At 40.4% G+C, this 112,864-nt stretch overlaps 6 protein-coding genes, 1 long non-coding RNA gene and 1 pseudogene across 19 annotated transcripts; all 8 read left to right on the top strand.

Moving 5' to 3' along the window:
• Window positions 1–1,136: 1,136 nt before the first annotated feature.
• LOC139029058 (uncharacterized) lies at window positions 1,137–7,384 on the top strand. Its single transcript, XR_011481323.1, has 2 exons — window positions 1,137–1,219; window positions 6,555–7,384. It is a non-coding gene; the product is annotated as an uncharacterized lncRNA (long non-coding RNA).
• A 1,626-nt stretch (window positions 7,385–9,010) lies between these two features.
• Window positions 9,011–94,020, top strand: LOC111976429 (homeobox protein Hox-C10a). Of its 12 annotated transcripts, XM_070448063.1 has the most exons (7): window positions 9,011–10,150; window positions 12,286–13,568; window positions 44,321–44,452; window positions 61,031–61,079; window positions 82,617–82,685; window positions 89,770–89,915; window positions 90,136–90,224. In XM_070448063.1, exons 1-2 carry the CDS (start codon window positions 9,403–9,405, stop codon window positions 12,561–12,563), a joined length of 1,026 nt encoding a protein of 341 aa, XP_070304164.1. In that variant the 5' UTR covers window positions 9,011–9,402; the 3' UTR covers window positions 12,564–13,568; window positions 44,321–44,452; window positions 61,031–61,079; window positions 82,617–82,685; window positions 89,770–89,915; window positions 90,136–90,224. The 12 variants fall into 12 exon arrangements, with proteins under 12 accessions (XP_070304164.1, XP_070304155.1, XP_070304158.1 ...); XM_070448054.1 differs by lacking the exon at window positions 9,011–10,150 and adding an exon at window positions 91,979–94,020 and having other exon boundaries at window positions 12,575–13,568; window positions 89,770–90,457; XM_070448058.1 differs by lacking the exons at window positions 9,011–10,150; window positions 12,286–13,568 and adding exons at window positions 69,839–69,967; window positions 91,979–94,020 and having other exon boundaries at window positions 43,959–44,452; window positions 89,770–90,457.
• On the top strand, window positions 21,874–23,985 carry hoxc9a (homeobox C9a). The gene is made up of 2 exons (XM_024005254.2): window positions 21,874–22,548; window positions 23,602–23,985. Exons 1-2 carry the CDS (start codon window positions 21,933–21,935, stop codon window positions 23,847–23,849), a joined length of 864 nt encoding a protein of 287 aa, XP_023861022.1. The 5' UTR covers window positions 21,874–21,932; the 3' UTR covers window positions 23,850–23,985.
• On the top strand, window positions 28,498–32,085 carry hoxc8a (homeobox C8a). 2 transcript variants are annotated; one of them, XM_024005257.2, is made up of 2 exons: window positions 28,498–29,273; window positions 30,386–32,085. In XM_024005257.2, the coding sequence occupies exons 1-2, from the start codon at window positions 28,838–28,840 to the stop codon at window positions 30,721–30,723; spliced, it is 774 nt and encodes a 257-aa protein (XP_023861025.1). In that variant the 5' UTR covers window positions 28,498–28,837; the 3' UTR covers window positions 30,724–32,085. The 2 variants fall into 2 exon arrangements, with proteins under 2 accessions (XP_023861025.1, XP_023861024.1); XM_024005256.2 differs by having other exon boundaries at window positions 28,499–29,273; window positions 30,380–32,085.
• LOC111976427 (homeobox protein Hox-C6a-like) lies at window positions 50,111–52,726 on the top strand. Its single transcript, XM_024005258.2, has 2 exons — window positions 50,111–51,091; window positions 51,573–52,726. The coding sequence occupies exons 1-2, from the start codon at window positions 50,683–50,685 to the stop codon at window positions 51,878–51,880; spliced, it is 717 nt and encodes a 238-aa protein (XP_023861026.1). The 5' UTR covers window positions 50,111–50,682; the 3' UTR covers window positions 51,881–52,726.
• On the top strand, window positions 53,670–56,658 carry hoxc5a (homeobox C5a). Its single transcript, XM_024005259.2, has 2 exons — window positions 53,670–54,363; window positions 55,345–56,658. Exons 1-2 carry the CDS (start codon window positions 53,871–53,873, stop codon window positions 55,560–55,562), a joined length of 711 nt encoding a protein of 236 aa, XP_023861027.1. The 5' UTR covers window positions 53,670–53,870; the 3' UTR covers window positions 55,563–56,658.
• On the top strand, window positions 65,729–67,881 carry LOC111976424 (homeobox protein Hox-C4). The gene is made up of 2 exons (XM_024005253.2): window positions 65,729–66,361; window positions 66,906–67,881. Exons 1-2 carry the CDS (start codon window positions 65,920–65,922, stop codon window positions 67,271–67,273), a joined length of 810 nt encoding a protein of 269 aa, XP_023861021.1. The 5' UTR covers window positions 65,729–65,919; the 3' UTR covers window positions 67,274–67,881.
• Window positions 94,021–100,728: 6,708 nt separating the features above from the next.
• Window positions 100,729–107,095, top strand: LOC111976310 (homeobox protein Hox-C1a-like; annotated as a pseudogene).
• Window positions 107,096–112,864: the final 5,769 nt, after the last annotated feature.

The raw sequence follows: 112,864 nt of genomic DNA, 5'->3' as shown, positions 1-112,864 counted from the left end.
CAGAGGCACTAAATGGCTATTTTTTCTCTCTTAATTGCACCGTCTGTTCGGAGGGAATGGCGTTCACTTCCGAAGTAAATAGTAAACAAGTAAGACTGGCTGTCCAAACAAAAAACTCAGCAACTAGACTGTTCAACGTGAACTCGGGTCGGTGCTGTGCACAACGTCAATCCCCCTCCAACTGCACAACACACAAGCACACGCACGCACGCACGCACACGCGCGCGCACACACACACACACACACACACACACACACACCACACATCCTTTAGCCTTTCAGCCTTCACCACTACTTCGTACCTCAGACATTTCTGAGAAAAACGGACCCCAAAAATTAGATCGTGGAAGTCTAGGTCAGTCAAGTTATCCATTGACATTACCCAAACTATGTCTTTACTAATGGTTGACTACATTGGCCAGGTGGTAGGTGTGTGTGCACATCTATAAATATACAGGACATTACTGGGGTGTGTCTGTTGGACAGATTTTACCGAGTGTGTATGAGTGTGTGGGTAGCCTACGTGCGTGCGCCCGCGTGCACACAGAGCATATGTGCATGGAATATTGCACGTGTGTGTATTAACTACAATTTATAATTAAAAGTAGTCTTTGAACTTCAATAATGTCAAGGCCTTCACCTTTAACCCGCTGCAATAAAGTGGAATCAAGGAGCCCCTTTTGCCCGGAAATGTGTGCAGGAGAGGAATCGACCAATGGGAGTGAGTGGGAACAGAAAAAGGAATGTGTAGAGAGTCCAACTTTGACCCCTCCCATTAAACTACAGCAGGTAACTTTGCCAGCTTTAGTACGCCCAGTAAATACACTTTATTATCCCAGTAAAATGTATACGTTTTCACGCATGATACGTTTTATAACATGTTGGCATGAGCTTTAACATGTACTTATATTTTCACAGTTTCTTGTGGAAATGAATGTAGATAATGCCTTTGGGTTAAATTCTTCTTTAAGAAGGATGCAGAATTATATTATATTCTGTTATGTTCTATTCGATTCTCTCTCTATTTGTGTGTGTGTGTGTGTGTGTTTATTCCCTGCTACTCACTACAATCCCTTCAGACTAAAGCTGAATGCGGAAGAGGGGGGTGGTAGTTGTGACAGGGGGGAGGAGGAGGAGGGAGATGCTCGCAGGCAGAGATCAAGGCTGGAATACTTTTCTTGTCACACCCACCAACCTTGGCCCTGGGACGATGACGTAGGTAATTTGTTGGATATCTCTGCCATACATCTTGACCATTCTCTGTGGCTCGAGTCTCCTCAAACTCCTGCCTATCAACCACAGGGGGCCAGGATTCACCCCGGGTTGTGTTGATCGCACAATAGGAGGGCAATGTTTTGTTTCCTTTCCTTCAATAGGCTTTATAAAATGATAGGACAATGCATGGAATCATCATGTTCGTCTTTTGCTGGATGATTTTATTCATATGTCACTACAGTGTAGATATGGTGTTCGAGATTGAATTATATTTTATTTAGTTTTGGTTGTGTTATAGTTGTAATATGGTAGTCTTGATTTATCCCGAGAGATGAGAGAGGATACAATGCAGCCGGCGGTTGGTTCAGTCGAGCTGATCCCATTGCGCACTTGGCTGTTGGGAAGGAAAATGGCGGGTGTCACAGGCGAATGCAATCGGACGGCCTGAAGAATAACATTTCGTGATAGCCGATGCATGGCGATTCATTAAGGTTGAAAAGGAACTAACACAAAGCATAACGAGATCGTTGTTTAACCGTTTCAATGTGTTAAGAAATGTAGCTGACGCTTATTTGAATTGATAGTACGGCAGCGCTCAAATAATTATTATGTAGGCCTATGCATTTTTGACTCCATGTATATGTTCTAACTTGATGTTATTGTTATGGTTTGTGTGTTTGGTGAGTACTGAGGCCTAATTTCATTTCGTCCATGTTTTGAGCATTCCTGTATTTTGTCCTAGCATGTTTTTAGTTGGGATGTTGTGAAGGACACATTGAAAAAGTGTCTAAATTACGCGTCATTGTAATTCAAGATGTATTGCTTGAAATMACGTTTGTGCTTAACCCCTTGATCACACCGACCTACATCTACATTACCCAGGAGCCTTGTCTTGATGGTTACTTTATGTATGATGCTGTTGTTTTCCACGGTACATTATTATATACACGTCGTGTTTGGTAAAAGGATCAGAATTTGAACGCTCAAGACCGCGCTACCAAGTTCATTTTAAATAGAGATTAGCCTGTTACTATAGGCCTCGTTCTTGAGAATAATTCTGCAGTGAGTTTTTAAGTGAAGGGGGATAACGAGTACTTCTCCTCCGGCATAAACAAATGAAAGGGTGGTTGCAATCAGAAATACATCATATCAAAAATGAAATAAGGCCAGCACTAATTTGGATAGAAATGGCAACTTAAGCTTTGTTTTGCAATGAGTTCTTTCCARAATGATTTCCAATGTATGCGCATTGTACAAGTGGCTTACCCTAGATGTAATGAAAGCTGTCGATATACTTCGAAGAAACTAACCTGCGGTCCTTTGTGTGGTCGTCACCAATTTAATACCTATGTGTGCTTTCAGATTACCACTTCTCTGATTTATATTTGTCTTTAAGACGCTACATGCCTCAGCCATAAATTCCCACTTGCACAGGGGGTGGACATCTGCTTGCAAGGAGCTCAACCTCGTTACATCAAATTGGGAAGCTATTTCATGGTGGCCTGCAATAGACAAACTAGTTTAGGCTTCCCTCCGTCTCCGTAAACGCAACATGACAAGGGGATGGGCGGCATTCGCGTAATGTGTATCTAGTCTATGTTTTCGCTACTCCGCATGATTGTAAATATATTCGATTTGAAGCAAAAAACGGTATAGTAGACTGAATACAGTTTAAAGAGGTAAAGCATACATGTGTCTGTGCTTATTTCACACTAAACACAAATCAACAGCTATTTAGGCAATAAAACGAATGGAAAGGACTTGAGGAATATTTTATTTTACCCATGAGCAAATAGAACCTTTCCTATGCGCGCGCGTAAAACATCAATATGTGCACAAAAGAGCATCCAAAAGAACAAAATACACTAAAGAACATTCACACCTAGGCATTAATCGTTGTTGAACAAATGTTCCCGTTTATTTCACTGACAAATACACATAATAGGCATACCAATCGACACACATCAGCCCCCCCAAACACACATAGCCCTCCCATTACAAACAAGGGCAAATACACAGGTATGGTGATTCACATGTAGTAAACAATATTTAGATCTTGATAATTATTCAGATCACGTGTTATTATTGGGCTTATCGCCTTTTAAATGGAGGTAAACTGAACAAAGACATTGTTTATTGACCAATTACTATTTTGTGAGAAATTGTACTTGAAGTCGGCCTACTGTTCCCATTATTATGATATGCAATGACCCATGTTGAACACGAGTTAGGTTATAACGGGTTATAACTTATCTATTGAAACCACGAATGACCCGTTAAAGGTATCTGTGTCTCCGGGAATGGTGTAATGGGTTGTGTCTTCAATATAGGTCAATTCCACAATTACTCCTTATTTAAATTTAGATACTACCAACCATTCGTAAGCGGGCGAACACAAACACACACACACACACACACACACACACACACACACACACACACACACCACACACACACACACACACGACACACACACACACACACACACACACACACACACACACACACACACACACACAACACACACACACACACACACACACACCACACACACACACACACACACACACACACACACACACACACACACACACACACACACACACACACACACACACACACACACCACACACACACACACACACACACACAGAGAGAGAGAGAGAGAGAGAGATAGATAGAGAAAGATAATGTGCGCACACACGCAGTCTGCATTTTGACTCAAGGTTATGACATGGTTATTAGCATACACATTATTTGAAGATCTCGATTTCAGGATGCTGGTTTCATTGTCCAACTTAATAGCCTTCTAAAGGTATCGTTACAGCAGCATTTAACTGTATCTCTCTATCACAAAACACATTGGAGAAGACTTTTTCATTTTATAAAATATAATTGAATGCCATACCCCAGGTTCCATAATATAATAAATGACATTTACCAAACGCGAAAGCAATTTTTGTAAGTATAGGTAGTTGCAAACGCCATGCTCTACCAACTGAGCAACATAAAACTACAATGGAGGATTACAACTTCCATGTTTGTCAGTCTGAAAACAGGAATACATTTCATAATAGAAATGGTCAAATACTAAACATTATATCCCTTTTATTGCATCCATGTTTGGTACAATTAACCTATCAAGTCTCCGCACTGAAATTACTCTACACATTTAATATTGCTCTGTAGTAGGTTGCATATGTGTGGGTGATGTTCAGAACGAAATCAACCCACAAAAAACTAACTTGAGCAAGCGTTTGTCAGATAATGTTAACATATTCTGAGACATAATGAATGGGTAGGTATAGGTTTACGAAATGTGTCCTCAAATTGATTGATTAGCTTTAGAATGAAAGACTGGATTATATTTCTAACAAGAGAATGAAATGATGGACAGGCGAGGAAACCAATCAAAACAGTCATTACATTACCCTTGCTTTTAGTGGTTGGAAGAGAAATCACTGCATTCTCCACAGCCAATGTAGCCTAATGTACCTACTTGAAATAAGCTACAGCATTTAGCAAAAATTCAATATTTTAAGTGAAAATGGCCTTGACCTCACACCATTCAATACGCATCAACATTAATCATTTCAATGAATTGCTCTTAGGCTATTAGCTAGACTATTAGTTATTTGCTCAGAAATGAATCAAAGGGTCTCTCATAGTTTCATCTGTATTCACCTGGTCAGTCTATGTCATGGAAAGAGCAGGTGTTCTTAATGTTTTGTACACTCAGTGTAGAACCAAAATTGGTTCCATATAGAACCCGATTTTGGTTCAGTGAAGAAGAACCCCGGGGGTTCTGGTCAAAGAACCCTATAAAATGGTTATATATAGAACCTTTAGAGGTGCCATATACGAAGCAAGGAATATAACCAATTTTGGTTCTATCCAGAACCTTTTTTTCTAAGAGTGTACGCAACTCAAATTGCTCTGATATTGTTTGAATTCGACTCAAGGAACAGAATGTGAAAYTACCTGTGATTGTTTTCAATTCAAATTGTCAAAAATGAACAAAAATAGCTTCTATCAAAGAGCAATTTCTCAAGTGAGAATTTTGTTACAACTGTCTGGGAGTGGTATGAGTTGGGAGGGGAAAACTGAAAACTATCTATTGGCAAGGAGGTTTGCAACTCTCTTTCTTATTGGTTTATTGACTAATTACCGCCTGGTGATGTCACCAGGCAGGCCYAAACTCCATCCCACCAAAACAGGCAGAAATTTCCAGCTGTATTTTCAAACAGCTCTTACACTTATAAGGCATGTCACACTCTAAAAATGCTGGATTGTTTGGATGACCCATTTGCTGGGTTGAAGGCATTTGGTCACTTAGCTGGGTTCTTTTCTTTAATAAGAGCAACGTTGGGTTGTTGATACTGGGTTATTGAGGTTGGGTTTTTGAGATGACCCAGTGAGTGGGTTAAATTCTTCCACCAAAACCAGAAGATAAAGTGATCCGGCAAGCTTGTGAATGAGGACTGTTGCATCTGTAACAAGTCTACTGTTCCAGCTGGCACTTAGGGGAATTACTTTTCTATGGACAAAAGGGGCAAGCCGTTGTGGCTGACCGAAAAATGTTAGTAAAAAGCTAACGTTTGTAGTTATCCATTCAGGATAAATAGACCTAGCTATCATAATTACATTCTGTATTATCTCAGTCATTGACATTTTTAGATAATGTTAGCTAGCAAACAACCTCCTTGCATGCTAGCCCGAGCCTGCTAACAAGCTATTTTCCTGTACTCTGTGTGGTAGCAAATGTAAGGTTTTTTGTTTAAGTTCGGCTAGCTATGTCAGTGCCTGTAGAACGTTTGTCTTCTGTAGGCCTACTGTGTGGTGCATTGTTCCACGCCAGGTAGTTAGCCATCTTAAACTAGGTTTCTCACTCTGTTTGGCTAGCTAGAACAGCTAGCTATATATTTTACTTAGCTAGGCCTATTCCCTGTTTCTGAGTTAATTTTACATGGTTGGTAGCTAGTTGGCAAGCTTACAAGTCTTGCTTTTATGGTGGTTCAGTTAGGCTTTCTACGAGTTAGCTTGCTGGTGTCAGTGTGGATGCACACAGTTATTTTAGCTAGCTATACCTAGCTAGCTACATATTGAAATGAAAAGTGTCTTAATTGTTCATCGAAGTTTAGTCTATCCATTTTGACTCTCCACTTAAACGTTGGTAGGTCTTTGTCCAACCGATAGGCTACTAAAGACCCTGAGAGTGCTTCTCCCACCATCAGTGTACCCAGTGCAGGTAGCTAGCTACACATTGAAATGAAATGTTCCTCTACCTTTATAACCATTTTGACTGTCCCCTAAAACCTTGTTATGTCTTTGTTCCCCAGATACTACAGAAGACATGGCCAATCTCCCGGTTGGAACCAATATGACTGAATATCTTCACCAGGCGACCAAATGAACAAGTGACCTGAACCCTTTGTTCTGAGTCTCGGGGACAATCGCCTCTACTCCCTGGCATTCACCATCATGAATGGGCAGGTTCTGGATCAGAAGACATTATGTTTCGTTGTTGTTGTTTTACAAAGAATAAACTTGAAAATGTATACCTGGTAGGGGTTGGGGGAGTAGAGGGTAAAGTTGTTACTTTTCTTCAGCCCTATTCCTCACCTTAAATTGGTAGGGCTGCTGTGATTTTCAAATGATGGATTGTGCTTCTAAAATGTTTGCTTATTTGTGTGTTCCTTATTTGTTGTTTATCTTTTGCATGACTTCATTTTGTAGCTGAAATTAATAGCTGAGAATAAAGATGTTGTATTCTATCTACAATTTGTCATGACTAGCCCTATGTCATTTTAAGAATTATTGTTAGAAGTATTCATACTTTTAGAAAATGAGCTGATTCTGTAATAGAGATAAGGTAGAAAAAGAACCTAGAAATAAAGTAAGAAATAACCCACTGCTGGGTCAAAATATTTTTGGGGGCTAAATCAAGTAACCCCAACGTGTTGGGTCATTCACATAACCCAACAGTGCTGGGTCAAAATAACCCAGTGCTATAGTGACCCAGTGCTGGGTTACAGCATTTTTTTTTTTAGAGCGCATGATTTTCACAACTTCACAGTATTATTTCAACCTCATAGTGTGAAAATATATGTGAAACACAGAATCACGTTTTTGACTCCACTGGGCCTTTAATAAACAACCTCAAAGTTCATGGAAATGTGTCCTTTTCTGTCCAAATTCAAGTGAGCTAGTAACCACTCGTACATMTTTGCCTCCGTTTGAAATAGACCTACAAGTCGTGCAAGTCTGAGAATAATGATTTGTCATGTCTCGTGGTGAAATTGTATAAATAAAGAGGCTGGATTGCCCCTTTGATTCTAAAGCAGCACAGCCAACACACAGAAATAACAACACGCGCCATGAGGGGCCCTGCTTCGTTTTGGCACTAGGCCCTAGTTGCTAAACCTGGTAGACTACTGTTTGTAGATGTACTTGTATTACCTTAGTAATTGTAATATCAAACGTGTTGGCCACATAAATATTCGAGTAGAAAAATACTACACCTTATTGATAGGCATTTTCATAGGACTTCGGCAGGAAAAACTATGCGCATCTTTTGATATTGTGGTGTTGACTCAAAATATGGAAACACAATAATGTAGCAACATGTTAAACCCTTTTTTTGACTCGTGGCTCTTATATTTTAACCTCAAAACAAGATGCGAATAGGCATGCAAAAAATATGAATTGAAAAAATAAATGTTCTGGTTTTTTGGACTATCAATCTCAGAAAATGTGAACTACTGTCCTTGCTGGAAAACAAGATTATCATTATGTAACGACTTACACGCTAGAACGTTATTGTCATGGGGAAACTATAACAAAATATATTTTTGCAAGGGTTTAAAAAAATTCTTAGTCAATGCTTCAATTAGTAAGAAATGTAAAAACGCACACAGAAATGTCTGCTTAATTTGTTAATGACATGGAATTATCTACATTGAATTACACTCGATATTTGTCAGAAAATTGGGAATAATTGTATCTTCAATAACAACTTACACGAGGCGTAGGCCCGTGTATATTTTTCTCCCTCAAGTTGAAGTCACGCCTGCATTGATATGAATGAAATAGCCTAATACCCACCAGTTGGAATGGGGAAAAAGGACCCGAACTATAATAGCCTAGTCCTTCTTATAATTTTGAACGTAAAGAGAAAGGTATGTTTTCCACCAACCATTCTGTATAGGCCCATGATCAATTGTAGACGCATCTTAGAAACCCTATTCAATTTAATCTTCTAACTTTTGGTGATTGTTTTTTGTAACTAGGTCTAATATATATATATATCCTGAAACGATCTGCTCACATCAACACTGGTTGAACTTAAAAACAAAACACTGAGTAGTAGCCTACAGGCCTTTATACAGTAAAACARATCAAATAAACTATATGCTGTGTTACTAGAATATACATAGAATGCGTAAAACGCTCTTGAAAAACAAATAATTGAAGTAAAACACACTTTGGCATACTCAAACTGGTTAACCTTTTAAATAGATTTTAGTCAAGCCAATGTTCTTATGCAACTGCGGGTGCCACAACAGCTACAGTGATTTGACAGAGGCCTGTCGGTTGGTCTAATAGTCTAAGGTTTATCTCTTATGAAAAACAGTTTGCCAAACAAACGTAGGCCTAACCGAGAGTGGTGCTGATATACTCTATGCGACCATTGGTTTATTCCTGAATCTATTGACGAATACCTAGAAGTGGCATCTAGCGAGTTCCAATAAATAATCATATTCAGCGAACTATTTTCTCTGTCTTGTTTTAATGTTAGCCTGTCTTAACAATTTTTTTTTTTTTAACTAGATTTCATTTCGGTTTTACCCAAGTAAGTGATTGTAAAATATTTATCTACCCCTTTGTTCACTCCTCCCATGGCTGTCTTTACACAAAGCTCTCCGCTAGAGAGCGCCCTTGCACCGTCTAAAAGCCCCCTTGCTTACCAACTTGACCACGGTGACGTCACCCCAGCCTGGCGCCTCAAGGCCACTTCCACACCGCTATTGGTCTGAAAATCACATGACATGGAGCTCCAAGAATCCATAATTATGTTGCTGATATTTTTGGCCCCCAAAATATGTCAGCTTCCAACTGTCCTTATTCTCATCCAGAAAACCTTTACTACAGGAACAGAAACGGGGGGGAAAAACAACAATACAAATAATGTCATGCCAGGATAATATGGCTGCCGGTCATTTCCTCATGGATTCTTTGATGGGAGGATCATCTTCCTATAGATGCGAAGGCTACTCCAACAGCAACCCTGGAATGTACATCCACCCGGCTGCATCCGAGTATGGATGCTCAATGATGAGACATTTTGGAGTAGTTGGATCGAAAAAAGACGAGGTTCCTCTGAGCAGCCACCCTCTCGGCTCCTACCAAGATGCGCCTTACCTGTCATCCCAACTGGGCACATGGACCTCGGCTTCCAAAACTAACAGGGACGAGCAACCTGTTGCCCAGTCCAGTTTACAACCGTGTTCGTTTCCAACCGATAACGTCAAAGAGGAGGCGTTCTGTTGTCTGTATCAGGGTGACAGTAGCAGCAGGGCTAATAAGGACACTACAGAGTCGGCTACTTACATCCGGCTTGGGAACAATAGTAGCAGCCAGACCGACCAAATCGCTGTCTCGGCGGCGTCCGAATGTTATGGAGGAGAGAAACAGGTATACCCCAGAGGGAGCAGGGGACAGCGAAAAGAGCAGGTCGGGGCAGGCTTTGCTTCTTTGGACCAGGTGACGACATCTGTTGAATCACCCAGAGAATCAACGGTTAAAATGAGCAAATCTACCCAGGAGACAGTCAGCGAGGAAATGCGCAACGAAGAGGACAAACAGGGAAAGAGCATGAAAGAGGAAAGTGCAAAGACTGACAGTTGTTCTGATAACTCCGACAGCGAATTGAAAGGTAACCCAAAAAGCCCCCCTCTTCTCTCCTGTCTCTCTCTCTCTCTCTCTCTCACACACACACATACTTAAAAACGTACCATAAAACAGTTGTGAGATACAATGTGGCAATTTAAAAAATGGTGTACTAAAAATGGTGTACTAAAAATGGTCTCCTCTGCATGCATGAGCTAAGCTTCAGTGGGCGTTTTGACATTCTGCAATTGTGTATGCTATATCTACTGTACACTCTTAGAAAAAAAGGTTCTGGATAAAAAATGGTTTTATGCTTGTTTCATATATGGCACCCCTTAAGGTTCTATATAGAACCGTAATTGGTTCCATATAGAACCCTATATCGAACCCAAGGATTCTATATGGAACCAATTTTGATTCAGCGAAGAAGAACCCCTGGGGCTCTGATCAAAGCACCCTACAAGAGGGTTCTGTACAGAACATTAAGGGGTGTCATATATGAAGCAAGCAATATAATCCTTTTTGGTTCCATCCAGAACATTTGGAGACATTCTGAACAAGCATTTAATGGTCTAGCCTAGCTGGGGTTACTGTGGCGACGGCATTTATCACCTTTCTATTAAAGTGAGAATGTGAGATGGGCCGTTATCATTGAAGTAAACACGTTCACACACGCTCATAACGCATAACGCGCGTGCAGATCAAACAGATTGACCAGACGAATACACACACACAGACACTACATGGGACATTTAAAATGTAGAAAGAAGGCCTAACCATTTGCAACAACTTAATTTGACTCACCATAATGGTGTAAATATATACGTTAGGCTGTATCCTACGTTATATAAAGCAGAATACAGCTTAGGCTATACATCACGTCTTCATTTCGATAATGACTGCTTATTTGGTCAAATAGTGTACGATAGACGCAGTCTGAAATAGCGTCCACGAAATTGTCTTTCCTTGAATTTTAAACTATTATATCTTGTTTTATTTATATGATAATCATCTTGCATATAAAATACATTTTCTTATAATAACAATGGGGTTTAGCTAGCTTAAACGTCATGCTAGTTAATATATTCCCTTTTTATTTTTCTTGTAATAGAGGATAACGCGTGGATAACCCACAGTTTTTCCCCCGGACAATGTTGTGTGTATCCAAAATGATTAAAAGGAAAGGTAAAGGTATTATTAACGAATCATCAACGTGATATTGTTATGAATATTATTCTTGTTATTATTATTAATACTACTAATAATACATTGATTGGTTACGTTGTGTATTTGTATTAGCTAACGCTATGGAATTCAGTTTCGTAGAGTTCAAGTTTGCCAAAAATGAATTTCTAGTTGGGCCAACGTGCATGAAAGAAATGTTTTATTTATGCTGCTGCAAAATGTTAAACTATCCCTCGTTTGTCTTATAAAACCGTTAGTCAGTCCAGTCTCTGCTACATATTTTGGGGTAGAGCTATATTTGTATGCGCCACACAAAATACTATTTTCAACCGCCACAATGTAGCCACCTAACATTTCACATTTGGCCAGCCTTTGGGAAGAAAATAAAACCACCAATAATCGAGAGATGACACTATTATATTCTGCTCAACACACACATCAATCGTTTCAAAATGTTGGAAATATTTACGCCTAAGAAAATCGAAGCTGGGAAGTAACCATGCATGTTATCCGTGTACCCTTGAATATACGTAATCAAGTACGGGCTATGCAGCTATTTCAAATCTCTCTCCAGTTTCCATGTAGGTTAGCCTCAAACCACAACAAGACTATAATGGCTGTGTTTAGGGCTATAGGACAGTAATACAAGTGGGTCGGATGTAGAATTGCTGCCAAACGAATAGGCCTATACATTATGCTCCATCATTCATCAAGTCTTTTTTTTGTTGCATCTTCGTTCAAAGCGATCGAAGAAAGTCGACAAAAATAGATGATTTTTGAACCCATGTATTTATAGAGCGCGTGGACATTTGATTCAAGATCAAGAACTTGAATGTGCATTCGAAATAAAGATTGTCAAAGACAGTCCAGACATTGCGGTGCGGCAGTGCAGACCTGACGCAGACCAATTGGAATGCAGTATTTCTGATATAGTCTGTCTTGAACATGGAAGTAGTCCTTCAGTATGCTCACCTTTTCCATGTTTTATGTCTACAGATGATTTTACARTGGAAAATGCTCCAGGAAACTGGTTAAAAGCCAAAAGTGGACGYAAGAAGAGATGCCCGTACACAAAGCATCAGACGCTCGAGCTGGAAAAGGAATTCTTATATAACATGTACCTGTCTCGCGAGCGCCGCCTGGAGATCAGTAAGAGTATCGATCTGACCGATAGACAGGTCAAGATCTGGTTCCAGAACCGAAGGATGAAACTCAAGAAACTCAATAAGGAATGTCGTGGACGGGATCATATGGCAGTCCACAACTTCACTTAAAATTATATTATCTATAAAACCATTCCATATACACCCAAACACACACACACACACACACACATACACACACACACACACAAAGTGTGCCTTCATACAAGGACAATATTTCAACGATGCCCAAGAGTACATTACTTTATCAAGGAGGGACTTGGTTTCGGGTCAGCAGTTGAATTTGCCTTTCAACACATGAACATTGAATAGAGGTGCCGGTTGCCCTGCCATATGAAGCAACATAGAACTGCTGGAACTGCTGGAATGAAAGCAGACTTTGTTTGTTTTGGAATGTTCCCTCATTCCGTTGCTTCATCTTGTTGTCTTTAGTTTAGTTGCTTTTGCTATGTAGGCTATGATAGGCTATTCTCACTGTTTGCATGCACATTGTTGCTTGCGTCATATAAGACCCGTTGACGATTCCTAAAGGAAAACCGGTCCAATAGAATAAAGGAGGGGATTTGAAATGAAATATATAACATATAGCTTGTCCTTCCCCTTATTATCATGTTAGCACTCTGATAAAGGAAAAGACAGAGGGAGAGAGAGAGGCTGCATATGAGAGTGGGAAGATCATGGCCGTTTTAATAGAAGAGATTGGTTTAAATGTTATCCAGGTGACCACAGTAAGTCAAGGTCATAAAATTATTATGTCAGGACCGTCTCGTGGTAGAAGCATGAGCTCGGGGTGGATTTTATGATCTGCAAATATAATGTGCTAGCTGGCTGCTGCAGTAAAGATGCATCGTTTAAACGTGTGTGGAGGAGAGGGCTAGGCTAGTCTACACAGTGGAGAGTGTCTGCTATGTACTGGATTCACCAACGCGCTCGACGGGCTCGCTCTGCTATGTAGCCTGCCGCCTACTTATTTGACGATACAGGACTGTTATCTCGTCAAGAAACGAAAGGGATGGATGATAAACAACAATAACAGAAACCTCAAAGACAGCTTGAATAAATAAGGACCACCACGACAGAGTGTCTCCGGGGAAATTCAAGGTAGGACACAAATAGGTACGTATTATTAACTCAGCTGTGATTTTTGAGATGTCACGCCTGTCTGCCGGTTGGTCTGCCAGTGGAGCTTGTTTGACAGCGCTCTCGAGCATGCGAGATGGGATGGGTTGTCTGATTAAACCAATTGATTTTACGTTCTTCTTTTGGGAACATTTTGAGCATTTTGAACCAGACATTGGTTTTGTTATTGCTGTGTTGATATCGATTATGTATAGTATGTCTAAATAGTTTCCCCTTTATTAGTTGGGCATTTTCAGACACGATTTGTTATTATTCTGCGGTTTAACAGTAAGCTATTTCAATGTCCTAATTTGCTGTCGATTCTCAATGTTGTACACAATTAGCCTATTTAGGATGACAGTGACAATGATATAATACATTCGGATGAACGATTCCTATTTGTTTCATTATGCTGGTAATAGCTATGTTATGGTTGACAGACAATAAAATCCTTACCTGGCTTTGAGTGTTTTGCTGTTTGTTTGTCTCCCTTCCCGATGGAACACCCCATCTTGCGCAGCTGAAGCGTGGTTTAGGTAGTTTCATGTTGTTGGGATTCGCTTCCTGGCTCCGCAACAAGAAACTGCCTTGATTACGTCAGTTCGTCTTCATCAAGGGCGACACTTTCCATTCAATTACACCCTAGACTCTGACTGAAGTCCTCGCAAATGGCATTGTAAATGAACTGGAGCTGTAATAGCCGGGACGGATACTTTTTCTCTCCGGCTCTCGTGTTTGTGACGGGCTGTAAAACGTACTTTAGATTCTCATAGAGAGAATGGGTTGTAAACAACATGGGGTAGACGTTAGACCTCTTTCGTTGCCTTTTCATTTTGTTACTGGTTTCTTCTTAGGTTTCCCTGATGATGCTTTTGTTTGGTTTTAATTTTGTTCATCATAATATGACGAGTATATCCTTCACATATGAAGAGTGAATCGAGCTGTAGGCCGGTTAGCAACATTMCCAAATATTAATTGAATGTGTTTTTTTATTTCCCCTCAAATGTGTACAATGTTATTGGCCTTAAAGACGATATAAAATGTGGAAATAAGGTATGTTGTCGTCATGTAGGCTATTCAACCCTCTTCTGTATTGAAGTTGAACACAGACCAGTATTTCTCTGATTGTGGCACGTGTGCGATTGGGCTCACTGAACGGACCTTTGAATATCCCTCTAGTTTTGTTGACCTATAATGCATTTGCAACCTCTTCGGATCAAGCGGAAATGGCTCCATCGTCAAATTATATTTCAGATGACACTTTTGATTGTTTCCGTTTCCTTAACTTTCTCAAATGATAACGATCTGAACCATGAAACTAGGTTAACCAAGGTCCACATGGCCCAAATGACAAGACGTGGCCGAGGAAAATCAACTATTTGTTGTATTTATAGTACACAACACAATTCTTTCACGTTTGGTCAAGAACGTTTTTTAATGTGGCACAGTCAAAGTCCCCTCTCTTCCATTGGAGAGCATGTGTTGATATTTACTCGCCATTTTGCCTTGTTGTTATATCAACCCCCTTCTCACAACAGTCAGTGCATGTAACAGAGACAGTCTGGAATCCAAAGTCATTTTCATTCAGTTCAGTGAAAAGATGTCTCGCTCTGGAATGCACCACTGACAAATAATTTACAGCACTCGAATTGACACCCAGAGGAAACACTCATTGCTTGCACACTGAGACTGTGCGAATTCGTACTAGTGCACAATTACGCACAGCAATTACGCACGAACACGTAACCAGGTATTTTTAATAAAGGTTCACATTACTTGGCTAATTTTGCCTCTTTTGTAGACAGGTTATAATTTATCGTATTATCTAATAGGAATTGCCATTGCAAATAGTATGTTGTCATAAAGTGAAGAATTGCATTTGAACAACGCATTTGACCATCTTAAAAGAAGAAGAAAAGAAGGGAATGGCTAAGCTATTGGATGAATTTGTCACTTTAACGCAAGGRTTCACAGTCCAGTATCTGTATGTCTGCAGTGTAAACTGAGCTGCTTTATTATCTTCATAAAGGCGAAGTCATTGTCACCACCATCCGGGTGTTTAAGTATATGTATAATGCAGGCAAATATAAATAAGGCTGGTTCATCAAGAAACTGTGTCGCGAGACCGCGCATAGACTACACCCATGTTCCATCCCTGGCTAGCGCTGATAGCTGTGTCATGATGAAACAAAATGTGTGCATGATTACTGCTATATCTAAATAGGCGTGCCCGGAGGTATCTGATACCGGATGCGAGCATTTGCAGAGGGCCTATATTATGACACAACAATCAAATCAAATGTTATTGGTCGAGTACACATATTTTGCAGATATTATCCCAGGTGCAGCAAAAGGATAGTTTCTAGCTCCAACAGCGCAGTAATACATAACAATAGAAAGCAACACACACAAATCCCCCCAAAATGTAAAGAAAGAAATGAAGAAATATCAGAACGAGCAATGTCAGAGTCCGGGATATATATAGATACACTATATGAATAGAAAAGGTGTATACAGCAGTAGCTATATAGGATGAGTCTTGACTAGAATACAGGATATACATAAGAAATGGGTAAAACAGTATGTAAACATAAATGGTGCAGCACAGTGGCAAGTATACTAGTCTTTGCGTGTGTGTGTCCGTGCATAACCTATAAGTTGTACCGTTGGCAGTTGTTCATTTTCTGAATTGTCGCATAGCATCAGCGTTATGAGGAGTTAATACACTATAATACACAATTAGGCCTACACTGTAACAAAAACTGTCATTTGTATTATCAACAGTAACAAAACAAACAAAAAAACATTTTACTGCGGCATACTCTAAATGAAAGTGCATTGTGGGAAAATTGCTGTATTTCATCTGGTACTGTAATTCTAGCCCACAGAATACAGGACCATATCATATCGTTGCAGCGCAAAAAACGTGTTGACCACTAGTGGGTGCATGGTATTGTTGTTTCTGGATCATTAACATATTTTGAGGCGGGCCTTGTAAGATGCTAGCTGTATTTGTTAAACCCCTGATTGAGAATGCGGTAGCAATTTAACTTCAATGTGGATGTAGTGCCCCATTATTTTAAATGTATAAAGGACAGATTGGAGAGGCAGCTAGTGTTAAACCTTAAATGGTCAGCCAACCTGCTTACACCAATCGCTTGTAATTACAGTAAAATACTGTGAATTTCAATWAATTTCATCCATTCATTGATTTATTCATTCAGATTATGGAAGCATTTACTTTTTTAAGGTATAATACAGTACATTATAGGGTATTGTACTGTGTGTCATTACACAGTACTTGATTTGATACCGTATTTATATTACAGTAGGTGTACTGTAATATTAAATATATAATTTACAGCCACCAAGCTGCCTGTATATTACGTTCAAATTCATGATAACCCCTCTACGGGCATGGCAGTGTCAAAAGAGGTGTTTCATTTGAATATGCATGAATAGAAACCCCTTCCATAAACTACAAGCAGGCACATTTGATTACTTCAGAAAAAATTATATTCATAATATATCGAACATCACAAAAATCTATAATAATGAACTCCACAATGCTTGTCTTTAAAATGCATTTAAAAATAAGCTATCTAGACCCATAAGCAACCAGTAGCCTATACATACCTCTCTTCAGAATGTATTCGTTTGTTATTTATTTATTTTTGTTGTATTTTGTCTATTTTTATGTGACACAGAGAGGGAAATTTGCCCAACGAAGCACTTGGCTGTTCTACAAGTGGTCTGGGTTTCTCGTTAATTAATGATTGAAGTGCTGCGCTGTAACGCTTTATAAACCTTTAGTCATATAAACGGTTTCAGTAAAAGCTCTTAAACTAACGACGGATCATATGATGGACTTAACGATTATAGTGCTATGAAGCTTTTGGGGAGCTCATAGGCCTACCTCATCCGTAATTTGCCTAAATTAGCTGTTGCCTGAACCATATAGATAGCTACCTACCAGCGTTTTTTTGTTGTTGAAAGATTTGCGTTTCTGTTATTTAGCAGAATAACAATATATTGTTTGCTGACTAGTTTCCAAATTTGCACCTTGGTTTTGATGGTAAGATTTTAACCTGGACTGTATAGGCTAATTAATTTGACGATTCAAATTAGGTTTGGACTGTACAACAGAAAAAATATCCCTTGTTCGTATATGCATCATATATCAAAACAAGTATTCACTTGATGTTCCTTCATGTAGTAGGAGTGCACCGACCTGCTGTAGTAGGAACTCACTGATCACTAGTTTGTAATGCGATATTTGCATAATTCGCTCGGGAATAATGGTTAATTGTTATGCGAGGAGAATGCAATTTTAAGGTAAAACGTCCATCTATCTAGAATTGACATGCTGAATGTAAATATTATTATTTAATATTACAATTCTAGCTTGCACGTTTACTATTCTCCGGATTTGTATATTATTTTAGCTCCACACATTTGCACCATAGTTTCCAATAATGACCTTGATCCATATAATCTTACATAAGACGTTTAAAACCTGACGAATTATTTAGGAGTATATCGAATTAGATTTCAAATAAACATGCTTCTGCTACGTATGGCTTCTGATTATTTGGATAAACATTCATACATCAGTACTCAATCTTAGGCCTACAGCGAGTCTTCCACTAACATTTCTGAAATCTACTTTTTTGCTATTTCCCTTGGTATTTATTTGAAACTATATCATGAACTTACGATCTTTATTATGTAGTATAGCTAGTATGTTTTGGGCATACATGTTAAACATTATCTTCGGACAAGATATTGATTGGCTGAAACATGCATGTGCAAAAAAATCTGCATTTCTAATACTCAGCTCTTGTAGCCTTTCTGAATGAAGAATTTAATCTGACTGCTAACAATATATTGCAGTCTGACCCCTCCACTGAGAGGAGAGAATCTTTGGACGCCATTGTTGTCTACAGTGACAGTCTGCGTGCGCCCTTTCATCTCCTGCAGTCCTCTCCTTATAACCATGTTTGGTCAGTGAATTCCTCTGCCATTGCTCTAGCGAGACAAATATCAAACCAGCAGTTTTATCAGTGTGTAAATGCACCATTTTAGAGCATTTCCTTATATTGCATCCCAATACCGAGAGACATTATAAAAATGACTGGAATGTGATAGAATAACGTTGTTAGAGACACGAATAACCCCACCCTAAAGTAGGATAGACATTTTCAGAAAATGTGTCAAATCCGTTAGACTCTCTTATGATTGTCGTCCGTGCACAGGTTGAATTAAACAATTTACCAATCCTAAGAAGCAGATCAAATGATAATCAAATGAATGACTGACAATGATCAAGGTTCATGGTGAAGTGCGGAAGAGTGTATCTGGGTTGCACAACATACTCACAATAAAAGCATTGTGGCAAAATGCACAGTAAAAACGTAATCATTTGAATGAATCAACATTAGAGGGTCTTTAATCAGGAGTTAGGTTAGACTATATCAGTAGGCCGACCTAATACATAGGCTACACTGGTATCATAACAATAGCTTTCGTGATTTGGCTTACACGCCAATATACTATTGAAATGTTCAGAGGTTTGGAATCACGGTCAGGAGCAAAAACGTAAATAACCAACCACAACTTAATATGAGAAACCAGGATACATAAATGTGARATTTTCTTTTTTATTATCAATAATCAACAGCACAATAAATACATCCAAATAATACAGCAGAATAATAACCAAATAGGATTTTGAACATGCACACATTAGTCAACAATGACATAATAGTGATATTTGTCCCCTGATGTAATCATATTTGTTGATAAATAATGCATTTCCGTTCAATCAGCAATACCAATAGTAATATTTGTAGATGAATTTCATATCTGTGGGGCAAACAATACTAAACAAGACTCAAGCTACTCTGTCTTAGACATAAGTGCATATATTAAGTACATTAATGTAATTTCTAACAATGAAATGGTGAAGGACTAAACAATAGCCTATACCTTTTTCCTATATTTTGACCATAATAAAGGCTATACATGAGGAAGACGTTTGGTCAAAACGCGTTGCAGTGCCGACCTGCTGTAATAAAACATGCTGATCTGCTCCTACCTGTGTATATGTTTGTTCATATTATTGTGAATAGTTCCCTATAGTTTCTCTGCATCCTACTGGCCTGCCTTTTTGACTTTTCTGGTCACTTATAAAGTCGCCATATTGCCGCATGGGTAAGGTTATAAAGCGTGTATTACGCATTGGTTTGAAATACAGTATTACGGATAGATATATGTGTGTCTAACTTTTAATGACAGATCACGTTGTCTATAATATTTATATTTAGGATTTAATGGGTTTAATATCAAGGGAAACCCCTAGGGGTAACATAGGCTGGTGCCCTCATTGGGTCTGAATGGTAACTGCGTATCTATTGGGAAAAAGCCAACGTTAGCGAGCACAAGGTTTATCCTATTTTATTTGATCAAAATAGATTCTATTTGACTGTCTTGATATTCAGTTGCATCGTATTGATAATAATATATGGATAACAGTTTTGATTAATCTTAGTTTTGATTAAACATTAGTTATAACACAACCTTAAAATGCCTTTGCCCAACTTTGCAAGTCAAACAACGCCCTTCGTCCCCACCATCCATAGTTATCTTTTACTACACAATCACTATAATTTAAACCTGCTACAAGTTCCAGACTTATTAGGTGTTTACATTTCATTGTTCAAACGCTAAGGATGCTATACAGACTACCGTACAAGGCCATGTTTTCATTGCAGGAAGTTCAAATAATGCAATGAAATTCGATAAAGAAATGAAATAAATAATCACAATTTTATATGTCTAAGTTTCCATTCCATGATTCAATTTAACGCGAAAACGAATGACCTCCCTTGATATTTTAGGTCACCAACGCAATGACTTCGAGACATCACACTACCAGCTCTTAAATTACAAAACAAGACACGGTCGAAGATGCCACCTTTAACTATTCAATAATACGATTTGAGATAATAGGCTATGTCTATTTTTATTTCTGACAACAACATTGTGGATTAGCGTTCTGTCTTAAATTCGTATTGGACAATAAAAGCTCAAATGTAATATTTTGAATATGAACGTATGTGATCTTACCATAGCATGCATTCGACAAACCATCGTCGTTAAATGTGCTTGTGGGGTCAATAATTGCAAAAAATCTGAATCAGCCTTATATAGCGAGTTATACAGATAGGCCTGGCTGAGATGTACACATTCTGAAATGCACATTTTGTAGGCTATTGTTAGCCGCAGAATATACACAGACTTCTGCTCTATAGGCATAAATGACAACAAAAGGCTTATGCTGGGATCAGAGATCAGCTAATATCATATTAGTCGTACAAAGAAGAARGTTTATTCGTCTTGCTTCAAGCCTTCATCTCTAGCCTGATTATTCCTTGAACCAATACCTCCTCTCCTCTGCAGCATATAGTCCCCCAGTCCCTGTCGTTGCTGTCCGTCCTCAGCGTTCCAGTTTGATGGGACTTGTCCCACATGGACAGTGTTGTTTTTATGTTAAGATAGGAACTCGACTGCAGTTTTATTAACGACAAGTTTATGAACAATCAAATGGTCCTCGTAAAAATTTATTGAAGGACATAAAAACATGCACGGCCGGTCACTTGCCGAATATACCGCTGTAGTGTGCAAAGTCTCAAGCATCGTAGTAGTTTCAAGCATCCTCCTTACATCTAAAGCATACGAACTCAATTTTGGGAAAACATATCCCCATAATGCCAATTTGTAGTCCGTGCAAACTTTTTTCTTGTTCATATATTACATGGRCTAAATCACAATATCGTAGACTATCCAATATTATCCATGCGGTTCATTGTAATATAAAAAAGTAGAGTAACTATCTTTTCCCGATAAAAAAAGGAATACCGTTATACAATGGAAAACGCAAAAGAATAAAACGCCTTATGTGTTAGAGAGTGAGTTTAATGATCTATTTTACTACTTAACTATGTCTATACGCGCATAAAACTGGACTGCAAAGATTACGCACACTAGACAGAGATTGATTACATCAACAAATAGTGCCTGCGATTTCAAACCTAGCCAACCTTAGTCTGTTTTACGATATATTTGACTATTTTTACTGATATTTTATCAACGTCAGGATAGAATACTGTTGAATTTACCTCTAATGCATCCAGGGGAAAACATCTGAATTCTATAAGACATATATTGTGTAATGCTATGATAACTCGCGCATTGATCCACTGTGCAATTTTTGTGGGGCAAAATATAATCACGTGTTGCTGAGGCAGCCAATTGCAGCTGGGGAAGCTTTGAGAAATAATTACCTGCGTTGATTGTTCTATGGGTAGATCAAAAAAAAGTACACACACTCCATATAATAATCGGATGCATGTAAAAGAGAACGGAACCATCGACATGTCGACCACGGGTCCCATAAGTAATTATTATGTGGATTCCTTGATACACCATGAAAGCGAGGATGTTCTTGCGGCTCGATTCTCGGCTCCTGGTTCGCACTCCACCGGCCCTCGTCCAACGTCCCTTATACCGGAGTGTGGTGACTATCCGTCCTGCAGCTTTTCCCCGAAACCACCCGTGTTTACTACCTCTTGGGCCCCTGTTCACTCCCAGTCCTCAGTGGTTTACCACCCATACAGCCACCAACCTCATTTAGGAACGGACTCAAGGTATGTGCGGTCATGGCTAGAGCCGATCTCGGGGACCATGTCCTTCCCTGGCTACCCAGCCAACGGCAGACATTATGGGCTGAAGCCCGACGCCTTCCAGGAGCATCGAGCCGGTGACTGCCTCGCCTCCAACGGACGCAACTACACGGATTATCTCTACTGCACCTCCGCTGACATTCGAGAAAAGAACCAAACGAACATCCCTTCTCCAGAGACCGAGCTTTTGGCTTCCGGAAAGCATAAAGACGAGAAGCCAGAATTAGACCCAAGTAAGTTCAAGCCCCTTGTTTTACAACCGGGAATGGGTGGGTTGTTTGGATGAGATTCTGTCTGTGTTAATTGCATTTGGTTTAGAGCTGGTCTATAGTGTCTCTTTCCCATAATATGCTCTTTCATTCATCTTTTCTCTCCTCGACTGAATCTACTCTGCTCGGGGGCTACGTTGAGGAATTATAAAGAGACAAACGCTAGTAGGATTGGGCTATAAAACGACGAGCAGGTTATAAAATGCGTCTCAAAAAACAAGTCTGATACTGTGGACGTTGTGAATGTATAGGGACACTGAATGTAAAATGCTCGCGTCTAAAGCAAATAGCTAGCCTATTTTATGTGCCAAATACTTCAACATTGATCATAATTTTAATCTATTTTGGTGGTCACCATGGTTTATGCTACTATTTTATGGTATGCTAGTATGCCACTATCTCCAAAAATAAAACAAACACTACCTTGAATTAACTTTTAAAGATAATCTCAATGGGATATTATGTTGCTATATCAAGCATCAAGTATATCCAGTAAAAGTGGATATATATCAGAAAAAACACCACGATAAATAACTATCATGGCAACACGGGAACACGTGGTGTAGCCTGTGTGTTGGCTATATGTTGTCTGTTGTCATAGGCTAAACGTTTTCCATTTCAAGCCAAATTCAGGTATAACGCCAAAACGACTTGAGGAATGTTAGCAACATATTCGAGGGACTTTCACTACTGACTTGTAAAGGCTTGAACCACAGGCCGTTTTATGGGCCTATAAAGTGAATAAGCCCATTGAGTATTTTACGACGGCATTTCTCAGAAGTCCAAGAAAGGGAAAAGCTGGAAGAGCATCACTAAATGTTGTAGATAGGCCTAAATGTAACGTTTGTTGCCTACAGCATTACATTTGCTGATACATACAACTACTTTATCTGGAGATACACTCGTTTTGTACTGGAGACCCACAGGACAAGGCTATAGTCTTGGGCCATTGTATGATTGTTGTTTCATTTGTCATTGCTTCAAGTTTATTGCTGACTGATAATGTGTTATTTGCAGATAACCCAGTGGCAAATTGGATTCACGCGCGTTCTACAAGGAAGAAGAGGTGCCCCTATTCAAAATACCAGACTCTCGAACTTGAAAAGGAGTTTTTGTTCAATATGTACCTTACCAGAGACCGTCGATACGAGGTGGCAAGAGTCCTCAACCTCACTGAGAGGCAGGTCAAAATATGGTTCCAGAACCGGCGGATGAAGATGAAGAAAATGAACAAGGAAAGAACCGACGCCAACAAAGAGCAATAATAAAGGAATGGTTACAAAAACGGCAATGTACAAAAACAAGCATCAGACAACAGTAAAATAACCACTATTGCCATGGACAACAACAAAGATAAACCAAAATACATTATGCTCACTTCTTAATGTTGGATTTTGGGTTGGATTTAGTTTTTGCATTAACCCCACCTTCCATGTTTGTTGCTAAATATTTTTTGTTTTATACGTTCTCCTTTATTTGTCCAGTTTTAAACGAACCCCATTCTATGAAAATAAAACGTTCTGCACTTACTTTGAAGATACATGTATGTGTTTCTTTGTATAAGGGACATTTTAATTCATGATATTTTGGACAAATTAAAAACTGCCCAGAAGTAGGCCTATAAGAAAGAGAATACTTGAATTATTTTAATTTCTTCACTCCATAATTTATGATGTCCCTGTGAATGTTTCTTCCATGTTTGTTCATTTTCTATGCTATGGGTGTAGTAGCACATTTTATACCGAAAGAGAACATCTGCCGTCTTAACAAAATGTCTGTCTTGCGTCTATGTGGTAACGTAACCGTTTGGTGTACCTATTTGTGCATTTCATATTCAGTTGATTGTATAGGCACGTTTCATTCATTATATACGTGTAGATATAGGCCTACTCAAATATAAACATTATCACGAGGCTCTTGTGTTTTCTGTGTTTCTTTTCAGACACGTCTCCAAGTCAAACAAACGTAAATATGCATGCAATCTTACTACCAATTTAGATCCATATGTAGAACTACATATTGGAACTTAAAGCGCACATTTGTGGCGCGTAAAATAGTCAATGCATCGATAATGATGTCAACACAAAGGCAACACGAACCGCGTTTGTGTTAATCAGGAGAGAAATACCTGTAAGAAATGAAATATCCCAATTTCCCTGCACGTTGTGTGGAATATTGGAAGCAGATGGAACGTTTCCTAATCCTCTTTCTAGTATTTGCAAGCAAATCAGAATCTTTAGACTACCACTCTTCAGAGTGTGCCCGTAAGTGGGTTCTTTTTTCTCTCTCGAACAGATTGACGTCAGTTCACCGACACATCAAGGTTGTTACTAAATATGATTTCACAAAACGTTTGTTTTATATTGCGTTGTTTTGATACGAATTATATTTGAATGCATCAATTTAAGGTTACCACTTGGTATGCAGAGGCCACCACATCTGTCCACAAACTACCACAGCTAGTTCGCATTGCACTGCGTAAACATCAAAGACATAGCCTGTAAATCAAAATGTAGCAGTAAAATGTGTAATAGAACAAATAGGAAACAGTCATTACTCATATTTTGGACAAGAAATATAAATTTATTTCGTGACAAAAACCGCAGAAGACAACTTCATATAAAAATTTGGCCAATGTGCCTGTGTCGTCACAGGCCTAGCCATATGTGTCACGTGTAATAATTTATTTTCCTAAGCAAAAATACTAGCAGCTGCTTATGAAGATATTATTATGTTTTTAACCTTTAACCATGTTTTGAGGCTCCTTTGCGTGTGCGTGAAGCTAAGGAAAAAGTAGTTAGGCTAGCAGGAATTCTGAACAAATCTTGTAGCAAACGCTATAGGCATAGTTTAAACCAACTTCTTCATAAGCGAGAGAGTAATTATAATTAATGAATTGTAAGAAACATATTTCGATCCATTCGTCTTGTTTGAAAGGTAACGAAATTAAAGTTTCCTAATGTGAAAATAACTTCACGTCTGGCATTTGTTTCCTGGGTTATTGGCCTAAATTGCCTTTTTGTGATGTTGAACAATATGGACAGGATGTTGTAATTTCAAAGCCCAATCCAGTGTATTTCCGCACAGGACAAAAACGCTGCGTTTACAGCCCTGTTGGAGCTCGGTTGTTTGTCTCAAATGCAGACGAACAAAGCAAACCCGACTAACTGGCTAGACGTCTGGGCTAAATTACTTTATGGTTTTAATGGTGGGACGGTGGGTGATGGTGGACTCGTTCAAAGGGGACTTGCTACAGCTAGTTTGTCTGTTGGGCCCACCGCAAACAAGCCTGCTGCCTTCCCCCTGGGCAGGTCTCTCTGAGCACGGGAGAGTGGGCTATATGACCGCAAGAAGAGAGAAAAGCCTGTTCGTTATCTTAAGACAATCCATATGAAGAGAATGTCAAAAACTATTCTGAGTGGGTCTACTTAAATAAAAGCAAATGCAAAATATTGGAGGCCCTATAAGGATATAGTTTATTTGACAGGTCGTAAAATACATTTTCAACACATATTTGTGGTCCTATATTGATTATGTATACGACTGCATATATTTCTCCCTCATGTAAGATACGTCGATTTGATGATAGCATGCGTGGTGCAGATGAATGTTGGTGATCGAACTCAACACTAGATGACACTGTTGACCGACTGTACTGCTATGTGCTGCTGTGCTGTGGCCTTGCGTGGTGCACAAATAGGGAGTAGGCTAGGCCAACGTCTATAGGTCTACTGATGAAATAAATGCAGCTTTCGTCATTCATCACATCTTTAAGAAAAAGGGTTGAAAGATGTTGTGATATAATTGACTGTCTCACTTGTGTAGGGATGGGTACAGAAGACATAGATTAGGACTTCGTTGAACCTTTTTATGCGCTTGTGGGGAGCCTATTGTACGCTATTTGTAGGATGGGTCAAACCAAAATGAACCTACATTTCCGATTCACATATGTTATGACCTTTCACATTAGTAGAACGTATAAGCCTAATATTTGTAGTTGACTAGAGCTGGTTTGTATACATGTCAATCAAATATCATTCATTATGCGTGGTTATAAACTATTAGCAACGCACCAAGCTTTATGAATAGGWGCTAACATTAGCCGAATCGATTAGGTTGGTTCTGCATATTTGCATCAACATTGAAGGCCATTTAACATTTGGACTAACATTTGAAAACCTACCATTTTTTCACCTTAAGCGCAATTGAAATCACTTACTAGCCACGGTTTTTATGGCAGTTGTGTGGTCTAGTTTTTCTCTGGAGAGGCGTGGACCTTGTACCATAAACCTTGTATCAGCCACCACATACTTAAGAGAGTACCGGACATTTCATTATAAAACAATATAGGCCTATCAGAAATGATCTTCAAACAAGTAAAAATGAACAAACAGAGAACGGATTTACTTCTACAATTGATTGACAAATAACAATAAAGGTTTGAATAAGCATTACCCCTAATACCGATCTAACACTAATACCAGATCCTAATAATAACTCATGATAATAATAATATGCTAATAGCTATTGTAATAATAATGTTGTTAACAGCATTTATAGGCCTACATCAGAAGCATAGTATTATAGTCGAATTGTTTCTTTGTCCTTTTCAGTGCTTTTGTTGTTGAAACAGCAATCAGCATATTTATAGACTGTTACAAGTCTGTAAATGTTCTCTGTGGGCCTTTCATATTTTACGATGACGTGTAAAAATCGTCAGTAACACCACAAAACCAACACGAGCGTGCATTCAGGGAGAGGCCATGCTACAACTAAGCTATACACAACTGAAATAAACACCGAGCTATCGATATCTCCGCTGAAATAATGAGACATCTAATGTAGTCTAATGTAACATTTTATTAACTGAACGTGGCAGATTTACTACTTTTGCTCATAGGTTTAACAGGGTCAGTAGAGTGAGTCGGGTATACAGGCCTCATTTATGTTTGCTCATGCCGGGGTTTCATGGCCTTCTATAGTTTAAGTGCACAAGGGACTGGTAAAGCGCTTATAGTTAGTAGGCGTATAGCTCAAGTATGAAAACTAAGCGCTAATGTTGAGCTACAAGGGTTAGACATTTGAATGGGTTTGTGATTTTGTTAAAGATMCCATTATCATTATTATTTCCATTATCATTATTAAAGCCTTACACATTTGTAGTTAGTTATATGTGCTAGGCCTGGCCTACTCGTTTATAGTTATATAGGCCTTTATTTTTTGTTACCCTGTCATAAATAGCAGGCAGTATAGTGGGCCCTCAAGCAGTGCTATTGTGTATTTATGGTAGGCTAAGCTAACAGCTAACAGCATCCCTTTTAAACCATTATTTGATATAAGGAATGGCTCTCAAACTATATACACGAGGTTACATATGAGGACTTTAAGAACAAAGACTTTTTTAATGTATTTGTTATATATGTGTAGCTTTACAGGGGTGGTCTGGACCAAAAATCGGCCCTAGCATTTCTAACAACCCGGCCCATTCTTTTCCCTTGAGCCCCCCACATGTCCCATTTTTCTACCAGGCCCCCACACTGGACATATTATCTTCCTTGAGGCCCCCATTATTAGCCAGATAATGATTATTCTGCTAAAAAAATCCAAGTTAGACAGGCCCACTGGGCAAAAAAATGGTCCAGCCCATCTGGCATTTGCCTGAAATGCCAGATGGCCAGTCCGCTCCAGTAGCTCTATGTGTCATAGTAATTTGGCCACAAAGATAACTCGAGAGTTTAGCATTTTCACATGGTGATCATAGGCATCATATTGAGCTCCTTTTTCTTGTTGTAGTGGAATGGTTAGTGCAGGTTGTCTATCATGGTGTATGTACACGCTGACCGCTTGGGTAAAAGATGAGTTGGGGGGTTGTTGGGAGGGAGGATTGTGGTGGGGGTGGTTGGGTGGGAAGCTAAAAAAAAAAGAAGGAAAAAAAAGAGACGCGCTTGTGTCTGTGTCGGCGGAGCAAGCCAGATATAACCTTAACACATATCCAAAGCACACGCCATGAGCCGGATTTGAGGCTGAAAAAAGGAAAACTACTGGAGATAGTGAGAAAAACTCGATGAGAAGAGTGTTGGAGCGCGAGAGAGCTGCCTGAGACTGTCTGTCCAAACGGGCAGCGTTTCTCCATCTAGTTCCGGTTTGTCTGTGTTCTGTGTGCGACTGGGAACCTAAACAAAAGGCTGCCACAATCCAGAACGGGGATATTCTACAACGAAGAAACCTTCCCTTGTTTAATGCAAACTAAACAATGAGCTCATATTTTGTTAACCCTCTTTTCTCCAAATACAAAGGAGGCGAATCACTGGAGCCAACTTACTACGACTGCAGATTCCCACAAAGCGTTGCCCGTAGCCACACGCTGGTCTACGGACCCGGGGCAGCTGCATCGGGCTTTCAGCACCCTTCCCATCATGTCCAAGACTTTTTTCACCATGGGACCACGGGGATATCCAATCCTGGATACCAACAGAACCCCTGCGCGCTGGCTTGCCATGGAGACGCAACGAAATTTTATGGATATGAAGCTCTTCCGAGGCAACCGCTTTATGGTACCCAGCAAGAGGCAAGCCTCGCGCAATACCCAGACTCTAAATCCTCTAACGGCTCTAACCCCGGAGAAGGACAAGGCCACTTAAATCAGAACTCGTCTCCCACTATTATGTTTCCTTGGATGAGACCTCACGGTTAGAATTATTTTGTGTACTTTATTTCCCCTATGTGCGAGTAACTATGTGTGTTTGTGCGCGGTGTGTGTTTGTGTGCGTGTTTGTGCGTGTGCCTGCGTGCGTAAAAGCAAAATAAATAATAAGGAATTGAGAATGTAGCCCTTTATATATTGCGTTTTAGTGCAGCAGAATATACAGGTCAATTGATTACATAGCTATAGCGAGTATACACTATAAACATTAGTTATGTAATCTCATATCTTATATAAGGTAGCCTGTAATATTAACGTATAAGCTTCTAACAAACAACTTAGGTTATCATGTAATAATAACCCCCCCCCCAAAAAAAAAAGTTGTCTCACTTGACAGAGGTATTGGTGATAAAGATAATGTTTTTCTGGAGTATATCTGTAATGACAAAAATACAGAAATCCAGCTGAATAAAACAGTTATTTGAATGACTTGAAGTACAACTTGTCCCCATCCCCTGCCATCCTATATTAAATAGAAACCTACTATATGGAGTGCCCAAACATTGTATGACCAAATTGTTACTGTAACAATAAACGATTTGTAATGCAAATATCCTACTTCGCTTCTAAACGTCACTATTCCGCATGCTATTCATCTCTTCACATGTCCTTGCCCTAAACCAAGCTAATAAGATCATGTAGGGTGTGATAGAATTGATCATTTAACACATCATGGACTATCGTTTCAAGTGTTTTTAGTGTTATCTTAGAAAAATATTTTAGGCCTAAGGTACTTCCTCCGCAATCTGCAGAAGAACGTGTATCTATCGTGTGTGTGGCGTGCGCGCGCACGTGTGTGGTTGTGAGTGTGTGAATGTGTGTAGTGCAGTTACCAGTTACATAATTGAAAAAGTAAACGTTACTAAACAGAGCATATTTAAATTATACTACAAAATAATAGACATATGGGAATATATTAGATTTAGTTGTTTTTCTTTGATTTTAAAATATTAATGCCACCATCAAATTAACTCAGGAAAGTCCAGTCTGTGTTTTTCCTTAAGATGCTCAAATTACTGTAGTCCTAGTAATAATATGTTAAAGACAATATCTAAGACATATAAGCTAACCATATTTACTATTTCATTTAAGCACCAGGGAGGCGGAATGGAAGGCAAACCTACAGTCGTTACCAAACACTTGAACTGGAGAAGGAGTTTCTCTTCAATCCGTACCTTACACGCAAGCGGCGGATCGAGGTGTCCCATGCCCTGAGTCTCACCGAGAGGCAGGTCAAGATATGGTTTCAAAATCGGCGAATGAAGTGGAAAAAAGAAAACAACAAAGACAAGTTTCCGGGCCAGAGAGGAGAGGCGGATGCCGAGGTTGAGGCTGAGGAGGAGGGCAACGAGGACGGTGAAGGGGAAGAGGGGGAAGAGAAAGAAGCGGAAGAGAAAGAAGCGGAAGAGAAAGAGAAAGAGGAGACCAAGGAGTGATTTTATGGTCTTTTTATGGTTATATGGCAGAAAAAGAGAAAAAAAGAGGAACCATATAGACGATGAAAGGAGAGAAGGAGGCAGAGAGCGTCAACTTTATGGCCACTGTTTTATTAGTCAACAAGGGAAAGGGAGAAAAGATCCCACAGATATTGCTGGAATACTTATGTATCTATTTCTCCCTCTTCACGATGAGTTATATGGATGCAAATTAGTTATTTTGTAGTTTTTTTTTACTTTTCCTTACAACATTTACATTCGGCAATATTGCATTTAGAAAATGTATCTTATACGTGATCTCTGTATGGGTTAAGTTTAAACGCATGTTTAATGGAGTAGGCTATAGGCCACTTTAGATAATTTATTTGATAAAAATCGGATTTTATGTAATCTCCTAACAAAAGCATAGCCAAACAAATACACATAGGCAGACAGGGCAAGGTCCAACAAAACTTAACCAATGCCAACTAATCCTGTAAATAGAATTCAAATTCACAATGGACAAATAGTTGCCATTTAAAATCGTAAGCAAAATGTAACTAAACAATATGTTTAATGTTCAATGTCATGACAGCAGTGTGACTTCCGAGGAAATAACATTGACTAGCAGGCCCATATGTAAAACACATTTTATTGTTCTTTTCAGTTTTTTTGTATTATACTTCATTGTCATTTGTGGTGAATAGCCAAGACAAGGATATTTAGTTCTTACTTCAGATATGATTTTGGTAGGATTACCAGGGACATGCAATCGTTTTAAATCCTTAATGAAGATGCTACCTAAACCTGGGGAAATTGCAATAGAGATTTATAAATAGAGATTTCATATGATATTGTTTTTATAGTGTTATATTAACGTTATATTATTAAGTTATGTATTATTTACCCAATATATACCTATGCTTGTTTAAGACAATTTGTGAGTCTTAGGAAGACAAAGTTAGCTCAAAGCCAAGTAACCGATTTGGCAAGATTGTACCAGGGCACTACCTACTAAAACAGAACTTTGCCTTTTACTGAATTTGTATTCCATAATAACGGCACTGCTATGTTTAGACTAAAACCTATATTTCCCCCAACAACTAAAACTGCCTATAGAAAACGGACATGACTGTGTATGATAATAATACCTGCTACAATTAGCCTACAAGGATTTTAAAAAGTAAGGCGTGTTATTTTAATGTGCTGGTGATAATAGCGTAGTTTTTTTTGCACTGAATATAATCTTTATGTACGTCTTGTTATATTATTGATGTGAACAGTATGCTCGTTTGCTGGTGTTTCTCACGTGAAAGACGGAATTGTGTATCTCCGCCATTGTTGTTAACGTAAAAATACGAATAAACAAGATGGCTCACCATCGTACCTCTTTTTTTATGGCCGTAAGAACTTGTTAACTGAATGACTGAATGACTGAGCATGTCTAGGATACTGTTTCTATGCTGTCTGTCTACGCTACAGGGAGCAACCCACCATGTACATACGGTATCTATGCCCTACAAAAGCATTTTAGATAAATGACACACGATCGATTGTTAGAGTGCCGATATCCATTAGACATTAGATCTGATGCAACTATTGACACTCATGGTAACATTTGACTTGAAGTTGCACTTGCAGCCTAGCATGTTATTCTATAGTGTGCGTCGTCGACGACCAGAAGCTTCTCGGTGTCACAGGGCGACTGCAGAAGTTAGGCTATAGGGAATGCAATAGGATACCACAGTTGACTTCTTTCACAGTGTAATGGTGGAAACAGACAAATCTGCACCCCATTAGTCACTGATATAATTACGACGTTGTTACATATAGTTACAATGTCATCACCACAGCCATTGAAATGATCAGTTACTATGCAGTTTGTGGCTACTCAATGTGACCCAAGTAATACAAAGATTTGATAGATTCTCAAATTGATTTAGAAATTTGTCATCATATTTCAAATTGTTTTTAGAGATAGTTCTTCAGTACCATGTACAATCAGATTTGTTGTTTTATAGGTCTGTTGGAGACAGTCAACAATCTCAAAACAATTGTCTAATGTTATTGATATCAGTTGAAGCTGTATCAATGAGTAACGATGTCCTGTTCAAAAGCAATCATACTATATAATGACAAGTTGACATTTAATCTTTGACGTGACCTTATATAAAGTACATCCCTGAAATTAATTATGAGGCACAATACTAGCTTTTTTAGGATAAGGAGAGCCTCTCGTATGATTTATATAAATTCTTGTAATGAGTAAATGGTGAAGTTGGCTTCAGGGGGGATTATAATGGACAAAGGTATGGGCCTGTTTCCCTGCACACCCTTTCTTCCCAGCCATGTTGCAGCTGCAGCAGAACATGTCATATAGTGGTTGACCATTAGGCGGTGCAAGCCAGTAGTTTGGCCAATGATGCCTATTTGTGTACATTAGTACATAACTTAAAAGAAAAGAAGAACACTTATGCTCACTGCACTTACTGAGGTTAAATATCGTCTACGGCCTCAAAGCCTTCGTCAGAGCTTTCAAATAGATAAACATTAGATACATTTACACATTGCTACATACACTATCTATACACAAGTATGTGGACACCCCTTCAAATTAGTGGATTCGACTATTTCAGCCTCACATGTTGCTGACAGATGCCTAAAATCGAGTGCACAGCCATGCAATCTCCATAGACAAACATTGGTAGTAGAATGGCCATACTGAAGAGCTCAGTGACTTTCAACGTGGCCCTGTCATAGGATGCCACCYTAGGATGCCACCTTTCCAACAAGTCAGTTGGAAATTCCTGCCCTGCTAGAGCTGTCCGGGTCAACTCTAAGTGTAGTTATTGTGAAGTGGAAATGTCTAGCAGCAACAACGGCTCAGCRGCGAAGTGGTAGGCCACACAAGCTCACAGAACGGGACCAGCGAGTACTGAAGCGCGTAGCTCGTAAAAATTGTCTGTTCTTGTTTGCAACACTCACTACCGAGTTCTAAACTGCCTCTGGAAGCAACGTCAGTACAAGAACTGTTAGTCAGGAGCTTCACAAAATGGGTTTCCATGGCCGAGCAGCCGCACACAATCCTAAGATCACCATGTGCAATGCCAAGCATCGGCAGTAGTGGTGTAAAGCTCGCCACCATTAGACTCTAGAGCAGTGGAAACGTGTTTTCTGGAGTGATGAATCCAGTGGCGGTCGGTGCCATTTAAGATGAGGGAGGACAATTTTTTTTTCTTGAGCATGTTTTACAGTACATTACAGTTTTTAATGTCCCGTTGGTAGGATATACAGTACATGCTTGTAGTTAGTCTGTATTACTATCCAATGATTATACGTTGGCTAATAGGACCGAAGGTAAAGGCAAATTACCCACTCCCTGTCGGTTATCTGGAGTAAATCCCTCACGTCCAACTCGTTAAAGAAAAAAAAGTCTTTCAATACGAGGTGAGTAATCGCTGTCCTGATTTCTAGAAGCTCTTTTCGGGTCATTAGTGACGGTGGCAGAAACATTATGTACGAAATAAGTTACAAATAACACGAAAAGACACACACAAAAGCACAGTTGGTGAGGAGACCGTAAAACGGCAGCCTTACTCTCCGGCGCCATCATTATTATTTTGTAGATAATGTTTCTGCCACCATCTCTTATGACCGAAAAMAGTTCTAGAAATCATGACAGCGATTACTCCAAGCACGCAGGGCCAGACGGATTACCAGGACGTGTACTCCAAGCATGCGCTGACCAACTGGCAAGTGTCTTTACTGACATTTTCAACCTCTCCCTGTCTGAGTCTGTAATACCAACATGTTTCAAGCAGACCACCATAGGTTACTAAGGTAACCTGCCTAAATGACCACCGACCCATAGCACTCACGTCTGTAACCATGAAGTGCTTTGAAAGGCTGGTCATGGCCCACATCAGCACCATTATCCCAGAAACCATAGACCCATATCAATTTGCATACCYCCCCAACAGATCCACAGATGATGCCATCTCTATTGCACTCCACACTGCCCTTTCACACCTGGGCAAAAGGAACACCTATGTGAGAATGCTATTCATTGACTACAGCTCAGTGTTCAATGCCATAGTGCCCTCAAAGCTCATCACTAAGCTAAGGACCCTGGGACTAAACACCTCCCTCTGCAACTGGATCCTGGACTTCCTTACGGGCCGCCCCCAGGTGGTAAGGGTAGGTAACAACACATCCACCACGCAGATCCTCAAAACGGGGCCCCTCAGGGGTGCGTGCTCAGTCCCCTCCTGTACTCCCTGTTCACTCATGATTGCACGGCCAGGCATGAATCCAACACCATCATTAAGTTTTCTGATGACACAACAGTGGTAGGCCTGATCACCGACAACGATGAGACAGCATATAGGGAGGAGGTCAGAGACCTGGCCGTGTGGTGCCAGGACAACAACCTCTCCCTCAATGTGATCAAGACAAAGGAGATGATTGTGGACAACAGGAAAAGGAGAACCGAGCATGCCCCCATTTCCATCGACGGGGCTGTAGTGGAGCAGGTTGAGAGCTTCAAGTTCCTTGGTGTCCACACCAACAACAAACTATCATGGTCCAAGCACACCAAGACAATTGTGAAGAGGGCACAACAAAACCTATTCCCCCTCAGGAGACTGAAAAGATTTGGCATGGGTCTTCAGATCTTCAAAAAGTTCTACAGCTGCACCATTGAGAGCATCCTGACTGAATGCATCACTGTCTCTCAAACATCTCAAGGATGATCAATGGAAACAAGATGCACCTGAACTCAATTTCGAGTGTCATAACAAAGGGCCTGAATACTTATGTAAATGTGATATTTCATTTTTTCATGTTTAATACATTTGCAAAAATGTCTAAAAAACAGTTTTTGCTTTTTCATTATGGGTATTGTGTGCAGATTGCTGAGGAGTTGTTTTTATTTAATCAGCTTTAGAATATGGCCGTAATGTAACAAAATGTGGAAAAAGGAATGTGGTCTGAAAACTTTCCGAAGGCACTGTCCATAAAAAAAACAATCGAGTTGCAGGAGATGTATCGCAACTCTCTACCCTCAGAAAAGGTCAGGTTTACAGACTGCTTCTCACCTTATGGTTATACAGACTGGTTTCTCAGAGACAGCAGTGACTTACTTCAGATTTATGTGTGACCACGTGTGGAACATTGGAATTTAGATACTAACTCTGTGTTTGGACCATTGGGTTATGGACAGGGGTGAACTGGCCTTCTGGCATTTCAGGCAAATGCCATATGGGCTGGTCCGTTTTTAGCCCAGTGGGCCTGTCAAACTTTATTTGCTGTTGTGCAAAATGATCATTAACTGGATAATAAGGAGGACCTCAAGGAAATAATTTGGCAAGTTTTGGGGCCTTTGAGGAAAAATGGGCCGGTGTGTTAGATTTTTGGTCCCAGTTCGCCCCTGGTTATGGATGACGGTCTACATGGTTCTATGAATACAGGGACCGAAGGTCCAACAGTAGGAAAGTAGTCATCTTTGTTCATCAGTGGTTCAGTACATAGAATCATAGCAAATAATAGTACTGGTTCATCAGAAACGGAAATTCTTATTTTGCTCTGTTCCCACCCCCCCACAGACACAAACACAGACACACGCACACTACAAATTGAGAAGAGCACAGGGTCAGCCGCAGTGTAGCATGCCAGGAGCTAGGTAGGCCCAGGACTCAAACCTTTGGGCTACCAGCATTGTGTATGCATGAGGTGAATGGGTCATACAAACTCAGAAAATAAAAAAAATCCTCTCACTGTCAACTGCGTTTATTTTCAGCAAACTTAACATGTGTAAATATTTCTATGAACATAACAAGACTCAACAACTGAGACATGAACTGATCAAGTTCCACAGACATGTGACTAACAGAAATGGAATAATGTGTCCCTGAACAAAGGGGGTCAAAATCAAAAGTAACAGTAAGTATCTGGTGTGGCCACCAGCTGCATTAAGTACTGCAGTGCATCTCCTCCTCATGGGTTTGCCAGTTCTTGCTGTGAGATGTTACCCCACTCTTTCACCAAGGCACCTGCAAGCTCCCGGACATTTCTGGGGGGAATGGCCCTAGCCCTCACCCTCTGATCCAACAGGTCCCAGACATACTCAATGGGATTGAGATCCGGGCTCTTCGCTGGCCATGGCAGAACACTGACATTCCTGTCTTGCAGAGGAAATCACGCACAGAACGAGCAGTATGCCTGGTGGCATTGTCATGCTGCAGTCATGTCAGGATGAGCCTGCAGGAAGGGTACCACATGAGGGAGGAGGATGTCTTCCCTGTAACGCACAACGTTGAGATTGCCTGCAATGACAACAAGCTCAGTCCGATGATGCTGTGACACACCATGACGGACCCTCCACCTCCAAATCGATCCCGCTCCAGAGTACAGGCCTTGGTGTAACGCTCATTCCTTCGACAATAAACGCGAATCCGCATTCCTTTTTCCACAAGCCTACAAGCCCTCAGTCCAGCCTCTCTCAGCCTCTCTCAGTCTGAGCACTGATGGAGGGATTGTGCGTTCCTGGTGTAACTCGGGCAGTTGTTGTTGCCATCCTGTACCTGTCCCGCAGGTGTGATGTTCGGATGTACCGATCCTGTGCAGGTGTTGTTACATGTGGTCTGTCACTGCAAGGACGATCAGCTTTCCGTCCTGTCTCCCTGTAGCGCTGTCTTAGGTGTCTCACAGTACGGACATTGCAATTTATTTCCCTGGCCACATCTGCAGTCCTCATGCCTCCTTGCAGCATGCATAAGGCACGTTCACACAGATGAGCAGGGACCCTGGGCATCTTTCTTTTTGTGTTTTTCAGAGTCAGTAGAAAGGCCTCTTTATTGTCCTAAGTTTTCATAGCTGTGACCTTAATTGCCTACTGTCTGTAAGCTGTTAGTGTCTTAACGACCATTCCACAGGTGCATGTTCATTAATTGTTCATGGTTCATTGAACAAGCATGGGAAACAGTGTTTAAACCCTTTACAATGAAGATCTGATAAYTTATTTGGATTTTAACGAATGATCTTTGAAAGACAGGGTCCTGAAAAAGGGATGTTTATTTTTTTGCTGAGTTTAATACTGCAGTGTTGGAGACAACAACAACAACAACAGGAGAAGTCTGTTTCTCCCATATCTTGAAGAGAGATTTAATTTTTGTTTACTATGAGCAAATCTGTTAAGGTGTCTAATATCTTTGCTACCATACACTGTTGTTCACCTGCCTTAATCTAATTTTCTAAAAGAAAGATAAAAGCACTTTAGCAGAGCTAGGTTTTCAATTTTCTTAGCAATCTCCCCAGGCAAACTATCGTAGGGCGGTGTGACTAGAACACACACACACATACACAGACACATACACTACCGTTCAAAAGTTTGGTGTCAGTTAGAAATGTTCTTGTTTTTGAAAGAAAACCAKATTTTTTGTCCATTAAAATAACATCTAATTGATCAGAAATACAGTGTAGACATTGTTAATGTTGTAAATGACTATTGTAGCTGTAAACGGCTGATTTTTAATGCAATATCTACATAGGCGTATTGAGGTCCATTATCAGCAACCATCACTCCTGTGTTCCAATGGCACGTTGGGTTAGCTAATCCAAGTGTATCATTTTAAAAGGCTAATTGATCATTAGAAATTCATTTTGCAATTATGTTAGCACAGCTGAAAACTGTTGTTTTGATTAAAGAAGCAATAAAACTGMCCTTCTTTAGACTAGTTGAGTATCTGGAGCATCAGCATTTGTGGGTTCAATTATAGGCTCAAAATGGCCAGAAACAAAGAACTTTCTTCTGAAAGTCATCAGTCTATTCTTGTTCTGAGAAATGAAGGCTATTCCATGCGAAAAAATGCCAAGAAACTGAAGATCTGGTACAACGCTGTGTACTACTCCCTTCACAGAACAGCGCAAACTGGCTCTYACCAGAATAGAAAGAGGAGTGGGAGGCCCGGTGCACAACTGAGCAAGAAGACAAGTACATTGGAGTGTCTAGTTTGAGAAACAGACTCCTCACAAGTCCTCAACTGGCAGCTTCATTAAATAGTACCTGCGCAGACACTGGACAGAAGAACACTGCCTAGAAGGCCAGCATCCCGGAGTCCCCTCTTCACTGTTGACGTTGAGACACACACACACACACACACATCCTTTTAAGATACAACTTTATTGTATATATTCACATGTCACCAAATAACTGATTAAAACACACTGTTTTGCAATGAAGGTCTACAGTAACCTAAACAGCACCATGGTGTATCCAGAGGACAACTATTTCACATCTTCCTCTGGTTATATGGACTTCAATACAAAACATAGGAGGCTTGTGATTCTCACCCCCTTTCATAGACTTACAGATTAATTATGACAACTTCCGGAGGACGTCCTCCAACCTATCCGAGCTCTTGCAGTATGAACTAACATCTTGTCCATCTAGTACTGAAAGCATAATCTACAGCTAGCTAGCACTGCATTGCATAAAGCAGTGTTTCCCAAACTCTGTCCTGGGGACCCCAAGGGGTGCACTTTTTTGTTTTTTGCCCTGCACTACACAGCTGATTCAAATGATCAAAGCTTAATGTTGAGTTGATTATTTGAATCAGCTGTGTGGTGCTAGGGCAAAAAGCAAACCGATTTTGGGAAACACTGGTKCAAAATGTGTTGAATAGTTGACTCAAAGAGAGAGAAAGACAATAGTTGAACAGATTTGAACAAAATAATTTGTGCCGAAATAAAGGAGATGCAGAAAGAGAGCGAAAGAGAGAGAGAGAAAGAGAGAGAAAGAGCTAGCTATATTTTGTTGTATTTTTATCTTTCTTAGTTTACCCTTCAATTACTTAACTAAAACAGCTCATTTAGCCTACAAAACAGTCTGATTCAAACAGAGGAATGCTATTTCTGTTAGCTAGCTTTCTATGGCTAACCAACACGCCAACTCTTCCAAGTCAAGGTAAGCTTTCAATTTTATTAATGTATTGACATCGGGGCTCGCCGGTGTAACTGCTAAACTGCTTGCTGCACACTTTACTGCGTGATTGTACACATGGATTYGATTGTGGGTTTACTAACACCAGAGATGTCCAGTATTCCTGTTACATGTATTTGAAATACGTATTTTAATTACTTCTGAGTATTTTTTATGTTGTATTACACTGGGCTAAACTACACTCCACTGTATTTTGTAACAAGATACTTTCGAAAGCTGTAATTTGTATTTTCGATATACAAATTCTTTATAGCATTTCACAGTTTTGTGGCCCCCTTTCACCCTACATTGGTCTCAAAAATCGGATGGCACTATGGTGTGATAAGAGCTTCTACTAAATGAACTAAATGCAAATGTACATTTAAAAATTAACAATTGCAAAGCATGCTGAATATTACTTTAATGAGCTCTGCCCCGAAACAAGGGCAATGAAAATACCCAGTGTGCTTTGCAATTGTTCATTTTCACATACATTTACATTTTGGTAATTTTAAAATGCAAATGACATGTATTTGAATTAAAAACAATACTTTGCAAAAGCATTTTAGATTTTATTTTGATACTCTTTAGGGTTTTTTGTAGTTCTATTTTGTAATTGTAATTTGTCATCTATGCCCGTCCCTGACTAAAGCGTTAGTTCTAGTTCATTGGCCAAAAAGTTAATATGGTCACAACGATGTAGGTTGTGTAGTGGTTAGCGGTTATGGTATGAAGGTTTGGCTTGGAGAGATTTATGCGCCTGATCACAGACAGCTAGTTTGTTATGCACTGAAGTCCACAAGCGAAGGGAAAAGGTGAGAGGAGGAGAGCACGTGGCTGCATTGAAAGTGAACCGTGTGTGCGGTGTATTCATTCCGCTGATTCTGTTGCAAAACATTTTTTAAACAGAGGCACATGAAACGAAACGGGACCTACTTGAATTTGTCCAATAGAAACTCTTGTTTAATGATTGCACTCCAGATCAGCTAGATGCAGGCAAGAGTATGCAAGGTGGTATTGAATGGGTCACTGTCTGTCACCTTTATTACTTCAAGTTGTCTCTTGACCTGTGCACCTACGTTTTAAACTTTAATTCATAGGCTAGGTTGCAGAAACGTCATGATGGGTATAGGGAAAATGTGAGTATCATGTAGTAGCCTAAACCTATCGATGTTACATTGATCTGGGTGAATGGAATATGAATGACAGTCATCCAACATGCTGTAATAGAAATAAGGTTCCTAAAAAAATCATCCTCCCTAACCTTTAACGGCACGAACTGTCACTGACACACACACACACACACACAAACACAGGGGTTAGTTTGGAGCTTGGGGTTTTGGCCCTTTGCTATTGTCACTTCCGTATTCCCTATTCTGCACATCCTATTGGCACACAGCTCTGCTTATGACTGTTCCTTTGCAGCTTTGGTACTGTCTGCGAGGAATAGGAACCGCCCCTCTCACCAAAATGTGTTTAAGGTTTACTTTTCATAACAGAAGTACTGTTATAAGAGGTATTTGGGCATATACTGTGAACGAGAAACCTGGCTATCTTGAACTATATGTTACATGTGGTATTTAGTTCGTCACTGTGAAGTCATAGCAGCTTTTTATTGTGACTGGAACGCTTGCTATTGGAGCAGAATACAGCCCATGAAGTCGGCATTTCACATTGATGTAAACAAACCCCTTACACACTACACCACAGTAAATATGCAATGTGAGTCATTGGATCTATAAAATGATACAAGTTATGACTTGTTTGACATGGTTTGGAGACAATGAATTGCTTATTCCAATTAGCCATACATTCAAAATATTCGGCTCAGGTTTTTCGTTAGGGGTCAAGAAACAGGCCACATTCCTCAAAATCTATGACAGGATTTTGTAGATTTGAACTGGGGAAGTAAACCACAACCTCGATGATAGCTATTGAATCACATAAGATTACATTTTGTTTACCTTAATTAATCGCATGTCTATGCGTCAGCTCAATAAATATTGGGTCTGAAACAGACAAAAACAACTGTCCAAAACACAAATTTGGTTGTAAAAGTTATTCAGTCATTCAAAATGCCTTTTAAACATTCTAAACGGATACTTTACGATGTATTTGCTGTGTTGATATGCTTCTGTAAATCGAAATCAACTGAAGAAGGAGGATTATATTTTAAAGTGGGCCTATAGAGTAGACTATTCTTTTTAAAGAAGATGTTTACAAAGCTGTTGCATTTCTTTCTAAGATCAAATAAAATTCTCGAATGAAACAGCTATTGATTAAACTTACACACATTTGAATTTTGAATCTATTCTCTCAAATCAGTGTCAAATCTTCTGGATTGTCCATTCCAAAAAATATCACAAAAATATAGGCCTATTGGTGTCWGAATTTTTAATATCCTACTAAATGGCTAGTCCTTACGTGAAGTTATTTTAAAACTATTATTGCCTCCTTGTAGCTTATTAAAAATACAGAAAGTTTCCGTGCAATTAACAATTATCCCGAAAGCGTTGACTGACCGTGGGGCTTGTGTGTATACTTTTAACAGAGGMTTGACATTCTCGTTTAGGTTTTAGGTACCTGCTGTAAACTTTATTGGTGGTATAAACGGAGCTAGCCGTTTCCGGAAACACAGTGTTTCTCTTTTTATAGTGTGCAATGTCGACTCATCCTGCTACACCCAGCCCAAACTGCTACACCCAGTATGCATGGACAAGATCCAACTTGCCTCGGTGTATGTATATCATTTATTTATATCTTAATCATAGCTGTGGAATTCAAAATATGATCTATCTTTATCATATCTCATAGAGAGACTAAATGATTGCCTACTTTGTCTATGCTCAAAGACAGGATTCGACCTATTTGGAATGACAATAGGAGGACAGCACATTTGCGCATGAACTAGGCTATTACAACAGAAACATGGAAAATGTCGTAGGGCTGAAACATTTAATCAAATATTTTTCGTTTTCAAAAGGAATAGCCGTAGTAGACRTACAAAACAAACATGTTTTTCTCCGATATTAAGGCGTATTATTTTMAATAGCGCTAGTAATTTAATTGAAATGTCACAACGTCTGGGCTAGATCTTCCCTCGTCGCTCATCTTAATTCGAAACTTTTTTAAATGACAGTATCCTTATAAAAGAGGTTTGGCGACACTTCTTTTGCTGAAATGTATCTAGCCCTGTCGGATTTGCAGTTGTGCGATTTATTGCAACGTTCTGTCTAACTTTTTCTGTTTAACTTTTGTAATTAATCTTTAAAGCTTTACCACTCATATATTATGTGTGTTGTTGGTGAATGAAAGGCTTAAATCAAACTCTTGGTGAGAGAAATCTGTAACATTTATCCTGCTTTAAGTATTCCTGAGAATTTTAAAAACGATAGCTATTGTTTTCACACTACATAGGTCGTTGTCGAATAGCGTGGTTTCTTTCGCGGTATGAGGCCTATCGTTTCTCAACGTTGCTGACAATAACTGAAGGTGAACTGTATCTATAACCACATAATTTCTATACYTTTTTTTTCTCCAACCAAACTCTAATAGAAACGTCTGCATGACATGAATTATAGTCTCGTCACAGTGTCCTTTCTGTAAATTATAAGTATTGTAGGCCTGCTCATATCTTTGAAAACATCGAGGAATCGAAAGAATTGAACCTGAGCATACACATTAATTCTAGTAGGCCTATATTCTTAGTATGTCGAAGATGATGATGATTGAGGGGCAAATGGACTCAAATGATCTCTCCTCACCTATTGGGATGTGTGTGTGTGTGTGTGTGTGGGTGTGTGTGTGTGGTTGTGTGTGGTGTGTGTGTGGTGTGTGTGTGTGTGTGTGTGTGTGTGTGTGTGTGTGTGTGTGTGTGTGTGTGTGTGTGTGTGTGTGTGTGTGTGTGTGTGTGTTGTGTGTTGTGGTGTGTGTGTGTGTGTGTGTGTGTGTGTGTGTGTGTGTGTGTGTGTGTGTGCGTGTGTTATTCATGGCCAACAGTCATATTGGTGGATCAATTGAGAGATTGATAGATAAAGTAACATATGGGGGAATGCTGTCATATCATTGCTTTCGTTTTGTTCTTTATAAAAAACAATATTTAGGCCTAGAGAATTGTATCCTCAAGAAGGAGAGAGAAATTCTAGGGTGTGCAACACATTCCTAGTTGTTTAGGGGAGAAATTTACAGCTGAGTAATAAAAGTTTACGACTCAATCCATTCAGGGATTGGTTGCAGCGAGCCACGTGGCACACCCGCTCTGTGAACATGAACTTTATGCCTTTGTCTATTCCTCGGACCTGACGTAATATCAGCAGCTCTCTCAGCAGGGGCATAGAAATGATTTCGCCAATAGCGTATTTTCCTTCAGTTTAGATTATACAATAGTCTAGTTTTTTMATATGGAACGCGTTTCGTCAAGGCTCCATCCCCTTCCCGACGTGCTCCTGCATGCTTCGCGGTCAGAAATGGCTTCACCACACTCACCGCCTATACCAGCCCCTGTCTAGAGTATACCCCAGAGGAAGAACAACCCAACCGTTGCAGAAAGAGAGATAGAGAAAGAGAAATCAGCGGACAGTAAATGACGCGGTGTTTACATAATTGTTAAATTCAGCTTTTTGCTTTTCCATCCATTGGCAGATTTGGGGACGTTTGCTACGCTGGGTGTAGCGGTGTAGAGGTCTATTCGTCAGCATCACCCCCATACCTTTCCGATGGGCCAGCGAGCTTGCGTCACCGTCACTATAGACAACCGGGAGAACGCAGACGCGGGTAAGAAAGCGGTTCCTTCCGTGATCCTTCCTCACTGGCTTGACTGTTAATGAACTGAACCGTATCTGTGAGAAGGGGGATTTGAGATGTTATGCCATACATGTTATATGGTGTCAGATATCCTAAGTGAGGGCAAAGACATTGAATATGAATGCTATTGATCAAATCAAAGTTTATTTGTCACGTGCGCCGAATACAACAGGTGTAGTAGACCTTACAGTGAAAAGCTTGATTTTGTGTAGTTTGGATGTTCGTGACCTGACCTGTAGGCTATTGTAACCTCCGTTATTTCCATAGGCCTATAGTAGGCTACTTCCAAACTTTGATAGTGCCCTGTTCAGAAAATCACTGACACACCATCTAGAATTAGATGTAATCATCAATTATTCTAAGGTGTGGTTTGTTTATCGAAGGTAGCTTCCCTTGAGTGTCTTAATAGTGTGAGATTATCCACTGGGGGGCCGCGTTGGTTTGTGCTACAGTTTTAATCTTTATTTTCCATTCTTTCAGATTATTTATATATTACATTGAACCGTGTTTTGGGCCCTCCCCATTAGTCTAAGTGACCTTTCTTCTATGATCTATTCTAATTGCTGACTGCATATGTAATTATCTATAGGCAACATTAGTTGCAAAGAAAGATGGGTGAGAGTATATATATCTAATCAATGTGAAAAGTCAATGTTAGATATTGTAGTATTGTACTATGTTACACGCACACGCACGCACACACACACAAACAAACACAATACTGTTGTTCACTGATACTAACAGTGCCCCCTTGTGCCCACCTCTTCCACAGCGGAGGTGAGAGGTTGTGTGGGGGGAGTGATGGGGTTGGTGACCGTTGGTCGGTGGTTGGTAGTTATGCAGGCTATATGCCACATTAGTGCGGAAACAGTTTAATACATAAATGAAATATGCCGATAGAAACYTGTCTGAACATGTCATCGGGCTCCCGAGTGGCGCAGCATTCTAAGGCACTGCCAGAGGCGTCACTACAGACCCTGGTTCGATTCCAGGCTGTATCACAACCGGCCGTGATTGGGAGTCCCATAGGGAGGCGCACAATTGGCCCAGCGTCGTCCGGGTTAGGGTTTGGCCGGGGTAGACCGTAATTGTGAACAATAATTTGTTTTTAACTGACTTCCTTAGTTAAATAAAAATAGTCAGGCACGAAGCTTGGAACATCGTCTGAAATATTTCAACCTTCACGTGTGGCATGGGAACCATTTTGAATTGATGTCTGTATTGTGAGACGGCTTAAACCTGTAATTTTCTCATACAATAATGAAAACAGCTGTACACAACAAATGTAAAAAATGTAATTATATTTATTGGAGGAACACCAGCAACASCAAACATGGTCAAAATCATAATACTAATATAACTATAAATCATAATCACAATAATCATCATGATCATATTTCACAACAACAATAATTTGCACACATAGGGCAAGATGTTTACTTCAGAAATCTATGCCCAACTAGCCTAGAACTTGCGCGTCGATCGGATTGCTAAGGTTTACTCACGAGCTTTGTTACGCTTTATACACGATCTTTTACGCATGAACATCATCATTGTTGGATTCGCCAATTGTGTATACTGTGGTCAATGGAACGTAGGCCCTTTCCTGTGCATATTTTGTTGAATATTAATTTACACAAAATTAACATTGAATGCATGTGTAGTGATGGCAAAGCTGTGAAAGTGTGTGTCTGTCTGTGGGGGCGGGGGGGTACATATTGTGTATTTAACTACTTTTTTCACTGTAAATTAGGCTATAGCCTAAAGTAAAAACATTAGCTGGCAAAAATGCACATTTGATTTTTCCAAATCACTTCAGATATTGTGTGAGGCTAATTGAATTTAGACAAAGTGAATAGGCCTGTCGCAGGTGCGTTTGAGTCGTACTAGCACCTCAATGAGATTTTGCTGCAGGTCATTGTGCGGGAACCTTTTTCCAATGGTTTCCTTTTGCACTTTGTCGTGTGGGGTGCACCTTTTGCAGCTCTTCGGGTTATCCTTGAATGAGAGAGAGAGAAAGAGATCAGTAAAATGAAACACAGAAGTCATGTACTGCCAATATGCGAAACATGTTTCCCCAATCCATCGTAACTAACTTTGCACTTCAAAACCTTCGTACAATAACGAGTGACCCAACTCAATCGTAAAAATGCTACGAATTTAGGATTTTCCAGATGTAAGTTTGCAGATACATAGGCCTCTACAAACACGCAAATTAAGAAGGAAATAAATGATGATTTTTATGCTATATTGATACACATGAAAATAATGGGCATACCAAATGCCTGCGGTGTATTTTTTCCTGGGGTTTTGAAACTTGCAATAGGGCCAAGCGCTGTTCTTTCAAACTTTTTAATGTCTAATAAACATTGCTATTGAATCATAAATCAATTTTACAAGAAGATATTTGCCAATTAACATGATTTACGATGTGTTCTTTTTTGTTGGTCTCCTTAAACAGCCTCTGATTAGCGTAGTGCGTAACATGCATGAAGCATAGCGCCTAGACCTAATTTGTAAATTGTCCGGAAAAGGTGAACGTCATTTTATAAAAGTTTGTTCAAAGCCAGCAATGAGTATGAATTCCTCATTGTCAAGTAAGAGAAAGCTGATACGAAAACATTGCTTCCCGACCCACATGATCAACACATGTCCATCTCTGCTTCAAATTGTTAAACGTGGCAATCTGAACACTGTAGGCTAATGTAGCCTAGATACTATGTGTTAGCCTATGTTGTTACAGCTTCAGATATACACAAATTATAATTCAACCCAGTGCAGTGAGGGGTTAGCCTACCATTATTAGGCTTAATTGGATTGTTCTGGAATTTCTACAACTCCTGATAATAATAATATAGTGTTTGGTCAAAAATAGTCTTATTGTTAGTAGTAGTAGCAGTAGTAGTAGGCCTAGTAGTAGTAGTAGTAGTCGTCGTAGTAGTATTCTAGTAAGCTACACGCATAGGGGTAGTCATAAAGTGCAACAGTGCAGATGTTCGTCTTCAAAGAAATTAAAGAAATACGTGCCAAACGGGCTCTTTCCTCTCTGCTTCAAAAGCTGAGATGAGCCCACGTCATTTGTCTTGAGGGCTGCCAAAACACTTATGTCTACAGCTCTTTCTCCCAGCTCACATCACTATACCGCATACCAACAGCTCTTGTGCATTATGCAATGGAACTACCACAAACTCCATGATATGAAAGTACAAATAATCCATAGTGGCTTTATAAACAACCATGTCGAATAAGGGATCAAACTAAGATGTTGTAGCCTACAGAGAGGCATAAAACGTGAAATACCAAATAGAGCATATAGCGTATAGTCAAATAGTCACTGTGGTTCGCTCTCAGTCATCTCATCCGTCACAGTTGACAACACGTTGAAGTACGTGATGATGATACGTTATGAATATTGCTGATTTCAGAAGCGCGCTCGGCTATATGGTTCTCATCAAGTGCTAGAAACCCATACTTATTTTTGGCTTAGTTGAGTGTCGGAGGAGAATCGTAATTCTATTCGCAGAATGGGGATACAATTTATGTAGGCTGGTGAAATGTAATGTTGTGAGCATAAGGAAAGCATCTTCACTACATAGAACATTTCAAGTGAAGGATATAGGCATGGGCCTATATACCTAGTTTCTGAGAGTTATGACGCACTTTCAACTGACTTAAATGTTGTCAAATGGTTAACACCATAACACACATGTAATAATGTTTACAATTAGGCCTAGAGATTTTTAAGACATATTCCTTCTTGTTTTTCCTATTTGTGTCATTTTTGTCAGTCTGCGGATGTCACATATGGCGGCTAATCCAGTGGGGAACATTTATCGCACAACGACGTCCTCGTCTTTCTTTCCGTCCTAACTTTTATTGCCTGTTTTAGAACCGACAACAGAAGCCCAGCAAAATAGACCTACTATGTGCAAGTTAAAGATTAGTTTTATTGTAGGCTGTATAGGCCTACGCGTAGACATCCCCTTGTCAAATACATACGTATGTCCTACATTTGTGGTTTCAATAATGTGAATTATGTAATTGTTTTCAATACTATACGTTATTACTATAGATTATTGAGAAAATATTCAGATCTTTAGCTAATATCGTTCTCTAACCAACGTGTTGTTATCGAATAGCTTGAAGGTTGTTTGAACAATCAAACGAATCCATCTGAATTGATTTACATGTAGCTGTGTGTTGAAGCGGAAGCTAGTGGAAAAGGGTTTGCAGTAGGCTATTGTTGACTGAGTTTTTCCACACATGGAGAACAAAAGCATTCAATGTGGAATATTCATTTTTGGAATAACAGTTTTGTCGAGTTTGTACCTCAAATTGAGTAGCCTACCTTATAGATAGGAGCCCACTTTTTTTATCCAGGTTGCCATTCATTGATAAATTACTCTTGTCAGTCATTTTAGACAATAGGATACCTAACGTTTCCACAGCTGACTCACGCACGAGCATATGTCCCAGGCCTGCATAACACACCATTATAGATCTATAGCTAAAGCACTGGGTTATTTCAAAAATATCCACCTCTGTGTACGATGTACAGCATACCGTCGACACTAAAATTCCAGTACTACCATTAATCGATGTAATCATTTTGTGAAGCCAACTCACATAACTTATATTTTACGCAATTTGGCACTGATATTAAAAGTATTAGGTGAGAGTGGTCAGGTAAACAAATACCTAACTCTACATTTATAAGATGTGATTGTATCCGTAAAGGTATCGCCTACCATCTCAATAACAGTGCTTTGTGGATACATATCCTCTGACGTAGCCTGATCAATTCTCTACTCACGGTTGATTGCTGGGTTTTCAGGAAAAGTGTTCTAAACGGTTACCACTTAGGCTAGTAACTTCAAATACAATTGAACACTATTCTCTTATTTTTTTTCTTCTTCTTGCGTTTATAGTCCAACGCATTCGTTTCAGAGGCTCGGGATTTTGTCGTTATGTAGGCTATACACAGTTATTTGTTGGTGAGCTGAGAAACTTCACTTGGTTTTATTGCCCTTCACAGAAGAGACCCTAAACGCATTCTTATCACCACCGCCCTTCCCCCTAGCAATCGGAATTACCCGTTAAGAGCCGAGGCACGATAATTACCTTCAAGTCATGTAATGCTAATTCATACACGATGTAAAACATGGAAAGAATGTGAAAAATTCTTGCCCAGCAAAAACACAAGAACCAACAGAGCACGCGAGCTTTATGAGAGCGCTACCACTACATACACATCTGATTTGGATACAACCTACACTGAATATGTACATAGCGGTACATTATCTTACATATTACATTGTACTCTTTATTGGCTTTCAGAATTTTCAAATATGTGCCTGCGAACTACATTGTCCTTGTGTGTAAATGTGTTATATATTTACACACACACACGACGCCGCGCACACACACACACACCACAACACCACACACACACACACACACACACACACACACCACACACACACACACACACACACAACACACACACACACACACACACACACACACACACACACACACACACACACACACCACACACAGACACACACACACACACACACACGCCATGCCAAATAAGCAGGTAAAACAGATATAGAGGTATCAATTTATTTATCCCATTTATAAACTTACATTAAAAAAACTAAAATGCCAATTCAGTGACAGGATTATTCTGGTTCTGGACAGCAGTTTGATATTGCAGACATATACACGTCGCTTATATATTTATWTTGTCTTGTTTTCTTGCTCAGTGTGGAACGTCCAACTAACTTTATGCATGCGTTGCTATGCCCCACTAACTTAATGCATTCGTTTTCTGGCTGCATTTTTAGAGCTATAGCTGGTTAGCTAAAAGCTACAGTTTCCTTGCTCTCAATTGGTGGAGAATGGTCAGCTGACATTGTCATATTGCCTCTCTCTAGAGCTAAGCGATCAGCTATAACACTCGGGTTTGTGAGTCTTACCGGAGATTGGAAATTAATAATATTGAAACCTCAAGCAATCGTCTATTTATACGAGCAGCGAAAGGGTGAAAGGAAGGTTTTGCAAAGGTGTGTGAGCAGCCAGCAACATATCCAGAATAAGAGAGAGGGAYAGGGGGAGCTACTGAGAGGGGAAAGTGGAGAAAAAAAAGACTGATAAAGAAGTGCGGAGAGTTGAAGAAGAAGGGTTACAGGCAAGGTATGAATTCGTATTTCGCAAACCCGTCACTCTCCTGCCATTTATCCGGTGGTCAAGATGTTTTGCCAAGCGTGCCGCTAAATTCCACCACTTATGACACAGTGAGACATTTTTCATCGTATGGGGCTGCTGTGACCCAGAATCGGATATACGCAAATCCTTTCTATTCTCCCCAAGACAATGTTGTTTTTGGGCCGAGCCGGGCATCCTATGAGTATCATGGATCTAATGTGTTTCTTCAAGACAAGGATGGGGGTCTTGCCAGTTGCAGACAAACAACAAGCATGGGACTGAATGCGCAAAACCACATTGCTCAGGAGTACAGTTTGGATCAAGCCAGAGGTGGATCGCAGGAGCAGAAAGCTAACGTCCAGATATACCCGTGGATGCAGCGAATGAACTCTCACAGCGGTGAGTTTTACTACAACAAATAAATTAAGTAAATGAGCCAGTTTTACGATATATCTTAGCAACAGAGCATCTTGTTTTTTATGGCCCCATAAAACATCATTGTATCGTCTCGCCCTATAGAAGGCCTCTTTTCTGAGTGTGCGTAACTATTCCAACAGTTTCCCAAAATAACTATTATATATTTAACTATTATATATTTAGTTTAAACAATTTACATAGGCTACGTATATTTTACAAACAGATTAAGTCTCATGCATGGTTTGGAGAATTGTGTTTATTTTACTGCATGCCATATGCGTTTCTACCCTGACCAGAGATAGGCTATTTTGTACACGAATTGCTCCCATCACATTGTCAGTATCTTTGTCATGATGTCTAATCTAGATTATGGCAATTGGATCAATTTATGTCAGAACAATTCACATAATGACTTGATATAGAAATGTAATCCAGTACATTATGATTTCTTTTCTCCGCACAGGAGTTGGGTACGGGTCAGACAGACGCAGAGGACGCCAGATATACTCCCGTTACCAAACACTGGAACTGGAGAAGGAGTTCCATTTCAACCGCTATCTAACCAGACGTAGACGCATCGAAATAGCAAACGCTCTCTGTTTGACCGAACGTCAGATCAAAATTTGGTTCCAGAATCGTCGTATGAAATGGAAGAAAGAGAGCAACCTAACGTCGACGGTGACGGGAAGTGAATCGACAGGGGCCACGTTGGAGAAGGAACGAGACGGCGTGGAAGAGGAGAAAGAGGAGGGAAAGAAAGAGAAAGAATGAAAGACATTTCAAACGAAATCATGAAACTCCACTAAACTACCTAGCCATTCAAAGACCACAAACTCCCCTGCATGATATTATTCTGCTATTTGTCCCTCTCTCTCACAAACTCGTAGCCTTCGCGCGCGTAAAAACATGCAATATTCTGACATTCACATCATTTTCGGCTGGAAAAAGCATATAGTTAACTGATAGCTCTTTACTTCTGGTGGCATAATGTCCTTTGTCATAGTCATGCTGTTTGTGTTGTGAAATGTGAAACATTTATCATTTCCCTCCAGAATTGCCCCYTTTACACTGTAAAATATATCGTTCGGATCACTTCAGTCAATTCACATAGGTCAGTGTTGGGGATGGTTTACAAACACAATAGGGCATAAGCATTCCAAATGTGAAGGAAATGCTAAGGGATACTTATTTCGTTTGTGTTAATGTACTTGAATCTTTACATTCCCATGAATCCCATCGCAATATGACTCCTGCAAATATCCTGAAAGCTCTCACGGGGTGAACTACACTACCTAAATTGTAGATATGCCTGTATATATTCTATGTATTCCCATATATACTCTGTGAGGGCTTTGTGTGCATTATGCTGCTTAAAACGGATGTTCTCTTAACGTTGCACTTACCACTGTTTAGCATAATAACCGTTTATGGTTACCCAAGACTACCTAATGAAAGGGGGGGAAATAATACAAGAGAAATCAATCACTTTGTTTAAGGTTGTGAATTTATGTTTTGTGTATCATTGAATAAAATGTTTTCAAAACAGTTCCGTCCTTGTGGTATGTAATCTACAAATGACCAAGTGGACATCTGAGTGACTTTACATCATATCAATATAATCCAGGGAAGACCTACGGTCTTTTGCACAATTTGTGTGTTTGATATGTCATATCTCGTGTATCACAGGTAGCCTACAAACCATTTACTGAATGGTTCTTGCCATGTATGAATAACCTGTTACTTGACATATTACTGTTTAAGAAAGCACCCGTATTGTTTTCAGTCATATAGCCTATCCAATTTCCAAATGAAGTTGCCACTGAAACAAATTTGTCATACAAAATAAACGTAACCATAAGCCAGGAAAGTATGATATTGTGCTATGAAGCTGATAGCTAGTAAAACATTTAGGCTATCGGCTTTGGTGACCGTTAATTCTGCGCAATACATTTTCATATAGACAATTTGGGCACGTGGACCTATATGGACTCCTGGGATGACTATAAAACTAAATTTAAACCAAATTAAGACAAAGCTAAATAAAATAATGGCTCCTCGAATAGCACACAATTCTATTATTGTTATTATTACTATTATTATTATTATTACTATTATAGCCTACTATAGAGCATTTTACGTTTTTTATTGCTTAACAATCGCGTTATTGCTCAATCAGTGTTGCTCTTCATAGTGCGTCTATGGTGCACCCCGCACCCACCCTCAGCAGAGGCTGGTATGCTATGTGATGCAGCAAGGCAAGGGCAGTATGGAGGGGGCATAGATGAGATGACCGCCCTGGCCTGCCCTATATCAGACACCAGATGACGCTCTTGTCTTAGAGTCTCGCCCTTTTCCTCACAAAGACCCCACCAATGTCCCCAACAGCCCACAGCACAAAGTTTACCGGACACGTTCCTCCTATTCATCAATATACCCCCGGGGTATCAAGCCAATGTATGACTGGCCAACATCAGCACGTGATCCTATTCAGATGCCCCATATTTGGGCAGTGCGCGTCGAATCAAGAAAAAACACCATTCCCCCACCTATAAATCGTGCTTATTTTTTTTAAAGGAAAGATACCCCTTGAACTTCCAAAGAGCTTCATAGAAAAAGCAATAACCAATAAAAACAACAATACAAGATTAAAATATCTAGCCCAGGCTACTCTCAGATAAAATATTTAGGCTATAGGCTATTGCAGTTTTTACTTCATGAATCTCTTCTGCACCGTTTTTGTGTGTTTTGTTTTTCGTATAAGATGAGTTCCTATGTAGCAAACTCAATTTTTAAGCAGCAAACGCACGAGGCATCCTCCTGTAACGCCATGAATAGTTTAGGCAGTTATGGCTCTCTCTCTGACTTCGATCAAGCCAATTATGCCTATAACGGAGGTCTTCATGATTTCAACGGAACATTCACCTCCTCTGATGCCACTGTAAACTCTCTAAAACGAGAAGAGATGAACTCTAGCCTGCGAGGCAATACGGACACTCAATCTCCACCACGACAGTCATACTCAGCCTTGAGCTCCCGGAACTCCGTGCAGAACTGCCTCAGTGACGGTATACTGAGCAAAGGGACTGAAATGCAAATGGAGGTGGTCGAAAACCCCAGAACTACGACCGAAGAAAGCGCGATCAAAGTCGAAACTATGCAACCTGTAAAACATCAAATCCATTCGAAGAAGCACCAAGACAATCAACAGCAACCGCAGATTTTTCCCTGGATGACAAAACTACACATGATCCACGGTAAACTTATTTGTAAAATGTATATAGCCTACTACTTCCCTCACTCACTCTCTCGCCTGCTATCCTGCTGTTGTCCATTCACAGTTTTTCCTCTTGAGTTTTATTGGCCAAACGCAGGAAATAATAAAACTGGCGGTCATAAATTTTGACAAAGGCATCTATTGCTCGTAAACCTGTTCTGTTACTGTGAAGAGATGATCTGCGGTTAGATTGATGGCTGCATAATTGGATAAGAGAAACAAACAATTGAAGAAAACGATGAACGAGTATTAATGTGAGTTCTGTTGGGCTGAAAGTACTTTTCGTTTCCTAACAGGTTATTTTAGTCTAAAATGAGAGTATAGGCTAGTCTAGTTGAACTCTCGGGGGAAACCAGTGCCCTGACCCCCGTGTGAACTTTTCACCCTGGAAAGCTCCAGATATAACTGCGGAAAGGTATTCATGTTGCCATGTCCAACATCCACTAGCTTCCCATTGGGATTTAGCCACTAAATATTAGCACTGCATTTAGTGCTGTGTTAAATACTTAAATTATAGTTCTGCAAGTGTTTTTGTAACAATGATCTGGATTTCTCTTAACTAGGGCAACTATTTATTTTGCCAAGAGCTATTTGAAATGAACAAGTGCCAGAATATAAACGTTTTTGCTTTCAATGAAAAATAATTAGAAGAAAATTGGTTGTCATCCAGAGATGTTATCCCTTGATTTCAATTCTATTATAAAAGTTTTAAAAAACTAATTTGAATTTAAATCGTTTCACTTTTGGGGGTTTAGTCACAAGGCCATTTTACCATTTGTTCATTATTTGAATAGTTTTGCATTCTGTAACTCACAGGAGTCTTCATTCTCAGGTCATCCAAACCGTTTGACCTCAGGCCATTTTTTTTTTTTAAGTATAAGATGTATATAATGTTCGACAACTCTGGATTTTTTTCTTCAAATGTAGGCTAACACCTATTTTTTTTCTAATGCCACTTCAGAATCATCTGACGGTAAACGCTCTCGAACCAGTTACACCCGCTACCAGACTCTGGAGTTGGAGAAAGAATTCCATTTCAACCGTTACCTCGCCCGTCGCAGGCGCATTGAGATCGCCAATACCCTCTGTCTGAACGAGAGGCAAATWAAAATTTGGTTCCAGAATCGACGTATGAAGTGGAAGAAGGATTCGAAACTGAAATCAAAGGATTCAATATAAACATGGAGTTTATGACTGATCTGGAGACGAACTGCTAAAAGAAGTGGGGCCTAAGCCTACCCTAAATAGAGAGAGAGACCATGATTTGAAACGTGAAGGCCGTGTTCAGAATCAGACCCTATTATGTGTTATGGACTATTACATTATTTGCATATTTCGTGTTTGGCACTTTATATGTGGACTTGTATTCTTTGCTTAATGGTTGTACAACATTTAAGATTAAAAAAATATATAATAATAAAGTAATGTGTTGTCTTAATGTAAAGATTGTGTAAGGACCTTTGGAAGAATTAGGGAGAGCTGTGGACTATAAGGCCACTCCCTCTTTCATGTTAAACTTATAAATGGAATAGATACCAAATAAACATTCTATAGCCTATACCCTTAGCATTGAGATAATAATTATGATAATTTAAATGACCGATAAGCCTACTGAGGGGTACCAATGAGAACGAGGAGACTTTATCACGAAAATATTTGATTTTTCTAAATGTTTTGAAATTCATATTTGGCCAGAGTATTACACATGAAGAAGAAAAACAGACGATGTAAACAGACGGTTTACTTTTTCAATAGCAAATAGATTGGCTACACGTATAGACCAGCAGGGTCAGGGATCTGCTTGTATTATGTCCAACCACATATTTAAGAGTTTCGTGATGGTGTTTCGTGACAYCACCCATACCAATAGGCCTAAGATTTCCATGTCCATACCCCTCAACTGAAGAACCATCGACATGCGTTTCGCAATTTCAGATGCTTGCTGATTTTGTATCTTATTGTTCACTGTAATGTCCAGAGTTGTCAACAGACGTGGAAATGTGTTGTACATGTTGTCTATTTATAGTCTCTATGTAATATCAAGACTTTGGATGATTCTACAGAACTATAGAACTACAAATATACCCTAACACATTTTCCAAAACGGAGATATCAACCGTGTAGGCTACATGTTGGATTATCTGCCATATTTAGGTGCACAATAACTACAAGACCTATTGTATAATTAATTGTCTGTTAAAGTTTGTGATTCAATCAAACCGCATACAGGTGTTGAGAGACCTATTGAATAAACTTCCCATAGCATATACCACAACATTCGTGTCGCTTTTTTTTATATCATTACATGTGTACATTACACTTGGTATTGAAAAACAGATTCGAGTCCCRGCACCGTCTATTTAAACAATTTACAGTATCCCTGTCAAACAAACGCATGCACATAAAAGTTTAAGGCCCCAATAAAACGTTATTACTAGGTTTCCACCTTTCCACCACAGATAGGGAAATGGTCCCTGTTTTAACAGGATATAGAGGCACATAGCCAGCTGATACTAAATTCTTATGGGTTGAAATGCAGACGAACTTTCTTCTCTATAGAGGCTGGCGACCGACATACTTTGATGTTTCTATGGCCTTCTGGATCAAATGTAAAAGCTATGGTTGTGAAATGTAGGATCTTAATTTGAGCCAGTTTGCTACCGCATGAAAATAGTCCTGCGTTAACAGGAAATGTGAATTATTATGTGGAATATAATGAATGGACATTTTTGTTCAAAGTGGAAAAACAATGAACGGTTGACTTAATGTCTTTATCTCTTGTGCTTTGAGTAGATATTCATTTGATCATGTGGGTCAATATTGTAAGCTATATTGGAGCTGCAGGCTGTGTATATAGACAAAACCATAAATTGAAACAAAACTATGCATTGACCTGAATTTGACCCACTGCTGGCCTAGTGACACGTGGAACTATACTTTTAACAATAGCTTAATTAAATGTCTTAACCAAAACAATCAGGTTAACAGGGACAACAATTGTTCAGACGCCATGTCCTGTCGCAAATATCGTCTCAAATGAAAAAATTATAATTTTCACTCACCTCGCAGACAGGTAGCCTTTTTACTGCTAGGTCTATAAATGCAGCAGAGCATGAACTGCTTTCTCAATGGCACTGTCGGGCCTAACCGTGCTACGTTAGCCTATGTAGGGCTATCAAATTCCCCTTTATGGTATCTCTTTCTTTTAGTATTTTAAAGTTTGGAAGGTTATTTATGCCAATTGCCTCTAGCGGGGCCTGTGAATGGTGCATACGGAGCACGTGGTGCCATTAAAGTGGGTTTTATGGCCTGGAAGAGCTGACAAACCCTCGATATATACACATCATATATAATCTTAACTGTCCGGAATCGCAGCTGCTGGCTCCTCTTATCCGAGGAAGAAAGGGCTGTGTGGCAGTTAGTGTGGATTACCTTGGCCCGGACTAGGCTGCCTGTAATGGTGGTGCTGTGCTCTCTCAGTCACAAATGGATCCTTAAACGCTCCAGTAAGTTTACAATATTTTTTACTTTCCAGCATGTTGTGTCAATCTATAGCGTTTCGTTTGTATTTGGTGCTGTGGTTGGGTTTGCTTGATGTTTCCGACGCAACAGGATTTGTTTTAAAATGGTTGTGATATTCATCCCTTATCATTTGTATACCCAATCGTTATTTTATATATCTGACTCTGTTTGCTGTTTGTTGGTCCTTAGAGGCTAAATGTATTCCAATAGATTACAAACTTGTGTCATCCATGCATGTTCCCCTTACCACTGGCAAAATGAAGCTATGAGAGTAGAGTTAGGAAAGAGAGTTCTGTTCCACTTGAGTGTGTTCTACTTATGCTACTCTTATTCATTAGGCACACACCTTTATACAGAACGGAGTATACATTTCTTTAGATAAAGGCCTACTTCACTTTGCTGCACAATGGTCAGATGCTTTATGCTTTAATATGTTACATAGTTGTCAGAGACTCAAGAGAGAGACTCTGTAGGTGGTGTGTGAGTGTGTGTGTGTGTGAGTGTGTGTGTGTGTGTGTGTGTGGTGTGTGTGTGTGTGTGTGTGTGTGTGTGTGTGTGTGTGTGTGTGTGTGTGTTGTGTGTGGTGGTGTGTGTGTGTGTGTGTGTGTGTGTGTGTGTGTGTGTGTGTGTGTGTGTGTGTGTGTGTGTGTGTGTGTGTGTGTGTGTGTGTGTGTGTGTGTGTGTGTGTGTGTGTGGTGTGTGTCCGTGACTGCGACTGCTGCGTGTGTGTGTGTGTTGATGTCAATAGCCTATACATAGGCAACAGCTGCTATCCAAACCATTGCAGTCAGGTTCCAGAGCTTGGTCATGTGCATAAATAACTAGTTTCTACTTGAATAAATATAACAACCCACCTTGCAGGTTTGGCTTGGTTGGGATAGGGAAGGAGGTACTGCTGAAGCAATCATACTGATGACTCAGAGACTGAAGAGGGTGTCATCATCGTCCCTGCTCAATGCTTCATCTGTCTTTAATATCTTTGCAGGGGGCAGCCCAATTGATGCCTGTGACGGTAGAAGTCCAGTGGATAAACGTCATCCATCCCTTAATCAATGCATGTTTGTGATTTTATATTTGTTTTTGTAGTTGAGGAATGGATTAGGTGTGGAAGGTGTGGAAAACGTTTCTGAAGCCAAACTTGATGTAGCAGAGCAACACGTTTAGTCCCAATTGTAATATTGTATCCCCATCACTATTTACTTGGGAAAGTTGTGTGGTTGATATTGGTAAGATCCTCTGCTGCCTTGAGTTTTCCATGTTCGTGTGACCTGCCAATGAACTCTGGACCCCATGTTGTAGCTTGTAATTATGGCCCAGAGTATTTCCTGGTCAGTTCACAGAAGGGTCAAGGAGGAACTCCGGGCCCTGATGATGCAGTGAGTTGATGGGTTCATGTTGAGTATTAACCCAATAATTCCTGTTAGATGAAGAGAGGGGAAGCCAATAGGGGGTGCTATTTAACATGCTCCACCTCCATATAGCGAATAAGGATGTTAAAGAGGGGATTCACCTGCATTATATTCATTGGAATGGAGTTCAGTTCTTCACTGTTCTTAAGCTCAGTTATTCTTTACTGTTCCGGTTCCGGTTGACTGTATTCCATCTATGGTATCACAGTGATTGGCAAATACTCATCCAATAAGAAAACCACTGTCTAGTTTAGATAATGTAAGAGTTATGAGGCATTGGGAACGTTGCCTCATTTTAGTTTTAGAGGAACCCACCTCCAGAAGCCAACAAATATGTCTCGATGAACAGAAAACGATATTATTATTTTGTATTTGTTTGCGTACTTGACTTAATGGTTTGTTATATTGTAATATTTTCACATTATATTAATCTCACTTTATGAAATTAATTTGTTTCATTATGAGATTGAATTAAACACAATTGAGCATGCAGGCCTATGCCATTAATTGGATTTCTTAGTGTGTTCATTTCAGTGCCAAAAACTGCCTAATGTAAGACAGATGCGAAACAGAAAAAAACGGGMTTTTTTTCAACAAAGGGTGAATTCCAGTTGTAGAGATTGCAAGTTCTATGATGTACAATCAAATTCGTTTATGCTTCAGGCTTGAATATACCCAATACGGTGACAAAATCTTCATTTTGACAATTGAACATTATTCAGCATGGTCTGAATCGAAGTCGAGGGATTTCTATAAATATAACTTTTGCCCAAGGAAATGCCAAATGTATAAATCCAGTTTAACGACCCCAAACCGACCTGTCCTTAATATCTCTCCTCGGCCCCAATTCTAGAAGATCACACACTTGTTATAGCTTTTTCTGGGACACCTCACCTCAATTAGAAAATAACTGGAAGGAGGGGGATGTGAGAGAAGGGGTTGGGAGGATAAAGTGGCAATGAAAATAAAAAATGATACAACAAACAATGCAAAGTCAGGGGGATAACATTGTTGTTATTAATGGGGAAAGTTATAGCCTAGGCCTATGTGGATATTTAATATATATATATATATATATATTGGACATTTCAGGGAGATTTCAGAGAGAAGAGAAATTGTCGTTAGAAAAAGGGGATTTATAACATATGACTTAATTCGTATCGATTGCTTTTCGATGACAAAGAATATTGTATTTCACAGCATTTTAGCCTTTTCAACCCTGCTAATTTATGAGATAATTCCCTCTTTTTTTATTGCGACAAAGATCATTTCTAAACGAAAATGTCCATTGTGTTTTTTAGTTATGAAATTTGAAAATACTGAATGAAGGCTATCTTGACCGTCCAATGATATTACCTTCTGTTGTTTTTCAGGATAGGCTACACTTTTTTAGGGCTGTTATTAAAACCATTCCGAATAATTTGGGATGAAATAATATATATAATTTTACAGGTTTTTTATTTAGCTAGGCAAGCCAGTTAAGACCAAATTCTTATTTACAATGACGGCCTACCCCGGTCAAACCCTAACGACGCTGGAGCAATTGTGRGCTYCCCAATGGGACTCCCCATCACGGCCGGTTGTCGTACCAGGGTCTGTAGTGACGCCTCTAGCACTGAAATGCAGTGCCTTAGACCACCGCGCCAATCGGGGGTTTGAACTCTAGTATCTCATCCCGCTCATCATCTTGTTTCTTATTGTTATTTTATTTTGCAGACACCGAAATGAGGACCGATACAGAATGAAGGGGAGATGTACAGTAGCGGTAAGTTGTTTATTATTTTTGCCCAAACAATAGGCTACCTGCCCCATTCGGTCCCTTCCTGCAGAGCCAACAGAGAGGGCAGTGTTCCCTGATAACAGCCAAGCCAGTGAAATGCACTGGGCGAGGTGATATTAGCAAAAAGATGCTATTTGCTTTCATGCAAAGAAATTCGTTTTAACTAGACCTAGGTCTATGTACCCAAATTCCATTGTACAACAATTACTCTTTATTACACTATATAAACATCATAAAGATTATTTCACACATGTTGGGTTCTAATTTTCTGAAAGATATCTATTTAAAACAATCATTCAGTGAAAGAACAAAGAATCGTATGTTATCCTACTATCAATGTTGTAGCCTACAGATTTGTGTTGCATGCATATCGTGTGTTACAGATATGCACTATAAAAAGGGTTATTATGAATTTGACAGTAGTTTACAGGAATCTAGGTGAAAAGTACAATTCTGTATGTAATATTACAGTACACCTACTATAATATAAACAAAGTATCAAAGCAAGTACTGTGTAATGACACACAGTACATTACCGTAAATGTACTGTAGTATACTGTAAAAAAGAAAATGCTACCATAATCGAAATGAATGAATGAATGGATGGATGAATGAAATGAATTGGGGGGAGGAGATTGTATTTCACAGTATTTTACTGTAATTACAAAGGATTGGTACAAGCAGGTTGGCTGCTAAGTAAAGTGTCTACACATTACAGTAGACTAATTCATATTTGGGTTTTTATATTACGTATACTTCTAGAGGCCTTAACAACGGTTTCTAAACTGGCAGCAACTACATGGAAAAACAGATCAAAATGACATGGCTTAATGCTCAACCATTTAAGGTTTAAGACTGACTGCCTCTGGGGCCCTATAAGCACATTGGAGTTAAATTTGTACCGCATTCTCACTCCTGGGTGCAACAAATATAGCCTCTTACAATGCACGCCTCAAAATATGTAAATGAGAAAGAAACTACATTACCATGCAACCAGACTAGTGGTCAAAAGGTTTTTAGTGCTCCAAAGATACGGTATGGTATACTGTATTCTGTGGGGTGGAATTACAGTGCCATTCGAAATACTGCAAGTCTTTCCCCACCTACAACAGTTTCCCAAAATGCACCATAATTCACAGTATGCTGCAGTAAAACGTTTCAGAATATATTACTGTTGATAATACCCACAATTACAGTATCATTTACAGTTTTCTGTTACAGTGTGCAGCCTATGTTTGTGAAAGAGAAAGGTGTTCGTGTGAAGAAAAAGAAAGGTTCACAATTGTTCCCATGAACAAATGAAACATCAAATGAGTTTGCCTAAGGGCCTCATTTTTCTGTAGTTCTACAWTATAACTAGTTATTGAACTAGGGGAGAGATCTGAAATCCATTTGTGGGGAGAAAGAATTCATTGCTTTTCGCTCATCAATAATCCTTGGCAGTGAACTATTGGAAGTCAAACGTGAGGGGTGAAACGCAGGTCAGGCTGTCTAACGAATATTAAAATGCGTCCACAACACTGGAGCTGGGGTGAGATGGGACCTGGYGGCGTGCACGGGCCTGTGAAGGCGGGGGCGGGGTGGTAGGGGGAGTGCGAAAACTCTAATTTTAAACTGAGTGGTTCGAACCCTAAATGCTGATTGGCTGAAAGCTGGTATATCAGACCGTTATACCATGGGTATGGCAAAACATGTATTTTTACTGCTCTAATTGTGTTGGTAAGCAGTTTAGAATAGCAATAAGGCTCTTCGGGGGTTTGTGATATGTGTCAAAGCACTCTGCGTCGCGTCGTAGTTTAGAATGAATTGGCCATGTACCACACCCCCTCGGGCCTTATTGCTTAATCATATGCCGAGATTTGCAGATGCTAATGTTAGATGAGCAAGAAAGTGTCTATGTTTCTTCTTCTCTTGTCTATCTTACATGGTTACCAAGGTGATTGACGTCTTTGTAGGCCTACCTGCACTTATTCCATTCCATTTATGATATTATATTATATCTATAACATTATCCTGTTCACAAGTCATCTGAACATGTTCATCTTTTAATTGTGCATCAGTAAAAACGTGAAGATTAAATTGGCGTTTTCCAGGCTATTCGGTTGAACATACCTATTCACCATTTTAGTAGACTATTAGATTCTTGAAACAGGTCATACTCACGATACATTTTTCATCTCCGTCTTCTCATTAACTTCTAGGATGGCAGCCAGAGAGGTTACCGAGCGGTCAGTATGGTAATAGCGAGGCAGGCGAGCACAAGAAATCGTTGGGGACAATAGAAACTTATTTTTCATCTGTGCTGTCACGCCGGCGCTTTGCAGGCTACCCACCGTGCACCGTGTTTGTGGCTGAATATTCATAGTTTAGAGGAGCGACTAACCTCAAAGGCAGGCTACTCTTTTCGTGTGTGTGTGTGTGTGTGTGTGTGTGTGTGTGTGTGTGTGTGTGTGTGTGTGTGTGTGTGTGAGAGAGAGAGCTGTCTCTTATACACATAGATATGTGTAGAGAGAGAGAGAGAGAGAGAGAGAGAGAGAGAGAGAGAGAGAGAGAGAGAGAGAGAGAGAGAGAGAGAGAGAATAGCTCCTGCAGATATTTTATTGACATATTTTCACCTAACAGAATTCTGTCAGTTCAATATTTTATTTTCATGCTACAATGGAAAATACTCATTAGTTGTCTATATGTACCCTGTAGAACCGAATTTGTGTTAATATATTACAATCGCAAGTACGTCTCTACAGGAATACATGGGCTACTGAAATCCCACGTCTGTCAAGATAATCGTCTGCTTCAACTGTCGCTTCTATTCAGTAGGTTGTAGCTGCGTTGTATCACGTGTTAGCATGAATAATAGGGCACGAATAGCCATAAATCTCAGAAGAAGTCTGTGCAAAATATGTGTCTAACCTACAAACAATCTAAGATTGTCTAGAAGAAGCCCAGGCCAAGGCATTGTAAGGACGTTCAAAGGCATATATTTTGTACAGTAGGCTATCTGGAAGCAAAGGTATACTACTACAAGTCTGCCTGTACTAGTAAAACATGTAAGCAACCAGCGATCGTTTAAAGTGGACTGATTTAGGCCTACTGCGTTCTATAGCCCTATAAAACGCCTCAAACATCGTTGCCAAAAGTAATAAAAATGGCGGGCGCGCTCTACACATAAACAAACCATAAACATCTGCCCTGCTATGTTATTTTCACCAGATCATGTTGACAAATGACTAAAAGAAGACCACTGCCTCGAATTTAGACGCTGATTAGCAAGCAGGGGATTGACCTCGTGTTCTGATCCTTCTTATGTTCTTATAATCCATCCCTGTCGTAGTAGGCTAGATTTATTCCAGATTTATTTTAAATTATTATTATTAGTTATTATTATTATTAGTCTATTAAGCCATAAAGTTCACAGACTGATTATGTGTAGGCCTACTGTCCTGTGATTTGTGGTCTCGTGCATAATTGAAAGGATGGACTAAAAAACATTAATACATTTGGCCAACAGTTAATTACAGTATAATTGCGCCTGTAACGCATCTGTGGCAAGTGATACCACTCAAAATTGACAGCTTTATCTGCAATGATTTACTTTTCTGAACACAAAAGTGTATGGGGGTTTGTAATGGATGATGTTATTTGCTCCGCATGCTAGGGCTGATGTCAAATGAATCACCTATACACGTGCACTTAGACAGCCACTTGTGTTGAAGAAGATGAAGCCACGATGGACAAACACGTCCCTGAGACTCATTTCAGAGTAACGTAATACTGATTTGTTTACTAGTAGGATCCCCATTTCATACTTGTGTAGTTTCTTATTCAAATGTATGGACCTACACATATCCAGAGAGAGAAAGAGAATGCGACGGAGAACGGTATACATTCTTACTGCAATATTCAACCATAATGTCAGTGATATTGCATTATCATTAGCATCTACATAATACTATTTTAAAGCAGTGAAATGTGTTTGACAGTTTTTGAAAGTATTCAAATGCAAAGTATTACATTTTTACTTGTACTTCAGTATACTTCGTGATGTTGTTGTTACCTAAAAAGCTAATGTATACTGGTATACTAATATGGTGTACCTCTGGTGTCCTCTGTCTTCTGATATAGATCCAGGTCTAATTTCAAAAACTCTCGCTTAATTGGAACTCGAACGTATGTACGATTTACGCGAACGTTCATGGACTGTTTGAGGGCAGCATCCGGATATTCTTAGACCGGGTTGCCTTTCTTTTTGTGAATAAGGTAATCCTGCCGCTGTTTTACTTGCAGTAAGCAACCCAATTGTTATTGAGATTTTGCGTGCGATTATCCATTCACATATGTCCCTCTACCTCCATTTCTATTTCTGGATCATAATAATAATGATGATAACAATAATAATAATAGAACTATAATGACAGGGTACACTTCACATAAGAAGTGTTTGTTGTGATCAATTGCATTGGCAACACAAATGGCGTGAGAGAGAGACAGAGAGAGAAAGAGAGAGAGAGAATAAAATATATATATACATATATATTTTATTTAAATTTTTCGATATGTATACTTTGACAATGTAAGTAATAATAACTTGCCATGTCAATAAAGTCAATTGAATTGAATTGAATTGAATTGAGATGATGCCCACAATGGCGACCGAAGGTACGTTCGAAAACCTTTGGTTCCTTATCCGGGGACTACCTCTCACTCTGCTATTGGGCCGTGGGGTCACGTGGTAAAAGTAACTTTACAGGGCTGCTCGCAAGTAGGAGGGCTTTATGGAGCAGAAAAACGACAAAGCTAGAAAAATTATTTTCCACTCCAGAAATTAATGATCATGAGCTCGTATTTGATGGACTCTACCTACATTGATCCGAAATTTCCTCCATGCGAGGAATATTCACAAAACAGCTACATTCCCGACCACAGCCCCGAATATTACAGCCGCGCAAGGGACCCTGGCTCTGGTTACCAGCATCACCATCAGGAGTTATACCCTCCGCGGGCGAGCTACCAAGAGCGCCAATATAACTGTGCAAGCATCCCTGAACCTGACACGCAAAGGGGACATGGACTACCCCATACTGCGCACCTGCTTGCAGGGAAAGGGCAGCCAGCCTCATGTGAGACCCCACAGCTACCCATGTCCCCCACCACCCCACCGGCTGCATCCTCCGCCTGCAACCAAGCTACACCGGAGCATCCAAACAGCTCAGCCTCCTCCAAGCAGCCCGTGGTATACCCATGGATGAAGAAAATTCACATCAGCACTGGTAGGCAACTTGTCTCTGTGTTTGTCATTTCTCTCTCTCCACTCTCTACTCCTCTCTCCTCCTTTCCCTCCCTTTATCAGTGCCTCTAACTCCCATCTCCTTCCCAGCCCCTGCTACGATAGGGGAGAAGCTTTTGAAATGGCACAATTGAGGCGGATTTACGACTCAGCGTCGGTAATTACACCCACCATAAATTTTATAGCCGAGGTATACTCTTGGCAGCCGTATCACCATGTGGCTTCTGCTGTTATGTAGCCTATGTGCGCGATGGAGAGAAGAGGGGGAGAGATTAAACGAAAGAAAAAAGACTGCGCTTTGTAATCTTGCATTAATAATTTAGCGCATACTTGGATGTGAGTGTCCCCTAATTACAGCGAGATAGACAAGTTCTTAACTTCCCATTTAGATTCTTTCTCACACCAGAACTACCATATCTAGCCATTTATTCTGCCCATTCCCATCATATATCTCAGTTGAGGACACTCTTGTTTACCCCCTCCTTTCCTGCTTTTCTTTCTTTCTATTTACTTCTCCCCTTTTCCAGCGAACCCGAATTACAATGGAGCGGATTCCAAGCGGTCTAGGACAGCCTACACTCGACAGCAGGTCTTAGAATTGGAGAAGGAGTTCCACTATAACCGCTATTTAACTCGACGGAGGCGCATTGAGATAGCTCATACATTGGTTCTCTCCGAACGACAAATCAAAATTTGGTTTCAGAACCGCAGGATGAAGTGGAAAAAAGACCATAGGCTTCCTAACACCAAAGTGAGATCCTCCACCACGGGCGTATCCTCCGGGTCCAACACAACCTCATCAACCGGCGCTGTCGCCACTTCCTCGGCCACTGGTGCCATTATTCCAAATGAACTTTCCGGAGGAGAGGATGGCGAGGATATTACAACGTTATAAGGCGAACAAAACAAACACAAAAAACACTTCAAGAAGGGAGATAGAGAAATGACTGATTATTTATAGAATAAAAGAATCAGTCATATAGAATATATTTTGTTTTCGTAGCTATTTGTGTGGTTTCATTTAAGTCCAAAGTTATATAAAATGCATGTTATATAGCATGGATTTCTGCGAATACCGATGGATTCTTTTTACGCGACACAGGGTTTAAGTTATTTAATGCTGAATCAAAATGATGTTTTTATGAGAAAATGTTTTGAATGAAGGGGGAAAAATGTAGGCCTACATTTGATGTAAATGTTATTGTGGGCCATTCGTTTGCCCTGCTGCCCAAGGTGAAATGCACAATTTATTTATTTCAAGCGCAACACTGGAAGAATATTATTACTATCATAGTTATTTTTGGTAAAAATGCTGAAACATACCGATGGGAACATCGATCTTGCAAGGTGAATTACCTCGCGTATTTCAAAAACTGGATTTTGAATTCCAATTTAGTTTGTGTTGTTGACGTTGTGTTTAGCAGGTTATTGTAACATGCAATAAACAGAGTTTAGTGTATTTGTGATAATCATATTGGTCAATAAAACAGTGAGTGTCTACTAGTTTTTTTCTTCATGTTTGGATGGATTTCATTCATGACCAATCGAGGTCAAGTGTGATTTATTTTGATAACAGAAGCTCATCCTATGATGTGGTGAACGTTATTTCAAAATTTGATGAAAGTCACAATTGACCAAGTACTGTATTTATTTTATAGTTCAGCCTAACATAGCATTATACATTTGTTTGGAAAAGTTGTCCGTTTGCAACGTTCTCGAGGTTGGCATGTGTATCAGATTCGCCATTCATATTCCTCCTTAATTCCTAATAATCCACAATAGACCTAATCCCTAATCCCATAATAATCAATGATTCTATTCCAAATAAAGGGTTATAGCCTGGCTGCATGCGTCCTATCCTACATGCTAGCTCATTAGTCTCAAGGACATTCAATTAACATGGCAAGCCATTCAACCAGGCCCTCAACCAGACTCCCTCTGTAGAATAGTCTGACTTTCTGGAGCCCTGTTTCCTGCTCATTACTGAACCTAGAGCTGCACATAACTCTGCAAATCAGTGTCATATTGCCAAAATATGACCAATAATAATTTGTGTTGATGGTATGGGTTGCTATTCATTCCCCTTTTGCCCCAATTACAGGTTGTTTTTCTTGTCTTCTAATAAAGTCAATAACTTGAAGTCAGATTATGAGGCCTTATCGTGGACAATAAATTATACTATAGCTTACACAATATCGTACTAGGTTCATATCTACGAGCATTGCCTCAGATTTTCCTAGAATATCTTGTAAAAAAAAAAACATTAATTTGATAATAGTTTTTTATATGCATGCACATAGGCCTTCTCGATATGCAATCATTTCTACAGATATAAAATGGAATGTTAGTTTTCTGAGATTGTCATTCTAAAAATAGCCTATGTCTGTTGGGCCCTGAGACCTCCCCAGTCAAAGTGAAGAGTGTGCTTTTAAAAAGTGGCGCTCGAGCAACGTCATCGTCACCTCTGCGCTTGGTAAGTAGTCTACACTACAAAAGTATCGTGGCGGGATTTTCCATAGGCCTATATGGCAGTGTTGTGTATTTATTGTCACCATGCAACTGTAATTATACATAGGCTACTCATATTGTGCAATTGCTCTCCTGTAACCATGTCTTACACGATGAAAAAGACCGTTCAGTTAACATTTCTCCAAAAATAATTTCATTTGTGGAATAACTTTTTCTTATCCTGCTCAAAATGTGGTGTAGAAACATGCCACGTTTGAAAAGAGCGCAAGCATTTGATAGATTATTAAAATGTGTGACTTGAATAGAAATTATAAAACGGCTTGCTAGATGGGGGGCAGAAGATCACAAAGGGGAGAGGTAGTCTATTCTGAACCATCAATCTTAACGCCGCAGAGTAAAATGATTTGGGACTGAATATATTAATTTGGCAACAGCCTCTCTCACAAAGAAATAAACCCAAGTCACTAACTAGCAACTTTACGAAATAAAACTATCAGGGACAAAAATGAAACTTAACACCATGCCGAATTCCAGGAGCCTTTATGTAGCTGCCAGGGCCCGTTTTCCCAAAAGCATCTTAAGGATAATTATGAACTTAGCCTTAAGATGCTTTGGGAAAACGGGCTCTTGACAGTTGAGAGAATGTGTAGCTACTCCACAGTCTCAGCATCCCTCCAATCTCTTTCTAAAACCTGTCGCCTCCATGTCGCGAGGCTGAAAAGGTACTTTATTGAAGTTTGGGACGAACCGCGAGAAGGCTGAGTTCAGTCGGAGGGCACATTTTCTGTCCCATTAGGTCCGTTTCAGCCGGGATGGCCGACCTTTGCAACCCCCGTGACCTGACTGGCTCTCTATACGTGTACCTTCTGTGTGTGCCCTCGTAGGTGGTACCCCGTCCTTACGTGGCTTCGTCAGTGCGCTGGCCTTTGTGGGTTTTTGAGGGGCCGGTGGAAGGGCACCTCTGAATGTGTTGCTCTTTTGTTGCTCTCAGTGGTGACCCGAGAGTGCGGTGAACTGTCGGCCACTTCTCTTCCATTGTGTAGGACCTAGCCCCCCTGGACATCTTACACATTTGAGGGACTTCCAAGTGGTGACTTTGGAGCTTCTGATCCGATTGCATGTGAGTGTTAGGCCTACTCATGTCGAATGCATTATTACAATGTATAGGATTCTGCATAGGAACACGTTTTATATTGGTGAAAATGCATCCATCTTGGTGCGTAACAGCTTCAATATCAATACGGGTAAACGTTACTTTTGGAATAAATATTATATAGAAAGATATATAGGCTACGTTTATGTGGACATTTGCTCTTGCATTGTAGGCCTAAATTAACCATTTCATGTATTTCAATCCAAGTCATGTATTTGATTCATGCTCCAAAAAATAAAAAACGTTCTTAAGTCAGTTAATCACAAAATTAAATACATATGTTAACAGTGTGAGGCTATGAACAACCACGAACTAAAGCATTGATTTACAAAACTGATTCTGCAAGAGATCAGTCCAGACATCTAGCCTAATATGAGCCTATATTATTTCATCTACATTTTAACACTTACCTTGATAAAGCTCAAATAATGACAATATTATACAAAAATGCACGTCTTCAACTTGTGGGCATTCATGGAGACAATGATAGGATGCTCCACCAGGATAGGACTGAATCCCCTAATATATACGATGGACGACGATCTGAAGTGAATGGTGTCGCAGTGCACTGTGCAGGTGTGTGAAGTTATACAGGCATATGGTGAATTTTATTAGAAGCTTTTGTACTTCATGTACCTCTCTCTACAGTTCACTGATTTACTATGTACTGGTCTGTTACGATCTATCGTCGAAGTGGGCCTATACGAATACATGAATCCAACCCTCTCACACCACGACAGCACGCATCACAATCGGTAGAGATTCTTCAACCTGTGCTGGTTAGATGTGATGTGTGTGTGAATGGGTTAGGTGTAGATGTGTACATATGAACGAGAGTGGTGACTTGTAATTACACCATTTGTAACAATATTTAGATCATTGAGGTTCAGTCGGACCTCTTAGAATTATTCGACACTGAAACAGTTTTAAAATGACTTGTGATCACAACATGTAATTAACGATTTTAGAATAATGCCTATGCCTTGATTTGCCCCTAAAACATATATAAAACCTGTGCAGTTATTGTGGTCCATGGCACAAATATGTTGTAGCAAACAGGACGCTTACACACAACAGTTCTGGAAGCGATGAACAGCTTCCACGTGCTATAGAACAGTAATTGTACCATTTATCAGCATCTACGTATAGCCACCTCACCTGACATTTTGTGCCCTGAAGATATTTGAGAATAGGGGTTGCACAGAGGTTATGTGTGACAATACGTGTATTTTCACATTGTTCAATATTATTTGAGTAAACACAAGCAGCAAAAAAAAACAACGTTATATCTGATTGTAATTTCCATTAATTGGACATAGCCCATAGGGTACTCCAATAGGCGGAGGACGTAAACATGTACAGTACACGGTCATTGAAATACAATATAATTGATACAGCACAGAAATTATGGAGGAAATTAACTTTTTCAAGTTATTTTCTTGTGACTTCAACAATCGAAGTTGTCCCTTCACAGACCTTAGCTGCAACCTAATGTATTTTCAACTTGATTTGAAAGCTTACTTACGAGTTGCAGCTTTCAATCAAATCTACATGTTTATGTAATTACGAAGAATGCTAGTCTGAAAGTAGATTATATAGCCAGATACTGGTAATATAAATAATTCTGAAAGTATATTATACACTATGGGTTTAAATGTAAAGCAATTACGCACTAGTTCAGATGTAATGTTTTATTTGTAGCTACAGGCTAAGACCTGTCTTTTCAGAATTATTTTGTGTTTGTTTAATTGTTTAGCTTCGTGTATTTCAATTGGTGTGATGAATTCCCAAAAAGTAAATAAAGAATATGTTGCATTTTGTACTAATGTAGCCTATATTTTTGGAGTGTAGGCCTAATTATTTGATAACATTCCTGCAAAAGCTAAGCCACTGTGAATCTTGTCTCTTCAAAGTCTTTAGAGAATATTGAGAATGTTTCTCTCCATATGATTCCGCGGAATGCAGGCGAACATTCCACTTTGCAACATTGATTTATGGCAGGCCTCTGGCAAGGCATCTTTCTCTCTCACACTCTCTTGGCGGACGGAACCACGAAAATAAACTTGTTAAAAGAAGTGGAAATCATATATCCGAAATCCCCCCCCCCCCCTAAAAAAACAGTTATGATGATCTTTGTGGTAATATTTGTAGATTTATATTAGTAAATTACTATGGCTACAAAAACATCTCTCCCTTGTTCAAGATGAGTGTCTTCTTCAAATAATTTGGTTTTTAACGAAAGGTCTGACTCCAGACTATTGTGATGGGAATGGTGTAGTCTGCAGAGGCGTAAAGTATTTAAGTAAAAAATACTTTAAAGTACTACTTAAGTCGTTTTTTTAGTATCTGTACTTTACTATTTATATTTTTTGACAACTTTTACTTTTACTTCACTACATTCCTAAAGAAAATAATGTTCTTTTTACACCATATATTCTCCCTGACACCCAAAAGTACTATTTACATTTTGAATGCTTAGCAGGACAGAAAATTGTCCAATTCTCACACTTATCAAGAGAACATCCCTAGTCATCCCTACTGCCTCTGATCTGGCGGACTCACTAATAACAAATGCTTTGTTTTTAAATGATGTCTTAGTGTTGGAGTGAGAAAATTGTGCATCAGGTTTGCTTAATATAATGCATTTTTACTTATTCCTACTTTTACTTTTACTTTTGATACTTAAGTATATTTTAGCAACTACATTTACTTTTGATACTTAAGTATATTTAAAACCAAACACTTTTAGACTTTTACTCAAGTAGTATTTTACTGTGTGACTTTCACTTTTACTTGAGTCATTTTCTATTAAGGTTTCTTTACTTTTACTCAAGTATGAAAACGGAGTACTTTTTCCACCACTGGTAGTCTGTTTATACAGCAGTCATGGCAGCTGCATAAAGGCGCTGAGTTGAAACAGGGGTCAAATCTCATGTTCCAGGGATAGGGGAAATAAGGCTGCTCACTCTCACATTGACCAGACTTAATTAAGGAGGGTGTGTCATAAATCCGTAAATCTAGTCGGTCCGTTCACCCCCAGAGGGGCAGATGCACCATGTCTGGCCTGTGTGCTTATGTGCATCTGTGTGTGTGTGTGTGTGTGTGTGTGTGTGTGTGTGTGTGTGTGTGTGTGTGTGTGTGTGTGTGTGTGTGTGTGTGTGTGTGTGTGTGTGTGTGTGTGTGTGTGTGTGTGTGTGTGTGTGTGGTGAATTGATTCTCGAATCTATTATTAATGAATTATTTACAAGTAGAAAAGTTGCCATCCAAGGCTCAATATTTAAAAAGTATAGGCACTGAAAAGTTGTCAATACAATTATGGTTATTCCTTTATAAACAACATAACATATGCTACATTTAACAGTTGTAATTAGGCCTACTGCAGTTACTTATAAAGCATTTATAGATATTAGTGTAACGTAATATAGCATTTTACCTAAGTTTCAGTCCCTGGTAGACAAGTGTCCGAGTATTGGTCTATATGAGACATGGATCAATGTCAGAGCTGGACTGAATGCACTGGACTGCTGCCTAAATGATAAGGGGAGAGTGATTAGTTGCAATAGCAAGTGAGCTACTCATAACTTCTTGTCTTCACTAGTATACCCAACAGACGTTTAACATGAATTTGATTAAACCTATTTCTCTGGACAAGTAACATACATTTCCAAGGTATTGTATAATTCTCAGCAGCCATCTGTTCTTGTCACCTCTCCAAGTCTATGCAGGTCCATTAAATCAGGTGAGAGGTTGATGCTTTGGATAGGGTTAAAACATTCCGAATGGTTAAGTTAAGGGTTAAGGTTTGATATAGGGTTAAAACAAATATAAAATAAAATGATTGTCTACCCCTGGGATTGGACACACGACCATCTGATCCGAAGTCATGGGATTATGCCCATCCACCACGCCTGTCCATAACACCAAGCCTATGGTAATAGCGCTCCGTGTTGCCCCTAGTGGTCGGTTTAGAAGGCATTTACCGACGTCTTCAGGACAAGTCAATCTTGAACAATCTGCCTGGGTGGACTACAAGGTTGCATTTGCTGAGTGTAGGCAAAAATGTATTTATGTAGGATCAAAACTATGGCATTATTGCAGAACTCGGTGGGCCCAATCGCATTGTAGTAGATACAGGAATCATGAAAATATTCCAAAACAAATGTAGTCATTATTGATGCACAGTATATTGCCCCACCTGGACATTTTAGGGAATAATGAGATTGTGATGCTCAGATGCAAAATTGTAACAGTTCACTGCAGTATACTGTGTAGGTATCGTGTGTTTTGAGAAATGGAACATAACAGTTTTAGAAGTTATTTTAGCCTACTGTTGGAACGTATTGACAGAGAATCAATCCAAAAATACTACGTAAAATAGAACTTCCATCCGTGCTAGAGATTGGAGGTCATTTGGCCATGGCCCATATCCAAGTGCAGGGTGTTATTGTAACAATATTTCACTCCCAGAAGCACTCTTCTGAAAGAACTGGTTGTTCAGTTTATGGTATAGGCCCTAGAGGGAGATACAACTGAAAAGTAGTGTTTTATGTCTATATTGGACACAAACCAACATGTTAATTTACTCAAATGTTCAAGGAAATGTATGTCCAGAAACTGAGGATATATGTTGGCCAAGAAAGACAAAATAGCTAGTTTCACTTTTAATCTGTCATTTTAATGGGTTATTATTGTTAGGAGTTGAAGCCAATAGCTATGGTCCAGCCTACAGCCTAAGAAAAAGCTTTTTGGGGGGTACTATATAGAACCTTTTGGACAAGATAAAAGAACCCTTTACGAAAAAAGGTTCTACAGTGCCTTACGGTAAAAGGTTCTACAGTGCCTTCAGAAAGTATTCAAACCCCTTGACTTATTCTACATTTTGTTGTGTTACACACTGAATAAAACATTTATTCAATTGATTTTTTCCTCCCTACTCTACAAACAATACCCCACAATGAGAAAGTGAAAACATGTTAAAAACATTTTTTTTATTAATTTACATAAGTATTCACACCCCTGAGTCAATGCATGTTAGAATCACCTTTGGCAGGAATTACAGCTGTAGGTCTTTCTGGATAAGTCTATAAGATCTTTGCACATTATTATTTTTATAATTCTTCAAGCTCTCCCTCGCCCTCCATTTGACAAATCTGACCATAATTCTATCCTCCTGATTCCTGCTTACAAGCAAAAATGAAAGGAGGAAGCACCAGTGACTCGGTCAATAAAAAAGTGGTCAGATGAAGCAGATGCTATGCAACAGGACTGTTTTACTAGCACAGACTGGAATATGTTCCGGGATTCTTCCGATGGCATTGAGGAGTACACCACATCAGTCACTGGCTTCATCAATAAGTGCATCGATCACATCATCGTCACAGTGACTGCACGTACATACCCCAACCAGAAGCCATGGATTACAGGCAACATCCACGCTGAGCTAAAGGGTAGAGCTGCCGCTTTCAAGGAGCGGGACTCTAACCCGGAAGCTTATAAGAAATCCCGCTATGCCCTCCGACGAACCATCAAACAGGCAAAGTGTCAATACAGGACTAAGATCGAATCGTACTACACTGGCTCTGACGCTCGTCGGATGTGGCAGGGCTTACAATCTATTACAGACTACAAAGGGAAGTGCAGCCAAGAGCTGCCCAGTGACATGAGCCTCCCAGACAAACTAAATTACTTCTATGCTCGCTTCGAGTCAAGTAACACTGAAACATGCATGAGAGCATCAGCTGTTCCGGACGACTGTGTGATCACACTCTCCGCAGCCGATGTGAGTAAGACCTTTATACATTCACAAGGCCGAAGGGCCAGACAGATTAGCAGGACGTGTACTCCGAGCATGCGCTGACCAACTGGCAAGTGTCTTCACCGACATGTTTAACCTCTCCCTGTCTGAGTCTGTAATACCAACATGTCTCAAGCAGACCACCATAGTCCCTGCGCCCAATAACACTAAGGTACAGTGGCTTACGAAAGTATTTACCCCCTTGGCATTTTTCCTATTTTGTTGCCTTACAACCTGGAATTAAAATAGATTTTTTGGGGGTTTGTATCATTTGATTTACACAACATGCCTACCACTTTGAAGACGCAAAATATTTTTAATTGTGAAACAAACAAGAAATAAAAAATAAAAAATAATAGAAAAAACAGAAAACTTGAGCATGCATAACTATTTACGCTCTCCGCCCCCCCCAAATCAATACTTGGTAGAGCTATCTTTCTCAGCAATTACAGCTGCTGGTGTACAGCAATCTTTAAGTCATACCACAGATTCTCAATTGGATTGAGGTCTGGGCTTTGACTAGGCCATTCCAAGACATTTAAATGTTTCCCCTTAAACCACTCAAGTGTTGCTTTACCAGTATGCTTAGGGTCATTGCCCTGCTGGAAGGTGAACCTCCATCCCAGTCTCAAATCTCTGGGATACTGAAACAGGTTCCCCTCATGGATTTCCCTGTATTTAGCGCCATCCATCATTTCTTCAATTCTGACCAGTTTCCCAGTCCCTGCTGATGGAAATTATGCTGCCACCACCATGCTTCACTGTGGGGATGGTGTTCTCGGGGTGATGAGAGGTGTTGGGTTTGCGCCAGACATAGTGTTATCCTTGATGGCCAAAAAGCTCAATTTTAGTCTCATCTGACCAGAGTACCTTCTTCCATATGTTTTGGGGGTCTCCCACATGCCTTTTGGCAAACACCAAACATGTTTGCAAATTTTTTTCTTTAAGCAATGGCTTTTTTCTGGCCACTCTTCCGTAAAGCCCAGCTCTGTGGAGTGTACGGCTTAAAGTGGTCCTATGGACAGATATTCCAATCTCCGCTGTGGAGCTTTACAGCTCCTTAAGGGTTGTCTTTGGCCTCTTTGTTGCCTCTCTGATTAATGCCCTCCTTGCCTGGTTCGTGAGTTTTGGTGGGAGGCCTTCTCTTGGCAGGTTTGTTGTGGTGCCAGATTCTTTCCATTTTTAAATAATGGATTTAATGGTGCTCTGTGGGATGTTTAAAGTTTCGGATATTTTCCCTGGCCTGTTTGGAGAGCTCCTTGATCTTCATGGTGTCGCTTGCTTGGTGTTGCCCCTTGCTTAATGGCGTTGCAGACTCTGGGGCCTTTCAGAACTGGTATATATATATTGAGATCATGTGACACTTAGATTGCACACAGGTGGACTTTACTTAACTAATTATGTGACTTGTGAAGGTAATTGGTTGCACCAGATCTTATTTAGGGACTTCATAGCAAAGGAGGTGAATACATATGCACACACCACTTTTCCGTTTAGAATTTTTTAGAATATTTTGAAACCAGTTATTTTTTTCATTTCACTTCACCAATTTGGACTATTTTGTGTATGTCCATTACATGAAATACAAATAAAAATCCATTTAAATGACAGGTTGTAATGCAAAAAAATAGGGGGATGAATACTTTTGCAAGGCACTGTAACCTGCCTAAATGACTACTGATCCATACACTCATGCCTGTAGGCATGAAGAGCTTTGAAAGGCTGGTCATGGCTCACATCAACACCATTATCCCAGAAGCCCGAGACCCACTCCAACTTGCACACCACCCCAACAGATTCACAGATGATGCAATCTCTAGTGCACTCCACACTGCCCTTTCACACCTGGACAAAAGGAACACCTATGTGAGAATGCTATACCATTGACGACAGCTCAGCGTTCAACACCATAGTGCCCTCAAAGCTCATCACTAAGCTAAGGACCCTTGGACTAAGCACCTCCCTCTGCAACTGGATCCTGGACTTCCTGGCGGGCCGCCCCCAGGTGGTAAGGGTAGGTAACAACACATCCGCCACGCTGATCCTCAACACGTGGGCCCCTCAGGAGTGCGTGCTCAGTCCCCTCCTGTACTCCCTGTTCACTCGTGAATGCACAACCAGGCATGACTCCAACACCATCATTAAGTTTGCCGATGACACAACAGTGGTAGGCCTGGTCATCAACAACGATGAGACAGCATATAGGGAGGAGGACAGAGATCTGATTGTGTGGTGCCAGGACAAAAACCTCTCCCTCAACGTGATTAAGACTAAGGTGATGATTGTGGACTACAGGAAAAGGAGGACCGAGCACGCCCCCATTCTCATCGACGGGGCTGTAGTGGAACAGGTTGAGAGCTTCAAGTTCCTTGGCGTCCACATCACCAAGACAGTCGTGAAGAGGCCACGACAAATCCCCTCAGGAGACTGAAAAGATTTGGCATGGGTACTCAGATCCTCAAAAGGTTCTACAGCTGCACCATCGAGGGCATCCAGACTGGTTGCATCACTGCCTGGTAAGGAAACTGCTCGGCCTCCGAATGCAAGGCACTACAGAGGGTAGTGCGTACAGTCCAGTACATCACTGGAGCCAAGCTTCCTGCCATCCAGGACCTCTATACCAGGTGGTGTCAGAGGAAGGCCCTAAAACTTGCCAAAGACTCCAGCCACCCTAGTCATAGACTGTTCTCTCTGCTACCACACGGCAAGCGGTACTGGAGCGTCAAGTCTAAGTCCAAGAGGCTTCTAAACAGCTTCTACCCCCAAGCCATAAGACTACTGAACTTCTAATCAAATGGCTATCCAGACTATTTGCATTGCCTCCCACCCTCTTTTACTCTGCTGCTACTCTCTGTTATTATCTATGCTTAAGTCACTTTAATAACTCTACCTACATGTACAGTATATACAGTTGAACTCTGAAGTTTACATACACCTTAGCCAAATACATTTCAACTCAGTTTTTCACAAATCCTGACATTTAATTCTAGTAAAAATTCCCTGTCTTAGGTCAGTTAGGATCACCACTTTATTTTAAGAATGTCAAATGTCAGAATAATAGTAGAGAGAATGATTTATTTCAGATTTTATTTCTTTCATCACATTCCCAGTGGGTCAGACGTTTACATAGGTATGTGGTAGCATTGACTTTAAATTGTTAAGTTGGGTCAAACATTTTGGGTAGCCTTCCACAAGCTTCCCACAATAAGTTGGGTGAATTTTGGCCCATTCCTCCTGACATAGCTGGTGTAACTGAATCAGGTTTGTAGGCCTCCTTGCTCGCACAGACTTTTTCAGTTCTGCCCACAAATTTTCTATAGGATTGAGGTCAGGGCTTTGTGATGGCCACTTCAATACCTTGACTTTGTTGTCCCTAAGCCATTTTGCCATAACTCTGGAAATAGGCTTGGGGTCATTGTCCATTTGGAAGACCCATTTGCGACCAAGCTTTAACTTCCTGACTGATGTCTTGAGATGTTGCTTCAATATATCCACATCATTTTCCTTCCTCTTGATGCCATCTATTTTGTGAAGTGCACCAGTACCTCCTGCAGCAAAGCACCCCCACAACATGATGCTGCCACCCCTGTGCTTCACGGTTGGGATGATGTTCTCCGGCTTGCAAGCCTCCCCCCTTTTCCTCCAAACATAACAATGGTCATTACGGCCAAACAGTTCTATTTTGTTTCATCACACCAGAGGAAATTTCTCAAAAAAGTGCAATCTTCGTCCCCATGTGCATTTGCAAACCGTAGTCTGGCTTTTTTCTGGTGGTTTTGGAGCAGTGGCTTCTTCCTTGCTGAGCGGCCTTTCAGGTTATGTTGATATAGGACTCATTTTACTGTAGATATAGATACTTTTGTATCTGTTTCCTCCAGCATCTTCACAAGGTCCTTTGCTGTTGTTCTGGGATAGATTTGCACTTTTCGCCCCATAGTACGTTCATCTCTAGGAGACAGAATGCGTCTCCTTCCTCAGCGGTATGACAGCTGCATGGTCCCATGGTGTTTATACTTGCGTACTATTGTTTGTACAGATGAACGTGGTACCTTCAGGCTTTTGGAAATTTCTCCCAAGGATAAACCAGACTTGTGGAGGTCTACAATTTTTCTTCTGAGAACTTGGGCAGATTTCTTTAGATTTTCCCATGATGTCAAGCAAAATGGCACTGAGTTTGAAGGTAGGCCTTGCAATACATCCACAGGTACACCTCCAATTGACTCAAATAATGTCAATTAGCCTATCAGAAGCTTCTAAAGCCATGACATCATTTTCTGGAATTTTCCAAGCTGTTTAAAGGCACAGTCAACTTAGAGTATGTAAACTTCTGACCCACTGGAATTGTGATACAGTGAATTATAAGTGAAATAATCTGTCTGTAAACAATTGTTGGAAAAATTACTTGTGTCATGCACAAAGTAGATGTCCTAACCGACTTGTCAAAACTATAGTTTGTTAACAAGAAATTTGTGGAGTGGTTGAAAAACGAGTTTTAGTGACTCCAACCTAAGTGTATGTAAACTTCCGACTTCAACTGTACTACCTCAATAACCTCGAATAACTGGTGCCCCCGCACATTGACTCTGTACCGGTACCTGTATATAGCCTCGCTATTGTTATTTTACTGCTGCTCTTTAATTATTTGTTACGTTTATTTCTTAATTTGCTATAGGTATTTTTCTTAAAACTGCATTGTTGGTTAAGGGCTTGTAGGTAAGCATTTCACTGTTGTTTTCTGTGCATGTGACAAATACAATTTAATTTGATATTGTGGAGTAACTACAATGTTGTTGATCCATCCTCAGTTTTCTCCTATCACAACCATTCAACTCTGTAACTGTTTTAAAGTCACCATTGGCCTCATGTTGAAATCCCTGAGAAGTTTCTTTCCTCTCTGGCAACTGAGTTAGGAAAGACGCCTGTATCTTTGTAGTGACTGGGTGTGTTAATACACCATCCACAGTGTAATTAATAACTTTACCATGCTCAAAAGGATATTCAATGTCTGTTTTCTATTTTTTTACCCATTTACTAATTGGTGCGCTTCTTTGCGAGGCATTGGAAAACCTCCCTGGTCTTTGTGGTTGAATCTGTGTTTGACAGCTAGAGATGAATTTGAAAATTGAAACAATGTTGCAAATGTCGGAGAGTCTGACAGCAAGGTTTATACAAATCTCGGCTGTTGAATACTAAATGTTAGTCAAAAAGAAATGTGAGATAATGTCTCTAAATGCTTTTTATAATGGAGATCAAGTTTATAAATTGCTTGACTGGGCTGATGAGAAAGCATTTTAATGTCTTAGATTTAGCCGAAGGTAACTTGTGGAATAGACACCCGCTGGAATGCGGTTTTAACCAATCAGCATTCAGGATTAGACCCACATATTGTATAAAGAACGTATAGCCTGTTGTTGATTATCCCTTCATGTCATTTTGGAGTCACTTTTATTGTACATAAGAATATAATATGTTTCTAAACACTTCTACATTCATGTGGATGCTACCATAATTACGGATAGTCCTGAATTAATCGTGAATAATTATGAGTGAGAAAGTTACAGATGCACAAATATCATACCCCAAGACATGCTAACTTCTCACCATTACAATAGCAGGTGAGGCTATGATATTTGTGCGTTTGTAACTTTGTATGTGTATGCTTTTATTAAACACATTATTTCCTCTTGTTTTCTATCTAGCATTTATTTTGCAACAGCACGGGGCTGTAACCGAGCACTTATTCTATGCCTGGCGAAATCGCGCCTCATTAGCTCATTGTTATGGACGTATCCAAATAAATGTAACTAGAAAACAACTGAAACAAATGCTAATGTGGCTACTTTGCTGTTATTCTGGCTGCACTTTTTGACTTGGCTAACGAGCAAGCAAGGGATAAATAAGAACGTTGCCAGCCAGTATGGCAATGAAACATTTAGAACGAATGACTGGGTCTCGTCCATAGATACAGAACAAAAAGACTGAGTGACTGGGTCGAGTCTCTAGCAACCAAACCGATAGAACGAACGACCAGTCGGCTTGGGTAGCAACCCTAGATTTGTGTCGGGACTGTATTTTGTAGAAGGATGAAAAAGTATGAATACATTTCTCAAAATAACGTTTTTAATGAAAATATGTCAATCGTTATTTGAATGTCCTGGGCATTTACTTATTTATCATTAATTTCTATTGGGCACAAAATAATCTGAAACACAACCAAAACAAAACAAAATTGCGTGCTAGGAATACGGGACCAAATACTAAACTTTTGACTACTTTAATAACTGTATGGGGGACTATGAACAGAAAGTGCTGTAATTTCGAAACAATTCACCTGATATGGTTGAAAATACCATCAAATGAAAGCTGACAGTCTGCACTTTAACCTCAGTCATTGTATCATTTAAAATCATTTTAAAAAATATGCACACTGTATATGAAGCCAAAGTCATATGATAAACTATAGTCTATAGTTTTATTAGAATTTGAGCACGTTTATAAGCTAGCTAGCTAACTAACATAAAAAACTAGGCTACTTTAATTAGTCCCTTTACAAGCTAGCCAACTAACTCTTTCAAATAAAATACATTTTCGTATGCCAAATAGAGCTACGGACCCAGCCTGACATTAGCAATTAGCTAAATGTTTATTTTAGTTCGGTATTTCAGTGTGGTCAATTGAAGGGGCTAGCCTGTGTTTTCATGAAGCCATTAGAAAGAAGACTGTTGCTGACTGAGAGGAGGCATGTATAAATTATTTATAATAAATGATGTATAATAAGTGAATCATAAATTACTTTTAACACACTATCTATGTTTTGCTCAGTCTGACAGTAACCCAGAACTGTCAGAGTTAGAGGATCTCTCTTGTGGCTGCTGCTGACAACAACTGCAGGTAAGTTGTTCTTCCATAACATCAAAATAATTATACAGTACCAGTGAAAAGTTTGGACACACCTACTCATTCAAGGGTTTTTCTTTATTTTTACTATTTTTTACATTGTAGAATAATAGTGAAGACATCTAAACTATGAAATAACACATATGGAATCATGTAGTAACCAAAAAAGTGTTAAACAAATCAAAATATATTTTATATTTGAGATTGTTCAAAGTAGCCATCCTTTGCCTTGATTGCAGCTTTGCACACGCTTGGAATTCTCTCAACCAGGTTCATGAGGTAATCACCTGGAATGCATTTCAATTAACAGGTGTGCCTTGTTACAAGTGAATTTGTGGAATTTCTTTCCTTCTTAGCGTGTTTGAGCCAATTAGTTGTATGTGACAAGGTCGAGGTGGTATACAGAAGATAGCCCTATTTGGTAAAAGACCAAGTCCATATTATGGCAAGAACAGCTCAAATAAGAAAAGAGAAACGACAGTACATCATTACTTGAAGACATAAAGGTCAGTCAATCCGGAACATTTCAAGAACTTGTAACATTTATTCAAGTACAGTCGCAAAACCATCAAGCGCTATGCTGAAACTGGCTCTCATGAGAACCGCTACAGGAAAGGAGTTACCTCTGCTGAAGAGGATAAGTTCAGATAGGTAGCCTAGGTAGCCTGTGGTTAGAGCATTTGACTTGTAACCGAAAGGTTGCAAGATCAAATCCCTGAGCTGAGAAGGTAAAAAGTCTGTCGTTCTGCCCCTGAACAAGGCAGTTAACCCACTGTTCCTAGGCCGTCATTGAAAAAAAGAATTTGTTCTTAACTGACTAGCCTAGTTAAATAAAGGTTAAAAAAATAAATAAAAATTGAGTTACCAGCCTCAGAAATTGTAGCCCAAATAAATGCTTCACAGAGTTCAAGTAACAGACACATCTCAACATCAACTGTTCAGAGGAGTCTGTGTGAATCAGGTGTTCATGGTTGAATTTCTGCAAAGAAACCACTACCAAAGGACACCACCAATAAGAAGAAGAGACTTGCTTGGGCCAAGAACCACGAGCAATGGACTTTGGGACTGGTGAAAATCTGTCCTTTGGTCTAATGAGTCCAAATTTGAGATTTTTGGTTCCAACCACCGTGTCTTTGTGAGACGCAGAGTAGGTCAACGGATGATCTCTGCATGTGTAGTTACCACCGTGAAGCATGGAGGACGTATGATGGTGTGGGGGTGCTTTGCTGGTGACACTCTCTGTGATTTATATAGAATTCAAGGCATACTTGACCAGCATGTGGCTACCACAGCATTCTGCAGCAATACGCCATCCCATCTGGTTTGCGCTTAGTGAGACAGGACAACACCTCCAGGCTGTGTAAGGGCTATTTTACCAAGAACTAGAGTGATGGAGTGCTGCATCAGATGACCTGGCCTCCACAATTACCCGACCTCAACCCAATTGAGATGGTTTGGGATGAGTTGGACGGAAAGGACAAGTGTGAAGGAAAAGCAGCCAACAAGTGCTCAGCATATGTGGGAACTCCTTCAAGACTGTTGGAAAAGCATTTAAGGTGAAGCTGGTCGAGAGTATGCCAAGAGTGTGCAAAGCTGTCATCAAGGCAAAGAGTTGCTACTTTGAAGAAGCCAAAATATAAAATTCTGGTTTGTTTAACACTTTTTTGGTTACTACATGATTCCATATGTGTTATTTCATAGTTTGATGTCTTCACTATTATTCTACAATGTAGAAAATTGTCAAATCTAAGAAAAACCCTTGAGTGTGTAGATGTGTCTAAACTTTTGACTGGTACTGTATGTCTGCATAGCATTTTGGCTTCATTTTGGCAGATGAACTCATGTTTTAGCTCCTTTTTTCTTCTTCTCTGTAATGAGTCATGGAGGTAACCCAGTGTCTAAGGAGTTGGACCTATGGCAGGAGCTGGACCTGTGGCCCGAAAGGTGGCCGGTTCGAATCCTGGGCTGGGCGCTGATTTAAAAAACGGCAGAATTTATCTGACAACTGGAGGGCTGCTGGGTTCACAGCCTCAAAACAATACCCTACTGTTGTGCCCCACAACATGCTCTCTGTCCAGGGGAGCTGCGTAAACCTGTGTTTATCTCAACTGTACAGTTGAAGTCGGAAGTTTACATACACCTTAGCCAAATACATTTAAACTCAGTTATTCACAAATAAAGACATTTAATCCTAGTAAAAATTCCCTGTCTTAGGTCAGTTAGGATCACCACAGCTTCCCACAATCAGTTGGGTGGTTTTTGGCCCATTCCTCCTGACAGAGCTGGTGTAACTGAGTCAGGTTTGTAGGCCTACTTGCTCGCACACGCTTTTCAGGTCTGCCCACAAATGTTCAATACCTTGACTTTGTTGTCCTTAAGCCATTTTGCCACAACTTTGGAAATATGCTTGGGTCATTGTCCATTTGGAAGACCCATTTGCGACCAAGCTTTAACTTCCTGACTGATGTCTTGAGATGTTGCTTCAATATATCCACATAATTTTCCCTCCTCTTGATGCCATCCATTTTGTGAAGTGCACCGGTCCCTCCTACAGCAAAGCACCCCCACAACATGATGCTGCCACCCCCGTGCTTCACAGTTGGGATGATGTTCTCCGGCTTGCAAGCCTCCTCCTTTTTCCTCCAAACATAACGATGGTCATTATGGCCAAACAGTTCTATTTTTGTTTCATCAGAGCAGAGGACATTTCTCCAAAAAGTACGATCTTTGTCCCCATGTGCATTTGCAAACCGTAGTCTGGCTTTTTTCTGGCGGTTTTGGAGCAGTGGCTTCTTCCTTGCTGAGCGGCCTTTCAGGTTATGTCGATATAGAACTCGTTTTACTATGGATATAGATACTTTTGTACCTGTTTCCTCCAGCATCTTCACAAGGTCCTTTGCTGTTCTGGGATTGATTTGCACTTTTGCACCAAAGTACGTTCATCTCTAGGAGACAGAATGCGTCTCCTTCCTGAGTGGTAGCTGCGTGATCCCATGGTGTTTATACTTGTTTATTGTTTGTACAGATGAACGTGGTACCTTCAGGCGTTTGGAAATTGCTCCCAAGGATAAACCAGACTTGTGGAGGTCTACAATTTTTTTTCTGAGAACTTGGCAGATTTCTTTAGATTTTCCCATGATGTCAAGCAAAGTTGCACTGAGTTTGAAGGTAGGCCTTGCAATACATCCACAGGTACACCTCCAATTGACTCAAATTATGTTAATTAGCCTATCTGAAGCTTCTAAAGCCATGACATCATTTTCTGGAATTTTCCAAGCTGTTTAAAGGCACAGTCAATTTAGTGTATGTAAACCTCTGACCCACTGGAATTGTGATACAGTGAATTATAAGTGAAATAATCTGTCTGTAAACAATTGTTGGAGAAATTACTTGTGTCATGCACAAAGTAGATGTCCTAACTGACTTGCCAAAACTATAGTTTGTTAACAAGAAATATGTGGAGTGGTTGAAAAACGAGTTTTAATGCCTCCAACCTAAGTGTATGTAAACTTCCGACTTCAACTGTATGTGTGAGGTTTGGGGCGTTGAGAAGGGAGCAGATGACACATTTTTTCACTCTAACTAATGGATATTTTATTGTATTGTAAAGAAGTCAGCCAGAGTTGACTTAGGCCATCATTCAAACGAAGTGATACCTGCCTGGCCACCAATGCATATTTCCAAACTATGTTTGCAAATAATGACAATACATTCTAAAAACTATGCTGGTATACTTTTGTGCTTTATTTAATTGTTTATTATATTATATTCTTAGCTCAAAATATTGCAGTTTAATGGTAGTAGCCATAATTCATAAATGGCACCATGCAGGGTTCTATAAGGAACCGTTTTTTTCTATGTGTATTGCATGTAAATTGCCTATTCATATAGGTCAAGACATTAACACATGTTTTGGAAATTGACAATGTGTGTCTTTTACTTTTCCTCATGTGTGAAGTGTGCAGTGCTCAGCAAAGTCTCCGGTCCTTTCATTTCACTCTGAATTGTTTACAGAAATGTAGGGCACCGGGCCAATAAATCTCCCGCGTGCTCTGCCGAGACAGGTCCATTTGTATGCACCGTTTTAACCGACAACATCCTCTGCCCATTAACGTCCTTCCACGAGCTCTCTGTCTCCTCTTCTCTGCCCGACTCGAGCTCTGTCCGCCGAAAATACATTATTGGCATGGATGCTTTTTGTTGTTGAGAAGAGCAGTGTAGAGAACAGTGTTTTTGGAACAAAGGGGTTAGGAATTTTGCTGCAAGTGCTAGGCCTACATGGTAGCCATGTGCTATATGCTGTGAGTTAAGATATATTGTATGTTAAAATCCTCAATCGTTACGAAACTTGTTCAATGTTTCCTCGGCTGTTTGTGTCAGCCACCAAGCCAAGAAGAAGGGGTTGACACCCAGAGGGACTGGCGCGCGCTTTTGTGCAGACAGAGAAAAATGATTTATTGCCACTTGGTCGGTTCAACCAGAGTTCACGGAGAATCGTGGTGTATGCGCACGGAGGAGCTAAATTATGTTCTTGCTGAGATAGTATATCACAGATTCTATTCTATATCCAACACAGCCGAGTGTTCAACGATTTGAAACAAAGAAAACAAACGGAATTGAATTCCTTTACTCTCATTTCTCATTTCCAGCTAAAATTAGTGCCTGACGTTACAGGTACACAATATGATGATGGTAATAATAATAATAATAATCATCATCATGTTATCCTTATAATTATCCTGATCCTAATACTGTACTGAGTATGTGTAGCCTATATATCGAAATTGATCATGGGTGGGGGAAATGAAAAAGTGGATTAAATGCACATGAAGGTCAAATAGGCCTGTTGAGTTCCTTTTTTACTATCTGTATCTCAGGTTGGAATGAATCGTCTCTCATTCACCGCACTCTCCAACCAAGTCATATTACATGTCACCTAAATGGCACCAATGCGAACCCTACTATGTGCACACTGAATGCCTCTATCTGACAAGCTCTGTGACAGCAATACACTGTACTCTAAATAACAAATCGTTCTTAAAACAAGAATGATTTGGGAAAAACTATTGGAAAGGTTAAGGGCATGAGGAGTGTCTTCTGATAAGCTCCCTCTAATAAACGCAGTATACGCAGCCTGTTTAATTGTGCACAGTATACTAGGCATACCAGTTTCAAATGAAATGGCTAGAGGTAGCCTATTTTAATGTAGGCCTAATATTGTAAATAAATGCGAATATGTGTCATTTTTTATATGTACGTCTTATTGTACGTCTTATTGTTAACGTTTAAGAGATGGTCTTCTTATTTGTCCCAATCACCTAAATTATTCTGGAAAGGCTCTCATTACTATGAGGCTGTGCACATTACTAGGATATGACTATGACCCATAACTCGATTTAGCTTAAATTCAAGTGGAGTATTTTGTTTATCCTGATTATCCTTGCTCTCCATGAACATTTGATGTTGCCGGAAATCCTATCTCTACCCTCGTGCTATTCTTGTTGTTCTTTTATTCTAAATTATGTCCTTTAATCATTTTAGCCTACAATATTGAGAACATGATACGCTCATGTTTATGTTCAAATAACTTATTGGAGTGAGTGTGTGACGTGTGAATTGAGGATATGAATCAGGGAGTGAGGTTACCCTTGTGGCGAGGCTAGAAGGAGGGTAAACGGAAGAGGGATTAAATCAGAGTGGTGCTGTGAAGATGCTGGGTCGTCCCGGCTAGGCGATCCAGAGTGCATCATCCATCACCTTGCTGCTGGAAGGATTCTCCTCAACAGATTTGTTGTATTATATTATAGAAATACTAGTGAAAATATATTATTGTAGGCCTAGAATCGAATCAACATTTTGAGATAATATCATCCTTAGTCCACGTCCACTTTAAAGCCACCAGAGCCCTATCTCTACATGGCTCTGCTGTAGACCATGCTCGTTTGGGTAGGGTATTAAAAGCAAACTATATAGTCTATTTTTTATAATAATATGTACATTGGCCTAAATATTATTGCAACATCACACCTCCAAATTACCCTGAAGTCCACAGGCTATTGCTTTGGTGTTAGCGTTGAGTTCGTATAACGTACAGTAGCCCAGCCAGTCATTTGCCTCCCTCTTTGTCTATCCGTCCATACACACGGGTTTTATCAATCGGGAAATACTCTGTAATATAAACGTTGTTTGGCAGAGCCAAAAACACATCCACGTGGATAGTGATTAGTAATCGCAGGTAGCCAGACATTTGAGGTAAAAAATACTATTATTTTCTATATTCTTCTGTGGTCTTCTCGTTCTCTTTGTGTGGCAGTGATTGTCAAAACCCTTTGTTTGACCACTCCCATTGACTCTATTCGAATCTGTTCTAAGTCCTTTATCTAACTAGATAAGTGCACTACTAACTCGGATAGTTCCCTCGCTGAGTGTATTAGCATGCAACCACTATGAACTGAATGCATATTCACAAGCAAATAGAATAAAGTAAATAGACAAAAGTAGATTTTTAAGCCCAAGCTTTGTATATCCAGAGGAATACCATTCACAGTGGTTGGTCCTCTTTTTTAATATAGTAATAACACTTCAACAAACAGCACACTCATGTTACAATAACACATTCACGGAAATTACACATTTAGTCAAATGTAATTTTTTGTATATCTTGCGATAGTATTGATATTATCCAAGTAGGCTAACATATCACTTATTCAATAGTTTCCAACAAGGAGCATTTATATAACCTACCAGGAAAGTTTAAAAAACGATGCAACTTTCATTGCGCTGGATTTCCATTCGACTTCTTCCCACATCTGGTACTCTGTAAATAAAAAACTAATAGATATTTAGTTCCAAATGATGCGTTCAGTGCGTGCCTCTTTTTCTCTCTCTCTCTCTCTCTCTCTCTCTCTTTATCTCTCTCTCTCTCTCTCTCTCTCTCTCTCTCTTTATCTCTCTCTCCTCTCTCTCTAGCTCCCTCTCTCTCTCTCCATCTTCCACTCTCTCGCGTTCTAAAACTGCATACATACACTGCTAGTCCTCTCATACTTTTCATACACTAATTAGTTGTTTTCATCCATAGGTGAAGAAACCCGTGCTTATTGCAATGCTGCCTGAAGAATCGGAGCGGGTTCCTCCAGCGGGATTAAGTTCCTTTCGGACGGTTTGCAACTCCAGCGCGCGACTATTGGAGGACGGCCCCACGTGACTTCACGGTTTACCCCTCTGGTAATATTATTCAATACAGTCTTAAAGCTTATTCAAAGTCTTTTGCATAAAGCTTTTACATTTACGTTCCTTGTAAAGCTATATATTTAACATGCAAAAGTGCATACCTTCCCAACATTCAGGGCGTACCCATAGTTCTATTTATCAGAGTGAATTTGATGAAGTGCACCCTGCTAGGTCTATGGACCAGCACCAGTCCCTTCTCCCATGTCATCTACAGGACGAACACAACACTGCAACCGAACCTGCTGGATACGGCACCGGACACAGTGAAGGAGGCCACGCGCCACAATTCCGAGAGATTCCACTCTTCCAGCGTTCAGTCACCTCTTCTGCTTGTGTCAGCTGTACGCCGTACCCGACTGACCCGTTATGGGGCACCCTGGACCCGGTGGATACCCGCCATGCCAAGGGCAAAGCAGTCGTCAGAGGCAAGAGGTGCAGTGCATCCACTTACTTCCTCTCACCGAGGCATCTCTTCCCCTGGATGAGAGAAACTCGGCATGACCTAAACCAGAGTGCATCTGACTCCAACGAATTAGGTAAATATAATATCATATTTTAATATAGTACAGTGTCATAATGATGACTGCCCATATTACCCTAGCCTATATCTGCATTTACCTAGTCTTCAAACGTATTTTTTCAGAACATGGCACACCTTATAATTTTGGTGCCAAAAGGACATTTGTGAGTTATGACTTGCTCACATATTAACATAGAAAGAATAAGTATTAGGCAATAATTCTTGTTTTAACCTTTGTTGACATAATTTAGAGTTTAGATGTGACCAGAATTATGCTATACCTACACTTTTAGAAAAAAAGGGTGCTATTTAGAACCTAAAGGGGTTCTTCAGCTGTCACCACAGGAGAACCCTTTGAAGAACCCTTTTTGGTTCCAGGTAGAACTCTTTTTCATAGAGAGTTCTACATGGAACCCAAAAGAGTTCTACCTGTAACCAAAAAGGGTTCTACCTGGAACCAAAAATGGTTCTCCCACCCTCCTTTTCTAAGAGTGTATATACACATATATATATGTTTGTGTTACATTTGAAGAAATTTGAATAATACGTTTGAACAACTCCTCATGTTAGTTCTCAATTCTATCACACACGATCATTTCCTCCTAAGTAGGTCAGATATCCAGGTGTAAACTGGGACTTTAAACCCTGAATACAATAGCTACTGACAGGATTGTTGTGGCACATCTGACACTCTGAAGGTGGTTGTTTCCAGTGGTGGTCCCAAGGCACTCTTTAAGTGATTGAGTTGACAGGTACACCACTGCCGTGTGTAGATTTGATTAATGCGTATGTAAGACGATTCCCTTAGACCAACTTTCTCAAAACACCATCATCTGAGACAAGCTGTAACTGGTGTTATGTCTCAGACACTTGCAGTACATTATCAGCAAGGTATAGATGTGTTTCTCTCAGGCCCATGGGACAGGTCTCTCTTGGGTTAGTCATGAACCCAAAGCAATTGATGCAATTAAGGAGAGAAGAACGCTTTGAAAGAAAAACATGTAGCCCTTTCCTGCAGTCAATGATCAAAAGTGCCCTCTTTGGTGACATGAGTGGAATGTTATTCATATTTATCATAATTTCCTCATTAATAAAAAACTTTTTTTTTAAACAACAGAAATCCGGTGGTTTCTATGTCAAATGGTTTTGTTACATTTCAGGCTTCTGTGATGTATATAAAGTGTAATATTGGGATGCAAACTCAAAATGTAATTTATTTCAACTCTATATCTGACATGGTACAGGTGTCTTCTTTTCTTCAGTCCATAACCATGTGTGTGAGGTGTGTACTTTTGTTTCAAAGTAGATGTGTTTAAGACTATCAAGAAACACTGTGTGACCCTGATTTAGCCCACTGCAGTAAAAGGTTAATTGACTCCAGAAAAAACACTTTATCCCAGGACACTTTACATGATGCCTATTAGTATTCCTAAGTCCCTCAGTTAAGCGTTCCCTTTTTGCGGAAGCTCGCCTGGGTGCCCGCTTGCTGACTTTTAAATGACTGCTCTTTTACATGTTCCTTTTGTCATTTCCCCAGGTGATTCAGTGTGCAGTCGTAACGAGGCTGGTGGTCTCCCAAGTAGAGGAAGAGATGGAGGGCGAGACGGAGACAGAGGTAGAGACGGAGGGAGGCGAGCGAGGACGYCGTTCACCAGTACTCAGCTAGTGGAGCTGGAAAAGGAGTTTCACTTCAGCCCCTACCTATGTCGACCACGCAGGCTGGAGATGGCTGCGGGCCTGAGGCTCACTGACCGGCAGATCAAGATCTGGTTCCAGAACCGACGCATGAAATACAAGAAGGATCATAAGGAGGACAGAGGGACAGCGACTGAGACACCGTCGCCCTCCCTCTCTACCACCACACACATGCCATCCCTCAGCCCAAGGTCCTCTGTTGGAGTTGGGTACTCAGGATTCAGAAGTGCTTGTCTGGTGAGAGGGATTCGATCTCCAAACCTTCTCCTCGTTAATTATGATCGTACCCCTGCGTCGGGTTCTCACAGTAAGGCCAACACCAGTGACTGTTTATGTGTTACTCCCATGGACCTTCCCCAGCTCACCACCGGAACTGTGCCTGCCTCTGATAGTCTGCAGTCAGCCCTTACGGTTGTAGACAGCGGATGTTTGTGCACAGGTCTCTCCAAACTCGCCCCAGGGCACCTATCCTCTTATGTTGACAGTGACATCAGTGCATATTTCAGATGTAGAGGATGCCTCTTCGACCTAGAACCCCCTACACTTACTCACCTGTAAGAGCAGGCCTATGCCACATACCTAAACACCTAGACCTTCAGTAATATGTGTGTGTATAGGTGGTCAATTCAATCAAACCAGCATTGTGGAGGCCAGCTTTCTTTCAATTTTCTGATAGTGGCTCACTGAAGAATGCAGATTTATTACCTATAGGGTTTCCAGTATCCTTATAGGTTTCTAGTCCAAAAGCGACCACTACTGCCCCCTCTGTTGCTGTTACACCTTGTGGCAAAATGTTATCTTTTTATCAAAATTGACATGATTTACATTAGCAAAGAAAATCCTCAAAGACATTCTGCTACTGTTTTGCATGTCAAATGCATGTTTTGAACACATTATCAATCAATTTTGTATTTTCATGTGTCATGTAATTGGCTTGTGCTTGTCGTCTATTTAAATTAGAGAGAAAGGAATTTGACTTTGCGGTATAGGTATAGGTATCACGTGTTATGTTATGATCACGTAATGATCCTGATGAAGACAGTTTGTCTGTCGAAACGTCGGTTATTCAATTATTGCATCTGAGCTCCTAGAGTGTGAGGCTCTCCTTTTCTTTTTCAAGTGTTCTACTCCGCTAGCCAACACCTCGCCTAAACAGGTGTGCGTTTCTTTCGCCTCCAGAATGATCCTGTAAGTAGCGTAACGTACTAGCGATCAGTTTTGTTTTTTCAAGAGCTCCTAATGTGTCAAATAATTGTGGCGGCCATATCTGTAAATCATAGAGAAAGGAATTTGACTTCTGCTGTAGGTGTCATGTGTTAGGCCATGTTTTGTGTTCTTATCATTAAATAGCTGTTCGTTTGTGTAAGTTGTGTAAGTGTGAAAACACAGAAGCATATGTTCATATTGAATGAAGTTCTATTTTTGTTATATATGTGTTTGTGTTGAAGCTAGAATCCTTCGTTAAAACAATATCAACATGTCTCCCTGTCCCTATTTCGCTAAAAAGCTAAGGGATGGGGCTGGAGAAATGTAACCCCTCTCAAATTCACAGACAGCGCTATGGATGCAAGGACCGACCATCCGTGATTTCAAATGTATAGTTTTAACCATGTTTTGAGGCTATAGCGTGTTTGTTTACATTTACATTGTTGACAAACATAGGCGTAAAACAAGCTTATATTTTGTGTTCTGATGGGGTACGACTGTTGAACTAAGCTCATGAGGCATTTATAAGTTATATTCTTCAAGAATCAATGGGTATATGTCATTAATCTATAAATTAAAACTGGATGCAGAAACTAAGGATCATAGCTTTTTTTTAAACGTATTTGATACTGTTCTTGATTAATGAGATGTTTAATAAATGCATTTGTGGAAAATCAATCTCAGTGGAATCATTATCTTTATTCATTTCTTATTAGAATGACTTCATTCTCCAACAGCATTTTATTGAGATTAAAGAGCACATTCTACTTCTGGAAAACAAGTTTTGTAATGAAATTAGCCCATACTGTGGAAGAGATTCAATAAAAACTCTGTGATATTATGTTTTCATGTTACACAATCTCTAGGCACCACTTTCCCTGGCTCCTGCCTCCTATTTACCCTGCATTAATCATGGAGACAAGGCAGTGTTTCCAGCCGTCCAACCACAGGCTCTCAACCCACTAGACATCTTGACAAGAGCTGATGCCGCCTCCCTTTCAGTCTAAACCCTCTCCTTTTCAATTGCTTATCTGCAGCAGGGTTGGAGCCCCTTCATTCTCAGAGGATGTGTTTGTTGCATGGCTCAGCACCCTAGTTTACAGCATCTAGTAGGACTATAAGCCACGCTTTCTACTTGTTATTACAGACAGAGAGAGAGAGACAGAGAGAGACACAGAGAGAGACACAGAGAGAGAGAGAGAGAGAGAAAGACGAGAGAGAGAGAGGAGAGGGAGAGAGAGACAGACACACAGAGAGAAGAGACAGAGAGAGACAGAGAGACAGAGATTATACAGTAAATGCCAGCAGTGTTATATCAGATATTTATGACCTGGAACCCTATGGCCTCGACAATGCAGTCTGTCTAAGATCAAAGGTACAGTATGATAAAAACAATTGAATCAGGACACAAAACAGAAGATGCATACTCAATATAAATCAGAGAGAGAGAGAGAGAGAGAGAGAGAGAGAGAGGAGAAGAGAGAGAGAGAGAGAGAGAGAGAGAGAGAGAGAGAGAGAGAGAGAGAGGAGAGAGAGAGAGAGAGAGAGAGAGAGAAGAGAGAGAAGAGAGAGAGAGAGAGAGAGAGAGAGAGAGAGAGAGAGAAAGAAAGAAAGAAAGAAAGAAAGAAAGACAGGACAGAACAGAGAGACAGACAGATAATAGATTAGAGAGGAGAGAGGAGAGAGAAAACCAACCGGGCGAGAGACTGAGTGAGAGAGAGAGAGAGAGAGAGAGATAGAGAGAGAGAGAGACTAAATTGCAGGCAGCAGTGTTGGATTCTTTGCATTCTTGTGTGTGCTGTGTGAGCAGACGTGATTTATGGTCGTAATACAGAGCATTAAATGAGGCCTGGCCCGGCATCTGAGGAGCTCTGCTTGTTCTGCTCTGCTCCATCCTAAACAGTCAGCTTTTAGACATTAAAAACCAGACACACCACACTAAACCATGCCACTACAAACACTCTCAGTGTCATTGCAGAATATGAAACAGAATCAAGGGTTGAGAATGCATTACAGTATACATTCTGGAACTTGAGGTCAGATCCCAGCAGACTAGCAATCCAAACCAGATCATAGATGATGTTTTTTGACAATTGGTGGTCACATAAACAAAGACAGACTGCCCATAAAACGTTTAATCTGAGATCATTCTTGGTGACCCTTTCTTGTCTGTGTTGTTATATTTTCATTTGGCTTATTTTAGGCCAACAAGTAGGTATTATAGGTATTATAAATGCATTGTGCTCTATTCCTCCGATGATAAACAAGACACTGAACTTCACAGGTGGCCTTTAGCCAATCAAGTACATTTTACAACCGTCAACCTTATCATCCGCCTTTACACTCTCTCTTTCGCTCTCTCTCCCCCTCCCCCTTCCCTCTCTCCCTTCATCCCTCCACCCTCAGCAGTACGTCACACCGTTCATGCCCCTTTCCAGCTGCTTTTTTTGTTAAGTATCAATTTCCTGTGTCAGCTTTATGGGTTGTATTTATATGTCCGCTCCGTGGTGTGGGACGGAGCGAGGGAGAGCATCACTCAGGTAGATGGATGACAACTCACCTGGTACTGCTCATCCATCTCAGGAATTTGACTTCCTGGTTAGCTAGACAACTGTTACCGTCATATTAAAGCATGCCACTATAAAGATCAATGACGTTTTAAATACATCCCAGTTAAGGATGATCGGTGACAATGAAAAGGTAAAGCCACCGATAAAAGTGTGGCAGTCGAGGGAAGGACAGAGCAAACTGAGAGAGAGAGTCACTTACTGTACTTCTGCTGTGGTCCTGTGTGGCTCAGTTGGCACTACAGCAATGTTCAAGTCCTAGATGAATCGCATGCTGTACAAATTGCTTTGGTTAAAAGCGTATTCTAATTGGCATTTACAGTATATCTGCCACTAGAACAAATCTGACCGATTAAATGAAATTGTAATCACACCAATCATCAAGGCTAAATGTCAACACGTTGATGGTCATTGATCGTTCAGAAAGGACAGGAGATACGATGGACAGACCCAATGGCTTTATTATACAGCTTCAATGCATTCTACGGTAAAACCTGAAATTAAAATACAGCCCTTTGTGTCACCAAAATTCTTCACCCTTATTCATGTCCACGATAAACGTTTTAAGCTCTAAAAACGTCTAAATGCCATGTGCTGTCTTCTCATTCTCATTCTATTTCCCTGCATTCCTTGCAGTGTGAGACTGAAGACAGAGGCATATGGCAATGTGCTGCTATGATGAACACACACACAACGCGCTCCCGCTTCATGTTGAACCCTGCTCATCTCCCGCCAGTAAGAACTCCGGAAGGAAACAGAGAAGTGTGCACAGCAGCTGGCGAGGAACGGTGATGACGGATGCTTTGTTGTCATGGTGTTTGGGAGACTGCCTGCTGAGCGCCTCGCTGGGCTCCTAGGATTTGTGAAGCATCATACACACATATTCTGGTGGCGCACCAGTATCTATATACTCTTGGGAAGTCTGAGTATGCCAAGCTAGCGCTGTAGGCTGTGTATCGCTCTATTATCCTCTCTGTGGGAATGTGGTTACATGCATCTTAGATGAGCCCCTCCCCCGTCCCCCCCAATCTCTCCCTCACTATAACATGCCTCTGTCCCTTGACCTGGAAAAGACCACAACTGAGGTTATGACTGCTGAGTGATCCCCACTGTACAGCTTGCTGAGGGCCTCACCACGTATATCGCCTAGCTGGCTTTTACTGCTCCTGTTTGTCATCTTGTGGACCCCACAGAGGTATAGGTCGCCCAGCACTGTATAGGTCGCCCAGCTTTTACCGCTCAGCCCCACACTGCATTAACGGCCGACCGTGACCTCAGGTTGGTGGTGACAGTCATCTGTCATCGCACGGTTAATTCCCAGCACTCCCAGGGTCGAGAGATGACAAATAATGAGTCTGTGACGGTGTTCCTGGGTTAGACCAGGGCCTCATCGTGTCAGTGTCAGCACCGTCACTACGCTTCAGCCTGCAGCATCATTACCGCCACTGTCAGCAAGGTGTGTGTGTGTTTGTGTATGAACACTGTCAGTGTGTGTGTGTGTGTGTGTGCGTGTGTGTCCGTGTCAACAGGTTGAGGGGTCCATACAAACCTATAGGAGATAATCCCATCCATCCAGGCATGGCCACCATGATCCCTGGGCCTCTGCAGCTCAGCTCCTCTTTTGGCGACAGATCAGAGAGATCAGAGACTGGAACAGAAAACAAATGAGCAGCATCAGTCAATCAATATTCTTTCTACCTGCTGTCTGAGATAGACAACCTCACCAATAGCGTTGTTTACCTCACCTCCAATGACAACTATAGAGACAATGACGCCATCAACACGAGGATGGAGGTATGTGAAAATGTAATATGCATGTTATAAGGGCACATGGAAGGGATTGTACAGGGTACAACAAGGTATTGTAGGTTACCCATCCAGAACAACACGTGGTGTTTGACTTTATCGCCAAAATAGCATCTGAGAAGGGTTTTGTAGGAGTGCATAATTTTAATGAGGCATGTGACGCAAAGTCCAAATCTGACATCCACGCAGGATGTTAAATAATGCAGTGAGTTGGTTCATTTATTTTGCAGAGGGAGAAGAGGTTTAGGATGGTGGTATTGGCTGCTGGTTGGTTTCATTCCAGCTATAAAAAAGAAGGAAATGTTCTTTCTCCATTCTTAACATTATCCCAGATTGTTTAGCATCATCTGTTCTGGTAAATGTGTCTGTTTTGGGGATACAAGCTGTTGAGATGGAGACGGAGCCAACTCAAGGTTCAGAGGACTTGTTTTACTTCCTAAGGTCAGCATGATAATATCACTCCTGTTGCCAGGATGTTTACAACCAGGAGTGTGTTTAACACACTTATTTAAAATATATGCTAATCAAACATATGCCACTGACTGAATATATGCATGGCTGCATATTTATTTATTTATTTTCTGATTATTTAATTCGTTGGTAACTGGGTTTATTAACTTTTTTTAATTAAAGAAGTACGTGTATTTCCATAAAGGGAGAGGAAAGATTCTCATGCTAGTTGTTTTTTTGTTTTTATTATCACACTGCACCCCCCCCCCCCCCCCCCCCCCCCCCCCCCCCCCCCCCCCCCCCCCCCCCCCCCCACGCCCTCTGCTGAAAGCCATTAGAGAAATACAATTTCTAATACCTCCACACAGGTCTTCGATCGACTGCAAACAAATTTATATTCAGGCGGTAAACAGAACGCTGCGGAGATTTATTTATTGAGTGTAGGGGAGAGAAACAAGCTAGCGCGTGAACCCTGGGTAACCTCGCGAGCTGACAACAAGATGGATAAGTGTAGCATGCAAATGCACGGAGGGAAGGGATATATCGCACTCACTCATTCAGCACATCGCTGCCTGTAGAATTCCATTACCTCCCCCAGCTGCGACCGGGTTTCTGGGCTGTTGCCTATAGAATGTTGTATGCTTTTATAGGCCTAAATTGTTGATTATATATCATTGTTTTGTAATTACTATTGTGGAGTTGTGGATAAATATTGTGATCAGGTTAGTGATATGGTCTTTGATGGAAAATAATGTTAAGATGATGATAATAATTCAAACAAAAATTCAGACGCAAATAGAGGTTAGTTATTAACAATAAAACATTATTCATAACAATTTCTCTCCCCTACAATAATAATAATAGCAAAAATGATATGCCTAATAAAACGAATTCATATAATAATAATAATAACAATAATAAATGCACGATATTTACTACAAAAATAATAATTACATCATTTTAAACGGATTACATTTACGCTTGTGAAAATAAAAAATGTTGTGTATTGTGATGTTGGTGTACCGGTATATGTAATATTACACTATAATCGTATAGCAGTCAGTACTACCCACACATGTATTTGAAGAAGAACAAAACCAAAGTTCTTTGGATTCACCACCCACCTCAATATCTGGACTCAACAGACATGCTACTTAATTAATAACGTTGTAATTACCTGTATCTCTAAACACAATTCCTTCAGATAATTCCTAATAAAACTGCACGCCTACCTGTAAATGCTGCTTCTTAAAAAAAATGTACGCGCTAATACTAACATTTTTTTCTCACGTTGTGTTATTTTGTTTCTTAACATGTAGCCTAATCTGAATAGATAAAACTTGAATGTAGGTATTAAACAGGTTTAGCTCTCCTTAAAGTGTAATAAAACGAGGATGAGTGTATAGGCCTATGCACGTAACTGGGAATTATACCGGTCGAACAAAATGTAATATAAAAGTTGTTGTTCAATTCGCACTGTCACCATTTCCTATGCCATATAATTAAACATGTATATACAGTTTAATGGCAAGAAGAAGGCCGGCTGTATATATGATATACATGAAGATGGAAATATGTATCTGAAATAACATCGCTGAGCCTGCATGTGTAATATTGACATAGTTTGATAATTCATAGTTCTATTAGTGTATCTTCCCATTTCATAAAGCTAACTGTAGGGCTATATAACTGTCGATAAGTGGGTCCCTAAACGTGAACGTCCATGTCCATCTGTCTCTCAAATGCAAAACTTTTGGGTTTTGTCCTCGGAGCTATTTTCCTAGTTGTTCGGAGACTAATTACAGATATGCTGCCAGTGAACAGCTCAACAGCCACTGTCACGACCTTTGAACCTATTAAGTGTGCCTTTCACATGACCCTTAGCCCTGCACTGAACGCGGCCACTGCTGCTGAAGAAACCGTCATCGCAGGATAGTTGCGTAAGACCCTAACGCCAATGAATAGACTGTATCCACTTAAGCCTATAGTCTACCTTCCTACTAGTTATTTTTAATAAAAACATTTCAATCCAAACATTTCAATCCAGGACCTGCAAACAAATGTTGTTATGGTATTGGCTTGTACCTTAAAAGCAGTTATTGAATAACAGCTATAGGCCTAATCGTTTTGGTAAATGATAACAACATATCTGGCATGATGTATACAGAGTTACAAAGTTGGTAGATGGAGAAGGCCTGCAGCACTGTGCGCGTAAAGAGGAACACACCAATCTGCCGTCATTTTACCTGTGCCTGTTTGAAATGTGAGCGGTGACACTGTGATGAATGCAAGACTTCAGAAGCGTTGGTTCATCGTCTCAGTGAACTTTCCTTAATGTAGGCCTACTTGCTCCTCCATATCCCAGTCCTCCATATCCCAGTCATAAAGTGCCACTTTATGTGTCCATCTTACGCGTAAATATTTAAACGGCCCTGTTTGAGAAAATACAGTGACCACGAATGATGGTCTACACTGGCATTGTCTGCTGTACTGGAGTCCATTCATTTGGCCATGCCAAATGAGTCTACAACTTGCTTGGCTTGGCTAATCAGCGTTGTCCCGGATGGATGACAGAGATGTCCAGCTATTGGCCAAGACCAAGAGGGCACGTCATCTCCATCAGTCAGAGATCGACTTTCTCCAGGGCACGCCCATCTGACTGTCCATGCATGGTCGCTGTCTTGATCCATCCATGCGTTGTTGGGTGTTAGCTATAGCTACCTGTCCATGCATGGTCGCTGTCTTGATCCATCCTGCGTTGTTGGGTGTTAGCTATAGCTACCTGTCCATGCATGGTCGCTGTCTTGATCCATCCATGCGTTGTTGGGTGTTAGCTATAGCTACCTGTCCATGCATGGTCGCTGTCTTGATCCATCCATGCGTTGTTGGGTGTTAGCTATAGCTACCTGTCCATGCGTTCTACGACCATTTGACCGGTCCAACGATTATTCGTAGGTGAATTCATATCAAGAGTTAGCGTGTAATGGGGAGGGTAGCAGGGCTACCGACCTGGGGAGGTCAGGATACGTGACTTGGACCAGATAACTTCTCCTGAAGTTAGGGTGGCAACTAATGAAAAACTTCAGCAGAGATTGGCAGGGAATATTAATTGCAACACAGTTACCCATCTTTTTTCGAAGCCAGTTCTGAAACAGACTGCACGGAAAGTCAGCTCCGGGTCTGCTCAGGCTCGAGCAGCCCTCCCTTAACACAGAGTCAGGGCTTTTCCACCACGCACCGGCTTGCCTTCCGCTACTCTCGTCTCCCTCCTACCTCCTGGCTCACGAGCACGACTTCCCGGACTTGGATACTCCTCTTCCACACACAACACCGCGACTGTAGCGCTGGCGCACTCCGATTCGGGTGTATAAATGCACACGTTCAAATCTACACTCATGGTGGGCCTAAGATTCACTTTGCTGTTGTGAACAGTGGCTCTCACTCGGACCCCAATGTACTGAACTAAGTCACTCGAGCAAAACTTTTGAGTGGACGAAAGTAAAGAGAAGTCAACCTCGGACGGGTAAGTTTTGGACATGTCGTTCACGTCCCCGTTTGGAAAGACGACAGCTATCTTATTGACCAAATCATTTGTAAAACTTTTCATTTGCTCTTGATACGAAAACCAATAGCAAGTCTTAAACGATGTTTGAGTACTGTATCATTAGTTATCAATTCGTTTCTACATCTACATTTAACGTTTGGTAAACCGTTATTGATTACTCCTCATATGTTGAAAAGTAGTCTGCAACAGATGTGCCATATTCTCAAATCGGCTACTGTTTGTAGGACAGTGCTGTGCTGTGAGAAGGTATAAGCTAGGCTACTGTTTGTAGGACAGTGCTGTGCTGTGAGAAGGTATAAGCTAGGCTACTGTAGACTAATGTGCAACAGGCAAAACAAGTTTGACGTGTTTTTGTGCAAAATGATCAACTACAAGACAAGTATTTATTTGCATTCATGTAGCCTATTGCACCAAATGGCTTCAGAAATAAATACATAATTGCGAATGAACTTTTAACACAAGTTAATAGGCTATAAAATATGAATAGTATAACTGAGCACTTATAATTCCTGAATCAATCAACCACAATAACCATACAGTAAGTGACATTTTACCTACGTATTCATCAATTCTACCCAGATTGGAAAAATTGGGATGGACTGGGGAAAAGGCAGAGAACGCTGGGCCAGGTGTAGTGGGTTTATACACAGTATAGGCCTGCGTCTCTGTACCTATTGGGGCACAGAAAAGGATGGAGATATTTCTAGAAAATAATAGAATCGTTTAATTCTCTCCACTTGTGCCTTTCTTTAATTTGCATCACTGTGTTCTGGAAAGGCAGTGGGACCTGAGTTCAGTGTGCACAGGTAAATTTAGCCAAGCTCACTCCCAAAAACGTTAGAGCTCTCTGCCTATTGATTATCTGTCGGTATAGTAATGAGAGCCTTGTGTATTGATCTCAATGCCAAGCACCTTTACGTGTTCACCTTTTGACCATGATCATAGTCGCGTATCATCAGTCCACCAACAACACATCGGTCTTTACTGTGCATTCAGCATATACTTTCTGATTTCGTAGAAATGAGATCGTACTTACTAAAAAGTCCCGTAGAATACTTGCAGTTTCTTGACTTTGCCCATTGAAAGTAATTTATCATGTTGAAAACGACCAATAATCCTTCTGCGTGACCCCGATTTAGCCCACTGCAGTAAATGGTTAATCAAAGATGGCATGCCTTCTTTGTTACCTGTCTCGGAGACATCTACAGTACAACAATTTCTCATCCAATATGTCTTGATTTATATTGATTGTTTTTGTTGCTTGCCAGGACTAGTATCCATGTCCTCTAGCCAGCGTTTGTATTTTACTGTCTGATGGCTTTAAGTTATCATACAAACAGCTGGGTAGATATAGTATAGACATAGTATCATAAGAATGATTCTCAGGGTTGGAGTATATCTCATTAGTGCTACATTCTTACCAGTAGTATGATTAGTGAAAGCAGCAGCAACGTTTTTTTCTGGAGGGTGTATTGTCTTGGCACGAAAACAAAGCATCCCTATATTCTCTCATGCATAAAGGCCTCCATACAACCCGTTTGTAAGTTGATCTGCTGGTACAGTGTATATACTCCCAGTGCGTCATTCTTCAATTATGCTCTGACAGCACCTGAATTACTGTGGGCAGGATGCCCAGGTGGCTGAGGCAATGTGTATTGATCCTTTCCCTCTTGATCCTCTCTCTCTCTCTCTCTCTCTCTCTCTCTCTCTCTCTCTCTCTCTCTCTCTCTCTCTCTCTCTCTCTCTCTCTCTCTGTCTCTGTCCTCGCTCTCTCTCTCTCTCTCTGTTTCTGTCTCTCCTTGGCTGGGAATACTTTGCCTCAGCGGCTTGCCCTGGCTTTGCTGGCTGGCTATTTCTAAAGCGTGCAAGTCATTCCTCAAATATTTTCAGTTTGATTCTTTATTCCTCCTGGCCAGCATCAATTCTATTATCTTAGAAGTCATTCATCAGAATGTACAAGTGATGTTCTATTCCTGAGAGCCCAGGTGCTTCATTACTTACTGTATTGTTTGGTCTGTGTTGGCCTCTTCATAGTCACCATGTATTGTTTGGTCTGTGTTGGCCTCTTCATAGTCACCAAAGGCTCTTTTTTTAGGTTATAGTTTAGGTAAACCGCTCCTTGACATTCTCCTTTGTCTGAAACATGGATTTCAAGACTTATCCTATGAGCTGACGTGTCTAAGAAGCCTTTTTCTTCATAGCCTCTTCATTCCCATACCTTTCCTATGAATTATGATAGAAGTTATTACATCCAATACCTGGCCTTATTGAGTCCATGGTACAGTACGGATACAGTACCAGTCATTTGACTCAATCATGAAGAAATACAGATAGCCACCTATAATGACCATAGACAGATACCATGATGGGGTTGGTATCTCCATCACTGATGGACAACAATGTGTTATAGTGTTCAATTATTTCTGAGGAAATTGTAGACATACTTTTTTCAAACAATCCAACACCTATAATCAGTGTTTCCAAATACTGGTCCCGGAGACCCAAAGCGGGGCACGTTTTTGTTTTTACTCTAGCTGATTAAAATGATCAAGTCATCATTCATGTTTTATGATTTGAAAAAGGTGTGCAGTGCTAAGGCAAAAAAATATATTGTGCTCTGCATTAGGGCTCCAGGACCAGGATTACGAAACACTCCAGGCTTGGGATATACCTGAATGTACAAAGTAGTCATGCCAATTTCATCACACCTACTCTAGTCCCGAGGTTTTAGTGAGTCAGCTGTTTAAGCCTGGTTTTAGTCCAGTGTTCAGTGTGTGATTAGTACAAAAGCCATGACGGTTACTTATCCATGTCTCAGAACCATAGCTGAATCTTGGGCACTGCAACATAAATGTGACTATTTAGGGCCACGTTTTTTATTCCTCATTGCCATCCAGTGTATTGATCTCAATACAGATACACATAACCAATTAACTTAATGAATATATTGAATATATGTTTTATAAGTCATTGTGTAATTACTTTAACACCCCTGAAACCTTCATTCATCTCTTTCATTAGCTAAGAAGACTTTATGTTGCAGCCAGTGTGGTCTCCATGGTCAGTTTCAGAAACACCTTTATGCTCCTTATAATAATGCTATACTTGTGTTTTAACTGTCTTTTCAGCCAAGATGCACATGGCCTGTGGATTGAGTATAGTTTCACGGGGGTCAGTATGGACAGAGGAGGTGGAGGTAACCACCGATGGGCACCATCTTACTGCTAACCGGGTACCAAGGACCAACTTCACCACAAAACAGCTCACGGAGCTCGAGAAGGATTTCCACTTCAACAAGTACTTGACGCGGGCCAGACGACTGGATATCTCGAACGCCCTGCAGCTGAGCGAGACGCAGGTGAAGATTTGGTTCCAGAACCGGCTCATGAAACATAATAAATTAACGCGCGAGGGCCTTCTTCTCCCCGTGGCCCCTTTGGCGTCCTCGAGATGCCCAGAAAGCTCACGCTCCAACAACTTGGACACCTGACCTGACCTCGTGCTCTCCCAAACATCCACTAGCAGAGGACCTGTCTCGTGCGTTACAAAATAAGGTGTGTAGGCCTAAAAATAGTGACAGTGTCACCAACCTGCAGCTGGTTTGATTCTCCGTTTGGAGGAATTTTAGTTAGCCTAACATGTTGTTTTGCACGAAAACCACGAAGCAGGGTAAGTTTTGTGAACTCGAATGATTTATTGTAAATGTTTGACTCGGTGATTCTTAAATTAAGAGGCGCACATATTTATTTTCTGTATTTATTGAACCATTATTTTACGAGGCAATATAAGCCTACCTGAGACCTTTAATTGGAGTAGGCTATTTGACTTGTTCTCCGGTGTCAGCTGTAGTAATATAATGATTAAGGCACTTTATGAGTTTATACCAAATAACATGAGTTTAATCAGACATAACTATTATTATAATATGTATTATATGTATTTGTTTATTTATTTATTGAGTTGTTATTTATTATAAATTAGCCTACATGTCATTAAAGCAGCATTACAATCATTTTGTGGCCAGCTCTTTTTTCGGGAACAGCCTACCTGAAATGTTCTTGACTAAAAAGTATGTATATTTCTGTCAGGGGTTGTCACAAATTTGGGATAAATGAACAGTTATTTGAGTTATATTTATTATTCCGTTTAGATTTTTCATGTTCTTGAATATGAAACATTCTTGATTTTATCTTTCCACCTCTATTCAACATTGTTGTGCTCTTCTCTTCATCTTTCTTTATCTCCTGTTTCACTCTTTTTGTTTCTATCCGTTAATGGTTTGAATTATACCGCGAGCGCCAAGGGATTCATTTGGCAATTGACTGATAGATTTATTGACTAACAGGTTTAGTGTATTGATCAACGTTAATCCGACCATTTGAATCAAACATTTGAACTCATTTCAACGGAACTGTAAATGCTAATTAATTGTACAATCCTTTTTCCTTAACGAGTATGCTAATAGCCTCGTCATAAACATACATCAAAAAACATAAATCCACTTCTGAACACTTCAGTTTCAGCATGTGTTCAACAATAAAACGCTATCTAAACTGTGGTGTTCTCCTGTAAATCAACCAATAAATTGACTGGGCACGACGCCACTATTCCACTGAAATGCGTTCGTTAACTGTTTGTTCACATGCCTCATAAAAACGTTATTGACGGAGTAACAGGTTATCCGTGGTGTTAATATAGGACCTATAGTTTGTCACGTTTAAAGTTAAAACCATGGAAGGGATGAATCTATATTATTTTCGGAAATATCGAATAGCCTAGTTTAGTTGATTAGCTTTTTGCGTGTGTTAGGCCTATTTATCACCAATACATATGTCGCAGGGCTGAAAATTACAAAACATTTGGAAGCACGGAATTGCTTCAGTTACTTATGCTCGGAATTACTGCAATTATTTATTGTAAACTATTGGCCTACTACTGACCGATGCCTTCCGTTGAATTAATTACAAGTGTAGAACATTTGACATATTTTGGGATTTTCAATGCATATTTTTTTATGAATGAATATGCCACTATTGTATAGGGTTATGGAAACATGCACTTAAGCTTCTGCAAGTCGTGCTAATGTATGCAGTTACTCCTGAGTTCAACTCTGACCCGTGACCTTTGTCTTGCCTCCTGACGACGGTGACCGGTCAGTTAGTCAAGGAGAGAAAGATGATCCTTCATCTGTATGACCTTAGACTCACAAGGGCTCTTTGGCTTTTTCAAGCCACTCCGTAACACTTTTGTTCAAAACAATATTTCATCCGGCATTGAAATGGACGGAGAAGAATAGTATTCTATAGCCTGATTGAGTAGGCCTACTAATAATTGTACTCTTATTATTGACCTGTTAACAATGCTTATTATAAAATACAATTTTGTAGGCCTGTATTGGATTTTATTTGTTGTTACATTGTTATGGTCCAATTTCACATGGACATGGTCTTTACCCTGTCTGCTCTTTCATTGCATGTCAACACTTAATCGACAAAATCTTATTGCCTCTGTCTAAAACGTTCGCAAAATTGCATCCTACAGCCATATCTTTTTTTGTTCATTAGTTCATTCGTTTTCACCTACAGGAACTTAAATAAGCTATAAAATGCATACAGACTTAATTCATACAAAATGAAGTACAATGCCCTTCATGGCTTATGGCCCTGAAAAAGATGAGCTTGATTGAATCAAAGGGAGGATAATTGTAAAAGGCAGTGCACTGTACCCAATGTATTTTTATATTTTGCGCTGTCATTTAAAGTCATTTAAATACACACCATTAGTTCTGCTTCCTGCAATAAAACATGATGACCATATTAGGAACGCTTGACAGCATCTATAAGTGATTTGGTTTTTAGCAAACAATATAACAGGATGTACCCACTACAGTGTGATAATGATGACGCTTCTGATGTACATGATAATGATTATGATTGTGATGGACTGATATTTGACCTAATTAGTTGAGTTTAATCTTGTTAAATATGCACCATTATCTCGTGGACACAGAGGCTCAGCTAGCCATATCTGTTCTTAATCACCTGTACTAATATTTGTTCTAGTTGTTCTCTGACAGGTTCAGTATTGGGCTGGCTGCATGTCAATTGATGAGAACACCTTTGCGTTTCTGTCTACACTGACATTTCCAGAGTTTGAAACCATTCTTGTCTGATGGATCTGTACTCCCCTTTCCCCGCTTTTCCCAAGATGCACAGCTCCCTCATCACAGTGACAGCTCTGTCATGCACTGGCACTAGTATTAATACGGGTTCAAAACTATTCAAAACTTGCATTCATAAGGTTGAACCCAATCAAGTGATACTGTAGAGCCTTGAGTTTTTCTGGGAACACAAGGCTATAACGAGAGCCATGAGTTTTTCTGGGAACACAAGGCTATAAAGAGAGCCTTGAGTTTTTCTGGGAACACAAGGCTATAACGAGAGCCCAGAGTTTTTCTGGGAACACAAGGCTATAACGAGAGCCCCGAGTTTTTCTGGGAACTCGGGTTATAGGAATACGTACAGACATTCTTGTGCTAATGCGTCCTGTAGCATGAGATGATTGATTGATTTAGAGATATGTTGCGTTACTTTTGCATTGACACGTGTAAGTGTGATTTTACTGGATTCATTGAAACTCATTCTAAGTCAACCTAGTATTAACGTAACGCATAATGTACATGCCATAGGTGCACCCTGAAATGAAATCAATTGATCAACTTAAACATTTCAGAACTACTAATGAAGTTAAATAAATATGGGGTTTTCCGGGATTACACTCTCTCTTCCATCTTCCTCTCTCTCTCTCTCTCTCTCTCTCTCTCGCTCGCTCTCTCTCTCTCTCTCTCTCTCTCTCTCTCGTTCTCTCTCTCTCTTGTCTCTCTCTCTCTCTCTTCTCTCTCTCTCTCTCTCTCTCTCTCTCTCTCTCTCTTCTCTCTCTCTCTCTCTCTCTCTCTCTCTCTCTCTCTCTCTCCTCTCTCTCTCTCTCCTCCATCCTCCCCCCCCCCCAACACACACACACACACACACACACACACACACACACACACACACACACACACACACACACACACACACACACACACACACACACACACACACACACACACACACACACAACACACTTAACAGTCCTTGCTTCTCCTGTCATCCTCTCCTCCTCTCCTCCAGGGACCAGATGCTTGGGGACAGCTTACAGCCTCAGCGCATTTCAGTGTACAAAGCAAAACAGCAGCACTCAGCATTTCTGGCTGCAGGAACAGAGAAGTTTGCTTTTGGACGGGGGAGGGGAGCTCTGCGATGGAGTCAACACAAGGTAAAGGGGAGATGAGGGAGAGAGAGAGAGTAAGGGAGAGAGAGAGAGGTAGAGAGAAAGAGAAAGAAGAGAGAAGGAGGGAGCGAGGGAAGGAGAGAGAGAGAGAGAGAAGGGGTGCACACAAAGGTGAATCTGTGTCAAGTTGCATGTTTATTGCATAGGAATTCTATTGTTATTTCCCCATACGAATTTTGAATGAATACAGGTTTCTGAGTCTTTGAGACTAAGCAGCACGCTGCAGGTTCAGAAAGGATTTCTCCTCTCTTCTGCAGGAACACATGCATCGTCAGTAATATGAATGCAGGTGGACGCCACGGCAGATAGTGTGTGTGGAGCTACTGACCTCTATTCTACAGCTCTGTTTACATTAGCGCTTTGCATTGCCCTTTTCAAAAGTTGCAGATGAGCATAAAGTGAGGGGGAGGGGGGGGGGGGGACACAAAGCAAAACAATAGGCTTCTATAGGGGTTGCTGATGGTGCATTCAAGATGTCAGCCCATACTTGAGTCTGGCTATTGCAATGAAGGAGCCCTATACTTATTTTTCAGTATTAATTTGAATAGAGTTTTGAATTGATGGTTATGTAGGTTGCATTACAATATATCACACAAAATAATGAATATATGGTTTACTCAATTGAGGCAATGACATGTACTACTGCTACCAGTATTTAGTGTACAGAAACAACACACAACACACACACACACACACACATCACACACACACCACACACACACACACACACACACACACACACCCACACACACACACACACACACACACACACCACACACACACACAACACACACACACACACACACACACACACACACACACATTTTGATCTCCTTATTATATTTTAAAAAATCATAAATGAGCCCTGCAATGCTTATTTGTCTGGTCTAAAGTCGACAACCCCCCCCCCCTCCCTTTTCTGCTGCGCTGGGTGAGGTTGCCATGACAACAGGTTCTTAGACATATGGAGAGAAGAGAGGGGAGCACAGGGAGGCAGGGAGGTGGGGTTGGGTGGGGCGGTGAGAGATGAGGGGAGGAGAGGGGAGTCAGGAGGAGAGGAGAAGAGAAGGGGCGTTTCGAGGGCGCTGTCTGTCTTTCAGATGTGTCTTTGTGCCTCATCCCTCAATCATCCGTGCGTGCTGAATAGGAGCCCAGTTCATGAACCTATCTCAATCAGGTCTGTGCCAGCCGGCAGCCACCAACTTAATTCATTTAGGGGGAGAAAAACAAACGGATTACCGTACAATCATGTCCCTGAACCCTACGTTTTCCTGAGGAAGCGTAAATAAATAGAATTACGGACAAAATGTGTTTGTTTTTTTACTCTTGATAATTTTTTGGTAGATTTTGTATCTAACATCTAACGTAGATATTTTTGTTACATATTCTATATATTCAAGGATAACATCCACACAGGTTAGGCAGATAACTGGAACAGAGGTGTGAGACGGACTGCAGGACTGGCCTGGATGCATAAAAACACACATTGAACAGTCCCTTTATCCAAAGGGGGAACCCCAGGTGATATTTCATCTTTACCCCTCCCTTTCCTTATTTACCCATCCTTCTCTTGATGTCTCCCCACTCCCCTCTCCTCTCACACCATTCTCTTCTTCTCTGCATTCATCTTCCCTCTCTCTCTGTCTCTCTGTTCCTTGCCTCCTGCTATGTTCTCCTCCAGATATGAGCGACTGACCCTCAGGCCTTCGGAGGTCAAGTGATACAAGGTCATTGGCAGGTCATCTCCTCTGATTGGCTGACCTCTAAAAGGACTTCTGGCAGCAGCCAATCACATCCATCTCACTCTCACTCCCCCTGCGCACACACACACTCCCAGAAACACCAACCACCCCCCCCCCACACACACACACGCACATACCCCCACACTTCCTATACCCCCCATCCTCCCATCACAAGTTCCAACAGCTACACACTCCACTCGTGTCACGTGACGAGGGTGAGGTGGGCGTCAGTGAGTGTGAGGATGATGGATGATGCTTTTAGTACCTGTTTAGAATGAAGCTGTCCACACAGCACTGTAATTACCCACTCCCAGGCGGCAGCTGCCCAACATAATTGCTTTTTGTTTGTTGACCTGGTTTAGTGCAGAGAAAGATGGCTTCCTTGGGGTAGTGGGTGAAGAATACAGTGGTGTGTGTACAGTTACAGTTACAGTGGGTAAAGTCAGTTTGTGTATGCATTGTGGATTTTGGTGAGGATGTGTGTGGGTTGTGGATTTTGGTGAAGGTGTGTGTTGTGGATTTTGGGGAAGGTGTGTGTGTGTGCAGTTACAGTATGTGTGGGTGAGATGTGTGTGTGTACAGTATGAAGATGGGTGTATGTCGTGAATTTGGTTGAAGGTGTGTGTGTGTACTGTATTTGGGGTGTGTATATGTATGTCTGTGTACAGTACAGGTGTTTGGAGGGATCAGATTTATCACAGAGTAATTCATGTTTTTCCTTTAGATTACAAAGAATATTACCAGTCCATAGGATTGCTGTTTCACTGTAGCCACAGCTTTTTAAAGTAAAACCAAACCGAGCACTGAAGTCTGGCTGAGGGAATAGCCGTGGACAGCGGTGATATTCAATAAAAGGATTGAGAAATAATGTATATTTTCCCATGCATTATGTATAACAGCATGTTGCATTTTAAACACTCGTTCTCTGAGCTGCCCTCGGTATCATCTTACGCTAAGGTCAAGAGGTCAATAGAATTCAGTAAGTACAGTATAGATTTGCCTCGTCTTACGCAGATAGGAAATGTAGATTAACAGCCCCTCGTTTGACCTGTGGAAGGAGCATAAATGCCCCATCCATAAATCCTCCATGCAGTAGTGTTTCAGCTCGGTTTGGCCCGGCTCTCCCAGCCTCAGCCTGGGCTGGCGTGCCTCTCTCTCTACCCAGACACGGAGTGCCGAGCGGCGGGTATCAGCGGTTTGTATGAGCACCTTTCATCCAGAGCCTGGTTCTCACATAACTCAATCTCCAAGCCTTTATCACCGCCTCATAAATAACCAGGCTATTGGCTGATAATGTCCACTTAACGCTTAGTCAATAAACCCCACAGTAAGAGAGGACCTTTTCTCGCCCCTCTCTATCCTCTGTACATAAATATAAACAGTGCTGCCGTTAGATTGATGTGATGGGTAGGCCTTGGCTCCGTCAGGACAAAGAGCGGCGGTGTATGGACCCATGTGATACTACCGTGTGTGAATGCATGCGTGTTTCAAATTCGCTCATGCGTGTGTGTGTGTGTGTGTGTGTTTGTGGGCAGCCACTGTATAATACCCCGACCGATGGCTGGGCTGCAGGTGTTAAGGGGAGATAGCAGGGGAAGGTAATGAGGGGATGAAAGGGGGGGTGAGGGGGATGAAGGGCGGTAAGGAGGGGATGACTGGTGGCTTTGACTGATCACCCGAGAGAGACAAGTATCACACACTAATGCTCTAATTAGTTAACCTTGGTGCCACACTGCCAGGGCCACCTCCCATCTCTCCTGTCCTGCATGCATGGTCCGCCCCCTCTCTCCTATTTGACCCATTTAGAAAGCCGATAGAGTGCGATGAAAATGTAGGGGCCTCTCAAATAGACTTGCTCTTATATTTCATCCACATCTACTCAATCAATGGGCAGATTTGTCAGACACTTTACCATGCATTGGTGAAAAGCAAAGAGTTAGTGGATAATATCTCATGCAGCTCCCAAGTGTCACATCGTGGTATGGGAACTATGTCACAGTGTGACAGTGTAAACAAAGGCAGAAGTTCTCTCAAAGGTCGCCGGTCCACTCTCAAGCCCATGG

The sequence above is a fragment of the Salvelinus sp. IW2-2015 genome, linkage group LG17 (genome assembly GCF_002910315.2).
Source record: "Salvelinus sp. IW2-2015 linkage group LG17, ASM291031v2, whole genome shotgun sequence".
In the NCBI taxonomy this organism is placed as follows: Eukaryota; Metazoa; Chordata; class Actinopteri; order Salmoniformes; family Salmonidae; genus Salvelinus; species Salvelinus sp. IW2-2015.
The sequence above is the reverse complement of the archived record's forward strand: the minus strand, read 5'-3'. Positions and strand labels throughout refer to the sequence as shown.

Bases quoted from the DNA above. Each gene is read 5' to 3' on its own strand.
- hoxc8a (XM_024005256.2), top strand. From the start codon at position 28,838: ATGAGCTCATATTTTGTTAACCCTCTTTTCTCCAAATACAAAGGAGGC. The intron at 29,274-30,379 runs GTTAGAATTATT...ATTTCATTTAAG, and splicing joins TCCTTGGATGAGACCTCACG to CACCAGGGAGGCGGAATGGA.
- hoxc9a (XM_024005254.2), top strand. From the start codon at position 21,933: ATGGGTAGATCAAAAAAAAGTACACACACTCCATATAATAATCGGATG. The intron at 22,549-23,601 runs GTAAGTTCAAGC...TGTTATTTGCAG, and splicing joins GAAGCCAGAATTAGACCCAA to ATAACCCAGTGGCAAATTGG.
- LOC111976427 (XM_024005258.2), top strand. From the start codon at position 50,683: ATGAATTCGTATTTCGCAAACCCGTCACTCTCCTGCCATTTATCCGGT. The intron at 51,092-51,572 runs GTGAGTTTTACT...TTCTCCGCACAG, and splicing joins GCGAATGAACTCTCACAGCG to GAGTTGGGTACGGGTCAGAC.
- LOC111976424 (XM_024005253.2), top strand. From the start codon at position 65,920: ATGATCATGAGCTCGTATTTGATGGACTCTACCTACATTGATCCGAAA. The intron at 66,362-66,905 runs GTAGGCAACTTG...CCCCTTTTCCAG, and splicing joins GAAAATTCACATCAGCACTG to CGAACCCGAATTACAATGGA.